At 27.5% G+C, this 144,179-nt stretch overlaps 1 protein-coding gene across 1 annotated transcript; it reads right to left on the bottom strand.

Annotated features, from left to right (window-relative positions):
- Window positions 1-42,988: 42,988 nt before the first annotated feature.
- On the bottom strand, window positions 42,989-135,545 carry LOC107451627 (T-cell leukemia homeobox protein 3). The gene is made up of 3 exons (XM_016067783.4): window positions 135,034-135,545; window positions 90,331-90,583; window positions 42,989-46,301 (listed from the first exon to the last, which is right to left on the bottom strand). The coding sequence occupies exons 1-3, from the start codon at window positions 135,356-135,358 to the stop codon at window positions 46,040-46,042; spliced, it is 840 nt and encodes a 279-aa protein (XP_015923269.1). The 5' UTR covers window positions 135,359-135,545; the 3' UTR covers window positions 42,989-46,039.
- Window positions 135,546-144,179: the final 8,634 nt, after the last annotated feature.

Genomic DNA, 144,179 nt, shown 5'->3' with positions numbered 1-144,179 from the left:
TTAAAGGCAATTACCTATTTCTCATAAAAAATAGGAATGAATAAGCTACAATAATGCTAAATGCAATATAGATAAATAAATAGCAATTTTGACAGAATATGGTCTAGAAATGTTTCAAGAATGTTCGAAAGAGTTGTTTCTAGCTATAAGGTGTGCGTACAGATCATTCCTACAAAAGCAATGAGAATTGAACATGAAATATTGTTCTGATGGCTCTGGTGGTAATTTTGTGGTATCAGAATATTTTCAATGATTTTTCAGTCCTACAGAACAAGGAAGGTTTCTCTTCCTGCTTGCACTTGAAAGCTGTCGATTTGCGACCAGCAATTTAACTTTGGAGAGTGCTCTTTGAAAGAGATGTAAACGAATCCATTTTTCACATGCTTTCAGGAAAATCTGACAAGCTTTGCTCCAAATGAGAAAAACGTTTCAAAACTTTGAGAGAATATCTTCAAGAAATAATGACCTAAGTATAATTATTAAACAAAATTCTTTCTCTTTTTTTTAATTTTTTAATTTAAATTTAAAGCGTTTGATTTAAAATAAGTCGTAGTTAATCATGAATCTCAAAGATGGCGCTACCAGCCCCAGTATGTATGGAAAATAACACTTAAATAAAGTTTTAAAAAACGTTTTAAAGGCTTTTTGAAAAAATAATTATACTTACATAATTCTCGTTTCACCCGCACATCTCATTCTTTTTCATCCAATTTGTCAAAATGAAAAAAGAGTCTAGCTGAGGAACCGTTTATTTATTTATTTACCTATCCACGTGCTTCATAAGATGTTCAAGTTAAAGGTTCATGTGAAGTAATTCACAATATCATTTTATGCAAATTCATTTATAATTTTTATTCCTGGTGTTTCTTTCTTTTTTCAACAAATATTTTCATTGTTTGTTGTTATTTATTTCTTCTTTTGCTTTAAACATCGCATGATTCCTAAGTTGACTGTATTGATTGTAAGTGTAATGATTAAAAGCATTTATTTTAAGATAATTGATTTTACAAAACATTTACGAAAATTATCAACATTCAATTATCAACTTTTAAGCTGAAAATGGTATAGAATTTTCTTTTCTTCATAAATGTAAATGAGCAATTTGTAATTTAAATTTCAATTGCTGTTATTTTTATCAGCTACAGATAGTATTGTACAAAATTAATTATAACACAAATTCATTTTTATGGTACTTGAGCAAATAAAAACAACTTGTTTGTTTACATTTTAAATAAATTAATTTATAATTTTAAGTAGAGTTGCTGTTAAAAAATTATGTGTTTGAAACAAAACCATATTATAAAATTATATTATTAATAAAATGGAATTAAAAAAGTAACTGTCGAACATAAAAGTTAAATGTTTGGTACTATTTATGACTTGTTTTGTTGTAAAGCAACCATTTTCTGCGGATATTTTGGATTGCTAGGTAATTATTTTTATTTTTTAATGACAGATTGTTACATAAAAATTTAGAATAATTCAATTAAAAGATCCCAAATATTAAATTCAAATTTTTGCTCCTTTACCATTGCAAATTAATCTACATTTTTCTAAAACCCTATTCAACTTTCGCTTCCTATAAAATTATTCAAATGTTTTTTACCAGACAGATAGTTTAGTAATGTTGTGTTAAGTGTTAATTCCTAATAATAGTTTCGAAACTTTTATTGCAAATTTTGACTGAAAATTGTTTCATATTAAGCTTATTATATAAAAAAATATAACTTACGTGCTGTTCAATAATTGCATAATGATTAATTTACATACAGTTTTCAATAATTTACGTAATAATGTAATGTTACAGGATTAATATGTATACAAAGAGAAATCCACTTTTAGTTTTAATGTGGGACAATATTAGAAATTAAGTCAGAATAATGGTCGAGAATAACAATAAGAAAGACTATAAATAACTATCAAAAGTAAATACCTTTAAAACATGTATAAACAAATAATTTATAGATCGAATTAACTTTTTAATGTATTTTACCCTCAAGACATCTTTCTTCAAACTTTTTTTTTTATTGTAATATGTATATTTTAAGAGTATATTAGTTTCAAATTATTTTCTCGGAGATTCTATAGAATATCCCTCAATTGAACCCTTTCCTCACAAACTGACCCTCGGAGTTATTGATTATCTTTTAATTAAAAGGGGGAAATAGGCATAATTTTAGAATTATTTACTTTGAATGAGCTGCTCTGATTTTCCTAATACGCTGCTTTTCCTTAAATATCGTTATTCCTTAAAGCAACTCTTTTTTAAAGCAGATTTTCCCCGGTTGAATGGCTATCATTAAACTTGTCAATTGAATTTCTCAATATATTATTCTTTCGATAAGTAAAAATATTGACAAAACTGATCCTTTTTAACACAATTTTTAAAAATTAGCTAATTGAAAAAGTATTATTTCTATGCTATTGCATCAATATACAACGAGTGTAATTATTCCTTCCCATAAACTTTAGGAATTAATATATAAATAGCTAATGTCATTCTCTTATATCTAATGTAATACATGATGTAAACAAAATATCTAATGTCATTCGAACAAATATTTAGTTTCTGACTCAGCCGGCCAGGTGGCCGAGCGGTCAGCGTGCCTGACTGTGAAGCCAATGGTTGTAGGTTCGAATCCAGCTCAGGGCATGGATGTTTCTCTTTGTGTGTGTTCTCTATTGTGTGATGTGTGAATGTGGCTCACCCTATAAATGGGTATGTGGCAGCAGTGTGGCGTGGGTAACGTTGCTCGCCTCCGTGACTTAGGTTCACAGGTGCCCACTGGGTAACGTTAAATGAGTAACATCTCCGGCATCTTCCTTGGCGAAGAACGAAAGTTCAGTGCCTGCCGTTAAGAGAAAAAAAAAGGTTTCTGACTCAACAGCCTAAGTTTTGTCACTTGTTCAATTTATGTAACTACTGACAAAATGCATTTTTCCCGATGCTTTTCCCGGACTTTTTCTTCCGGTTTTTAAGTTTCGGCGGTCTTTCTCTCTGCTACCAAATCTAGTACCGTTTCCTCTCATTTCATAGAATATATATAAGTTCAAAAATCAAGTTTCTTTTTTATATAATTTATCTTTCAAAGCAGTTTCTTTTAGTTGAGTTAATACTAAGGATATACACGAATTATAAATTAAGTTCAGTTTATTGAATCGTTTTCTGAAATACTAATGCATATAATTAATTTCCCATTTCAACTGGAAAATCAACCTTCTGGATTTAGAATTCCTTTTCTAGTTATTAAGGCAAATACAATACTGAGAAAACACTAGTCTATTGAAAAACATTGGGTTCAATTGAAATCAAAACATTTTCGAGACTAGAAAAAATAATTTTCCTCGGATTCTAACCAAGAATTGACTGTTTCCTGAAAAGGGGTAGGCACGGAGAAAAAAATATTGCTTTTATGATTTTTTTTTTTTACCCTGTTATTTCGCAAAAAAAAGCCAAGAGCTATGTTAACAATGGTACTCTAAAAGTGACTGACGAGTAAGAGAGAATCGTTGTATCACAAAACTAATCAGGCTTAGCTTTAGGATCATTAACACGAATGCTGGTAAAATTCTAAAAAATTTTAAAAAATTTTATTTTCCCTTGCCTGAAAAAAAGGCGCTGTCACTGAAGGAATAACAAAAAACAATCCTCATTCTCCATTACATGTGAAACAAATAATCTACAAAAAGGAAGGCTACTATAAGAGGAGGGTTACTGGTGCCCCAAATCTTTTTGGGCTTCTAAGTTTTATGAATTTATAATTGATATTGGTAATTTTCTAAAAAAGTGATTTCCAAGCGCAATTCTTCCTTTAGATTCATCAAAAATTCAAGTGTAAAATTAATTATGTTAAGTATGCTTGGGAAATTATGTTTCGAATTAATTATATTCGGGAAAAAATATTACATTTGGACATGTTATTTCACTCTGCCCTTCACCCTAATTTTATCTTCTTTTGCTTAAGTCATGAGTGCAGATGCACCGGAATGGGAGGTCATTGGTACCTCCCAAAAATTTTCATCTTGCCTAACCATTCGGCAAATTAACGAAATTTCATTTTCTCTTACTCTTTTTTCTGTATCTTTAGAAAACATTTTTAAAATTCGTAGTACTTATTTAGTTTTTTCTTTTACATAACATTGAAAAATAAGATGGGTGTCATGTATTCATTACGTTTTTTTCATGTTTACTGCAAATCTATTCCCTTCTTTAAATTTGAAATTAATCATTCTTATCACACGTCTCATTTCCGAAAAAATTGAGAAATCAGCAGCCCAATTACTCACTTTCAACGATAGCAACTCTACCCACAATGGTGACCTTCGGACGTGATGTGAACATGCCTACCTTGACAGTAACGCCCACTTCTATCTGAACACGCCTATCTTGACAGTAACTCCCTCTACGATCTGTACTTCGATGAATGATCCACATTGAACAATTGACTTGCTACTTGCTATAATCCTCCTCGAGCAGTTGCTTCTCAGTCTCGATCAAACACAACGTATACACTCGACTGCTAAAAGTCAACACAGGCTCAACCACGACCGTGAACTTAATACAGCCCTCACGACCTCAAATAGTACGGTGATCTTAATACAGCTCTCCCGGCTTATCACAAAACAGCAATGAATCAACTAGTGGTATCCGTTCATCGAATTTTATCACAGATCTAATTCTGGTGGGGAAGTACTGTAATATATCTACCACTACAAAAATATAATTCCAATTCACTAGCATATATGACATGTTTACTCGATTCAATGGTGCCGTACCTTTTCATCGATGAAGGTTGACAATATCGGTAGCAACTACCATCCCCGCAATTAATTTTTAGATTTTGTTATTAATAAATATGTTTTAATGTATTTATAAGTATTTTTTTTATGTCACACAAATCATACTTTTTTTTAAAATTGAAGTAGCCTTAATTTATTTAGTTTCATCTAAGTGATTTAGAGTTAGTCCAGCTCTCTGTTTATTATATTTGCTTGCCTTTATTTATGATTCGGTCAAATTGAAAATTCCACCCCTCCCAAAAATTTATGTTCGCCTGCATCAGTTTTTCCAATTTTCAGTAACCATCTGCAAAAAAGTTTCCTAGGATTTCGGTTGGCAAATATTCAAATTTGTTGCTTTCACTTTTTAAAAATTGTTTGTTTTGCAGTCTAAATTTTGTGTGTTGTTCTTACAATTACTCAACATGTATAATTTCATACAGGTTTTTGCTTACATAGAAACTTAATCTAATAGAATGTTAATGTAATTATTTTTGTAAAAATGTCAAAAGTTTCAAAAAGGGTTTTTAAAAATTCTTGTAAAACAAGTTCAACTGGATTTCTTAAAAAGTTTCACTAGTTCTGAATCTATGTAAGGATCAGATAATTAGGTTTAGGTTGGGCTTACTCATTTGGCCCTCTTAGTCTAGTTGAACCCTGATGTAGCATTCAGTTGTCTGAAACTCAAATGAAAGAAGTTTATTGTTATGCAAAAGTGTATTGCTTATAAGTAGTGTTTAATAGAACAAAAAAGATTGAAGACTACGGAAATGTATTTTATTATTTGCACGTATCAATACTGAAAGAGTATCTTGCGTGTATCTATACTGCTTTTTAGCTTTCGTAATTTTCATTTAGAAAGTCAGTTTTGGGTTTCAGACGTTTAAAAATTTTCAATCAAAGCGAATCATTTTTGATTACTGAAACTGACCAAATCACTAAACCAACTTTAATGTATATCATTCGATTTACCGATTGTCGCAAATTAGATTTTGATGTACTTTGCCATGAGGCAAAAACAAAAATATGACGAATATTTAGCTGAGCTCTCCCTTCAGAAACTCACATTATTCTTGCTTGGAATACCCAAAGTGAAGTAAAATCATTTCCAGCTTTCTGGGAATAAGCATGGCTTTTTTTAATTAAATTTAACAGGGCTATTATTTTTTTTTTAATTTTCTTTTTGAAATGTTAGGAAAAAGCACGGTAAAAAATAACCCTCGGTTTTATAAACATTTTTAAAAAATTGCATGAAAATTGTTTAAATCTAAATATTTCGTGTATCTGACTTAAGTTTATCCTTAAAAGAATATAGTATGAAAGATGTTTATAAAATCTCATGATAAAAGTAACCTAAAAAGATTAAAACGTCTAAAAAGGCAATTAAGTAAAAGTAATGTTTTACGCACTCCAGGTATCGAAATTTCTCCATCAATAAAATATTTATCGAGGAGAATTGCACAATTTTTATAAAGTACAAATCATTGAAAAATGCAAATATTTGGTAATAATTTTTGTCCAGTAAGTGCTGAACTGTTTTCTCAAGGAGTACAAATGTATGATTTAGGAAAATCTTGATTCATACCAACTGTTCCCTAAATCCTCAAAATATAGATCCTATTTAAATATAAGTACTAACTCTTGTCATTAGTATTTTTTCCTATTAAAATACATTCTTCCTCTTTTACATTTTAAAATAATAATTAAATTAAAAAAGAAATTAAAAAAAGTTTGTTGAGCCTATTCAACAAATAAACTTAGAAATGACTGGTAATTCGAGTTTATTTCTTTATGCACGTACATTAACTTAATAAATGATTAAAAAGTTTAATTTAAACTTTTGAGAGCCTGTTTCCCATAGGTCATTCATGAACTTCAAAATAGCATGATTATTATTTAAAGTTAACATTTTAAAATTCTTTTTCAAAAAGTTTCGTTAATTCAATACGAAACAAATTCCATTCGAGATACAAACAATTATTCTTTTTATTATATTTTACTGATCTCTAAAACAATTGTTGACGAAAGAGCGCATTTTATCCGCTCTCCCTTAAGGTTTGAAGGGAGGAAAAAAATGTAATCAAACTTCGCATAATTGTTTGAAAGCATTTTAACATAAAAAGAATCTCCATAATCCTCTAGAAAATCCCGACCTTCTTGTATTCCCCCAATCATCGACTGAGAACTAATTTGTTCCTCTTCGAAATGAGATGCAAATTAGGACTCTATTCCTTCAACAGGGATTTCACTTAATTGATATTTATGCATCTCTTTCATTTTTAAGAACTTGCAGCAGAAAATCTCATTTAATTTTTATTTTCTCATACACTTTTTCTTAATCTTTCTTTTTCTTTCTTTTTTTTTTAAAAAAACAAACAAAAACGAAACTAGTTTTAAACCGAGAAAAATCAAAGTATGCTACTTTCTCTTTATTATTCAAATTGTGAGTAATAAATATTAATTTGCACTTTATATTTTGATCCGGGTAACTAAATATTGTGCTTTTTTCCTGATGTTTTCGTTAAGATGATGCAAGTAAAATTGACAAAGAGTGGTAAAAAAATAAAAATTCTCTCTTTTCTGTAATATTTTTGGAGAATATTTTGCATTCCAATTCCTACGAGACTCTTTTGAGTTAGAATATTTAAAATATGCCAGTGTTATTTAAATTATATAAAATTGATTCGGTAATTAGATGAATATTTATTGAATTTCTAATTTTTAAGATGAAATTAACATCATGAATTGAATTATTACCTCTAATCTAAAGTCGTTAGGACTTTTAAATAATTATTTTAAACATTTGGGCTATTTCAACGTTGTTGTGATTTCGCCTTAGCATATTATGTAAACAGCAAAAAGTAATTTGTATGAAAGTTAATCCCATTAAAAATCTGAAATGATTTTGAAAACAGTAAAGGAAATTCTTTTTTAATATAATTATAGAGACAAAAAAGGGAAATTTCCCTTTTATTTTAAATTAGGTAATTACTAAAACTCGAAACATATTTTTTCTCGAATAATAAAGCATTATTATAATATTTGTATAAATTCCAAACTGATTTTTTTTCTGCATATTTTGCTTTAGGAAAATATTTTTTCACAAAATGCATATCCAAAACGCTTTGCAATCAAATAAGTTAGAGAACAAATCCTCTTTGAAAACCGTGCTGCTTAATTTTAATTGAAAATCAAGCCATATTTTTGAACTTAATACAGAGTAATTTGGCTGAATTATCAGGAATGATTTTTTGTCTTTGGATATTTTAAACCAGTGATTTTCTTCTCTGGCAAACCATTAGTAATTTTATTGCATCTCATTTATCATCATTAATCCGACTACAAATTATTTATTGCTTTAAAAAAAGGGCAATTTTTTCCACCTGAAACCAAGTCAGCAAGTACTTTTATATTAATATTTAAAATAATATAGAAAACTTTTTCAGTAACATTATTTTGTACTCAAATCGCAGTTCTTCATTATTTTGTTTTGAAAATTTATTTATGTATCATTTTGATAATTTTTTATGCCCTTGCCTCTAAAATCTATTATAGAAATTTAATTTTATTTTAATTTTTGAAATGTAAAAATTACACAGATGTATAAAAGTACTAGAAAGACGTAAATATTACAAAAATGGTTTGAAATCACTGATTAAACTATTAATACAATTTAAGAAAATTTGAATCATACAGAAAACAACTCATAGTAAGAATAAAAATTTCCATCGTCATTTATTTAGCTTGTTATAATTAACGTACAATGCTTAAAATTGTTTTTGATTGTTTTAGTACACATAAATTGTACTTTTAGAGAATTGTTATTTTTAGTACACATGAATGTTTTTTTTGTCATGTTTTTTTTTCTTTATTTATGTATAAAAAATGCAGATTTTGATTTATCCCTAAATTGACCTTGCATTTTTTTTTTTTTTTTTTTTTTTGTCTGATTTAGTAGCCATTGTGTCAGACTTTCCAAGCTCAGGGGTTGTGGAATTCTTCGATATGATGAACTTTACTCAAAGTGACTTTCCATGATTCGAGTATTACATGTTTTTATTTCATTTACAATTCTTCGTAAATTGTGTAGGATTAAATATTATTTATTTCATATAAAGTCAATACCAAAGCACTATTGTGAAAATTACCGTAATTTTGAATAGATCCAGAAAACACGATAAATTTTATGGTAGTTTTAGTCATTTTTTGAATTTTTTTTAACCGTGAGACCATTCTATTTTCTTTACCAGTTCATTTGTTGTTTGATGTAAATTTTCAGGATGAAGTTGGTTTAATCGCTCTTTATCAAATTCAGTTGTACAACCACACTGTGAAAGATAATCCTGTAATAAAACTAAAAAAGTCTGTCAGCAAAAATTGCCAGAAATTTTCGGAAGGTACAGGAAATATCTGTACTTACAGAATAAAACTGTAACATGTAGTTTTTTTCTGTAATGCACCTCCAGAAAAAATCTGAATGTTGCAATGTTGGACAGTAGACACTCATGGGAAAAAAACTATAATTTACCGGTTTTCCCTTAGTACAGATATTTACTGTAGTCACAGAAATTTTTTTTGCTGACAGACTTTTTCTGTCATATTACAGGATTTTTATTTCGCACACAGAAAATTTCTTTGTGTCGTTAAAATTTTTAGTACGGACGCAAAAATAAGTATGAGCAAGCAATTTTTTACTATAGAACAAAAGTTATTGAAAATTTTGGATACGTCCTTGAGACTTTTTTTTTGTTTTGTTTATATTCTGTAACTGATTTCGGATCATTATCTTGGATGGCAAATTTTTATATAGAGAAAATTTAGCAGTTATTTTTGTACCATTTTTATTTTTATTAAAAACTTTGGAGAATATAACTGAGTCATTTAAACATTTCTATAAGTAGTATATATTATGGCAATTTTGCAAAGTAGTACTTCGCATCATCATACCGTAAAAAATAATTGTAAAATAATTGAGCAAATTTTAATGATGCATGTTTTCTAAGAACTTAAACTGTTAAAGACCGTTGAAGTGAATTTGTACAATATTATTCGTTAAAAAAATGTGTTTTAGAAAGTATTGCAGAAGATGCTGTTATTCCATAGAACTAACTCTTCAAGAACAAGAAATAACTTCTACACTGGAATTTTCTGAATGCAGTGATTTCTGATTGGTTAAAAGAAAGTCGTTTTGTTAGAAGTCGACCATTTTAAATGAAAATCAAGAAAGAAGGCAACGTTTTCTGAAGTTCATAATCTGAGAATGCAAAGGTGAATACAAATTTTATTTTTAGGATAAATGTTTATATTATCAATGAAATCGAATGAATGAATCGAGTTATCTTTCTCTTTTGAAAAAGTACACAAAGTTTTTTTTTTCGACAGTTCTTATTATTTGTTTATTTATTTTCCCTTTTTAAAATAATAAATGAAAAAAAAATAATCATACAGTGCACGAAATAAAAAAAGATATCACTCTGAATTGGTCAAATGATCAGATTTTCGTGAATAAAGCGTAATATAATAAAGCGTCTAATAGTTCCAGGGCGATGACTTCGAATAAACTAATTAAGTAGCGTTAACTATTAATTTAGACTTGAAATCAATCACGAAAACGTACTTTTTCTGAATAAACATATACTTTTTTTCCCATATTTGGATTTCTGATTCCAAAAAGTTAACAAAATTTCGAAAAAATTGGTTCATTAACTTTATATTTTGCGATAGTCTCAAGAAATGGCCAAACACTGTCTCCTTCACTTATGGAGTAAAGTAAGATAACTATAAGTTAATTCAAGAGAGCAAATACCTAATTTTTCTACATTGCTAAGCAATCACGTTGATACAATAAAAAAGAACGAAATAAAAACTAAACGTGAACAAATGTTGAATGAAATCATTAACATTTTATGATAAAATGGAAAGGTTCAGTTATTAATAGTTAATAGAAGAATATCTTGAAATTTCTAGACAACAGACATTTATTTGGTTTGATTTCTGTCGAAAGCAAAATTGTCTTCTTTTTAATCTTCATTGAAATTAAAATTTGAATCTATTATTAAATTATTCATGATTTTTCAAGATAGTAGAATTATGAGACATTTTTACAGATTTGATCGAGTCTTTTAGGCAAGGCAATTCAAAAAGGCCAAAACAGGTTTCTGAAAAAAATGTAGAAGGTCGTGAAGTGATTGTAATTATAATAATACACATTCACAAAGTTCTATACAATAAACGATATTTCTTTTTACTATAACTGAAGAAATTTTTGAATTTTAAGTGTTATTTTAAAAACATTGAAATATGTGTGTTTAAGAATAATATGCTGGATATTGTATGATTCATTGTTTAAAAACTCACTACATTCGGCAAAATATGTAAGTTAGATGAAAAAGATGATCAGCAAATAGCATCCTGATGTTTCTATTTTTGAAAATTCACCATAAAATGTAACTTAACACGTTCTTCAATTACAATCAACTACATTTATCACCAAATATATTTCTTTGTTATTTTTCCTCATTATTTTTTTTATGATGTTTAATTGTTTATTCAGGTCTGGCTTAACAGAAGGTGCTCCATATTTCTGCGAAATATACAATCATATTTTGCAGTATTTCGCGTGATCTTTTCAATGTCTGCTGGTTGTTACTTAAAAAGAAAAAAATTAAACTGAAATTGAGAAAATATTTTGCAAAGAAATGTAAATTTGCTTCTGAAGATTGCGTGTAACTTCCTTGTTTCGAAGTTTATCATACACAACTTCATTTCAAAATTGTGTTATAAGTATTTTGTGTATTTTCATTAGTATACACGCTTTACTTTTGTATTTTATAAAATAAATCGCAATTTAACAAGATTAATTTTTAAAATTTCCATTTTATATGATTATTTTTAAATTTCACAGCATTTTCTCCATTGCTCCGATATATGTATATATATATATATATATATATATATATATATATATATATATATATATATATATATATATATATATATATATATATACACAAATAAACATGAAAAACATGAATAAAATAAAAATAAAAAACTAAATGGTAGAGAAACAAGAATGGTATAAGCAAATAGTCGTTGTCAAGACACATCTAATTGCCATAAATAATGCGATATTTCTGAATAAAGAATAATTATCCTAAGATAAAAATTATTCTTTATATGTGTCGATATCGCAAAAAACCTTATTTTGAAAAAAATCATGAAATAAAAGAAAAATGTAATAGGAAATCAAACTTACCAGCGTGAATTAAAACGCGGTTTAGGTTTAAAAGTACAATAATAAAACAGTTAACAAAAATCGCGAAGATGTAAAATATTGCTTATAGCTTGAATCGAATATAATAAAATTAAAAAAACATTGGATCGAAGAAGAAGAAAAAAATGTTTAGGTAAAATATTAGTGCTGCCATCTATGAGAAACAATTAGTAAAAAGGTAATAAAATTGAAATAATAATAAAAATGTTTAACGGATTGAATAAATTAGCAGTCTTAAAAAAAATAAAAAATAAATAAATAAAAAAATAAATAAATAAATAAATAAAATAAAAAAAATTAAAATAAAAAAAATTAAAAAAATCATTAATAGGGAAATTAATTTAAAAGTCAGTCTGTCAGGATAGAAAGCCGTTTATAGACTCATCCCTCATTCATAATTTTACAGAATACACATATCCATCTTTCATAGGGTGACTTATTTAAAAATCAGAGCCTGCATACAGGAATAGAAAACCGTTTATAGGTTTTATTCTTCATTCATACAACCTTACATAATTTTAAAGTATACACGTATCACCTGCATTTATTTGGGGTGGTTCTTTATGAACCAGAGCCCATTCCACTTATACAAAAATAAAAAAAATTAAATAAATAAATAAATAAATAAACTGTTTATTATACTGGACAATTAAAATTAAATTAATTTTAAGAGGCTACAAATATTAAAAAGTAACTAAAAAATATTTAACTAATCCAGTATAAAAGGTCATACATCCAAACTATTCCGTCCAGTGGCTTTAGGAATAGTTTATCATAGTTAGTTCCTACCTTGAAAAAATCAGAGCTAATTCTTAAAACAGAAAAATTAAATAAAAAATTAAAAATTAATGTACCAAGTTTTTTAAGATTTTTTTAAAATAGAAATTAAGAAATGAACTAGGAAAATGGCTATTAATTAAATCGTTTTTATATATATCAGTATCTAATAAAAACTCGTAATAGTTAGAATTATTCCTGTAAAATCTATGAATTTGATTGGCAATAATATTAGAAAAAACCTTATTGGCTAAGTTAGAGTTGAAATCTATGCATTTTTTAACTGGAAATTTAAATTCATTTCTTTTGTCAAAAAGTTTAAATGTAATATTTTTATCTGCATTAATATTAAGAGTCAAATCTAAAAAATTTGCTGAAGAATTACTATTATTTGTTTTATTAAGAATTAATTCATTTGGATAAATATGTTTTGCTAGAATATCGAAATCATTAAAATTAATAACTAATAGATCATCAATGAATCTGAGAAAGAGAGAATCAATTGGAAGATTAACATGTGATTTTACAAATCTATATTCTTGTAGAAAAAGAAAAATATTGCAGATGTTAGTACTAAAATTATTTCCCATGGGAATACCATTAATTTGTTGAAAAAGGTGGTCATTGAAAAGAATATAATTGTTGTTAAGGTTAATATGTACTAGAAAGTCCCAGTTATCTTCATTAATAATATCACTGAGATTAAACATGCTATGAATTTGAAGAAGGTCATCATGAATTTTATTAGTTGGAAGGATATATATATATATATATATATATATATATATATACTATGTTGGAAAAAAAAACTCTTTTGCAAAACATTTTACAATATTTTAACTCTAAATCGTAAATAAGTAAATTTGAAACAAGCAGTAAAAATACGCAATTTTTGAACCTATTTTATAAGTAAAATTACGCAGCGAGAGGGTTAATGACAAGTGGAATGTTATAATTTATTTTTTTAAAAAAAGGATAAAATAACAGAGGAAACTCAATTTTTAACCCAATAGTTTAAAAGCTAAAATAGACGCTTGATAAAAAATATAATTCAAATCAAATTTAGTAATTTTACGACAATGTCTCCTACTAAATAATTCCCCTCGAATAACCGTGAGTGTTTTGAAAATCCCTATCCTACTCAAACATTGATTTCATAATATAGACAAATGCACTTTATGACAAGAATTGCATAAGTTATCTCATCCATTCAGACATTTATGTGAACCTACGCATAAAACGGAACCCCCAAGTTCTCATGAAAGGTTCGATTGTCAAACGGCTGAGGTGGGATATAAATTGTTCTCTATACAAAAGGGCGAGCAAATTGAGTTTTCTCTCTTTCTCATTATACTAGAATTATTTTAGGCTTTCTCTTTTATCCTTTGACATACAGCAAATAAAGAGATCGCTTTATTAGATATGGGGAAATAGTGATTCGATAATTTTCTTAAAAATGAAGAGCAATTAAATGATGCGATTTGTGGTTTTGAGAAAGTCATTTAAAACTTCAAATTTGTCCACTTTTTTTCCCTTCTTTTTTAACTTAACACTAAACATACCATAACCGATCAAATGACCGTTTAAGAACTTTTGCATCGAAAATGCACTTATCATCTTATCGTTTTGCACATTTGACTTCATGACTTTTTCTAACAATTATATACAGATAATATTCTATTATTATTATTTTGTATTTTGTTTGTTTCGAATAATACTTGTCGCATGCCTATTTCCACCACAACCGGTCTACTGACCGGGAGAACAATTTACTGCTTTATAAGGTTTTTGAGGATGTAATGCGTGTTCAACGTATTGCATTCGATGGAACGCGCATTTCTGCAAAGATTGTTGCGTAGTTCAATCAGAATAACTGTGAATTTAAATTTCAAAAAGGTACCTAAAATTTTAGATAGGCATTTTCGTGTAAGAAACAGTGGCAAAAACTAAATGTTTTGGTAAGTAGCTTATATTTTATTTTGATAGCTTTACTGCATTTCTAACCAAGTGTTAGTTTCCACCCAGAAAAACGTCGAAACAATCAAGACAGCACAAGTTCTTAGAAGAAATAATATTAATTATAAGAATAATTATAAGAATTGCAGAAATAATAATAATAATTAAAAGAAATATGTTTACGAAAAATGTAAAACGGAAACTCTCTGTATATGGAAAAAAATGCGTTGAGTAATGAATTAAAAATTCTTATTCTTTGTGTTTATAATACATAAAAATGGGCAATATAGAGCCATGTTCAATTATAATAAAGTTTTATAGTTTGCATCCTTCCTGAAATCCATATTTTATACATTCAATCAAGAAATATAAAGTCCTGTCATTTGGCCGGCTATGGCAGAAATAGGTATCTATTAAGTGTTGGTATATTTAGTGTTAATTTAATTATAACCTAGACTAATAAAAGCTAAATAATGTATGATACTTAATTTTTTTTTAACGCAGGCTACTCAATAATGAAGATATTTATTAAAATCTAAAAACAGACAAGTGTGTAATATTAAACTTCTGCTATCCAATTCCAGTAATTTCTTTTTTTGTCGTTTAGACAACTGGGAACATTTTTACTCTTGTACACAAATTTACTCACTTTTTCTATTTTTTTATTTATTTTCATAGATATAACGCAATAAAATGAAGCGATTTGTGGATGGTAATAAAAAATTTAAATACTAAATAAATTAGGCAAAAACAAAGGTATTTACCAAAAATCTAAAAACACACAAATCTATAAATAAACTTTCTTGCAATTGAAAAATTCCATTGGTGTGACTTTATCAACAAAAAAAAAGTATTACAGAAACTTTTCATCTGACATTTTGATTAGATAAAGGCTTTGAATGTTAAGGAAGATACTGTTGAACAGAGTAAATATTCACCATCAGTTTAGTTGTAAAAATAAAAAGGATTGAATGGATAGTTAAAATATTTCCATTTCCACAATGTTAGAAATTTCTCTGGAAAAACGGTTAATTGTTATTTAATTGTTATTTTACCGCATTCAAACAGTCAAATAAAACCAATTAGGATGGTATTCAAACTATTAATCGTGAGAAAAACCTTTTATTAACTTCTCTCACCAGTTAATCAACCAGAATTTTATCGTACCAACTAGAACTATCTAATGAAGCCACTTTCTGGTGGATATATATATTATTACTGAGAAGGCTCCTGGCCAACACAACGGGGGTTCGAATCCCAGCATTGACACCGCAATATTTCCTCCATTCCCTTCAACACACGAGGAGCTTTCAGTGTACTGCACTCTCCACCTTGTGACCCTGGGCTGTTAAAATATGATACTCTCATTTATCGCATAGATGGCAACACTATAAAGCTGCAAAGCTGTCTCCAATGTTTAGTTAAACTTCTTTTTACGGCTTTGAATCCATGCTAATTGTAAATGATTAAAAAACAGCATAATACTGGTTTCTTAACCATACTGGTCGTAAACGGTTTCAAAACCATGAAAATAAGAAATTGTTCTTAACCGTAAACTTCACGGTTAATTGGTTGAACTGACTGCTGCCGGATATTTTACTATAATTTTAGAACGAAAATTCTAACAGTGTACTTTGACAGTTGAGTTTTTAAGAGGATGGATAATCGTTCTTTTGTTCGATAGTATTTTTGTTTCAATAACGAAAGATAATGTAATAATATCTGTTAAGAATGCAAATTATTTCCACTAAGCAACTTCATGAATATATATAACAAACTATTAAGATCAATTGACAACAAAAATAGATAAACTGTATTAAATAAATAAGGAAAACAGAATATATATATATATATATATATATATATATATATATATATATATATATATATATATATATATATATATATATATATATATATATATATATATATATATATATATATATATATATATATTGTTTTTACGTGACTGAAACCGGTTTGCGCGAGCTTACGCTCATGTATCAATTGGTTAACATTGTAATGCAATACTTTAACCCTTTGTAACTCAACTATTCTGATTAAAGAAATATTTACGCCGATGCTAGAATACATCATATTAAACGCGTAAAAAATAATGAAAAATTTAAGACCTTAAAATAAAAAATTTATTGATAAAAAACATTTGTTGAACATCTTCAATATCGTGAAAAAAAGCACAAAAATTCCAATATATTTAAAACTTCGTGTGAAAAATTTTGAAATTGTTGTTTTTATGGTAACAAGGTCTCACACTACATTTTTCAATCCCTCCTCAGTCAAATATACAATCAAGGGGATTGTTGTAAAAAAATTGTATAACCTGCAATTATGTTGTGGAACAATTTTTGCTAAACGCATTATAATATTGGCAGCTGCACCAAGACTTGGTTCCCCCGAGTTTGCAATATTTTCTTTACCTGAATTTAGTTCGATTTTATAGGTAAATCCACCTCATTATAGGATTGAATTTTCATGTATGTTGCAGATATGTAACGCGGTGATACAAAGGGTTAAAAATAAATACATATAAAAAGTTTATAAAAAATCTCCTGAATAAAATCCCATTACATGTATGTTTAAATATAAAAGTATTGCATATAAACACGCGCAAACCATGCAATTATTAAAAAAGCACAGTGTGTCTAATAATTTGGTCTAATTATTATAATATACTAATATAATACTTAATATAATAAATATTCTATATTTATATAATATATCGCCTAATTTATCCAATCGTCTAATTTATATTATATATCGCCTCATTTAGCCAATTGATACACGAGCGTAAACAAGGGCAAACCGGTTTCAGTCTCGTAAAAACAATGAAGCTGTATAGTATCACCTGATAATAAGGATTTTACATAGACTCATATAGTGCGTCTAATAATCTGTCTACGGACTGTATATATATATATATATATATATAAATATAAAGTTAATTGGTTAATAAGGATTATTCAATGAATACTTCGTGTTTCATTGATTCTGCAAAAGACGTTTAATGTTGTCATTAAATCTAACTTGTTTACATTCTAGGAATTGTTTTATGAGTATATATTTGAAGGTTGAATGTCCTTGATTTAAAAAGACTGGATGCAAAAGTAGCGAAGACGTGTGATAATGATGCCTAATTAGAGATTAACAGCCGTCTATTGAAGCTCTATCATGGAATTTAACTTGATGACTGAAAAGACGATTCGACTGATTGTCACTGTTATTTTAGATGGAATGGAAAGAAAAGAAAACGATTACTTCTTCTCTCTTTATTTTATTATGGCGCCGAAAAAGGACATAAAATAAATCCTTTGCAATACCAGTAATTAAATGATCATTTAGTGCGACTTTTGAAATACAACAGGCTAACGTTAAATATATGACTTTATAAATGGATATTCTTTAAATGCTTCTCAGAAAATTATATGTTGTAGAAAATGTGAATAATAATGCCATCTAAACAATCTGTATTCCAAAGAGAACGATTTTGTTTTTAACTTGTTCTAATGAGGAAAAAAACACTTATTTAAAATATTATTGCTTATTCTAAATAACGTTCTAGTAACATTTTACGAAATAACGTAATATTTAATGCATAATAATTAACATTTTATGAAATATTTTTATGTTATTGTAATTCTCGGTTCTCAAGTAGTTATCACTTAACATATTACAATGAAGCTGTTAAGTTATAGTTAAGTGGAGTCGTGTATGGTTTGCCACTACTTTTTTTTTGTTAACTAAATTTTATTTTTGAATTTGTTAACTTTTTTACTGTCATAGCTTTTATTCATTTCTTTTTTACTGATAACAGATATTTTCATGTGCATCAGGATCTATTTATGGGCTTCATTGCAAAAACATTTCATTCATTTCGTCAAGCCAATTTTTAGTAATGTATTGGCACTAATTCTTTCAAAAAATTATTATTTTGCCAATTTTATATAATTTTCTTGCATGATAACTACATTTCTGGACTTAGTTTACCTCAACGCCAAAAATAGTGGCAAACATGCAGTGTAGCCCTAATTTTTACAGTGTTAAAATAAAGTATTTTTTAAGGAATTTTACAACGAATGGGATTAGCTTCATGCATTTTTTATCCAATTGTAAATATTTTAATCTGCATTTTATCATCTTAAAATTACAAAAATTTAAAAATTAGCTGATTCCGTTTTGGATTTTTTTAACCACTGAAATGTAGTTTATGTTGCAAGTAGGATTTTAGAAAAAAATTATTCTTTTTTACAAAATAGCGATGTTGTGAGAAAAAAAATTTAAAAAATGACACAAAATAACTTTCATTTTAATAGATAACTCAAAACCAGTCAACCTAATTAAAAAATCCCTGCTTGCAACAGAAACTATATTTATTGTGAACATTGTGTCGAAGTAAACTGTCAAGTAAGAGCATAATCTAGAGTAAATTTTGTGATCCATATAAAGTTTTGCAACTTTAGCAGTTTAGCAGTCTTTTTCTTGTCGATCTACTCTGATGCTCATATGTAGGAGTCTACATTTATTTCTCCCAAAACTGTCAATAACCATTGACTATTTATATTGAAAGTATTCTTTTTCTTGCATAAATATTTCAATGAAATAATAGAGTAAAATGCGTTGATTGGAGTGAATCAACAGAGACGTGAAATCACATGTTATGCTATGACTTTTATATTTTTGCGAAAATCAATTCAATATTTTGATAGAATAATTTTAAAAGGATAAACTAGCAAAAGAATTTATTTTTTTGAAATTTTTACTGCTCTTCCTGAAATAAGGTGGTTTTTCAAGAGGTTCCAATATTTTCTGAATATATTCTCTGCTAAAGTAGGTTTTGCTTCCCTAATCACTTTACTGATGAATATAATAGTGACAAATTTCTAGTCACTTCCTTCTTATTTAATGAAGGGGAAGAAAATGTTTAAATAGAAGTTCTACTCTCGACATTTAATTTCTGATGTTATCTCATCTATATTCTTAACTAAGAGAGAATCTGCTTTTAATAATTATGGAATGTGCTGACCGAACTAATTAGCAAAATGAAGATAATTAAATCCTAATACATGTGTAAAGTAATTAAGTCAGGAAAATCTCATTAGTTTTATCCTCGGAGGACTAACATTTAGAATCATATTCATGTTTTGGAAAGGTTAATGAATGCAAAGTCTGATTAAAACTTATAGGTAATAGAACTGGCGGCCGCCTGCTGCACTTATTTGGATTAAATATAAACAAACACCTGTAGCTGAGGTCCGAATTCCCCCTTTTACTGGGAGAGATAATTTATTTCAAGGGAGAATCCCTCTCGGAAATTAATTGTAGTTACAAGAGGAATCCTGAAAATAAACGATTTTTTTCACAACAATAGTGTCTTACTTTTTATTATTGGAAGACAAGTTAAAGAAACCAGAATCAAATAAATCAGGAGTAGCCAAAAAAGTAAAATTTGTTTAAAATAACATTATGTAATAAAATTTATATTTTAATTATATAAATTTCGGTTATTTAAAACAAATTTCACTTTTCTGAAATGCTACTTACTTTATTCTTCTTATGAAACTTCCTGAGACAAATCATCAAATAAATAAATACTATAAATCATTCTGAATATGCATCATCCTGAAAAAGATTTTAAAACAAATAACAATTCAAAAATATAAGCACAAATCAGAAAAATAATAAATAGAAAAATAATAGTCATAGTAATTACGATAAATAAGTAAGTAAATAAGTAAAATAAAAGTAACGATTTTAGATAAGTATGCTTAAAGAGAATTAAAATTTCAAAGTAACATTAACTTTTGCGATGTTAGAAATGAAAAAAAAAATGTTTAAATAACAAATACGTAAAAAATGTTTAAATAACAATTTATTTAATTGTTATTCTGCTATATTTAACCAGAAACAGTCAAATAACAATAAAAAAGATGGTATTCAAGCTGTTAACTGTGAGAAAAATCGTTTACTTCTGTTTTCACTAGTGAAATAATCAGAATTTTTCTGCGTTAACTACACCATGAGAATCAAGCGTACAACTTTCGAAAGTTATGTGATTCCATCATCAGATTCCAAATAAACTTAGGAGTCTGAGATGAGTTTACTTCTTTTCACAGTCTCTTCCAATATGGAAATTTTTTTCTTCTGCACCAAGTCAACGGTTTTCGCGAATCTCGGAATTTCCACCAGAAATATTTTTTTTTTCCGAATAACAGGCACTGAACTTTATTCGTTTCGCTTTAGAAGATGCCAGAGTTGTTACTCATTTCGCCTTATCCAGTGGGCACCTGTGAACCACAGTCACAGAGGTGAGTAACATTGCCCACGCCACTCTGCTACAAACCCGTTCATAGGGTGGGCCACATTCACTCATCACACGCAACAGAGGACATCACAAGAGAGAGAAACATCCATGCCCAGAGCGGGATTCGAACCCGCAGCCATTGGCTTCGCAGTAAGGCGCGCTAACCACTCGGCCACCTGGCCGGCTTCACCAGAAATATGTTTCAAATTAAAAGATGGAACGAAAATCGCTTTTTCGGGGCTTTGTTTGTTTCATAAATAAATTTTGAAATTGTTTTTATTGGTGGTTCGTTAAATATTTGTTGCAGGAGTTTCACAAATTCCGAGGTTATATATTTTAGCTAATTTAAAATATGAAGCCATCCAAACTATTGGTGTCAATTGAAAATTAGTTAACAATGAAAGCCTTTTAAAAATATAATAATTAAAATTTAGAAATGCCCTTTTCCTTTTAAGTTCAAACAGCTCTTAAAAGTATAAACGAAATGAAATATAGTACACTTTTTGTGCTTCATTTCCATACTGTGAGCTTATTTTACGCATGTTATAAAATCTTTTTATGTCCAATATCAGGTGACGGGAAAGTTTCGGAGATAGTGTGGTAGAGATGCTCCTTGGAATAAAAGAAAAAAAAAGTGTAAAAATATTATTTTTTATGAGCCATTTATAAACTACGGCTGAAATTATCGCTTCTTCTACCATTTTAACTCTACCAATTACAGTCATTTTATAATTATAGAATAAAAAGTTTGTTTTGAAAAATCGAATTCTTTACATAAGGGATTACAAGAAAAACACAATACCGTTCTCGGTACAAAATTTTCAGAGTTTTTCACTATCCGGTAGGTGACTCTAAGAGTTTTTACCGTTTAAAGGATGGAAGTTCTTGTTATCCCTTGCATCTATATTACTTTTTATACTCTAATTACGAGCAAAAATACATTTTAGTACTTTTTAATTATAAAAAACTATCGAATAGTTACTATTAGATCATCGGAATTATATTTGTATTAATATATAAAATCCAAATAACTAGTTTGAAAAATTCAAAAATGTATCACTTTTTGATATTGTAAATTGAAGAAATTTCAATGATGAATAATTGTTTCTCTTAGATCTAAATAACTGTAAATGAGCGGAAATTTGAAAAATTATTGTTTAGAAGTATTTGGAAGAACACGCAAAATATGCCATCGGTGTTTCATGCTGCATTTCCTAACTATAATTATTACGAGTTTATATTAAAATGATAAATATAATATTTTCACTTAGTACATCAGGTGACTTAATTTAATACAAAATAAGGAAAAAATTATGAAAATTATGTTTGATAAAAATTCTGCATCAAAAGGTTCGAAAGCTTGCTTCATAAATGAATATTATATATTGTTCGCCTCATTTTCTCTTGTCGATTCATTAAATCTTTGAGTCATTAAATCCGTCATAAAAATTGAAGGATTATTTATTTTAGATGATTTAAGAGATGAACTATAGTCATCACATCTTATCGTGTCCATTAAAAATTACCATAAAAGTTCTATTAAAAAGTCTTTAAAATATAATAATTAAAAATTCCCTTTTGCTTTTAAATTCATACAACTCTTGAAAGTATAAGCAAATCGAAGAAATGATGTCCCAATATTTAGAAATCTTTAAAAGTCTCCCGAAATATTTCAGATAAATAAAGAAAATTTTCATAAATCATCATCAATTTGAATTTATGAGAGTTAAAAACGAGATAAAAATAATCAGTCTTTTTGCAAATATTTAGTAGACATATGATTTTTTTGTATATGATATTTAAAAACTGTACGGCGCCCACCGGATGCAGGATTAAATTTAATACATTTTTGCAAGTTATATTTACGTACAAAATCATAAAAATTATAATTACGTATTTGTAAATTCTGTATGTTATATTTTCTTTTCCATGCCGTGATTTTACATAAAATAATTGTATGTGCCGAACTGCTACACCTATAACACTGAAATCTGAAGTGAAGACCTCAGAATGCAAAACTGGGGAATTACTGTCATTATTAAAGCAATATTTTTTCTAACGCTAGTGTACACTAGGGCGAAAAATAAAAAAGTGTAGACACTGAATAACTTTTGATTTCATCATAGTATTTTCAATTACTGAATGGTTCTAATACTGAATGGTTCATGCCTAGTAATGCCTGACCTCAAATATGCTAACTATTAGTGCAGATGACATTCTAAGATACGAAATTATACACAAAAACGTGCTTTCTCTGAATAAACCCCTTGTTGTTAATTTTATTTTTCGCGTATTTCGCTCTATCACGTGTAATTTAAAGCGAATTCAAAGCTTTATGCAGACAATTATAAAATTCGTTCAACCTAAGAAAACTCAGTGTGAAAAGTAATTTTTAATAATTATTTCTTATTTTATTTAACAATAGTTGAAAATTGCAAGTTATGCGAATGTTTGCATTGTTTTTACCAATGTAAACTATGAAATTCAACATTTGAACAAAATCGGTTGAATATTATCCAAATAATTCAATTTTAAAAAAAAATTTATATTTAAAATTTAATTTCTCAAGAATAATTTGATTGATTTCATTCGAATATTGCATTTTGCCTTTTAAAATTACAATCATAAAAATGACAAAAAAGGTTGTATACCTTTCAATTCAAAACTTTTTTGACATTTATTAAATAAAAGGATAAAAAAAAAACTAATTTAAAATTATTCCTGCACGGAATTATCTTTAGACAAATGGATTTCATAACTGTGGGCAAAAATAATTCGATTCATTTAAAAAGAGTTAGATAAGCTGAAAGATCGAGCGAAATAAGGAGAAAGTAAAATTAATATTAAGAGTTTGACCTTTCTCCAGACCATATTTTCCAGACCATTCGAAACATATTTTCCAGATTGCTGATGCTCCCTAAAATAAAGGTTAAGAATCAAATATAAAAAGAAGGTATGTTTTTCAGAGAAAGTACTATGTCTATGTATCTAATTTCGTAACTTAAAACATCGGATATATCAATTGATTAGCCTATTTAAGGTTAGGTCCATGAACCATTAAAATTGAATCTTTGCAAGTGGAAATCCGACCATTAGATGAAATAGTAATCAGAGTGTGTTTTTATCAGTATACATTTTTTATATGTTGTGGAAGATGATGATTGAATTGAACACTGAAATTTAATAATCGAATTCCATTTTTCGCATGAAATAAATGAAGTGCAAAAGGTGCAAGTTAATTTTAAATTGTAAAAAAATATTGAATTTAATTTATATTACAAAGTTGTGGTAAGTCTAAATAATATAAATATATCACTATATAAATATTGATAAAAATTAACCGAACGTTGTATATGTTACAATTATAGAAATGGATGAGAATAACAAAGAATATTGACATTTAAAGACATGTCTTTTTAAAATAATATTGTTGACATCTGAGCTATGAAAATATCGTTAATATTAGAAGTATTTTGAAAAAAAAAAAACCTTAACGAAGAAATAGTTAAATTGAAAAAAAAGGAAGACAAAGGAAAAATAAAAAGGCTCTGATACAAGCTGTAGAAATTCAGGAAGGATGTTCTCTTTATAACATTCCATAGGCATTGGGGACAGCTATTTAAAAAATCAATCCGTGCAGTGCCAGTATCTCTAAGAAAACGTTGTACGTATTCTATGTATACTCTGTAACCTTACTACCAAAACAAAAGAAATAGCCTAGTAACAAAGTTTCTGATGAAACAAAAAGAAATTGTTATAAATTTCTACTCATCTGATAAACTTTCTTACTGGACTTCTGATAGAGCTGAGTGTATGATTGTCAAAGAAAATGGACAGAAAGTCCACAAAGCCAAATGTGCACCATGATGGTAGCATATCAAGTATCAAAGCAGATGCATCCAAACATAAAAATTGGCAAATCTAAGTTTTGCTGTACTAGGACCTATAAATATTTTATACGTAGGTAAAGCACCATATAAAATGTGAATGTGCTATTCATGAAAATGTGAATTTACTATCATAGTTGTTTGTCTAATAATTGCATAGAATTACTACATTTAGCGCTCAATTGACTTTCTATTTTATAACCGTCGTTGAACAGCCGACCCAAATTTGAGTTTACTGCTACCAATGTTCAACTCCGTAGCCTTGTAATTTTAAATCCAATCCACAAGACAAGGGAACTTTTCTATGTTCAGAACATCTGAAAGGGGTTTAAAAGAGGTTCTCCTAAGTCAAAAATTAAAACTTTTTACTACGCCATTTGTTATATGCTATAATGGGCAATTGCTACAAATGCCAATTCTAAGCCGGGCAAAAGTGTGAAGATAAGTTAATAAAAAACTTTCTCATATTGGTTATTTAAAAAATGTCTAATTATCCGGATCGGTATAAAATCGCGTGTTTTTCCCACCACAAAAAAAAAATCATAAAAATGTTTTTTTTTTCATATTTTTTATTTTCAGACTATCTGCAAGGGGTCGAAGAGTGGTTCCTCTTAGTGAAAACAAACCTCACGTTTTTTCGCCCAGTTTCTGTATGTTTCGAGAAATTCGATTAAACTTCCGTTTCTAGAATGATTTCAAGCATATCTTGACCTTCAAAACATCAGTGGGGGTAAACGGGCAGAAGTACTGATTGCAAGTTTAAATGTATAATTTGTTAACTTCACCAGAAAACCCAACAAATAGAAGTCTCGAAGATCTCAAAACGATATTAAAAATTCCTCTTAATTCTAAAGCCTTAATAATTTCAAGCCGTCATTCGTTTCTTAATCGTAAACAACACGAGGGAGAAACGATTAATAATTATATCGCTGAATTAAGCGCTTTAGTTATTCACTGCAAATACTCAGAAAATATACCCAGGGATGTTTTTGGGTCGGGGTTAAAAGATCGGTCAATTCTTGATAGATTATTTGAAGAATAGGACATTGAGTTAGAGAAAACCTTAAAAATAGCTTTGAGAAAGCTCAGAAAAAAGCTGTTGAAATTATGTGAAAAACCGCTGACGTCCGATCTCAAGAGGTGCGGCAAAACTCATAAAACATCATTAAGTAGGTCATCAATTAATTATTCCAATCCGAAACAAAAATGCTCTTCGAAGAAAAACAGACAGAAAGAATTACTATTCGCGTTGTTTGGGCGATCATAATAAATTTAATTTCGAGTTTATTTCTGCTAATTGCCGGTTTTGTAAGGAAATCGAACACATAGAAGAGGCATGCTATGATAAGAAAAATCAATCTAGACCCGTAAAACGAGAACAAATCGATGTTGAGGATAATTTTTGAGAAAATGATGATGAAATAAATATGTACGATTTAAACCGGATAATGTTTTTCTTAAAAAGAAGAGCAACCTAGAAAATCTCCGATTGTGATAACGGTTGAAATCGGAAATAAACCGTTTCGAGTGGAAACCAATACAGACGGAACAGTAACAAATTTAAAGAAATTTCAGAAAATTTTGAAAAGAGAAATTCTTCCAACGAAATTAGTTTTTAATACTTATAAGGATGAAAAGATCATTCCACTAGGCTACGTCACAGTAAGAGTAGCGTATTGAAAAAAAAAAAAAACTTGTACATAGTTGTCACTTTGACCAGATTTTAAGAGAAAGTCAGTTTAAAGATAATGAAAAATTTGAATTTGCTGGTCCAGGAGCGACTCGCTCACCAGCTCATGTGATCCAACAACCTTCTGATAAGACTGTGGTGACTACTCGAAGACATTCAGCAGAAGATGAACCACGTGTCCTCTCTACAACGAACAATGCTAGTGTGACTATCACTATTTGTGACATTCTTTTGATTAATGAAAATTTATCTAAAGACAGTGCGAACTGTAGAACCCCTATAAGGACTGATAATTAAAACTTCATTCCGCGTCGATCACAATGAAAACGGAAACGTCCCAATAGACTTGGTTCGTAATTGTGTATATTGATTGGTTAATATGTTTTCTTTTTTTTTCAGATTGGAAGGGAGGAATGATATGTATGAATAACAGTAAGTAATATCCTTTTGTGACAAATCCTTTTCTAAAGAGATGTATGGATTGATAATAGTCGCATTTTTGATGTTTTATTTGTAATAAATGCGTCTGTGTATAAAATCTGTTGAATTAACACAACTAAGTGACGTAAACTAACAAGGAGGCAAAACATCACACAATTACAATGACCACGTATCAAAACAAAGACCACTTTGAAAGTAACTCAACTAATTGTAATTGAAATTCTATGTTAGATCACATTACAAGCTTCAATCATTTTCTAATTCCTAAAACAGATTTTATCGTCATTATATTGAGTTAATCGTAAATCAAAATTCCAAACATTTTAAGACTAGCTGGAGTACATAAAATACAACTATAAGAAATCTGCTCTGAATGACTATACAATTTCTTATCGTTTATTGGCTATTAACTGTAGAATTTATCACGATATTATAATTGATAGGAATTTATCGTGAAACTTAAAATATGACCACTTTAAAATGAGTTAAAACACTACAGTTTTAATTGAAATTCTGTGCTGGATGATATTACAAGTTTCAATTGTTTTCTTATCGCTAAAAATAATTTAATCGTCATATCATCGCAAATTAAAATTTATCCTCATTCAAAGTTCGACCGATTTTTTAACTATCTATTTGTATCTGCAATCTGAAAGAAAAAATCGTAATTTTTCCTGTCTGCTTGACAAAAATGGAAATTTCTATTTTATTTCACAAACACAAGCATGATTTATCGTTATATTATTGCCAAATAGAAATAAACACGTTGACTATAGGTACTTGTTGAATAGAAATAAATATGTTGACTATATAAAATTGTTAAATTTCAACTGGAGTTCGATGCCTGCTGACAACAGAAATTTCAATGGTTTTCTAACTGCTATAAAAAGAATCGCCTAATGGAATTTATAAGTGCATAAATAAATTGTATGTACTTATAAATGATTTAGGATTAATTGCATTTTAATTGTACATGCATACGCATACGTTTTAAGTTCACACACACACGCACATATATAAGTTTCAGTAGTTTTTATTTAGTATAAGCCAAGAAAAGTTAAAACTAATTATTTTAAAAAAATTATTTGGTGGCAATGAAAAAATATTTTAATTGGGCGATTAATATTTAAATGTAGATAACTTACGAGAAACTTGACTTACTCGCGCGTAGTGTAATATTTCATTCATATTATTTTTCGCAAATAACAGATTGCTGATCTTCTTTTTTTTTAAATTATAAAATACTATGCTTCTTTTTTAGTCGTCTAAAAACTTATTAGTAATTTACTAAAGAGATTTAATTTGAATAAAACATTTTATTAAACGAATGTCGAGTTATATAAAAGCATGTTTCTGATAGATTGTGATTATACATTAGTATTTTTTTAATTTTATTTTTTAGTTTATTCTTTACATAATTGATAATATCTTTATAATTATTAATACGAATACGTATTCAACATTTTTAAGCTTCTTAAAACTTCTCAACATCTTATATATCGTCTAATCCCAAAATAAAATTTCTAATTACCTGTCCACGCGTGTTTTGCAGAATTCTTTTACCAAGTATTTAATTAAATTTTAATATTTCTCAAAATCTTATTCTTTACACTGCCAAGCATATTATTTTTCCATTAATATACTAATCAATTGTTTTAGTACTTTATTTTGGATTTTCCTTTAAAGTAAAACTCCTTTTTAAACTATTGTCAAGTTTTTAATAAAATAAATCTTAGAATTATTGCCGGCTAGCTGAGAATTAAGTTTTGTTAAGAAATTATAAATATTCTGCTGATCAAAATTATTTGATTTCAAAGCAGCTTACTATTTACAAAGCTAAATATTTTTTGAAAAATGAAGGTAAATTATTGATTGCCTTTTTTCTTATTGTTTCTTATTTATTTTTGTAATGAAAGTGCGTATCTGTGCACAGCAAAAAATACAACATTTTGCTTTGTTTCTTAAATGAGCAAAACATTATGGACATACAATTTTATTTTGACGTTCAAACTTCTTCTCGCTTACCTCAAGAAAGTTGCCCTTTTAAGAAGAATAATGTTGAAAAAATTTGCTTAAAAAGTTGTTAATATTATTTCTCAACTTCAGCACAATTCAAAGTATTGTTATATCAGGAAAATGCTCGATAATTCTTATTTTGTTAAAAAGCAAATACTAAAAATAGGAAATTGTAAAAAGATTCCAAAAATTTTTAGAACCATCATCTCCAAAAATTGCTCTTTTTCTAACTTCAGAATTTCCTTAATGCTAAAATAAAATATATTAAACGATTTTTGAATAACAAATTATTTTATAATATGTACATGTTTAACATACTCTTTTTTTCTTTTTTTCTAAAGGAGGATACTAAAACATGTGCTTAATATGTTGTAATATACTCATTTTAGAAATTATAAATAGAAATTGTTCTTTTATTTCGCTGTAAAAAGACAAAAATGTTAATGTTTTTTTATGCTCAATTGAAACTTGACAACAATTTCATTAACCCCAGAATTGAAATCTGTTTGGAAAACTTCAACATTTAATTGATTGAAACGGTTAGATCAATTAAACTTATTAAAATTATTAGAAGTTAAATTTATTCTTTTATCTTGTTAAGAGCTGCAGGAAAAATGAGGAAAAGTTGTGAAAAGCCCCGTTTACCATCATACTTACTGTTCATACATTTAATCATATATCTTGAGTTATTTAAGCAAAAAAAAAATGAAATAAAATAAAGGGTCAAATATAAACTCCATTAAAATATGTCCTTAAGTATACTCTAAAACATATCTAGAATAAATTTTCGATCGATGAATAAAAAATATATTTTCCAAATATTTCGAATAAGGTGAAGACGTTAACTTTTTCGAAATAATTGACTTGTAACTATTTAACTTTGATTCCAAGGGAGAGAGGTCATTCCATTGTTTCATTCGACTTTTGAAATTTCACTTACAGACGGAATTGTTTAACATCACAAAAAATGTTTTTCAGAGCAGCAGTCAAAAAATAAATAAATAAAACAAAATAAAATAAAATAAGAATAGATAAATAAATAAATGAACAAATAAAAATGTACGGCTTTGAATTTTTTGGAAAGTTTAATGAATTTTATATTATGTTTTTTTTTAAAAATCCAAGGGCCATTATCTTCCGTAAAACTAATTTCAAAATCACATTAAATATTTTAATTTAATATACTGTTGCATTAAATGAAAAATCGCCAGGAACAAAGACGGGAACATAAAATTAAATTTTATTATCTTCAAAAAAAATGTGAAAATGTGAATAAAAGACATGTTTTGAGCACTCAAAAATTCACGTCACGAGTCACGTGTAGCGATCCCTGAGAATGGCAACATTTGAAGAAAATGTTTAGCTCGCTCAAAAAACTAAAAACTTTATTTTGACTAAAGGAACATGAAAGATAATCTTTTTCAAAAAATAAGATTAATCTATTGCTGCACATTCTTTGCATCTTGGGGATAAATTTAATCTCGATAATACAAAAATTTTAACCAACCCTGGCTCATCTTGATACTCTGAAATTTCATTTTGTTCATATGAATGCCGATTAACGATATTAGTTTCATACCATCTCTCTATGCACCTTGCCTTGATTTGCCTTTCCTGGCTAATGCGGTTTTTCTAGTTTTGTTTTTGTTTTTATTTAATTTTTTATTTTCTATTTCACTCTTAAGGTACTGCGGTTTTTTCAGTTTTATTTTCCACTTTTATTTCTGTTTTCTCGTTGGCAACTTCCCATTTGTGCTTTATATAACTTTTTTTTTCTTCAGTCAAGTCATGCGAGCCTTAAGAATAGGCATTTATATTCTTTTTTTGACTTTTTTGAAGCCAATAAGGCTTTTACCATCAAGTATAATATGTTACATTTGGATTATTTTGATCAGAATTTTATGCTGAAGGAAGCAAACATCTGAAAATTATTATTTCAACAAGGTTCGTGTGATTTTTTAAACATATAGAAAACCGGGGCACCTATATTGAAATAAAGAAGTTATTTTTTGCTTTAAAATTAAAATTCCAAAACGTAAGATTTTGTTACCAGATATTTGAAGTTATATATTGAAATTGATTATTTAATACTGTGGAGAAGGTAAATGTAATAAAATAAATTTATCTTCTTATTTTTGCTGCCACTATTACAGTCTCTTAAAGACCTTAATAATTCTATTTAAAAGGAGATTATGGTATCAGATATATGTATGTAATGATGGTAAGAATCGTTAAGTGAATTTGTAATAAAAGGAATATAGAAAGGAAATTATAGTAGCAATATTTGTTGATCATAACTGTTGAACATGTTGAGCGACATTTTATGGTGAATTTGTGAAAATACCTTTCAGAATGTATAAAAACATCAAAATGCTATTTGTAAATTATCTTTATCTAAATAAAGCTACATAACTCACATATTTTGTAGAATGAAACGATTTTTTAAAAAAATGAATCATACAATATTACTAAACATACATTTTTCAATCTTTTTAAAATGTCACGAGTAACAAGATTATCCTATTTTTCTTTTTAGTACTCACAAAATTATTGTTTATTGATTAATAATTTTGTGTTTCAAGTTGATGTTTTGTGTTTATCTACGCAGCAATTTTAATATGGATTCTACGTTGCTATCTTCAACGCTTATCTTTTTGAATATGATGTTGCGTAACGCAAAATGCGTGAGAAGTAACACTTTATTTCAAGTTAACATCAAATCGAGCTTTCATAAATAATTTAATGAGTGTTATTTAAATCTTAACATCTAAAGTGGAAAGGGCTTACACTAATTCACGCTCATTCACACCATACTTTTTTTCGTTTCTGAAAACACCCATGCAGACGCCTATTGTCAGTAAATTGTTTACAATCCAATGAAAGTGGGCGTGAGTTTGTTGTTGTCTTCAACAATAACTACTGAAACAATCCTTAAAAAATATGTGCGTGGGTTTTTAGTTATGTTATAAGAATAATTCTGTTTTAAATTTTCTGTGAGCTGTATTAAATAATTTCATGATATATAATTTCTATCCTCTTCGGTTTGGTTAAGCCTAGGTTGAATTTGTTCTAACTCTCAGTTCGACGTACATGTTTGATGATTATACTTTTTCTTATTTAAAAAATGTAATGATTCTTACACTTTATCGTAATCGATCACGAAATTAATCGATCTCATAAAAATAACTTATTTGTTATAAATTTTAGTGTTACCAAGTATTGTAAAAGACCTGGTGCATTCCCTGAAGCATGTTTCACTTCATCAGCTTCCCCACTTTCAGAGATCACAAAATTATCTTTTTTATGTATTAAGTTGATTTTTTTTTCAAAATCTATATATTATCCTTGATTAATGCATTGCCATTCTGTATATAATGTACGCAATTCCTTATTTTCTAGGACTATGGAGTTTATATTTAGATGTTTTGTCATAATATTTATTTAAAATATGAATGTGTGAGAAAAAACAAAGTGACAATGCTAAGTTTTAAAAATTATATTTTAATGCAGTGTGAATCATTTATTTTATATAAACAAACTAAATGAAGATTATTTTAATGAGTGACAATAGAATGGACGCTTTTACATAACCATAATGAATATTTTACAATGATATTTACAATTGAAACAACAGACAGTTCGTTGAAAAACAAGGACATTTCATGAAACAATTTCTTTCACTAGTTTGATTATTAATATTGCAAATCTTAAATTGAATATTCTAGTTGAACCAAAGTAATAACTTATCGAAACCAAGAAAAATACATGCATTGCACTTGGAGTTTATTTTATGCCTTAAAGAACGAACAAATAATTAAAATATTTTAAAAATCCCCAATGTGGCAAAAATAATCAATAAATACTTCTCAATTTCTGATCCTAGGGTTGGTTCACACAGGGAGAGAAAAAGTTTGGCAAAATTACTGGACAATAACAATTGTGGTAAGAATAGTTCTGCTTAATAAAATTAAAATATACAGTATTTGGTAGTTTTTCCGTTCATATGGCAACGATTAACTAGAAATTCTGGTCTTATACTATAGTTCTTCTAACCACACATTTAGAAAAAAACACAGAACTGAAAAGTAAACAAAACCGAATAAATGGTTTTTATGCCACATTCTAAGGTATAATAAAATGACCAAAATTGACAACATTTACTAAATTTTATCACATCTTATTGTGGATTTTACCAAAATAATTACCAAATCGCTTCGGTAAAAATTACCGACACTTTTGGTGCTCCCATAACGCCGGAAACTTAATAAATTGTACCATATTCTTTCAATTTTGAACATTTTTTTTTCTCTTTGCAGAATTTGTCTTAATATTGACTCCATTTTCAGAATTAATATAAAGGCTAAATTTGACAGTCATGCATAATTTTGTCATATCATATAAAAATCATATTTCGTGTAACGACAGAAAAATAACGATTCAGTTTTTATACCGTTTGCTGCAAAATAGATTGGTTCAGTCGAAAATAGTGATTGATTCAAAATGAGAAACATTCTTGCCGAAATATTGATTTGATTTGAATGGTAACATAAAGTGACGGTCTCTTCGTGAACCATAATAGTTGATCAAATGGTATTGTGAACTACTGTCCTGTGATCGCGAGATGAGCCTCATTTCGTCAGATGTTTCCTAAGAATAGGTGGCATTCACATTAAGCTATATTTTTTAAACAATGTGAAAAAATTATGTTACGATAAATAATGATTGTAGCCTGCCATTACTGATAAGAAAAAACAAGTTTTAGTTTCTTGAAAAATTATGACTATAAGTTGACAAAAATTTTTACAAATCAAAAATTTCAATTAGAATACATTTCAAAAAAATTGTACAGTGTGAAAAGCGAATGCTATTAATAACTTTTGATCTAATGAATGAATATTCATGTACAATCTTATTGGTTCAAGAGCCTATACTTAATGAGTGATATATCACGGGAACTAATTGAACGAATTATTGCACACAAATAGAATTTTTTTTTAATCCAGTTATAATTTTCTGAAAAAGTTATTTCTAAAAATGAATAATTATTTTTACTGATTAATTTACAAATGGCCGAAAATATTTTTAATTGTAAGGTATAATTTACCCACTATTTTAATCTGCGTAATTTTAAATGAAAAAAGAGAAAAAAATCAAAATCAAATACTTAGGAACTAATACTTAACGTTAAGAGTCCTTCTCTTGCCTAAACTCTGATGACTGTTTCTTGCGGCTGCCCTTCATATTTTGATTAGTAGAAATCCAAAAAAGTGTACATTCAGAGTATGTGTCTGTTTTCGTAACTGTCTGATAAAGTCTCCAAGTGTCTGATATCATCTGTTACATTTAGTATATTTAGGGTTAGACCTTCGAGCGAATAAGATTTGAGGTAGTATGTGAATATTCTATCAATAGATCAAAAGTCATCAAGGTTGTTAAATTTTTTATTTTGCATTTTAAATTCCGTGGAATTTTATTTAACAGATTTATAAATACTCATCATTATTTTTAACGATTGTAAAAAATTGCATAACTCGATGTCTTATAATATCACAGAACAAATTGGTTAATAAATTTTAAGATGCGAAAATTAAGATTGGTAATCGATTTCCTATTTTATCTCGGTTATATTATTAGGGACGATTCATAAATGATGTCACACTGTTTTTCAATATTTTTTGATTCACTCTTCCGCTTTGTCACGTTTCACCTTACCTTTTACCACTCTTAATACGTGTCATACAGAGAAAAAGATTCTGGTAAACTTACCGCACTGGACTGTAATGACATTTCTGGTTAAAGAGAAAAAAACATAATTCTGGTTAATAAATCCATAATACTCAGTATTTAAACCATTAATTGGTAATTTTTCAGTTCATATGATAATGGTTTATCATAAATTCTGGTTTTCAAATTTGTAGATTTTATTACTACACATTTACTAAAAAATACAAAGCTGAAAAGTAAATTTAACTGAAAAACGGATTTTTACACCATGTTCTAAGGTATTATGATCAAATTACCAAATTTTACCACATTATCTATTTTTATCACATTTAACAAATTTTGTCGCATACCATATTTTATTGTTAATTTTTCCAAAATCATTACCAGAGAGCTTCAGTAAAAATTACCAAGCTTTCGGATAGAACCATAAACACTATAAGTCTTATCATTTTCTGGTAGTTCTCAGTGTACATGCTTGCAATTTTAAACATTAATAACATTTGTGAGCATGTCAAGACATGAAGATAGGGATGACTGCCGCACTGTGATTAATTTCCACTGACAACGTTTGTTCTAGGCAGATTACTGTGTATGGGTTGTCTGTTTGGGTATGTATGTTTTTTATTTAACAATCTTTAAGAAGTTTCCATTAAGTGTGTTACATGTTTGGGAATTTATTGTATCTCTACTTTTGATCAGCACTTTCACAACACTCTTAATTATATGAGAATAATGAGTGATTTTATTGACTCCAAGATGTTCGGTTAATGATATGCCAACAAAATGGGGAATCTTTCGTTAAATTTATGCTTAATATTATTAGATTTTTGCTTCATTTGTGAAATGTTCCTTTAATTAGTATTTAATATACCATTTCGTCTAAGCATATAGACTATATATGGGTACATCTAAAGAATAAATGTAAATTGTGCATACTATTATATTATACAAATAAATATTTATAGGGTATTTTTCATATGAGAGCATTTTTTCAGTGATAGATGGAGGTTCATATTACACAGAACTCTTAATTAGAATATAATCTAAACTAATATTTTGACTTTTATTGTTTACATAGGGTTGAAATTTTAATATTCTTTAGATTCCATTAATGTTTAGAAATTCATGAATCTCTGTAAAAATACAACTCCATTTGAAGGCAACCCTCGATTGCTTCTGTCTTAGACGAATAATTATTAATAAATTAACAGATAACGTAACTTAAATCTTAACTAACAAAATAGGAATGCTCTGACACGGTTCAGGACTAATCCCGAAACTAAGAATATTAAAACTATTGATGAAGCATTGATGCTGTTGATACCTCGTCCTTTAGTAATTTGATTGCATTGCAACACTATTGCCTGATGAGATTATAATTTTCTGAATAACCGTTGCAGTAAACAACACATCGCGAATGATCAGGCTACATATAATTACAATTGTTGTAGCCCACTTAATGGTTTCATATTTCCGTAAAAACCAGACTGATGGAGAAGTTTTGGTTGATAGGGCAATCAAAATGAGGAAAAATAGCATACAAATTTTATAATAACATTTCTCGGCCACAACCAATTATAACAATGATTTATTAGTGAATCAGTTATCAGCCTTAAAAGACGAGATCAAAACATTTAAGGAATAAATAATAATGTATGCTCGTTTTGTGCTGGTAATCATGTTTCGTCAAATTTTCCTTTCTATATCAATGTCAATAGAGCTACTCTCTAATTTTATACCAGCAGGGTACCATGTGGCGATTCGGGAGGAAAGGAAGTACATGTCAAGACATGTGCAAATTTGAACAATAAACTTTGATATTTGTGTCATGTGTGGAGTTGAGTTTCAAGATAGCTCATAAACATTTAAACAGATATTTTAATTCTCCTGGACAAAAACATGCTAAAAGCATGATCAGCAGCCCTTCTGCAAAAATTGCTTCTGAAATTCTTAGGCTCCCAAGATTGAAGATTCAAACAATTGTAGGCTTCATCACTGGGCATTATCATTTCAGGAAACATCTACATAGATTGGGACTTTTCGAACAAGAACCAATATGTCGGAAATGCCGTGAAGAAGTAGAATCAGCACATCACATCCTATACGAATGTGATGCCCTCGCCCTTACGCGCCTCACTACCTTAGGCAATCCATATCCTAAAGAGCTTCACCTTAATTCCATTAAGGGACTGTCAGACTATATTAATAAAGTAGGCGACCCGAGACAATGGAACTAGGAAAAATTGGGCTTGGAGTATGGTACAAAATGCAACATGTGCAGAGGTGCCACATATCTGACAAGCTCAAGCATGAAGAAGAAGAAGAAGAAGAAACAGATATTTTACATATAAGATTTGAGAAGAAGTTAATGGGATCTTGGACTATAAGTTCATCTCAACTCATGATATTGTTATAAAAATCATATCAGTTAGGGAAATAAGTATTCTACTTATGGAAGAAGCTAGTTGTAAAGATCATTTTGAAAATATATAATTTCATATTGTAAAAATAGTTGTACAACCTGATGAGGCCGTATATCTCTCTACAAAAACAGTTTTAAACAATGACATGGAAACTCTTCTAACAGTCAATATTGAGATTGGGGTAGAACAAAATAAAAAAATTTGTATTTTTATTCACAACTAGAATATGTAAGTGATCTATATAGGTAAGTCTCAAAAACTTGGATACATTATGGAAAATCCTAAAATTGACAATTCAGTTATGAAGAAACAGTTGCACGTATAGAACAGCTCATTCCGGCGACTCCAGAAATTCTAAACCAAATTTGGAAACTTATTTTAAACTCCATCATCTTTCACAAAAACATATAGACTCTTTTGCCGATTTTAATGGAGAATTTTGCTACGTTTCTCAAAATCAAGGAAGACGATGGGACATATAGATAAGTTAAACTGTCAATAGTAACATCATCAGGATTTTTCCTATCCTGATACCATCTGCCCTATAGGAAAATTTGCTAAAGGGGTAAAAAAAGAAGCACGAATGATTGAAAGAACAGTTTATGATTGGTCGTGCCCCTGTTTTGTTAGTGGAGAAGAAAGGTCCAGCTGACCCACCAGATGCAGTACCAGATGCAATACTTAAAATTTTTGTGGACAACAATTTGACACTTTCACCGGGCAAATGTGTATTTTCACCAAAAGAGATTCAATAGCTAAGCTTTCATATCTCAAATAATACCATCAGACTAATATCAACCATTATAGCAAGAATCACTATTTTTTCACTACCAAAGACTGTAAGACAGTTAAAACTTTTCATTATGTTATGTAGATTCTACAGAAATCTTGTACCATCTTTTGCACAATTGACTGCCTGCTAGCTGACTAGCGAGAAACAACCTTTCATCTAGACAAAGCATGTTTTTTTGTGACCCATTCGTTAAGCTCCCAAATTGGAATAAAGAGTTTATGATAAATACAGAGGCAATTTCAACAGTACTTATGCAGGAATTTGACAACACATTGTGTCATTCTTCAGCAAAGCTCTCTCGCCATCTGAGCAAAGATATCCTGCAATAAAGCAAGAATTATATTCTATATATAAAGTTGCATTCAAACATTATATTTTTAACAGAAAGCTCAAAATACTATCTGATAGTAAGTCCCTGGAATTCTATCGCAAAACCAAAACACCAGTAGATGTTGTAACACGATGGTTGATGGAATTAAACGAGTATTCCTATGTCTTTCAGTATATTACCGGAGCAAAAGAATTTTCTCGTTGATTACTTGTTTAGAATGCCAAAACCTGAAAATAGACAAAAATACCTTAAATTTGATAAGCTGCCAATTTTACTTTTTGTAGAGAAAGCAGAAGGATCAATATAATTTCAACGAAAATTACTTTGGCCAAAGAAGTAATTCTTAATGCCCAATTGGAAGATGAGAGAATTAATAAGTTGAAAGATCAGTAAAGTAATCAAAAACTCTTGAAATTCAAGGACTTCTTCATAGTCTCAAAAACAAATCTGCTGATGCCTATAACAAAAACTGAACCAAAGAGAGGAATTTCAGAAAGGTATGCCATATTTCTTATATGGGTTGAAGCAGAGATACAACTGGAAGGAACCCAAAAGTATGTATTGTCATGCGAGCAATGTATGAAACACAAGCCATATAGACCGTATTCAGAACCGTTTAGTTCTACTTAGACTCAAAGCATATACAATAGAACAGCCCATGGATCTACTGGTACGTGTATCTTATATTTTTGTAGAAATCTGGCACTCATTTTTGATACATTTACAGATAACAAGATATTGTAGGACAAGAAAGGTTTTATTGTATATTTAGGAAACATTAATAAATTTTTGAAAATATATTCAGACCCATTATTTCTAAAGATTCAAATTTAAATTATACTATAAAAGTAGAAGGGGACACATTAGCTCCAGAACCAAAACCAGTTGTTTTAAATATTGACCCAACACACCTATTTGAAAAAGTCATACCATAGTCACTGTTGCAGACGAATGCTGATGGAAGTTCTTTCCATAGACAGACTAAAATATCATATCAGGAGTGATAGTGTTTCATAATTTTGCATATAGTTTCTAATAGCACGTTTTGGAATCAAATTTAAGTTTACTTAATGTTTAAATCAATGTTTGACTTTGGTTACCAGCAATAAAATTGGTTTAAGGCATATTCAGTGATTTTGTGTTTTAATTGTGATTAGTTTTGGGATATTCTATGTGAAATAGATAATATCAAATAAAAATTGTTTTTGAATATACAGGAACATTTGTTGGATAAATGAACGCACACTTGTTGTTTAATGTACGCACAATTTAACAAAGATATAAATATATAAACAAATATATAAGGATATTAACAAGGATACAAATATATGTATTAAAAACAGAATTTTGCTTAATCAAGAATTTTTTGTAATACTTTTGATCGAGTCACTTCGCATTAGTAAAAAAAAAAATGTTTTGTGTATGAGCTTCTTGGTATGTCAAGGCATGCAAATAGGGCAATTAACGCTTCTGTTGTTTTTCCAAACAAATCAAAGCCGTAGTGGCTATCTGATCAATAATTTTTTTAAATTTCAGTTGACAACGATGAGGCAGGGAGGTTACAGTGATGGAGTGGTTATTCTAGGCAGTAGAGAACACTTGGATTCTAACTTTATTCGGGTGTGTTTTAATTTAATTTTAATACTCACGACCTTTTTACATTTTAAGAATGCCGCGCTTAATTTTCATAACTTCTACAAATCTCCTTTAAAGCATTATGTGTGTAATTTTTTAGTATTTTACATGTTTTTGTCACGTGAATATTAAAGATTATTTGCAATGCATCCTTGTTTGTTCAATCTTATTTTTCGAAATTCATTGCAAATTTATTTACTTTCATTATTGCTTACCACCACTGATAAGGGTAAGTAAAGCTAATAATTTTCTTTACTGCGGTGCACTCAATTATTCTGTTTTATTTTTCCACTTTTGATCTTCACAACAGAGCATAACAGGAATACTTGTGTCGATGAAAAATATAAAATCGAATAATATAAAAACTAATCATTACCCTCTAACAGGACAATGTTGACTCATTTCTTCTGGGGGTCGATACAATAAGTACCAAGAGCGCTAAACACTGACCACAAAACTAGTACACTTGCTCTTGAAACCCAAGAGTCCATGGTCTGGCACAGTAGGCCTTGGCACTCCTTGGACTGTCGCGACGCTGTTTTCAATGACATTTAATCTACTGTTTTAAAATGTTTTAACCGAAGTGTCCCCCAAGTCCACGATTGGAACATCCGTGATACCATTTGTGAATGGCCCCAATATTGTTTCTTTACAAAACCTCTAATATATATTTTTTAGCTAAAAAATGAGTTATACATAATATTTTTGAAATCTATTTAATATTTAAAACATCCATGTTTTTCAACGAAATTTTTTATCAATAGAAAATTTGGAAAAGATTCCAAAAAATCTGAAGCAACAAGAAAAGTTTTTCAGACTTTTTCATAATGTTCATTCTTTTTTCACTCTATCTAATCATTGAACAAACTAAGTGAACCAATAATACTGCAGTGATCAACACTTGGGAAAAATTTATGAAAAAGTAAGAAAAACATCAACAATAAAGTCAATCTTTTGAACGCGACATAAATACAGCAGGTAATATGGCACGCTCCTGAATTCACCGTTGTACACAAACATTGATTTTCGTTGATATATTAAAAAATTCACAAATGCTTTGCATAATTTTTATTTTAAATTAAACATATGAAGTTTAACTACACATTTATAAAGATTTTAACTACTATTTTAAATCACAATCTATTTCAACAAATTTGCAACTTGTTTCAGTTTTATTACAAAAAATTGTACTTACCATTCCAATTAAATATTTTACTGGCTGAACAACAATAAGGAAGGTACTCGAAATGTCAGTTAGTCTTTAGATTCGCGTCAACTTAATTCATTCCATATGAAAAGTTATTTTTCTCCACAAACTTTAAAAGATTTCAAATCATGAAAATTCTTGCCACAAGTAATTTTTATCATAATTTATTAGTTAACGTGAAATCATTTAAAACTCTTCTTTTAAAAAGATGATATTTCCAGCTGAAATATTTATTGGCAAAATTTTTTCATTTTTTTTTCATTATTCATTTTCAATAATTTTTATCTTTAAGACCCATGTGAAATAGACAAAATGCTTTGCATACATAACCAAACCAACTAACTGCATAAAATGTTGTTTGCGAGTTCCTTCCTTATAAGTATTGAATTAGAATTCTTACCTTTTCTATAAAAAGGACATCTTAAGATTTATTATAAGTAAAAATGACTACACATTCTAATTGCATTCAAAACAATTTATTAGATCTACCGAAAAGTTACTTCACACCTAAATTTCTATTCTATTTTAAGATACATTTAATTCCGTAAATACGCTAGATGCGAAAACTAAGCTTTCAAAACAAACTGCTTTTTTCCACTAAATATTTCCTCTTCTGGTCGTCTCATTTAAGTTTCATTTAAATAAATAATTTATGTTTCAATAAAAAAGATTTTGTATGGTTTAATTAATTTTGAAAAGAAAACAAATGTAAGTAGCCAAAAATTTCTTAATTAAAAAAATCATAATTTTTCAAAAATGTATGATTTTTAAAAAAAAATGTATATGTTTCTTTTAAAAAATTATTATGTTTTTAAACAATAGTGATATTTTCTTCGAAATAAAAGTTATTATCAAAACGAGCTTTTCTATATAGGCTATCCTAGAAATAATGGTAGTAGCTTATCAAAAGTTCCTATTCTCAAACGACTTCTTCGTTTTATTTATTGTCACATTTAAATAGCATCAGTATAAGCTGTTTTATAATAATTTTTCATCTGATAAGCTAGTCGAATTACGATAAAATATCTATCGAGCTAATTTAAATAATTATTAGAAGACGCAAAATTCATAAGATGCATTTGATAAATACTGGTACAAAGGCACAGTATAGGCCGTTTAATGCCGTAAATATTTATGTGACACCCTGTATATATTTATGGTTACTCAAACGGTCTCCGTAAATTCTAAGACAAAATGATGACCAAGTAAAGTCACATAAGAGTTAGGTTTGGTAGTTTAATTCAAATCATAAACAAAGCTTTAAGTAATGACAGAAAATACATTGTAAAAACTGTGTTGTATTCGAGAACAAAACAATTGTGACTATTTTAAGTTAACATCATATTTATTTATACATATATATATATATATATATATATATATATATATATATATATATATATATATATATATATATATATATATATATAGGTTGCCACTATTGCTGAGATACTTTCTTTCTTACAGTGTAAAATTACGAAGATAATATACTACCAAAAGATATTTCTTAAAGAAAAATTCAATTAATTATGCTGAATTAATTCTTAAGTGATTTGTAGTAATTTTACAAAAAATAATAAACTTTCATTCTTACTATTTTTTGCATATTCTCATTCTCACTATTTCCTGCATATTGTATGATTTGTATGGAAAACATATTCTTTTTAAGAATAATCGAAGACTTTACGATAGATCTAATATACAGAATGATCCAAAAATAAAAGAAGGAGCCAATCACGAGAGGAGAAAAATTTTATTGCACTTGAAAAATATGCAATTGAAAAATATGCAATTGAAAAAAACCGTAATGAAGTGTACTATATAAAAAACAATAATTATAATCATAATGGTTCATTTTTATTTTGCTCAAAAATGTTTTTTATTTTCTATTATATTATAAATTACGCGCAACTTACAAAATTATTTTTATTTAATTTCAGAAACTTATTGTTAACACGCCTTTTCCCCTCCGACTCAACCGCCGAAGAGACGGGAAAATTTTAAATATGCTTTGAATCCTTTTTACTTTACTTATACAAATAAGCTGATATTTACGCTATTCCGTAGAATCTTACGATCCAAGTAAAGAGCAAGGCCACCATCGAATCACAATAGAATGACTAAAGCTATAAATTACTAACTTAGATCATTATGAAATTTTGCATAAAAAAAAAGAAAAAAAGAAAAAGGAAAAACATTGGAAAGGTTAGAACAGAAAAATTTATCGTCTAAAAACGTTTGCTCCCTACTGTAAGACATGCAGATATTAAGTTCTCAATAAATTTTTTTCCGCAATTAGAATTTTACAAAAGGCAGGCAGTTTAGTATTATAAATTTTTTTATAAATTGTTCCTAAAAGTTTTGGTTTTGCGTTAAAGAAATTGTTTTAGCGTATTCTAGATTGGTTCGTTTAAACTGTTATAAAATTAAATATTGAAAATCTGAAACGGACAAGTGTGTTATTTTAAATGACTTATTGTGTTCTTCATGAATCTTATAATTTTATTGCTATACATTTTTGAAAAACATCTATAGAGGTTCTAAAAATTATCAAGCATTATTTATGTTAGTCTAATATTGAGAATCCTTTATTTTAAATCTTTTTTGAAAGATATGTGAAGTGACACTCTATTACCAAAAGTCTATTAAATACAGAAAAAGAAGAAAAAAACAATAAGAAAACACAAATCTAAAATTTTAGCTAAAATCGAAGAAGTTGAAATTTTATCCTAATATATTTGAATCATCCTGTATCATTCTTATTTTTAGCACTGTACATTTCTATGATAAAAAATATATCAACTCTTCTTGAATTAGAGAAATTGCTTGTCCACTTGAGTTAAATAATTTTGCACAAGAGAGTAGACAAAGTTCCTTGAAACGTTTGTTTTGCTTTCAATTTGTTTATACAGAACTTTCTCAAGAAATCAGTTTCTTCAATGCAAGGCAGTTATTTTTAACTGAAAGAATAATCCAGTGAAAAAATTCTGCAATTTCTTGTTATGCAAGACAGTTATTCTTAACTGAATCATCTTACCGTTTCCCAGCTCCTATTGGAAATGTCTCTAACTTACCTTGCAATATGTTTTACTGATATTGCATTTCAGTTATTTTATTTTTAAAAAAAAGTTAAAGAAAGGAAATTTTCTCTAATTTACCTTTCAATTTGTTTCTGGATGCATAATAATTTCAGAATTGAATTCATGTTACTTTTTTAGTTAAAAAATGAATTGTCATTAATAAAGTATTATACTTTAAAGGGAAACAAAGACGAAAAATTACAAAGAACTTTGAAGCTAAATCCTTTTATGAGTGAATCAACTTATTTAAAGAATATATTTAAAGCATTAATAAAATGTTAAAAATGTCATTTTTCTAGTCTCATCATTAAAATTTGCGAATTACTGTAGTACATTTACAGTCCTATAAATCCACCAATCATTCTGAATTGAAATATTTTAGCAGATAAAATGAAGAAGTTCAATCCAAAATTAAATAACAATTGGCAAGTAAATGTGGATTGGATTAAAGCTAACAACTACTCACTAAAATTTAATACACTCATTAAAATTTAAATAATTCCTAAAAGTATTTAAGAAAGCTTATAGCTTTCTTAAATACTCAAAAAAATTGTTTTAAGAATGGATAAATAAGTACTTACTTTAATACTTTTTCGTTAAAAAAGATAGTTTTTTCACATGAAAAGTCTTTTGCGCATTATACTTTTATTAAACATTTAAAAAACTTTAATGCATATTGAATAGTTTCTTTTCGCCAAAAAAAATATTTCTCTCACTAAATTTAAACCTCTTTAGTGTCAGAAATTGAAGAATTATTAAAGAAATCTGATTTTCTGTTATAATAGTTTTCAAGTAGTTTTGACGTAATTATAATTCGAAAAATATATTTTCGAACAACATTTGTTTAAAAAAATTTCTATTCATAAATGGATACCTAAGGAGTTATTCAAATATTACGTTAACAGGTTTCTTCCCCCTTATCACCAATTTACAAACCCTTCTTAGACATTTAAGTATTAGGAATTAAATAAAAGCTTTGTTAAAAACAAAATTCATTCAAAACTCCGTGAAGAAATTTTTGTTTCTCTTTTTGCAAATTATTAATTTTGTTTGGAATATTACGCAAGCATTATTCTCGGCAAAAATAAATACATAATATTTGAGCAACTCAAAATGTAACTTTTTTTCTATACCTACAATAATGTTATTTTCATTAAGCATGGTTTGAACTTATTCATTACGACACTGCAAAAATATTATATTTCGAATAAGTACCATCACTCATTAAAAGTTAATTGGGCAACCAAAAGCAAAAATATTCAAAATTTTATTTAAAATTAGTAATGATTATTAATAATTCATAATAGTCATTTTAATAAAATCTCACAATAAACAGTAAAATTTTGAAAAGCTTTTGACTACTATTTATTTTTATCTAAATGAACAACTAAGGATGAATTATTAAAAAATATTTAAAATGAAAATCATCCCGTAACTTCTAATGATTAAAATTATTATTGATTATTAATAATTAGTAAAAGTATATTTATTACTTTTATAAAAATTACAATAAACTTAATAGTAAAAGTACAATAAACTTAATAGTAGAATTTTTAAAAAGTTTTCTTATTTCCTTTTATCCGTATAAAAAAATTGAATTTATCGTATTTCACATACGCTTAAATGTTCATTCCAAAACGTTATGGGAAAACATATGTTTTACCTAAAGATTTTATTCTATTTATTTGTTTTAAAATGATCCATTGATTCAACATATAGGGGCAGTAAGAGAGGTGTTTGGCGGTTGTAAATATGGCGGCGATTGATGTGCAGCAGCAGCAGCAGCGGCAGCAGCGGTTTCCGATGACCATGGTTGTAGATTTTGAAGTGCGTGCAATGATGCGTTACTTAAGCATAAAGGGTCTCTACTAGGTTCATACATAGATTTGCTCACAACTTCGGCGTGAAGAGACATCATGAGTCGGTTAGCAGCCTGTCGTTCCGCTTCTCTTTCTTCCGCAGTTTGACGCCTGAAATCAAAATAGGCTTTATTTAAAAACATTTCAACTTTTTGTTTCAAAAAATTTATTTATCGATTTATGATTTAACTCAAAATTCCAAAATGATACAATCTGTTGAATCGCTTGAAAATATATAATCTACTAAATCGCCTGAAAAGGTACAGAAATTTATTTCGTTATTTTTTTAAAAAAAATTAATAAATAAAAATAAAAGAAGAACTTTAAAATGTTCACGATTTATTTATCTTTTAATTTACTTATTTCTTTTAAATTTCATCAATTATAATACTCATTTTTAGCTTTATGATTTGCTTTGAAAATATGAAATGATACAATCTATTAAATCACCTGAAATAATACTGAAATATATTTCATCATTTTCAAGTAAAAAAAATAAAAAATCAAGGAAAGAACTTTTTAAGGATGGTGGTTCTAAAATGTACAGGATTCATTCATTTTTTAATTTAATTATTCATTTCTTTCAAATTTTATCAATGATAGTGCGCATTTTCCTATTTATTCGACCCAAAAGTCTGGAACGACAGCTTTTTTTAATTTCAAAACATCATCTATTAATTATTCTGTCAAAAAGAGTTATTATCAACATTATATCTACATCGAGACTTTCATTTTAATTAAGAATCAGTAGCATTAAGAAGTCTTGCCTTCTTGGATTTTAGGTTAAACTGTAAGTTTTCTTGATATTCTTACCTAATATAACGTTATTAGACAGCACATTACCTTTCAAAAACTGTAGAAAATAAAATCTTTATTAGAAATAGAGCTTGATAATTTTTGGAACTTCTATGAATTTCCCCGTACAGCATACAAAGTCACAGAAATGTAATAAATACATAAGAAGAAACGTAACAAAAGTGAACCAGTGGCAAAAAAGAACTATTTGCGACTTTATTTACTACATACAAAATTAACTTTCCCAGAATACAATTCCGAATAGAATTCGAAGGTTTTTATAATGATATCTTAATTATAAGGAATCAGTAGTTCACCCAATATATTCTATACTGAAAAAACTGTGTGTTAATACCTATCCGAATTAGGAATTGAAAAACTCTAAAAAGTGATTTTAAATTAATACCAAGTCGAGCAAATAATCGAGTAATTTCAAATTAATACCAAATTAAATTAATTTCAAGTTAATAGAAATTCATACACACTTTAAGGCTGTCTTTCGAACACTCTGTCGTAATATAAAAATGATGCTTTTTAGAGATTAGTATGCCATTTTTTTTAACTGTTGTGGACTTGCCACTTTTATATTGTCATCCCTTGAAATAGGACATACACCTTAACCTTGAAAGAAAGTGGTTATAAATGAGACATTTTGCCATTTCTGTTTAATGAAACTTCAGACTGTTCACAATATGCTCTGAATATATAACAGAATCTGTCATGAAATAAACTGCAAAAATTGAAATAAAGAAAGAAAATAAAATCACGTGATCCCTTATAAATTTCCTTCGTGCTATGCCTATGGATAGCAACGTAGAATCTTGTCGGAAAATTAAAACACATAATTAAAAAAATAATAATGGATACCAAGATATTTCTCCCTTTTTTTATTCCAAATAACTAACTTTAAAAACAAAACGAGATATTTTTAAACAAAACCTCTTATCCTCTTGAATATAATGGAGTTCAAAAATTTCAAAACCGTATTTTCAATGAAAGTTTGCGGTATTTAAAAATTCTTTATGAAAAATAGTTTTTTGTTTCCAGATCAGGATATGGAAACGAAATTTTCGCGGTATCAATTGGACACCAAAAACTACAACTCTGAGAGAAAAACAAATTTTTAGTTATAAAATTTTAAAAGTTTTTAAATAACGTATTGTTAGAATACATAATTCGAGGGATGTTGGACAATATTATATTAATATTTTTGAATAGATATAATCACCATATTTTAATTTTATATTAATAGTTTTAATTATTTTAACTTTTAAGCGTCAACGCACCGCGGTCGTGCGATTGGCTCAACAACAACAATCATTGCATTTCATTAAACATATTGGGTCAGCGATTCTCAACCTGTGAGGCATGACCCCTAGGGGGCGCGAGCGCACTAGTGGGGAGGCTCGAGAATATCCAAGAGAAAATATTATTTAAAAAAAATTGATTAACTGGATGAAAGGAAAGGGTACATGCACATAGAAAAAAAAACATTTCGACATATTTAATAACTTACTAAAGTAAAACAACTTATTAAATCAAAAGTTTAGGTGGGGAGGCAATGGTGGCTTTGCTTTGAGGATTTTTCCTAATTTTCTGGTTAAGTCTGTGTGGCTGAAATTATTTTGTAAAATCTTGCAACTATCTCTAACACATATCACGTATACTTTAATAAATGAAATTTTATTTTATTGCACAATTTCACAATTGTAGATTCCGTCCCTATGGTTTCCCACAGGTTCCAAAGGTGAGCCATATATTGAAATCACTTTTTCACTTATTAAACTTATCTTTCGAAAAGACGCTTGGACTGGCAAACGTCTTTTAAAAATGCACTTTAAGTGCCTTGCTGGTAGGGTTTCCCGACTTTAAAAAAGATATTTGTTTTTAGAGTGCATAATTTGTTTATATATCATTTACATTGATAGTTCTTGTGTGACGTCACTAGCAATTCTTTTGAGTTAACTCATTAGAGTAAATCAAGAATTACTGAGTTAATTCTTTCAAAAGGGTTTACTAACCATAACTAATAATTAAGAGCTAAATAACCATACTAGAATTAATTAACCTAACCCACAACTAGCATTAAAATGCTCAAATTTACAAGAAAATACCAGAATCTACCACAAAAACACTATATAACACCAATACAAAAACACCAAAAAATAACCTGGAAAATTACTTTAAAATACAAACAAAACAAAAAACTTGAAACAAACTCTACTGAAGTGCAGAGAACTTCAAAATATTATAAAACATTTAAAAAATACCAAAGTTCCATATTTGCTTAAAATGAAACAAATCAATTGGTATTCAATTAAATCATTCCTTTTTGAGAAATAATATATTACGTACTAATTTATAATAAACTCTTATAGATTTCGCTTTTGTTTCCGAAGGTGGGCCACGTGTCCCCAAGGTGGCACCGGTGTCGGGCCATCATGGGCACATACATATGGTCACCATTTGTACCACTGAAAACAATTAATCTGATAGATTAATTCGAATTAAAGAGAAAAAGAAATAAACTTTCGGAAAACATATCATAACTCAAAGTTCTAAGAACTTATGCACATATAAATTACAATATCTTCTTCCCTGGTCAATTAAGCCACGTGCACCTCATATACAAGATTTACAATGCAGCAGGGCCATCTTGTGATTCAAAATAAAATTAATTCTACTTTTGGGGGTGGGCTACGTTAGGAGCACTAGCCACCTTTGGTTCACCCACCTTACTTAATCAAAACATACTAAATTAAAAGCAAATTTAATAATTATTAGTGACTTCCTTGGACCTATCTTGCAGAGCAAAGTTTTTCGATGTAAGACTTAATGTTAGAAATAGCCACTCTCAGTTCTGTTTCTATATTTAGCCGAGATATATATTTTGTCTTCAAAGAAGTCACAGCAGAAAATCCCGTTTCACAACGGTAGGATGTTGAAAATGGTAATAGAATGCGAAATGCCCTTGTTTTTAGTGCAGAAAAACCATCCTTTACTCTTGCCCGAAAGTCAAATAGTGATTTATTACTAAATTGTCTTTTGGTTTCGCCACTTGTCGTGAAGTCTATGAATTTTTCTTCCTCATCCATTGAGAGTCCTTCGAGAGTCTTATGAAATGGATCCCTAACCCACTCGTAACTTGCTATCAGTTTGCCGTCAGCAAGAAAATACTTTTTAAAATTCTTTGCCAGCATAGCTAAATGATTTTCAATGGTTACAAAAATAACTTTCACATGTTCTTCTTCAGCCTTATAAGTTTTAGTACAATCATCCACACTTTCAAACATTGTTAAGTTTTTTTCTTTAACACTAGATTGCCCAAGGAAGTCATTTTGACTGCTTTTTAATTTAAATTAGGAAAACAATGATGTATATAATGACACAATTTCTTAGAATTTTGTGACTTTTATAATTATTTTTATTGTTGATATTTACTATTAACTTGTTATATAACTGAAAATAATATCAAAAATATTAAAAATTAATTTTAAACAAATTTCTTTATACATTAGTTATTCTTTCACAATGCAGTCATTTTGACTGTTTTGGGGCAAAATAGGTATTTCAGTCATTTTAGTGTTAAATTTCTGCCCACAATTCCAATTTTCTCCAACATATGTGTGTTTGCTCCTTGGATTTGAAGATTTAAGTTATTTAATTTCTCGAATATGATGATAAAGTAGCTCAATTTCATCACAAATAAACAACCGCGAAAATTCTCGGCTTCCGGAACCCATGTCTTCAGAAAGAGCGGAAAGGAATCTCGATCTCAGGGGTCTCATTTTTATATCATTTACTACTGTTACGACCGTAGTTAACACAATATTAAAACCAGGACTCATTTCCTTCGAAGCCAAAGCTTCTCGGTGGATCACGCAATGTGTCCAGACGCATTGTTTTACAAGCGCTTTTATGCTTTGGAATCTTCCGGACATTGAACGAGTACCATCGGTACATATTCCGACGCAATTTTTGCATTCTATGTTTACCTCATTCATAAAATCATTTAAAATAGCAAATAATGTTGTTTTGAGTTCTATTGATTTGTAGAAAAGTAGTTCTACTACTGACAAATTATGACAAAATCGAACACAGGCAATTAAATGAGCATCTCTGCTGCTTATTTATACAATAAGCTCAACTTGAAACAGTTTGAGAGTGAAAATTTGCAATTAATTTGTGATTAAATTTAAATAAATTTGTGATATTTCTTATTTTTAATAAATTTAAAACAAATTAAAATTTTGAAACGAAATTTGGTTTAAGTCCGCAAATAAAAATGACTCTTTCAAATTTCAACTCCGTAATTGCACTTCAGGTAGACCAAATTAGGTATTTTTTCTTATAAGTTAAAAAATTTTCGAATTTATTATCTAATATTAATTTTTTTTCATTCTGTCGTACTCCCTGAACTTTTTTCAACATACCTTCGTAATTTCAAATTTAGTAGTCTTATTGAATTTGGGCAGCAATACAAAATGGAACGTAAACTTAAAAGTAATTAAGTATTCACAAAGTAAGCTTTTAAAATTGCAAGAACTTTCGAACAAATGTCGAAGAACTTTCGAACAAAAATGTAGATGTTCTGTTCCTAAACATATATAGCCATTTCAGCATGCCAAATTTCAACCCTATGCACAGCGGGCCAGCATCCAAGGTTTCGTGGCCAAAATTAGTATTTCGATAGAATTTGTTTCAAAATTTGGGGGTTTTTAATAAGGGGTTTTTATGTGCAGGTAAATTGAATTCATAGTTGAAATTTTGAATTACACTAAAAATACCCAAAAAAACAAAATGCCCAATAACTAATGCAAAAATATGGCGAGCAAAAATAAAAAAATAATATAGCACGTTTAAATAATTAAATATAGCAATGAAAATATAATAGTTTTCGTAATTTTATATTAATTATAAAAAGCAAATTATATTTCCGAAGTTATTTTACGAAATAACGTGAATTAATTACGAAATAACGCGAAAACATGAAAAAAAGGATAGTTTTTGTTTTTCGGTTTATTTAGTCCACCTTTGCAATACGAGCAAAATGGAGCAGGTTTTTTCGAAAGAAGAAACATCAAAGAAGACAACAGAAAAAGTTTAGCTAATTACCTCGTGGAAATTTTTGGAACTAAGTTTTTCGAAAGTCATTCAAACATTGTAAAATGTCAAATGATAAGATATAAACTATAAGTTTGTCAAGAGTATTAACTAATCCTACAAATTGAAAAATTATACTATAATTTCAGTCTAATTACTTTGATAAAAATATAACAGTAAGGTGAAATTCCTATATATATTTCAGAAATAAAAGTTACATTTAAAAAAAAAATTTAACATATTTTTCATTACATCGTACTCTTGTCGGTTCAAAAACTAAATTATGATGTTTGGAATAATTATGAATCATTAATTTAGGTTATATTAAAACTGCCTACACATATTTTAGTTGAAAATTTAATTTTTGACTTTTGGCCATAGATCATGGTCTTCTGGCCCACAGTGCTGTGGTTGCATTTCTGCAGCCTGTAGAGTGGCATGTATGGCTTTTTCTTTTTCAACAAGTTAAACAGTTAAGATTTCTTAAACTAATTTTCGAATGCTATTTTGTTTATTCCTTTTTACTCCCTGCACATTTTTCTACACATATTTTTATTTTCAAGTTTCTAAGTTTTATAATTTTTGAGCAGCAAAACAAAAAGTATGATTAAATTGAACACCCATAACTCCCAAAAACAATCTATTGCTCTTTTTTTGATATAGAGAGATTGTACTACAATTTTGCGCAAATAGTTTTTATTATTTATAACAGATCAAAAATGGGGTGAAATTCTAAATAAAGTCTTAATCATTTTCCCTGATTAGTTGTGTAATAAATTTAATGCATTTTATTTTTTTCAAGATTTCTTCAAGTCATTTTGAATTTGCATTAAGTAATTTAAGCTTAGTAATTTCATTGTTTTGTTTTAGTTGCATCTATCCAATATCAATGCTTTCAAACTATTAAGACAATTATTGTTTTTAGCTGAAGTTGGGAAAAGATCTTCGACAATTATTTTTTTATCTCCTTTTAATGCTCTTAGTTATTCCATTTTATTACTACATTAATAATTAATTTTTTTTTTGAACAGATCATGTTTAACAACAATTCTTCTTAAAATTATAATAAATTTTTTTGAGGAAATTTCCTAAATTTAAGCAAACAAGTTTATTTATATTTGCTTAAGTTTCATAAAATTATTTTGTGTTACGATTAATTTTGCACAATATTATCTGTAGCTAATATAACTAGCAGATATTAAAGTTTGAATTACTAATTTTATTATTAACATTTATGAAAAAATTTCTATACCTTATTTAGCTTTAAAAAATGTGGAATGTAATAAATTATAATTTTCGAAAAGGTTTTGCAAAATCAGTTTTCTTAAAGTAAATGCACTAAATCCTTTCAATTACCTTGATTTTACAGTGGTTTAGAAATCAATGGTTAATGCGTTAAGTAATTATTGATAATTGGCATTATTTTAATATTAGATCAAACTAAATTTTATTATTGAATTCTATTATTGAAAGTTCTATTATTGAATTCCATTATTGAAAGTTCTATTATTGAATTCTATTATTGAAAGTTCTATTATTGAATTCTATTATTGAAAGTTCTATTATTGAAAGTTCTATTATTGAAAGTTCTATTATTGAATTTATGTAATTTCAAGAAAATTTTTATTATTATAAAGGTCCTAAAAAACATCACTTTCAATAAAATGAAATTTAAAATTTTTCTTAAGAACAGAATACACCATTTCAACATTTAATTGTGTTATTATACAATGTTGAAATGTAATCTTGCACAGAATAATAATATATTAAAGTATGTAAAAAAATGAAAAAAAATAGACTATTTATGAAATAGTGAATAGTCCAAGCTCATTCCGTGAGACTGCACTTTTTTTGTATTTATTTTTGCTCACAGAAATTAAATAAATAAAAATTCAGCGTATTTTTACAATAAATATCAATGTATTTATTTATTTTTTTAAGCCATAATTAATTTAGGCTAAAACTTTTCTAAGTTACCAAAGTAATAAAAACTTGTTGTATTATGTTTCAACTTTCAAATCGCGCAATGTACAAAAGCGAAAGAAGAAAAAAAAGTTAACAAGAAATGCAAATATTTATTAAAAGAAAAAAAAGAAGCACTAGAAAAAAAAATTCTAAATGAATTTACGTATCGTTAACAATATCGCACAGACGTTTAAAGTTTTTTACATTGTTATCAATCACGTGGAAAGGTAAATAAAAATTCTCCAATTGATGTTGTGACATTTTTTAGTGTTCCAAGGCAGATTCCCAACTTTATCACAATCTTTTCCCTTTTACAAAAGAATTAAACTTTTCGACCTTTTTTTCCATTTTGACAGTTTGGGTGAAAAAAGTTTCAACCGAGATGTGTTTGCGTTGGTGGCACGTACTAAGTGTCAATCTTAAGGGTTTCTTACTTCAAATGCGCATATTAATTAGTGTTGACTCTTAATTAAGTTACGAAATAGTTGAATTCCATGCCAACTGAAACCAGTAGTGAGTTTTTAAAGTTTAAGCAATATCCTTGTATTTGATATCATTTTAAAGGAAATTTGTCGTAATTTATGAATTCAAAAGTTATTTTTTGGAGTTATGCATGATTATAGTAAAATTCATCGAAAATAGAGAGCATTCATGATTTTGACTTATTCTACCAAAAATACTGTCTATTTTAAAGACAAATAAGTTATTAAAATATTACGGTTTTGCATATAGTTTGATTTATATTGTAAAATAAATTTTTCCTGAGTCTAATTATACAGTAATTGAGGTCAAAAAAGATTTTTTCTTATTTTTTAAGTCAAAAATTATCTCAAATATGTACTGTCCCCTCTGTTACAATAATTCTTTTAAGTTTATTTTATTCATTACACAAAAAACTTTTTAACTTACTATTTGGTTTTTACAATTAAGTCTATTAGTACGCTCATGTTATGCTATATTTTTGAGAAAAAAAATTAAAAATTTTAAAGTTTCTCATATAACAGAGGGGACGTAACTGAGAGGACAAAACTAAATGTCCCCTCAGTTACACAAAATTAATAGGTTTCCTCCAAGTCCAATTTAATGTACACCAGTCACCATTTAAAGCACTGGGATTCTTTTGCTGTTGCAATAGATAATTTTGCAAGTGAAAAAAGTTCTAGAAAAAAAATGGGTAGTTAATTTTGTTGTCAAATAACTGAAATTGAGAAACAAACAAACAATGCGCTTGTTTTTTTTAAACAGGGTCTGGTAAAATAAAATCTTTCAAATATAACTACAAAGATGTAGCACGGGTTTAAATTATAGCAGTGCTGCTAACTCGAACTTTAAATACCCGAAGAGTCACTTTTAACAGTGATATTTTCCTTTAACTTTTTGTCAATTTTGTAAGTTACATTCCGTCCCCTCTGTTACATTCCGTGTCCTCTCTGTTACGATGCATTATTTGGACTTAAGAAAAAGGAGTTTGGAATTTTAAAAGTCTTATAATTACTTATTTTACCTTAAAATGTGATAATTTAAGAAATAATTACACATAACGTTAGGATGGTCCAAATCACAGAATTTAGCATAAATAAAAGTGCATGTCAAAAATGTGGGATGTTATTTGTCCCCTCTGTTACAAGTACTTTTAATTAACTTGCAATTTAATTATGAGGCTCTTTTATTATTTTATGCCAATTAATTAAACATTGCACCCTAAAGTAGCATATTCTAATAGAAGTTTTGTTTTCTAGAATATTTAATATATTTTTCAGAATAAAATACTTGTGTGATTTTCCCTCTGTTACGCTTGGAATTCAACAATAAGACGCGTACTTTCTCTGAATAAATCTATAATAACATCCACATTTTTTAAGGGGAATATTCTCTCAAAATTAGTAGTTGAATATAAATTATATGCTCAAAGTAAAATCGTAGTTCGAATATGTTCGTTTGAAAGACGAAGCAAGCAGTAGTAGTTTCTTTTGAATTGCACTAATTTGTAATTACTTTTCACAAATCAAGCAAATAAGAAACACTAAATCAGGTAAATAATACTTTGTTTGTTCATAAATAAATAATTGGTTCGAAAATAAATAACTTGTAATAATTTGTTTATTTAAAAATTAAAAACTTGTTTATTCAAAAATAAAAAAAACTTGTTTATTCAAAAATAAAAAAAATTCTAGTAAAAGGGTGCATATACATTTTATATCGTAAAGGGTCATATACGATTTAAAATGTGTCATTCAAATCAAAACACTTGAAAATGAATAATCTTTCACCAAAATCTCAGACTCTTTCACGCTATACGAGAATTATTTTCATCTCTGAAAACATCGCATGGAATGCATCGCATGTTGGCGCGCATGGAATATCAAAAATTCGAGAAGTACAATATCGCGAGTATTTTCCTTTCAATCTAGAATGAGTTATAATGGGTTTCCTGTTATTCGAAGGAAACAAAAATTAACCGCTAACTATTTATGCATATTTTAAATTGCGTAAAAAGAATACTTATATTTTTATTTTTAAATATCTGAGAAATGTATTAACTGATTTTGTAATATATAATTTCTATCAGTTCTGTTTATGGCTAGTTCGAATATTTTTTTTAAGATTCTCTCTGTGCTAAGCGTATGTTTGATTTACTAACTAATTTTATTTTAAGAATTAGTATATATATATATAATATATATATATATAATATATATATATATAATATATATATATATATATATATATATATATATATATATATATATATATATATATATATATATATATATATATATATATATATATATACATATATTCTAAATATATATATATATATATATATATATATATATATACATATATTCTAAATATATATATATATATATATATATATATATATATGCATTCTACATTAATAACTTTACTATGCGGCGTTTGATTTCACCACTTGGGTGACCATTTTTGGTGTTTTAAAATTTTTTACACTCTAGTTAAATCTAAATTCCACGATATGAGAAGTCGCTGAATTATTTCTAAAAACTTTTTTTTGCATTTTGGATATCGCTAGCAATTCATTTACATGAAGTAGATATTGGCGTGAGTTATATTCCACGCTGCAATATCCAATTCAGAATTAAAATATGTATGTATATATTTAGTTGTGCAATAAGAATTTTTTTAAATGTCTTGGAACTGTATTAAATAATTTTATTAATTCTAACTGCGCGGTCTGCATATTCTCTCTGTGATATCTTTGATCAGCAAACTAATTATAGTTCAAGAAACATTGTATATATGCATCCCAAATTTTATCATTCTCGCTTTATCGTAACTGATTCTTACGTGTATTATTAACTGATTCTTTCTTACTGTAATTATAATTTTAGTATTACTTCAAGGGCAAACATGGTAGCAGTTACTTTAGATCATGTACACTGTAAAAAATTACGGTGAAATGTCGAATCAAATTACGATAAAAACCGATTTAAATTACGATAAAAAGTACCGGCACTCCGGGTGGTTCTTCTTACATCTACTGTACTTCTTACCGTAATACTTCTTTCCGTCTTCATTTTTCGGATGATGCATCCAATGTGCCGTAACTTGATCCGGAATTTTTTACAGTGTAGTACGAAAGAACATTTTTACTGGAACATGTTACGGAACAAAAATCTGTTATAACGAAATTTTTACAGTAATTATTACCTTAAAATCACTGGATCATTCTAATTAAATAAATATTGCTGTGAAATATATGGTTTATTGTTTTCAGTAGAAATGGATTTTTCGGATGATGTATCCAATGTGTCGTAATTTGATCCGGAATTTTTTACAGTGTAGTGCAAAAGAACATTATAGGTTTTTTACTGCTCAAGGAACAATCCATGGCTTTTGGTGCAATTGAATATTACTTTGCTGTAAAGCTTCCTTTATTATCGTGTTCAGATGCATGAAAATTTTTTCGGTGTAATAAAATTAAATATATTAAAAATTTATATTGTTTAACCATACAATTGGAATAATGATTATTCTCAAAATGTAATTGAGATTTTTGATTACATGAAAAACATTCAGTAATTAAAGTATTTTTTCAAAATAAGGGCGAAATTGAGCATGTAAAACTACACATTTCTTATGCCACCCTAACATCTTTTAATACATAAATACTTTTTTCTCTCAATAATATAGTTATCTACATTTTTTTCTCCAAAATTTTCAAATATATAAGGAAAAAAAATTAAATTTATTGTTCAAGACTGATTTTCGAAACCATTGAATTTGAAATTTTCAAAGAATTCTTTTTGTTATGTGTATTAACTTAAGAAGAATTTCTCGGAATAAGTGTTCTTATGTAAATGCATTTAAATTTTGTAAACGCTAAAAAATACTAAAATAATTTATTTTACATGAATAAAATAATTGGAAATTATAACCATAATTCTTAATTAAGGGAGAATTAAAAAGCAAATGAAAGTTCAAATATCGACAATAAAAAAATGCTGATTTTCACCCTGTCAGATACCTAAAAACTAAGTTTAAAAAAATATACTCACTATAAAAATAAATAAATAAAAATACAGTGACTAAAAGTTTGTTCCTATAAACACGAAATGTGTATTAAAATTTTACTTTTAAGAAATAAAGTTTCTTTTGGGAAATTGTACCGATTGACTAAGAAATGCTAGAACGAATCAACCATAGAATAATTTAGATATCTTTAGGTTGTGTTTAACACGTCTTTGATTTATTTCGATAAGTCAAAGATAATGTAACGAAATAACAACGAAGAATAACGATAACTAATAGGAAATATTTTTTGGTCTAGAAGATATATCTTAAAACATTTATATTCAGAGTTATTTATTTACTTATTTATTTAATGATGCAAAATACTCTACAGATCTAGTTACAGTAGTGTACTATGAACAATAAAACATTCAAACATAATTTTTTTAAAAAACTGACATATTAAAAATATCAAGCATTTAAAAAATACTGTAAAATCTGTTTAAAGAGAATATTTACAGAAAACTGAAATAATATGAGAGCAATCAATTATATTATTTAAAATTATGTAGACAAATAAGTAATAATAATAATATTCCAATGAATACGAAATATTGAAAGAGAATAAGAATGAATGAGAATGATAATTCCAATAAATTCAAATTATTGAAATATTGAATATTGATTAAATAATTTTCCAAGGAAGAACGAATGAAAGGTAAATAAAGGATTTTTAAGGTTAGTTCACTTGTCAAGTCTTTGGTTTTACGCTTTATAAAACCAAGTTTACGAAAAGCTTCGAAAACTAGATAATATTTATCTCTACAAAATGTACTAAATTAAAAATAAAAACCCAAAATTATACTCTGTTTAGATACGTCTAGATATTTCAAGCAAACTTTTTTTTAATAATTATTACTTTCATTTATAAGTGCTTTTCTTTAAACTAGATTGTATTTTTTAATGAAGAAACAAGAAAATTAAAGCAACAAAATGCTAACTCTCATATAACTCTAGCAAAGAGGTTGAGAAACATTGATTAATCTTAATAAAAAGCAATATTTGTGAAATATTGTTTATCAATTCTTCGTAATTTAACGTTTCCTATTTTGTTATATTCAACATTTATTGAGCGGTCTATTTTTATCAATTCGTCTTTCTATTAAAATAGAAGATATCAATAAGCAAATTGATAAAAAACTTTTTTCGTTCGTTTAAAGAAGTAAACTTTATAAAAACAAATAGAGTTTAATAATTCTTAATATTTAACGAGAATTTTGTTATGTCCATAATTTTATGGCCATTAGAGTTTTTCCATAGGTAATCTAATGGATAGCGTTGAAAGATCTAAACACGTTTTGTTATTAGAATAGAACAGACTCAATACGTAAGTTGCTCACGTGGTAAAAAAACATTTCTTTCATTTAAAGTACTGGGTTCTAAACGTTTGTTGGATTGGGTAAACTGTAAAAAATCTGAGTAAATGCTTAACCAATACTTGGTGCAAAGTTTCTGATTGCACCATAAATTGGTTAAATGAAAAATTGCTTTATTTAGGTTGCGCCATAAATTGGTAAATATGTTCAAGAAATGCGTTTATGGCGCAATCGATTGCACCAAACTTTCGTACTATGACAGGCATAAACTTTAACTGTGACCGATAACTTATTTTGAAACAGTTGACTTATTTACGATTTTGCTGTCGAAGCATGCTATTATCTGACGCAAGTTGACTTTGAAATTGTCTATTTCTTTTGCAAGTAAGTAAACTTTTCTTATTTATTCGCAATAATTACAGTTCATTTCTTTCATGTAATCTTTAAAAATTTTGTTGTGTGTTTTGAAAGAGTTAGTTTCAAATTTCTTCTAGAAAACTATATTCGTTGTATGAATAATTAGATATTGTAAAATCTGTATTAGCTCTTTTTCAATAAATAAGGAGATACATCCATTTTATGAGCACAGAAAGTGCAATACCAGTGACAAATAAACGGTAAATACGGCAATCTTAAGCAGCATAGATTTCCACCAAATTTACTGCTGGTGAAAATGTTCTACTTCCGTGTTTTGATTGCATTCTACAGAACAACAAAAATCGTATGTACTTTCTATTAGGATTAAAACTTCTTATTAATATCTATTCTTCTGTCTTGATTTTCATGTTCTATATTGCTCATTTTCGTTTGTAATGTCACATAATTACACGAATTTTTCTCTATACATTCTTAAATGCCCTTGTTGTGAAATTTTCAAAGTGAATTATACTTACGTTCAAATTTCAAATTAGCACTTGAGATTTCAAAAAGACAACCGTTGTCATGGAAACTGGGTTTCTCTTTGGAGCACGAGGTAGGAAAAAAAACATAGAAAACTAAAGGCGTTAAGGAAAACTAATTAAACAATAAGCGCTAAATTTTGAACAAAATACCGATCAGAACTAGATTTGTTTTAAAGCATTTAGAAATAAGATGATTTCTTATTATAATTTTTAAAAGAAATAGATTTTCGTATTAATATTTTTTTACAAAATGAAACAATTTTAAAATGAACAAAATATCGTATTTAAAAAGTTAATAAATATATTTTTCATTCAATCTAAGTAAAAAAAGGCACTTAGATGCTCATAGATACTTTGCTTTAGATACTTATTTTTCATTATTTATTATTATTATTTTTTTATAATTTTCCCATATTTGCGCTTTGTTAGAGAGAGAGAAGACAACATAAGCATAAGATCAAACGTTATATTTGATCATGAAAAATGTCATGTGTATTCTTTGTAATATTTACAGTTGTTGTTTTTTTTAATAATTTTTTTAAAAAACTTCATAATGATTATAACCGTAATTTTTTTTATTCTGAAATATATCTTCTTCTTTGAAACAAAAGAACTTCAGTTAAAAAGACAATCTTCACAAACAATATACATGAGGAGTTTTAATACCATCCACATGAATACTGCTTTTGTGTTTATCAGCAGCCATATCCCGCCCTCTTAGACTCAACACGAACTCTTTGATCTATCCAAGTGATTATCATATTTTCATTTAATATTTAAACAGTTGACAGTACCTTCTGCAAATTTTTTGCGGGGTCGCCCTGCATGAAATTCAATTCAAAATTTATCATGAGGAGAAATTCTACTTGACTGCTTTTTAACAACAAAAATATAATAATATTTTTAAATATCAAAACTTTCTTTTTCAGGATCCTTATGGTTGAAAGGAGTCTTAAGATAAAAATACCCCCATAAATAGTTGGTTTCGAAAAAATGTTTCAGATGGGGAAATGTTAAAACATTTCTCTACATAAGAACGACAATTTTATCAATTTTCTTTAATATTGTACTTTAAAAATAGTTATTAAAATATGACTTGCTTCGATTGAACTTTCTATGTATTAAAAATGCAAGGGTTCAAATTTTGTTTCTTCTGTGAAATTATTTCTATTCCTATACATTTTATTACCATAAATAACATTACTTTTAATCTTCTTTCATTAGCACAAGGGCACCAACAACTTCAATGCTTTTAATCAAGAAAGAAGCTTAGAAAAAATTATTGCTGTAACCAGTGCAAAGCCTATTAATAAAAATATTTATTCTGCCGAAATTACCAGAATTCTAGAAGGTTATAAACAGTTTTTTCAAACTTCAAATGTACTAGTTTCAAGAACAGCTTACAAACAAGGAATGCGTATAGTTTCAAGTTTTGAGAAATAAGAGCCTGTGTTTGGAAAAACAATTATTATTTTGTGAAACGGCTCCAAAGTTTTATTTGTGTGTAATCTTTTTAAATTTTGGTGTGTATTTTACAATCAACTGAAAATGTGACGTACGTAAAGTAATAGCACCAGAAAAGTCTATAATAATCAATATATAATAATGAATATGTAATAAAAATATTGCTTTTTCTCAAATACTTACCACCATTTACTAATTTGTAAAAAAATGACAGTTATTTTTTCCAAACTGAGTTAAATTATAATCTTTTTATCAAGTACTAAATTACGTTTGTAAAAAAGTAATTTAGTTATATATTAAATTTTAATTCCGATGAGGCAGAGTATGTCAGGAAATTTAGTATCTTATTAAAACATTCAAAATTATTTTAAGATTATCCCAAATTTCAAAACTGTAATCATTGAGGCATATGCTAACATAATTCTTAATTTAAATTGCTGTAAATTAAAAATAAGTTTGAATTGAATGTACTCTCTTAGTAACAAAAACATACTATCTATCATATTTTTGAGTGAATATTTTGCATTTTTTTAATGAATGTATAAAAAGTACGATACTACGATATGTATAAAAGTACGTACTACGATATGTATAAAAAGTATAATATATTTAAATTTCAAGATTTTGCATAAAAATTATTATATTCTGTCTATGTATCAAAGTGATTGTAAATCAATAAATTATGTTTGAATATCGATCTGCATCTGTATATTTTTCGTTCATATTTCCAAGTTACATCATTATTTTTACATTTCTTAATTTACTTCAAATTTAATATTTCCATACGCCAATGTAATTAATATTGGAATGTTTCCTTAATTAGAAATTGGGGGTTGACCAATCCAATATTTGCCTACTCTTTCAGATAAATTTTTATTCGTGAAAGTAATATTTTCATTTTTAAATAATAAAATAATTTAAAAATACGTCGTAATAAGAATTTGCTTCAGCCCAAAATTAAAATTCTCTTTAAAACAGTAGTGGAACTATCTCCATAGTATCGGTTGGTTCTTTAACGAATGAAATGTAAAAAAAATTTTAATCTTACATCTATCAACTTGAAGAAAGAAAAAAAATTTATATGAACGAAAATATTTTTAAAGCGCCAAAAAGCAGAGAAAATTAGCATCATTATTAGATATTTATTAAAGAAAAGAAAAGATAATTTAAGTCAAATTAATATAAATCAAATTATAACTTAATTATGTAGCCAGCAAATGAATACCAATGTTTGGCGCAACATAGCTCGAAATTTTTTACAGTGTAGTTCTCAGTTCCTATAAAATTAACATTTTTAACCGGGGGGTGGGGGGTATTCTGACATTATGCGTAACAAGTATAAAAATCGTAAAATTTCTTATCGAAAAAATAAAAGTTGGAAATCGAAATTATTAAACTATAAAGAGTAAGAAACATGCCTTCTAGTAAAAAGTTAGTTTAAAGCAACCATTATTATCTATACAGGCTTCTTTTAAATCCACTTATACTTAAATATAATAAAAATTTTCAAAGTGAGTTTTTTTGTTATGAAAAAATAAAAAGAGTTTGTTTTTAACTGAAAAACTGTCTTCCAGAAGGACAATTATAATTTTTTTTTAAAACAATTGTCGTGGTTTTATCATGTGCTTTTATTTACTGCGAAATTAATCTTTAATGAAGTATAAATTAGTAATATCATTAGAATAATTAATTTGGTATTTGTTGAAGTATTAGAATAGAACAACAAAAAAAGATCAATATGAAAATTGGTAAAAAAGATATTTTATTCATTTATTATTTAAAGGTCATATTTTTGAAATATTGTTTATTAATTCTTGGTTGTTATCATTTTATGACAAATTTTGTATACCCATCAGATAGAACAAAATAGCCACAGATCACGTCTTCAAACCAATGTTATACAATAGCACATTGAAATATCCTTTCTGTCTATAATTTTAGAATTTTACCCAGTTATTTACCCTGATGCAAAGATTATTCTCAAACGTGGTGACTTTTATGGCCCATTTTATGACCCCGTGTGTATTTCGCGAGATGTTACTACCATCGAAGTAGATTGAAATAAAAGTCAGCAAAGGATATATATAAACAATTTCTGTAAAGTATTCGAAATCGAAAACTTAAGAATTTATGCACTTTTTCTACAAATGTTTCCAAAATAGCACTAACCTATTTGAATACTGCTCTCAGTGGCATTTTCTAAATTGTGTCTGAGTTTGTTGAAGTGATTCAGAAATCTTGACCCCATCAATGTAATGGAGTATCATCTTAAATTACAACTCCCTTTTTTAACCAGAAAATTACGTGATATTTTCAGTAATAGCCACTATTTACGGCGGAATATTAAAACTTGAACTCAAGAATACGATTAGACAGCAATTTTATTTTTTAATATTTGAACTTATCTCATTTGGCAGAACTAAATGGGTTCTGCATGTTTAGAATATTTTAATTGAATATCATTATCATGATTTGATTTTAAAAATTTACTCGACAACTGCGTATTTTTACAGTATTCTTTAATACAGTATTCTTTAATAACATATATCTCTGTTATTGTAACGACTTCTAAGGAACTTAATGGGTTTTGAATGTTTAGACACTTTTAATTGAAAATCATTATCACGATTTGATTTTAAAATTTTACTCGACAACTACGTATTTTCATATTATTTTAACTTATATCTCTGTTATTTCAAAGACTTGTAAAAAAATTAATGGGTTTTGAATGTTCTGAATCTTTTAATTAAATGTCATTATCACAATTTGATTTTAAAATTTTACTCGACAACTACGTATTTTCATATTATTTTAACTTATATCTCTGTTATTTCAAAGACTTGTAAAAAATTAATGGGTTTTGAATGTTCTGAATCTTTTAATTAAATGTCATTATCACAATTTGATTTTAAAATTTTACTCGACAACTACGTATTTTCATATTATTTTAACTTATATCTCTGTTATTTCAAAGACTTGTAAAAAAATTAATGGGTTTTGAATGTTCTGAATCTTTTAATTAAATGTCATTATCACAATTTGATTTTAAAATTTTACTCGACAACTACATATTTTTACAATATTCTTTAATATTTTAACTTATATCTCTGTCATTGTAACTACTTTTAAAGAACTTAAAGGTTTTGAATGTCATGAATTTTTTAGTTGAATATCATTATCACGATTTGATTTTTAAATTTTCTCTCTACGCATTTTCGTATTAAATTTTTACTTTTATCTCTTACTGTTATGACTTCTTAAGAACTTAATGGGTTTTGAATGTTATCAATATTTAAATAACTGCTATTATTCATAGCGAAAAGGAAAATACAGAATTTAAAGTAATTATTTATAATATGTACCTAATTAATAAAAAATACTGATAAATTTTCTTCAAAATTTCCTAAAAATAAAATTTTAATTCAATTTCAATTTTGTCTTATAGATTTATAAGACAAATGTGGGATTATTGGCTGCTGAAGTTACGTATTATCTTTATTTTAAGGATATTCCAAAAATTTATCTCTTAACTGTGATTGCAAGAGAGCAGACATTTTAGAATATGAATAAAAAATGAGCTTTTAGCTAACTTTTAAAATATATTTATGAAAAAGAATATATAAGCTACATTTCTTTGGTAATTTTTACTTTCCTAGATAGTGAATTATAAAAAATCAGTTCTGAGAAATTAATTTTTGCATTTGCTTGCTCCTTCGATCGCTATTATTTTGTAGTAATTAAAGAGATAACATTATTATAACTCCAGCGCTATTTGAGATACAATGCGAGAAAAATACACAACAAATTGCAAAATCTAAACAGGCAACCTTTTAGTCCTACTGATTCAACTTATGAAATGCCAATCCAATTGCAAATCGGTTGTCTCATCTTTTACATGGTGGACGCTAAAAGATGAGAGCTCGGACAAGACAGGGTCAAGGGAGATAGATTTATGAAGAATGCAGGAATCTTTCAATTTGTATCACATTGCATTGATCAAATCAGAAGGACTGAAAAGCTGCCCGCGCGGAGTAGAAAATAAATAAATAAAAGCTAGCGTAGCTTCATACTGAACATACTGAACAACGCGAAGCACGATTTCGCTTTTTTGTTGCAAGTGGTTGCAAAGTTGCAAGTGTACCTTCATATCTGACTTGTTTAAAGGCTAGCGCATGCGCAGAAACTGCAATATAAGAGCATATGCACTTTCTTCTATATCTAGTATTTGTTTCATAGTTCAAATCATTGTTATTCTTTTGTAATTATATTATTTTTTTATATTTATATTACATTTTTAATATTTATATTATATTTTTTATGTTTATATATTAATTTAATTGTTCCCCTGATAAATTACCGATATAAACTTTGTGCTATGTTTTTCCAAAATATTGTATCAATAATTCGCACTTAATTATTTACTTACTTATTTTTTAGCTCTGCCTCATAATTTTGTCCACACATTTTTATTACTTAACTTACCTTTTTATAGAAAGAAACGACATTTTTTCTTTATAATTTTTTAAAATAACATGAATTGTTATTTCTTTGAAAAATTACTGAAGAAAACGCTAAAGAATTCAAATAAAAAAAAAGTTAGAGGGATATGCATTTAAATTCTTTCATGAATAATTTAAAATGTGTAAAAAAAAAAAAAAAAAAAAAGAATTTTATATATTATAAGAAAAAAATTATGTAACCATATTTAGTAACTTATTAAAATATTTTTAGAGTATTAAATAAATGAAAGAAGTCTCGATGCATTTGAAAATATATCTTAGCAAACAAAAGGGAATTCATAAAGTTAGAAACACTGTTTTTAAATAAATGCCAATCAATATACATCCTTAATAATTTTTCATCAAAATGAATTTAAAAATTTGTATTATTTTTTGTATATTTGAAAATAACTTATAACCAAGATTTATATAAAATCGAACATTTGAAATACATTTTTATACAAAAAACATTTTTTTAATATGCATATGTCTAAAAGTATCTTTCATATGTAGTAAAATATTTCAAGTTCTGACTAATTAAAATCATTCTCTCTTTAAAAATATGAAAGCAACAAAAATTGATTGAAACTAGTGCGCAACAGTGTTATATTTGGTGTTAACATTCGAATACTTTTCACCAGAAATTACTTCTGTCGGAAAACTACCAAAATATTTGACGAAGAGTTGTTTCCCTATCTGTTGATTTATATAACGGCAGACTACTCCATACATATAATAATTAGAAAACAATCACTTTATTATTAAGATTTATTTCTATTATTTTATGCATAAATTTATTTTACTTAAATAATTAGTTTGTGAACAAAAATATTAAAAATCCTCTGTTGTTTAAAACATTAATAAAAATCTGAATATGTTTTGAGTTTTGGAATGGGAGGAAAAAGTGAAAAAACGGTTCAAAATATGTAATAATAAGAACCACAGTTATAATCGTCATTTCAAATCTCTCACTTTCAAACAAATTTAATTTACAAGGAGAATTATATGGAGAATGAGACAAGTAAGCAAACCAAAGTGGAAAATTGTTTCGAAAAAATCATGCCTTTACTTGCATTTAATAAAATTATAAAGTTGCATTTATGGAACAACGTAGAAAAAGCAAAGTAAAAAAAAAAAATCTATACTTTATTCTGATTACAGACATTCATCTGATTATCGCAATTTATTTCATTTTTCGTATCATTTCATAAAATCCAATTTAAATTTAAACAGCATAAGTTTTTGCTCATATTTTTTAAGGCTAGTTTTCTTCTGCGTTGAAAAATTTGGCCGTAAATTGTGCGATACGATATAAATGTCATCATGGTGTAACAGAAAATATTAAAAATCTGTCATTGTCCGTTATTTAGCAATATTTAATTAATTATTTAACCATATTAATTGATTATTTGCTTTGCTATTCCCGGAACATATTGAATACCGTTGCGTCTAAATTGTTAGAATTGAGTTGGTGTCCCAATCATGAAAATGATATCGAAGCTAATATTTTGCTCTTTTTATTAGTTGTACAATAAAATGTATCGAAGATGTTTATTATGTAAACTATCACTAGATACTCATTTATTACTTCTAGATAGACAACATAACATGGTTTTACTTATCCGACTGGATTCGACACAATTTTTTTACAAAACAGCCCGAATTAAAATTTCAGTTTTATTTTTAATAAGCTGGGAACCAAAAATTATAAATTTGAAGTAAATTTTAAAAATTTGTAAAATAATTTTTGAAGAAAGGGGTAATTTCGAACATTAAAACTACATTTTAGCCACGCTAACAGCTCTACAACAAATTATAATGTGTAACTATCAAATAAATTTTTTCTCGATTAATAATATGGTTACCAGTGTTTTGAACTAAAATCTTTAAAAATATATAAATATACAATGAAAATGAATTAAATATATTGCTCAATATTGATTTAAAAAAAAAAAAAATTCTAAACTTTCTTACTCGATGCTTGATAAAAATAATCGATATACGAAAATTCAAAGAATTCGATAATAAAATTTTTTGCAATGCGTGTTAGTTTATAGAGATTTTATTTTATAGAGATCCAATGTTCTTCTGAAAAGCATTTGAAGTTTGTAATATCGAAAAAATACTTAGAATAAAATATTTAGAACTCATAAATCTCATTCTTAACTTAAAGAGTTTAAAAAGCTAATGAAGAAAAGCTAAAATATAGACAATAATAATAAAACAAAATCACATTTTTTTGTCAAAATTGCTTATTTAAACTCTGTCATATTTCTTAATATATTATTCTTTGTGGTATTTTATTCATTATTTGTTATTTATGAATCATGCTTACATGTACTAGTTTGAAATATTTTACTGCCATATTTAAGCTGGTAATAAAATGATTATTCATGAAATCATTGGATTGACATTATGATTGTAATTTCTAATATTGACTTTATAATTGTAATGTCCCAATAAGTGTGTATTTACAATAACCTGCTCAAAACTATAAAAATGTCAAATCTCACAATTTTAAGAATTATTTTGACCATTCTTCTGAGACTCGAGTTCTAAATAATGATGGGAAATCTGATTTCTGCTTTGAAGTGCATTGCTTAAACGACAGTTAACTGATAAATGCAATAAAACAAAAAAATAAAATAAAATAATTAAATAAAATAAATAAATAAAAAAATAATCAAAAATTATTTAAAAAAAATACGATCTAAAATAAGTAACTATTTTTTAATTTCTTTAAATTATTACATAAAAAATTATGCATTTTAATTTTTAACATTTTTCACCTATTGTAGTATATCACATTTTAGCCATGAAACAAAATTACTCAAATAATAATATTTTATAAGCTGTCAAAAAAAAAATACAAAAAAAAAAAATTATTATAATTAAAATCTCTGACAGGTTAAAACTATTTTTATATTGAGAATTTCTTTTTAAAGGAATATATTGGGTTCTATAGAAGCAATTAATAGAATCACGGAATAGAGCAATAAAATGCTTCATCAAAATAATTCTTAAAAGGACAGACGTATCAATTTAGCTATAAAACGTAGGTTCAGTATAAATGATACGAAACATTTTTCTATAATTATAAGTTTTAAACGCTTTTATAGATGTGAGGAGAACAACGTCAAAAGTATCTTTTCTCTCAGTGATTTTCTTTTGTATAAAAAGATGGAAATAACTAGATTTTCTTTTTAGAAAAGAAAAAAACATGACCCGTATACAGACATTAAGTAGACTCTAATCACCTGTTAGTTGGCGCCACCACACTGCTTCCCTCTCTCTTAGCTTTCATTAAGAAGGAAGGTTATAGCAGTTTCCACAAAAATCGCCAATGAATCCGCCAAGAACCATACTTACGTGTTCTGTGAATATAATATGCTTCTCACATTATTGTATTGCATCTCCACTACATTAATACAGTATTGGAAGGATCTATTCTGTGGATTTAATCAGGCGACAAGATCATATCTTTTTAATGTTTTTTTTTTCTGTATTTGGTTGCCTTTTAAACTTTTTAGTAAATTTTAAAATTGAAAAAAAAATTAATTTTTCAATTAAGCGGTTTATTCGATTAAAAGGGGAGTGCAATATTCAATCTTAAACTCTAAATTTTCGCGAAATTTTACTTTTTAATGTTATTTAATGCATAGTATAGCGTTCAATTAAATAAACTTAGTTTTATGATCAGTAAACAATTATAGTTAAAACTGTCTGTGTTTATATGATAAAATATAAATGTAATTTGAAGCTACATAAAAATAAATCAACGTTAGTGAAAAGTATAATATGAGTACTAAAATATAATTTGATCCCTTCCGAAAAAAATCTATAATTGAAGACTGTTTTTATATCCGTTTAATTCGCCAATTTATCAAAATCAGATTTTCCCTTTCAGTGCCTAAGACTTTCATGACTTGCATATTCCTTACAGAGTTTTTTTCTTATTTATACTTTTTTTATTTTCTTCGAAACTTGAGAAATTTGGATTTTTTGAAATTTATCGTTTCCCAGATTGTTTGTTTTTTTCTCTCGATTATTTCATATTATTCCGTTTCGCGTTCAACTTACAACCAACTCAAAGTTATTCACTGGATTAAGCAACGATTATTCTAATTAAGAGAAAGACGCATTGTACACTACTGTGTTATTTTGGAAACTTTTTCTTATCAAAGCTAACAGCTCACCAAGAGAGGACCACAAATCCTGACCACAAAACTCTCTGTACCTTTTTTACATTCGATATTATGTGTGAGTGAATTAAGTAAAAGAAGGGTAAAACCCCTTTCGTTTACTTCAATGTATAACTGCCAGCTAGATTTGGTTACTTTTTCAACTTTACCTCTAACACCTATTTAGACCAACTAATAAACAGTAAGTCCCTATTGAAGTGACCACCTTTTGTATTCTTATCTAACTGAAAAATGGAAATTCCATTTTAGTTTTTGAAACATTTCTCAATTATAAACAAATTTTTGTTCATTTCAGTACCTTTTCTTTATGCAATTAGGTGGGGATAAGAAACATCAAATATCCATTTAAGCGGGGAAGTTTAACATTAGTTTTACATAAAATGATTTGGTTCCATTAAATGTTATTCGTATAAGCGGGTTATTCGATTATCCAACATCATGCAATTAAGTGGGGATATATATATATATATATATATATATATATATATATATATATATATATATATATATATATATATATATATATATATATATATATATATATATATATATATATATATATATATATATATATATATTTATATCATAAATCTCGAGTTTGGAACATGATGTGAGGTTTCTGTTAGTATGAAACAAAAATAACTTAAAGCAATACTAAAATATTTGTATAATAAGAAAAAGTGTCATTAAAAGTTATTTCACTATACTAATAAGAAGTCGTTATAATGTTCGTAATTGTACATAAATTAAAAATGAAACTATTAATATAACTTTATAAATTTAAGCTATAATTAAAATATTCCTAAGTTAAACAGAATGAATAATATTAATAACAATATGTGCTAGCAATAATAATTTTTAAATTTTGTTTTATTGAAATCTTCGAGTTCAAATTTTAAAAAAATAAAAAAAATAATAAAAAGCATTTAAAGGTTTTTAGAATAAAAGAGACAATCGTAATTTTTTTTTATTAAGTTATCTGAAAAATATCTAAAATTTTTAAGATTTTTAAACTTTTTTTTTAAAAATGTTTCCTTAATAAATTGCTTTCTTGTTGTTCAAAATATTCTGAAGATTATTGAGTAAGCATGCCCCTACGCTTATGCGAATTGTATTAAAATCTAGAAATTTCAAGAAACAAATGCTGTATATTAAAAAAAAGAAGCAATGTCTAGAATTAAAGCTATTGATACAGAATTTTTTTTATTTTTTATAAAAGCGCCATTAGACTTCTATATTACTTTCTGATGTTATTCAATCTTTGATATCTCAATCTTAAATGATGATTCAGTTCATATTGACGTATTTTTTTAATGAAGTTCTGATATACCGACTTCTTTGAAAAAAAAACCAGTGAAGAAAAACTTTCAAAGAGGTAATTGTTGCAAATTTTTTGATTAATTATTTTGGATAGTATATTCTAAAATGTTATAAAATTAAGTGATATTCCTTATTATGCTTCTGATAGACTTAAATTCAAATTATTTAAGTCTTATTTTTAAAAAAATCACGTTATAAGAAAATTAGTCTATATTTAAGAAATTATTTGTGAAGAAAAAAACTTGTCTATTATCTAGAATATAATACTATCCGAAGATAATACGATTTATAATAGCGAAAAACATTTATTCTTTTAATGCAAGGGGAATGTTGTATTAATCAGCATAATTTTCAATGGATGTCTCTTTTGAGATATTAGTTACTTCCATCAAAGTTCTTATATATTTCTTTTAATTGCATCTCAAACTGAAGTAATTTCATTTTTTAAAAATAATATTCTTTTTGCTTAGGTTGAAATAGATCTTTTTTAAAATTTAGGTTCATCCTACTTGGTTTTGCACCATGATATTAATTTCAGTTTAAAATAAAATTATTATTACGATTTCGTATGAATATATTCTGCAAATACATTTATTGATTTGTTTAAAATTAATTTACATAAAACAAACATTAAATTTTGCTTACATAATGATTATTAAAAGGTTTGTCGTGGGAGATATTTTGAGAGCACAAAGACAAAAAAGAAAAATGTGCAATCTATGCACTAAAAGACAAGGTACACATAATAAAATAAAAGCATATGAATGACCTGAGAAATATTTCGTTCCATTCTATGCAATATTAATACTTCGAGTGAACAGTCTTTTGGTACAAATTGTCCGAATTCATTGAATGTTTTTAGGGACATTTCATTGCCCAGTTGTTAAAGAGCTTGTGTCATAGATCACTTTTAGCGCAATATTCTTCTGGAATCCATTTATTTGATTTAAATAACGGAAAAATTATGTCGAAATCTGTAGTAAAAACTTTAAAAAATTTGTAAATTGACGATGGAATCATTATAAATCGAGTCCATCAAAAATTTATTACTCGAAAACGTAACTCCATATTCATGCGTCATCCAAAATAATAAAAACTTGGAAATTCATAGAAAAAATGATCGAAATAGGACGTGGATTTATAATAGAAACACAAGTATTTATTTACTTATATTAGGTCTCCAGTAATGTCGCCACTTTTGGTGACTAGCGTTTGATATTTTGGTTGCCATTTTCTGTATAATGATCACCTGTCGGCAACCACTTATCTATAGCTCTATGTGTGTTTTCATCCTAGAGCACTGCTCATCTTTCTTTGATTTTATAGAAAAGGCATCAATGTATAGCGCAGAAAATAAAGAAAAAGTATTACCTTGAATAACCTTTGATCTAATGATCGGAACTTCACGTTCTGAGATGGTTCGATGGGGTGATCTCAAATATGCTGATAAATAAGTGCAAATGATATTTTAAGTTACTAAATCAGACACAAAAACGTGCTTTCTCTATTTAAATGCATAATTTTGTTTTGGACTGATTTCGATTTTTGACCTCCAAAATACAAGGGAGTAGTCGCAGTCTGGGAAATATAGTCCCAATTGTTTGGCCAGGAGAGCGGTCAAAAGTTTGGAATCCTTAATGTTAATTTTATTTTTTGCGTATTTCTCCATATCTCGAGAACTTCTTAAGAAAACTAAAATCGAAAGTCAAAAAAAATTAAAGTAAAAATTTTTTGACATCCTTTTAAAGAATGTAATTTCACATAGCAAAATATAAAATTTGAGTAAAGTCTGTCGAATAGTTCCTGAGAAATCAAAACTTAAAAAAATACGGCTTTTTTAAAATCTGATTCTTTCCGGAATTACTCGATTTCGCTCAAATTTAGGATTTTGCCGTGTAAAATTATATTCCTGAAAATGATGTAAAGAAACTGTACACCTTGCAATTCAAACTTCCTTCGACTATTATCAAATAAAGTAATGAAAAAAATATTTTTTTTTAAAAGTTATTTTATGCATGGAATTATCTTCGGATAAACGAATTTTATAGTAGTGTGTGAAAATTTTTCAATTCGCTTAAAAATTCTAGAGATATGACAAAATACGCAAAAAATAAAATTAACATAAGGGGGTCAAATCTTTGAATCTCTCTCCAGAACAAACCATTGGGATCATATTTCCCAGATTGCAGTAACTCCCAACATTTTAAGGTTCAAAAATCCAAAGCCGTCAATAAGAAATCATGTTTATTCAGAGAAAATATGTTTCTGTGTCTGATTTCGTAACTTTAAATAAAATAAATAAATATAGTTTGTATATTTAAGATCACCCCTTTCAACCATTTAGTTGAGTCCTGGAAAGTGAAGAATCGATTCTCAGATCAAAAGTTATTCAGGGTAGTCCGTTTTTCTTCTTTTTTTCTTCCTTTTTTTTAATTTTTTCAAATACTGTACAACTTAACTTGGGATTGAACAAGGATTTAGTATAAGCATTTTTTCGAAATTAGAGCTAAAAATGAGTGATAGAAATCGTGTTATTGACTTGGAATAACCATTAATTGGCAATCAATTTTTGAAACCACACTAAGAATTTTTAAATTAAAAAAAAATCTTAATTTTAATAAAACAATTATTTTGATCCAAAAAATATTGAAGCACTAGTATGAACAACATGATATAATCGAAATAGCTTATAAATTTATTAGAGTAATCGTGAGTGAAAACAAAATTGAGCAGAGAAAAAAAAAATTTTAAAAAAATTGAATAATGAACTTTAAATATGTAGACGATTTCAATTTATAAAATGTTATTGTTCCTTTCAAGTGAATGGGTTTCAATGTTTTTAAAAGCTTTACTGAAAATATTAGCTTAAGTTATCTTATACTTAGTGTCAAATTGCTCAGAATACAAAAAAAAAAATTGCTATGAAAAGACCCGTTTAAAGATTCCTTATATGTGTATATATATAAGTGTATATACCTTATATGTGTATATATGTGTACAAATAAGATTCCTTATATGTAATAGGTTGCAATAAATCGAAACTCAATTGAACAAAATGCTAAAACCACAAAGAATATTTCTCAATTTTTACAGTGCTTGCCTAAAGAATTTCTGTAAAAACATTTTGTGTCATAAGAATTTCCTTTAAAAAAAAAGGAGGAAAAAAGGATTTTAAATACAAAGAATAATGCTTTAAAAATCAAGCTAAGAATTTTTAAAAAATCAAATATTTAGAAACATTTCTTAATAATAAAATTGCTTAAAACTTTTCTTTGCATGATCTTCAAAGAAAACAATATTTTTTAGATAAGTTAGTGAACGTTAAGTATTTAATAGTATTCTACAAATAAGATACAAAAGGTTTATAAACAACAAAAATAAATAAAGAAAATAAGTGCTTTTACACAATGTTTCTACAGATTACATTTCTCTACACAATCATAAAATGATATGAAAAACATACTAAACAACTAAAAACCTGAGCATTCAAGTATTAAGGAAATGCAAACCGTCACGACCCTCAAAATAATAATTCGGAAAAGATGGAAAAGACAAGAGAGTGGTTTAATACCCTTACTTTCGGACTTTTCAAGTGAATTGAAAAAACTTTGCATATAATTATGACATTTATTTATCCGAAGATAAATACAAAATCAAAATAATTTTTAAACGATTATTTATTATTTTAATTAAAAATAGTTGAAAAATTTATAAGCTGAAAAAATTACATAAATTAAAAAATTTAAATTTATATAAAAAATTACAAATTTTCATTGAAATCTGTAGCATAGTTCTGGAGAGATTAAATTTTAAATTTTGTATTTTGCCATTTAGGAAAACATTCTTCAAAATTATGTAAACATTTGTATGCCTTAAAATTCAAAAACAAAAAAATAAATAAAAATAAAATAAAATTTCAATAATATAGTAACAGATAATAAACAATAATAAATAATTATGGAGAGTTATTTTTTTCGCCTGGACCATGTTTGGATTAATAAATTTCCTAATTACGCGTAAAAATTTTTTTTTAATATTCTTAAAAGTTCTCGAGATATGTTGAAAAACGCTAAGTCCGTCCGACCACGCCATTGCAAAATATCTTTCAGATAGTGATTACCCCCCCCCCCTCCCGCCATATTTTGAGGCTCAAAAATTCGAATCAGTCGAAAAAAAGGTATGTTTATTCTAAGAAAAGATGAATATGTGACTGTTTCGTAGCTTAAAATATCATGTGCACTAGTTAATTATAATGTTTGAACTCGGATCCTTCAACCATTAAGATTGAGTTCTAGTGCGTGAAAATCCGATCATTAGATCAAAAGTTATTCTGGGTGTTATTGTATTTATTTCGCGCACTGTACGCCTTCTGTTAGACAAGAAATCTAAAACTTGTGTTCATTAAAGGTGATCATTCCTATATGCAGAGTTTTCACTTTTTTCCATTTTAAATTCCTAACAGTTAAAAATGCAGAGAATAAAAGCTTATTGAAAAACTAAGGAATGGTTCTAAAACAGTATGAGATAGGCGTGGAAAATATTTAATAAATGACACCTTTTTTTTTTTCATGATTGATGCCACCTATGAGGAAAATTATTCAAAAAAAAAATCAAAAAAACTCTCTTACCAAATTACATAAACTTGTGGCAATAATTAGTTTTCCATAAAATCTTTTTAAGTTTATAAAAAATAAAATTGCTTAGAAAAAAGTTGTTAAGTTAAAATTGTTAAATTTAAAAAAATAAAGTTATTTGCACAAATATTTGTAAATAAAATGCTATGCAAAAGAATGAATTTGTGGTTTTTATTTCGATACGTTTAAAAAGTGTCACAATATTTATTGGTTGAAACTTTTTTTGTGCGCGAAGTAATGACGCACAGTCATCAATTAAAATAAAGCGATAGAGTGCCAAAGATGGTTTCACTATGAAAAGGTTTCTTGCATGCTTCGGATCCCCCGCAGGGCAACCTCTAACAGGTTTTTATTATATTTATCCCGTCACATCCTCCTCTAAATTCAACCTCGACTGAAATTAGTGGTACAAATGAGCCCATCAGCAAATTCGGTAAACTTTCAAGTTCCCCTCTTTTATTTTATTTTTTATGTTTTTCCTTCCTTCTAAATTTCCCCCACATTTATGTAATTGTGGCTTTTTGCAATCTGCAGCACTTCCCCCTTCTTTGACTCCTGTTGAATGCTGGGAATATCTCCAATCCTTTCCTATTTTTTTAAAGAGAAAAACAATAATGTAATATTGATTTGTCTCTTATGTTTTTAAAGAGAAAAACAATAATTTAATAATGATTTATCTCTCATTTTTTAAAGGGAAAAACAATAATGTAATACTGATTTATCCACCCATTTGAAAGGAAGAAACAATAATGTAATACTGATTTATCTCCTATTTTTAAAGGGAAAAACAATAATGTAATACTGATTTATCCTCCTATTTTGAAAGGAAGGAACTATAATGTAATACTGATTTATCTCCTATTTTTAAAGGGAAAAACAATAATGTAATACTGAATTATTTCATATTTTTAAAGGGAAAAATGCTTATGTAAGTCTGATTTATCATCTATTTTCTTTAAACATTAACAGTTATTCTAAGCTTTTAAGAGGCTTGTTACATTTTAGATTAATCTCGGATATTAAGCTATATTTTCAATTAACAAACTTTTGATGATAAAGGAAAATCACAACACAGAAAAAATTTCAAATAAAAATGCAGCTTTTTTAGATCTTGAAAAATAGTGTTATTAAATACTTATATAAATTTTTTCTCGAAAATGTAAAGCATTAAAATGATGCTATTTGTAGTTTTGAGTAATTACCTAGCTTAAAACTATATATTTGTCTGCGTTTTTAAGTGCTCTAATTTTATTACAGTTTTAACTATTGAAAGTCGATTTGGATGATGGTAAATTAAGTTTTCAAAGCAAATTATGCAGGAGCAATTATATTAATCAAAAAACGGACAAATGTATAATACTGAATTATCATACTGAATGCAGAATTGTATTGGCATTATTTTATCAGAAAAAGTGAATGGAGAACCAAAAATACAGAATACCTTTCATCTCAAATTGTGATTGGATAACAATCCTGCATTTTGCATGTTTTAAAAGATTATATCTTAATAGTCACCATCAGTTTATTTGAGAAAATTAAATAAAAATTATAAAAAGCATATTCAAAATTTTCATGTCTTTACTGGAAAGAAAGTGTCTTAACTAATAATGATTCCTTGGAATTTAAATTAATCAAGTTCAGTTATGAAACAAAAGTAATAGTTAATAAACAGTTCATACAATTTTCTACCTAATGTAAAAACACACACACACACAAAAGTCAGATTCTATCTCATTCATCATCGAAAAGCATTGCAAAATTAGTTATTTCTTTTATTCACGACAAGCAAACGAGCGTAGGCAAAGGGGAATGTGTTTACTCAATCTTATGAAGACTCGAAAACTTTATAGCCTGGCATACCTGGGCTTCGTAAAAATTTTGATCTGGCAAGAACATTCCCGAGAGAGCATGTAAATTTTCAGTCAAAAACACCGATTAACAACCCCTAAAATTTAGAACACAATCGCCGAAATTTTGCGCATTAAAGGCAGAAATTAAATTATATTTGCCAAAACCTAAATGTTACTGAATTTAATTATGCAAATATTATATAAATAAGAAATATTTAATAATAGTTAGTGTTGTATTTTTAATTTTAGGCTAATTTCTATTAAGAAAACCGTAGTGCATATGAAAATAGTTAATATGAACTTAACACAAGTGTCATGCACTTTTCCTAATCACTTAAAATAATAAATTCTTTGTTAATAATAATGCTGTGATATCGGGTAACTGATTTGAAATTTGTTCTCTTTCCCTCTTTCGAGCGAGTCGCATTGGAATTTCCCGTATCCAGTCGTCTACACCTGTTTGTTGACCTCTTTGAGATATTGTGAATTTTTCGATTTTGCTGTTGCACTCTTCCTCTTTGGCACATTTAAAACTAAAAATCTGGATCTAGTTTTAACTAAGGCAGAAATAAGCCCCCCGCTAATGACTTCAATTTTCCGACGAAAATAGGCTTGTGGTATTTAAACCAGGACGTTTCCAGAGATATAACATTCATGCTCCAACCATTGTAGCATGATTAACCTTCCTTTTTCGTTGACGCTCTGACGGCCGTTTCTACACTACAGAAGATTATATAAATCTACTGTCCAGGAATGTTTCCTTGTAACTACAAAGTAAGACTGCTTTTCCCTCACTGCTTGGTTTTATAGAGGGGATGCAATGAAACAATGACGTCCCTTCTTAAAACAGACGTGACGACGGATAGTTTATCAATAGTTGACAATGTTCAGTTTTTCTTCCAAAATCAATACAAATTTTTGTACCGGTATGTTTTATGTCTCTGAGTAAGGAATGTTAAGTACTTTCAGCAGACTTCAACAAGGCTTTTTATTTTCATGTTATTTTTTAAAAATAAATTTATAAACAAAAACAGACAGTTTTGTGCTGCACAATGTTATTGTTTATTTAGCCATGGTCAACTTCATTTTGTATGCATCAGCAAACTAAAAAAAACTTCTCCTACTATTTTTTAAGAAAAAAAATTTAATAATTATTTTCTAATTGTCTTTATATATTTAATTTTTTAAAAAAATTGTTTTATATGTTTTCATTAATTTGCAATCAAAAAAGATGATCGGATAGGTATTTCATGAACTCACATGCTCGACTGATCATCTTAAAATCTTCCCTGAAACTGGTGGAAGTCTGTTAGATAAATGTCTTAGTATCAAAGGGTAATGCCGATCAAAATACAATAAATATGGCAAATTCAAGGCAAAGCCTCTTTTTAACTTTAAAAAAAAAGAGGAAGAAGAAAGAAAATGAAATTAGGAATTTCTTCAGACTTAAAAAATTGTTCAGAGGTTAGTGGGAAGAAGTAATTTGCCATGTAAAATTACAATCTAACTATATCCAGAACACTGTAAGTGGTGGTTCCAAAATCCATAAGAAATACTTTTTAGTATATTGCAGAAGGAAATAATGATTGCACGTAATTTGCTTTGTAAATTATTAACTAATTATGCATCTCTTGCCAACCTCACAGCGAATTCCTTTCTATACATCGAAAGTTTTAATCTGAACGTAAATGATATTCAACTCCACGTGTTTGCCTACCCATAGTGAGTTTTATTTTTTAATTTTTATCATTTTTGAAAATTTATAATTATCCATGCATACAATACAATTTGAGAAACAAATGCAATATTGGTGATAATTGAAGCAAAAAAGTATAAAACGTAAAATTCCAAGGTTTGACTGAGTTATGCTGCTAATATCACAACTGGAAGAATATTTGAAGAAAAGTATCCTAAGATGAAATAAAATAAGTTATTTCCTCGTAAGTGAACTAAAAGGATCAACAGAGCAGGGAAAACCTGAAACCATTACCACGAAATAACATAATATGTAACATACTAAAAATCACCTTATGAAAAGCACAACAGGAAATAGCAACTTAACAATCAAAAATACTAAAAAGAAATTTATATGGAATCACTGACATACATAGCAGCTTCGTAATTAACAAATTAACAATCCATGATATAATAGAGAATGATATAGAATAATAGAGAATATATATAACAAAAAAGCACGAAAAAGTAGTGAGTGATCTTCTTATTTCTTTAAATATAGAGATGAGTGATTCTGTCATCTTTAAGAGATTGTATCAGCACAAGAGGAAACAAAAACTGAAGGACATGCACCGGTGATGACGTAAGATATATATTTTTTTTCTTAATTCATGCTTGTTGAGTTTTTATTATTATTTCTTAATACTTATCATTATTCTGTGTATGTAATGAACTGACAGATGATTCTCATCGATCCATCACAGTTTTAAAATGATAGAAATAAGTGATGGTTAGAAAGATGTTGAATCTTTACGAGGGAATCGTAATTAAATGCTCTTTAAATGCCATATTATCGTTTCAAATCTGCCTTCAAATCTCTTATGTTTTTAAAAAGTTTCTTGCATTTGATGTTACGTTTGTAAGCCTCAAAGTCCATATTTACTCCTTAAATTATGAATACTTTATTTTTTTTTATCTCTAATCCTACAATCAGTATAGCGGGTAGAATTTCGCTATCTTTTTCTATCTAATCGCTTTAGTAGTTTAAAAATTATTCGTACATTTTTTCAAATGATTGGCAGCATTTTTTTTTCTTCATTTCTAGGTAAAATTTATGTGATACCGTTATGAAACAAAAATGATTTCAAAAATCAAATAAAAAATACCAAAAAATGACGCACAATTATGCTGTTTCGTCAAATAATTACGTGAATTGTCTAAGATGACGTGATTTCGTCACGAAATGATTATTAAAAGTAAAAAAGTAGAAATTGCTGAATTGTTAAGAACGAGAGTTTTAAAGTTCTGAGTAAGAGTTTCTGAGTAAGAGAGTTTTCACGCGTCAAATGTTGCTCATTTTTAAAACTCGACACCTTTTTAACAAGATCTTCCAAGATCAAATATTTAAAAAAAAGAAAACAAAGAAAGAGTAAAACATATTTGCATCAAACAAACCCAAATATGGTGATTCAATGATCAGGAAAAAACTTTAAGGTGTAAACAATAGTATTGACAACAGCTAATTTTTAATTTTATTCATAGTTACTTGCAATGAATATTTACTGTTTAATCAATATACTTTCTACGTAAATAAAATCAATATAGTTACTGAATTTGTCATAATATTTTAAACATTAAATTAATAAGAAAAACTATTGGCATTACATGAGTTGAGTTAATTCTCATCAAACGGCATATTGTTGTAAATATTACTTACGCGCAGTAAAATTTGTCCTTTTGTTATGGATGTTATCCATTGTTTCTAATCAGCCGTTTGCATTAGATTTAATATAAATTTTATTTATATTTAAATATGTTTAGGCTCAAAATATTTTTCATTGCGCAAAGTATGTGAACAATTAGAAACAAATAAAAACTGTTTAAGTGTTTTGTATAGGTTTGTCAATAGTTCAAATTATTGACCTCCGTGATAAAACACTAAAATATTTTACTAACACTTTTGTGTAAATCGGAAAGAAATAATTAGTTCACTCAAATTTTCTTTTTTTTATGTTTAAACATCAGTTTAAAATATTGGCGTCCAGATGTTAAGAATATGAATTTAAAAAATTGGCCCTTTCGGTAAGAATTTTTCTTAAAAAATATTTTTTGAAAACTTTTGATTCCTTGATGATTTTTTAATTCTTTGATATTAATTCTTTGATGCTAAATTGCAGAATGTTGAAAAAAAACCCGGACTACTATGATCAATTTTTGATCTAATTATCGGATCTTCAACGATATTTAAGTTACGAAGTCAAACACAGATACGTACTTTCTCTGAATAAACATACCTTTTTTTCACGGATTCAGATTTCTGAGCCCCAAAATATGAAGGTTAGCCGCCATCTGGGAAATATATATAGCTTCACATTGACTCAATTAACATCATGAATGTCCCGAGGTATTAATAGAAGACAGTAATATACGTTAATTATTGTCACTTAACAGGATTAGAAATGCACTCTAAAATGTTGAATGAAAATTAAATTTAAACTTAATTGTCGCCAGAGTTTAAAGTTTAGATTTGTGTTCTGCTCCCACCTTTTGAGAACTATCTTATATAAGTTAAACTACTGAAACACTTTTATTTATGGAACAATATAATTCATTAACTTATTGAATAAACAGCTCTTATATTTCATTGCTGTATGTTGTTTCGAACATTCAACCCGGTTATCAATGAAACAACATCATGTTTTTGCAGTATTCATCACTAGTCTACAACAATAGGGATACAACATAATAAGCTTCTATTGTTTCTTTGTGAAATCTTCTTGTAGGATTACAACAAAAATATTGTTTCTTTCTTGATAGTAGAAGAAACAAAGTCATTTTCAATGGATGCAAATAAAAAGAAAAGAAATCATCGGTGAAGGATTGCTCTAATATCCTGCTTCTTAAAATCCATAATTTTTCTCTCTCTTTCTTTCTTTCTTTCTTTTTTCGTTATCACTAAGCCCGGAATTTCGACTATATTTGCAATTTTCTGCTTCTTTTTTTTTTTATATAGATTTTGCATTTCTTTTCATTCAAGAAACCTTTCTTCATATTATCTGAGAATTTAGATCAAATATTTGATACGCGTTTTCTGGATATACATTCATTTTCTTTTTCGTAATAAGCAAACTTTTGATGATAAATTATTCAACCCCACACATTCTTACACCACAATACCTTTTAAAAAAGGTAGAAAATAAAGGAATGCTTTCTCGTTATAGCTCCTGATAACTTATAGAACTTCTATGGATTTTAAAATTGTGTGATTTGTGGTTTTGAATAAGCAATTTAAAAGCATCCATTTTCATGTTTTTATTACAGTTTAACCTGATGATATCTGATTTGGATGAAAGGAAAATATTAATTTCACAAAGAAAAATTTAAAAAAAATAGTTATCAAAAATCCGAAAACTGCTTGTATGACTATATTTTGAAAACTGCTAATTGTTGACGTGTATTGTTATAAATTTGTCAGAAAAAATTAATAGACAATCTAAAGTACCATACATTTTTAATTCTGATTGGGTGGCGACTTTTATTTTACATGTATCAAAAGATATTGCCAACTACAGTAAATACCCCAATTAGTTTAATTTTGAAAACAAAAAAGAGAACTCAAATCAAATTTAGAATTTTCCTCCTCGGTCTTTCCCAATTGAATTTGGTCAATAGAAGAAAGTACATTCTTTTTAATGTTACATTTTAAGCTTCTTTCTTTTTTTTAAAAAGTAAATCTTTAGAAGTATTAGCTCATTAAGAGAAAGCTGGAGCTTGAAGTATTTCAATAATCTTTTTACCTTATTACATAAATAGTTTTGAAGTACTAGCAGTTTTAAAGAAAATTACATTTCAATTTTTCTTAATATAAATGATTTAATATAATTATATATTCTACTAAATTTTAGGAATTAAATGATGTTTCAGTATAAAATTTTTGATCCTAGATAAGAGAATATCTTTCTATTTTAAAGGTAATTTCTGCCGTTTTTTAAGGCTTTATATATATTTACATATATACATTTACACATATATATATATACATTTGCTCCCTATCATACAACATCCTAGGAAAACAAATTTTACCCGAACAAAATCTTAAATTTTTTTTAAGAAAAATATGCATCTTTTTTATTTTGAGCAATTTGAAATGAAGTATAAGACGATAGCAAAGCTACTGCAAAATACTGAAACCTTCCCCTGAAAGTCGAATTTTGTGTCTTACTTTTATATATTGAAAAATTTCTCTTGTGTTTAACCTTTCTTATAAAAATTATGTTAAACAAATGCAAAATGATTTAAAAATGCGTAAAAATTGACAACAATTAAAAAGATATGCACATTAGACATCGCAACAATGTATTTTAGCAAGGAAAATAACAAAAACACTAAACAAAGTCACAACTGTGAAGAAGGCAGGATTAAAAGACTGATTAATTGTCGGAAAAATGAAAATATAAAATTGATTATTGAAAACACTTCCAAGTTTCAATAGGCAATTAAAGTAATTTCGATGTTTTCTGTTTCACGTCATTAGTTGGATTTTTTTGTTATTTTCTCGCTTAAACATTTTTTTGTGACTCTGAATTTGCAATGACCCTAAAAATAAGAGTCGTATTTTTGAAGGTTTGCCTTGGGAATGTATCTAAAATGAAATCGAGATTTTGGAATTCAATTGTAGAAATAATTTTGTCTGTTTTTATGCGCTAAAACAAATTTTAAAGTTTCGACGTAAAATTTTGTATTAATCATCTTGTTTTGTGCAAATGCGTGATGAAATTTTATTTGCAAAATCATTTTAATGATATTTAGAGACAGCGAAATTATTGATTTAAACAGAGAGATAAATGTTTTTCATGAATTAATAGTATTTTTCTTCCAACTGTAAACTGAATCTTAGTTTTCTAATTATGTTAGGCGTAAAATTTTTTTATTATACAGCTGCTTATTAACTAATAAACTAATATATTTGAGAGTTCGCATTTCGTTAAATATCACGGGATTTAGAGTTGACATGATTCCCGAAAATACTGAAAAGTTGCTCAAAGATTGTTGAATTGCCAGAACAGTTATTTTTCTGAGTATGTATTGGTGTCTAAAATTTGATTTAAAAAAAAAAACATTTAAAGAATTATAAATACCAAATGACTTTCAGTCTAAATTCATTTCCTCGTTAGCTTAAAAGCAGCTTTTCTCCAAAAAAGAAGAAAAAAAAGAAAAGAAAAAAAAACAGGAAAAAGGAAATTATAGTTATATATGTATAAGCAACTCACGTAGCACAGATTGTCACAGTGGCGTCATAATAAAGTCAAAAACTGTTTCAGCAGTCACAGGTGTGGTCACTTTGAATTGTCTCAAGGAGGTTATAATGTGACTTTGATGTTACTTTGTCTTATGATATCACGTAAAAGTCTTCATAACTATTTATTGTGACTTTTGTCACTTAGTAGTCACAAAACTATTTTACTGAGACTAAAGCCACTTGGAAAATTTGGTGCCACTTTGTTGCAACTTTGATCCCCTGAAAGTCACGTGGAAAAAATTTCAAGTCTTGTCTTACTAAAGCTCCAGAAGTATTTTTTACGACTGGTGTTCTCATGTTTACTTTTTAATGAATTTGTTTCATTGAAGTTACGTGTATACTTTTAAGCAACTTGTCTCGCTTAAGTTATGATTCCACTCTACACAGAACAGTCATTTACATTATTTACAAGTCTTGTCAATACTTTTTTGTGATTAATATCTTACAGTTAAATACGTTAATCATAATAGAGTCGCAAATGGTCACAATGATTACATTCAAAAGTGTGACCTGCTTAAATATTTCCTAAAACGCTCATGCATGACTTAAAAAAAAATTTTTTTTCGTAAATGTATTCGTTTGAAAAAAATGCTTCTATAGAATATTACTCTATTCTCTAAAGCTCACTGTGTCAGAAAAAAGATTTTAAATGTTAAACATAACTTGTCCAAATATCAAACAATGTTTAAATAAATTTATTTCATATTATTTAATTGAAGAAAGAACTTGGATTTTTTTTTGAATAGTTTAAAATAGTTTTCCATTTGTTTATAAAATAGATGCCTACATTTTCTTTAAGATTTTGCAATTTCTTTAGACATTTTAAATTTTACATAACTTTAATATCCACTAACGGTCCTGATATGATTCATTGTATTCAAAAATATTATTACTGAGGGTGAAAACAATATTTCTATGTGAGCAAGTCTGTAAACAAAGCATTTTTGAAATCGTTTTATAATCTTTTAATTTTAAATGAAACGCTTTATTCGATTTTGAGTATATTTGTCAACAATTGATTATGTTTGCACTACACAGAATTGAAAAAAGAATTTTACTACAGAAAAATTCTTTTTACTACACTTACTACTGCTTTTTACTACGGAAAAGCTTTTTTAGCAAGTTTTATATGTTAAACGCTCTATGTTTTCACCAGCTATTAAATGTTTTAAGTTGTAGTTTAATTTATTGCATAAAGTTCAATTATTTGGTAAAAAGAGCGTAGCCAAAGCTTTAAAAATTGTGGTGAGCTTCCTTGGTGGTGATTTCGATAACCAAGAATGATTATTCAACTTAACCAATTCCGTTTTATTCTGAATTAATAGTTAATGTTCGATGATGCAAGTAAGAAATTATAACATATAAAAGTGATGAGTTCTTATTTTCTTCTCTTGACGATATAGAGATTATGATATGGTACTTATTAAGTCAAGGATTTTTATTCACCTTTGATTTTTATTAAGCTGAAGTTATTTTGTTGTTAAAAGGTTCTTTTTAAATACTTTTCGAGGCTTTATTTTCAATTGCTAAGTCAACGTTATTTTATTGGAATCACATTTTTTCAGTGTTCCCTTCATTTTTATAATAATACATTCTTATATATATATATATATATATATATATATATATATATATATATATATATATATATATATATATATATATATATATATATATATATATATATATATATATATATATATATATATATATTCATTTCAGTAATAAATATGTGTAGCAACATTTAAAATAATTAAACATAAAAAACTTAGTTTAGGGATTAAACTCTATACAATAATTCTTAAAATGTGTTCAAGTTGGGACAAAATGCTTTTAAAATTAAAATTTAAAACTTAAGTTTGCACCGAATATGCGGCTCAAAATCCGAATATTTAGTTTGGCTTTTTGTAATAAAATAAGACCGAATAGTTCGATGATTACTAGCATTTACATTTGCAATCAATTCGGTTGATATATTTTAAATAATAGAGTAATTAAATTATATGCGCATAAAATAGTAAGAAATTTTAAATATTTTAAAACATATTACATCATTTTGCTTTTAATATTAAATACAAATAAATTTTTGCTTTAATTAAATTATCTTAATTTTATAAATGAATCTAAACTTAATAAGCCTTTGATTTTAATAAAAGTGTGATATTCATGAAAATATAAGAAATGAGTGCTAGTTAAATTTTCAATTAAATTCAATTAAATTGATTCAATTAAAATTAAAACGTTTGACGCTAGGAGAATTAGGGAAAGATTTTCAAAAAAAGTATTATTATTTTTCTGATAGATTTAAGAACAGAGAAAATAACATTGATTATATAGCCAAAGGCAATTTAATATATAATGCTGTATATAATCTTTCATTTTAATAATAAATTTGAAAAGTAAATTATACTCTTCTACAAAAATTGCGTGCAAAATGTTTTAATTTACAAATAAAATAAAAAAGCTGTTCAAATTATTTTGTCTAAAAGCATCTTTAAAAAAAAATATTATTACAGATAACCAACCACCAATTTAATCTCAAAAGTTAGTGAATATCACTAAGAGTGAGAATGGATTATATGAAATCATTCAAAGTTGTTTTTTTTTTTTTTTGGATAAAATATTTCAAAATTTAAATCATGGATATTATTGTTAAGTTTAAAAAAAATTAAAAAATAAAATTTGTTAGCATTATGAATTAGCTGAGGTATTATTACAAGGTTTAAATTGAACGACTTATTGTTAGCCGAACATTCGGTATTCGACCAAAATATTGTCGCCCAGATCACACCTTTACCAGGTTGCGACAGTCACGGAGACTCATTTGTGATGTGAACTCTGTGACGTCGCTGAGACGGTTTTTGGAGGTTACTATGTCCACCTTTAATAACATCATTTCTGACGTCACTTAAACGTCAATATGAGACCGCATTGAGACATTTAGTCGTCGCAGTGACTTCATCATGTGACAAAGATGTGATCTATTCAAGTCTTAACATGGTCACGGTGTGATGAAACTGTGACATATTTTCGCCTCAACAGGGGCCCCGGGAGACAAAGATGTGACATATTGAAGTCTGAACTGGGTCACCATGTGACGAAGATGTGGCTTATACAACTCAACAAGTCATGACGTGACGAAATTGTGACATTTGCGTCTTAGTAGGGTCACCGAGCGACTCAGCTGAGACATGAATGTGTCGCATTCTTGTCACACAGTGACGTCACCGTGGCAGTTAAAAGTTTCATTGTGGTCTTATGTTGACGTCTGAATGACGTAAAAATAGGACGTCCTCAAAGGACGTAGTCCAATTACAAAAACCGTCGCAGAAGTCGCATGTGATATCACAAATGAGTCTCGGTGACTGTCACTTTTTTGTTCAAATCTGGTAACGGTACTATCTGGGAAGTATCTTACTGAAATTAAGATTGTATACAGTTCAAACAGAATATTATAAAAAATTCAACGAATCAGAGAAAAATAAATAAGAATGGAAAATGTAAAAGAATAACGTAAAAAGTAAAGAATTATGAATAAGAATAGGATAATAATTAAGATTAGAATAATAAATAAGAACGGAATAATAAGTAAAAATAGAATAACGAATAAGAATAATAAACAAACAAGAATAAAATTTGATACTTAAAGTAATATATGGGAGATATTGGAAATTATAATTCACCATGTGGCAATTTTTTAATACTATTACATCAATGTTAAAATGAACATCAAAATGACTGTAAAGTTCAAAGAATATAATTTACTTTCTTTCAACTATTAATATTAGTTAGGCAAGTATTTATTGATATCCTTTTTTTGCAATTTTATGCTTTTTGTGAATCATATATTTGGGATAATTCTCAGAAAATAAGACATCTGGAGAAAAGTTTAAATATAAAATATTCGAAACAGCTTATTTTTTTGAGGAGAAATATTCATTTATTAACTCTAATTAATATCTTATAGAAAGCAGTAAAATCTACAAACATTATGTAGTATGTAATTATTGTCTGGCATTCAGGTGCCAGGATAATGAATTTTTTTTTAAATTTTACTACTTTTACTTCCATGTTCATCCACTTCTAGGCCTCACATTTTCACTATTTGTTATTATATACAAGGAATAGAATGATGATTTAGAGAACAGAGGGCCAGAAAAATGACATATTTTCATGTTACATACAGATTAGTGACTCAAAAACTTAATTTTAAAGAATAATTTGGAAATCATACTCTCAAAAATGCTTTTAACAGTTAAAAATTAGATATGCATAGATACTTTTAAATCAAGTAATTGCTGAAAATATCACTGATGACAAGCTAGGAAAATGATATTTTGAAAATCAAAATACATTTTTACATACATACAATTTCATACAATTGTTAAAATCAGAGAAATAATCATTCAAGAAGGCCAATAAGATTAGTATTAATGATTTTCATTAACATTTAATTCAATTAAAAATCACCGTTTTATTGAATAAGGTTAGATTTCTGTGATAGTTACAGTAAATTGCCGTGTTTGATGAGTTATTAAATCATAATAATGTGAGGTTAAATCTTACCGCCATTTTGTTCTTCGATTTTGAAACCACGTTTTGACTTGTGCATCTGTCATTTTGAGTTGCTTGGCCAATGCTGCTCTTTCAGCGGACGCTAAATATTTTTGTTTATGAAATCTCTTTTCCAGTTCACAAATTTGCATTCTTGTAAAAGAAGTTCTTGGTTTTTTTCTTTTTGGTGGTGTTCGATTTTGATATGGATGCCCAATTCTTCTTGGTGTAACAGGGGGCAGACCTGGTGGAAGAGAAAAAGGCACTACGAGGATGTGAGTATTTAATTTTATGACTAATAATTATTTACAATTTTTAAGTAAATTATTTACAATTTTGTATTATTTCATATACACGGTAAAAACTGAGGTGCAATACTTATCAAAATTTGGTGCAGAAAAAAAATCTCAAGTTAATGTCGGATTGAGCTTTCATATATACTTTAAAGGGTGTAGTTAAATCTGAACACCAACAATTGATAAAAGCTTACACAAGCTCAGATGAGCTTCATTCATGAACTTATTTTTCCCAATGCTGCGTACGTCATATGGTCGATATTTTTTGTTTACAATCGAGCAGAGAAGGTTAAGTTTAACTTCGTCACTCACGATGATAAAATTATAAAAAGGTATGCAAAAGCAAAAGATTTTATTTAAAGAAAGCAAATTTTTAGTTGTCTCATAAGATGATTTACATAAATGTGTCAATTATATTAAATAATTTTTAATTTCCACCCACTTCCGTTTTGTCAAGCCAAGTTTAATTTTATATTAATAATCTATGCTGTGTGTGCATGTTTAAAAAACAAACCATATTTATTTAAAAAGATTTTATATACATATATGTATCCTAAATTAATAATTCTTGCTTTACATTCAATCGTAAAAATAACTTTACTGACTCTAATGTGTATCTTAACATTCTGGAATTATAAATTTTATTGTTACTGTATAATGAAAATTGAGGCAGTAGTAAAAAGAACATTGTTAATTTACACTGTATAAAGTAAAAATAAAAATAAAAAATGAAAACATGAAAAATTACGGAGAAACATTGAAAAAATTTGGTGTATAGTTGTCGTTATTTTAGGCGTTGAAATAAACGAACTACATTTTTAAGAACAAAATTGTAATTATCGTGCAAAAAATTATCCAAAATTGATAAAAAAAAAAAAGAATTGTTTGAAAGAATAGCAGCTTATATACTACTGAAAATATTCTTGTTTCTTAAACGAAATGTTTTTGCAATGAAGTCATTATATTGATTTTAAATCACCCGAAAATATATGTGGTTAGAAAAACGAACAAAGGTAAGAATAAGTAATCAAAAAAGGGAAAAAGTAAATAAAAATTGTAACTCTGAAAAAACTTTAGTTTACCTCAACGCCAAAAAGTGTAAAATATTCAGAATATTTTGCACCTAGAATATTCATTACTTTTGGTGTGTTAAAAAATTTCTTAAATAAATAAAATATTAGAGCACACTATTTTTGCTGATTTTTGCGAGGACGAGATTCTATCTTCACATTATTTTATTTTCTAATTTAAAGTAATAATACTCTTTTTTTTAAATTTTAATTATTCTTATAATTTTATATTTCTTTTTCATTTCTTTCCTTTTTTTCTTTCTTTGTATTTTCCCAGATATCGCACATTGCCTCAGTGACGTCGTAATAAATCAACAGTCACGATCACAACAGTCACAGTCACTGGTGTCGCCATTTTGAACTGTCCCAAGCAGGTCATAATATGAATTTAATGTTACTCTGTGGCCAGTGCTATCACATACCAGTACAAAAAAAATATCTCCATGACTATTTTTTTGTAACTTTTGTGACTCGATAGTCACAAACATACTTCACTGGATCATTGAGAAACCATGTTGTCAGTTTATTGCATCCTTTGAAAGTCAAAACGTCAGTCACGGAGACTCAGTTGTTAATTCCCATATGATTTCTGCGATGTCAATGCCTTTGTAATTCGGTGATTTCACCAGAAAACTATTTTACTTTGCATGATTTTTTTTGTAATGTAATAAGCATTAGTAGGTAAGAGGGCGATATAGTCAAGGATAGATGACCGTAATCGAATTAAAAGTACTAAGAATAACAGCTAAGAATTCGCTCATGGGCTGCAATAGTGGCATAACTCAAAAAACACGCGTTTTGGACTAAAAACTGGTGCAAACATGAAAATACACATTCTTTCTGCCACAATGCTAGCACAACTCATACTTCAGCTTGAAGGTAATTTTCGTTTAAGCAAACTAAAGCATTTCTTATACATTTTGCTAAGCAATGCAAACTTTAAACCCACTTTTCTCAAAACTTGATTCTTTTTGAGTTGTGAGGTAAACTAAAACTTTTTATAGTGCACGTAGTCTAATTTTTTTTACTTTTTTGCAGTTATCATTTTATTTATTTAACAAATACATTTCTAATTATATATGTGAACGAGTTCTTTTAAACAATAGGTTTTTTTTTTGTCAATTTTATATAACTTTTTTACACGATAACTATGGTTCTGTTTCTAAAAATGTATTTATTTCAGCACCAAAATGGCGACAACTATACACCAAGTTTTGTACAGTGCGCGTCAAAAGCTGTTCAGGGTGACATTTTTTTTATTTAACACAATTTTAGAGTGACCCAGAAAACGAAACTCAATCTTGGTATTCCGAGGGTCTAATCTTATATGTGCTAATTAAATAGTGGAAATTTTAAGTGACTAGATTTCATGGTTAGAAATCACGCACAAAACTCTACTTTTTCTGAATAAATATACTTCTGATGAATGATTCTCAAAATATAAGAAACAATAGATAATTTCTTAAAAAATAAAGCTTAAATTTTATCATTTTATTATTATTTTTTTTTTAAAAAAAAGCTTTACCTCAACAGGGGATTACCTTGGGGATCATGGAAGTTAGAGCCCAACAATTTTGTGACCTACGTCATGCTTTTTGGTTATGTGATCAGCATTGCTCACAGGCTACCTTATACTTCCCAGACAAGCTGGTACTCATTGATCTGAAGCTGTGTGTGTTTCAAGCCGTCACTGTTAATCGATTTCTTAATGACAGTCTTAAACACTGAGCTATTATGGATCTTTTTATTTAATAAGGGAAATATTTTATTGTCTTCGAATTTTTGCATCATTTATAACTAGGTAATTTTAAATAAGGAAATATAAATTTGAGCGAAATCGGTTGATTATTTCCAGAGTTATGAACTTTTAATATATTTTAAAAGTCGAGAATGCTGAGCTCAATATTTTGATGTTATCAATGGAATGAACTATTCTCAATGGGTGAGAACCATCAGAATAACGTTCCTATCGTGACGTCACTCAGATTAGTATTATTATTTAAGGCCACCTTATTAGTATTATTATTTTATTACGTATTAATAAATGTAATAAAATTATTATTATTTTTTTTACAATTTCATAGTTAGAGGTCTAAATGTGGACTTAAAATAGTTACGCGAAGTTAAGATCATCTTGGTTTCAACATGTTTGGCGAATACCATAATATAGTCAATATTGCAGCATGGTATTTCTATACTGAGTTTCAAAAACTTATTAATATGCTATTTAAGACGCTCCTTTTTTGGCACTTCAATCACATTGAAAAACAAATATGAAATTACAAATAAATTACTAATATCGCGCTGCTATACTTGCTGCTTATCGAGCACTACTTAAACATTAAATTAAAACTGCTCTGAAAGAGCAAAATAAGACATTGATGACAAATAGGAAAGTTGTTATTCTGAAAGATGATAATGGTTAGGTCATTCGACAACCTTACTAATATAGAACAAAACGTGTGTTCTGAGTAATTAAGATTTTTATATTTGGTCACATTTCTAATGAGTCTATCTTGATTGGAAACGACACTAGTCTGATTCGAATCACATAATATCGCGCCACAATCTTTAGAGCGGGGTCCACCTGTAATAGTGATTTTAACATTTGACAGTAAAAAAAATGGTATTTCTGTAGATTTGACGGTATAAACGGTATCTGCCCATAAAAGCACTCTATAACGATACAGTTATACACTAATAATGTAGATTTACAGAACTTTTCCATTAAGCTTGAAAAACTGATTTCCGTAAAATTATTAGGTATATTGAAGTTGAATTAAAATTGGTTTAAAGTAATTGCCCTATTTTAAGAGTTGAGATATATTAAAACTTATTACAGGCTATTCTAATATATATGTACAGTCGGGGAAAAATAGGATCACCTTTATAACTTCCAAACGGTGTATCGGATTTTCGTTTTACAATGTGTTATGACGTTATCTCAAAGATACATTCTAAAATATGTAACAGTTAACTGTAAGCGTGGAGGAATATGATTTTGACACAGAAACATACCCTTTTCGAATTCGGCTTCATTATCTCCGAAACAAAGGGAATAAACTTTTAAAAGTTCATATATTTCGAATTATCCGTTAAATTATATAAGTTCTTTCACAAAAAGTTAAAAGCCCTCAAACAAGAGTGAGTTGCAAGCATGAGTACCTCACCAACTGCGCTTGGAATCGGTTGCTTGATTTGCATCCTTCGGCTACAGTTGTTTTTCTAGTTTTGTCTATCACATTTATTTATTTTTTTCGTTGGCAACATTCAATCTGAGGAATCTTGAGTTGAAGTTTTTCTGAAATCATTTTAAAAGTAAAATTGATCATTTTTGGTAGGTAACATTGATTCTAATTGCACATGTTTTAATAGATCATGACTGATTAAAAGTCATATTTTAATCAATAAATTAACAAACCGGATAAATTTACACATGTGATTTATTTCTTTGCGACCAAGTGTAAAAGTTTTGGCTCAAATATGGTTCACAGATATATGACAAGCTGTTTCTTAAGCTTCTGTTATTAACTTTAAACATTGGTAACAGATATATATATATATATATATATATATATATATATATATATATATATATATAATAAATTTTAGAAAAGACAAATTTGCAAGGAATAATTAAGATTTATTTAGTTTTATTAATTTATTTCAAAATTATTACAGATTTTTTTTGTTATTTTATTATGTGCAAATCTATGGCTGAAAAATCTTGTAATATTTAATTAAACATTTTTCAATAAATGGTAATATTTTCTCTAAAAATCATCATAATTACAATTTCATATTTAAAATTCCTATTAATTAATTATAAATTTTGTATTATCCAGTATAATATAGAATTACATTGCGCATATCTAGTTACGGACCAATTCAATGTAACAGACAAATCAAATGCGATTCTGTACTTCAGTACGCCTTAAAAAATATATCTCACTACTCCAGATTTATGCTTTAATTTCATATTGTGTTATCTAGTAACCTAGTTATAAAAAAATTAACCATCGATCATTTTTGCGACATGTCAGCAAGTACATGGATGTCTATTCTCTCTCCTTATTTTATATTTTCCCATTTTATTTATGTCCCCATTTTATTTTATATGTTCCATTTTATCCCATTTTCAATTTTTCTTCATTTTTGGTTGATATATTTCATTTTTGAATCGGTTTCTTCTTCTTTGATGCTCTCTAGTATTGATATATTTTGATTTGGCTATATTAATACAATATAAAACTTCGCTATTCTGCAGTAATAATCGTGTGAGTTGGTGACAAGATTATGTATTTTTGTTTTGTTTTCTGTCCTTTTTAAAAATTTTAAAAATGTATTTTTTTTCTATTATAGTTTTTTCTTCTTCTGTCTTAAAAATATTTTTTTATTTAATTTTTTTATTTATTTACCTTTTTCTTTCCTTGTTTTTTCTTCTTTTTTTTCAATACTAGGGTGGCCCTCAGATATATCCTATTTTCGAAAATTTACAATTTCGCTTATCCCATCCACTAATCTTGCTCTAGTCAACAAAATAATAATCTGCAAAAAATTATACTTGAATCGGAGAATTACAAAGCGAATCTCAATCGCCCAAAAATTCAAAAGCCTATTGAAGAAAAAAAAAGAGTCATTATGTTTTTTTTGTTTTTTTTTTTTTTATAACAGAATTTTTTTTCTTACGAAAAGGAAACGACTATGAATAATTTATTTAGAATCAAATCTTGTTAATATTAAATACTTTTTTCTTCAAGTGAATTTAGTAGCGATCGAGTATTTTTGACATTTTTCAGTAACGATCTGCTAAATACATTGTTTTTAATTTTTATCATCGTACGAATCAGAATTATCTTCTCATATAGCTAAGGAAATATTTACTGGTAGAAAATCTTCTAAAAGTTATTCTAGCGAGATTTAAGACAAATGGTCAAGTTTTGTAACAAAACAAAAAAAATCATTTTGGTGTAAAATGTATATATTTTGATGAGCTATTGCTTTTTCGTTTTTGTTTGCTGTCTCCATAGCTTTAGCAATATTTGTCCTAACTTTAGTCAAATTTGTCTCTGGCAATTAGATAAAGCTAAAGCTTCAGCCAATTGCCAGAGACGGTTTGTAAAAAGGAAGTCTTTCTAATTTTTAGATCAATATCCTGATAGTCTATCTGTTAACGCATGAATAGAAAATTACGATAAAGTGCTTTAATTTCTTTTCTTTTTTTTTTTCTTTCTCCTGAAGACACCAGGCTCGAATGAGCAACCTAGCAAAAAAAAATACATTCTTAAAGAATCCTTATATTAAAGAATTGACATTTAGCTTGAAATAGGTAATCTTGAATACATAAATTACCTTTTCTACAAAGCATCTTGAATAGGAAATTACATTCCATATTTTAAAGGCACTGATGGCATTCAAATTCAATTATCAGTAGGCATCTCGTAGAAATAAAGTATTTAAAAAGATGAGTAGATCGGCCATTTTCAGATAAATCTCTGGTACTAGTTAAAAAAAAAAATTTGCAAACTTTTTTCTTTAAATCTCTTGAAAAACGTCCCAACCAGAAGTTGTCATTCCCAAGAAAGTGCCCCTTGAAACCTTAAAATTAATTTTAATTTATGAAGGCACAAATTTGCATTTCTTGTATCACGCCTTATCTATTATACCGCTTAATCTTCCACTATGTAGTCAATAGTACTCGAGAATTACCAGTCTCTCAATACTTTCAAAAGTCATTATTTAATTCAAATCTAATGAGTGTCTTCTAAATTTCTTCAATGAAAATTCGATTTTATGCTAGGTCCTCAGCAATCCATTTTATTGGGCTATATATATATATATATATATATATATATATATATATATATATATATATATATATATATATATATATATATATTTATATACATATATGTGCGGCTGTCATAAAAAAACACGATTTATATGTAGGTCTTTCGTTGTTTTGTGTTCTTACCTAGTAGAAATTCCGTAACTTAATAAAATGGAAACATTACAATTTGATGTCACCATTTGAAAAAAGTGTGGTTATATTTTACTCAAACCTTCATATTTATATGGAGATGGGATTTAAATGTAATGATTAATAGCTATTTTGTGGTTCAGTATTTAATATAAAAGTCAATTCTCGCAATTATTTTCTGTAAATTTAATTATTAAATGTATTTTGTTCTTAATTAAGCATTTTAGTTTCGTGAATGATAAAATATGTATGAAGAACAAGTAATGAACGACTTTAATAGCAATCCCAATCCAGGGAGTGTTTTACTATTAATGCTCCTTAGAATTAAGAGAAAAAATCACACTTATATGTGCCTAACTTGGATCACTTTAGTTCCTTTTTTTTTGTTTACAAATCGCATTTTTTAAACGTAACTTTATTATATTTTTTATGTTTTAAATATTCTTTGACATTAATTGTACATTATTATTATTATTTTTTTTTTTTGTATAGATATTTTTTCTGTTCAGAAATAGTCTTTATTTCAGTGTAATTTTATTGTAATATTTAATTTTCACACTTAAATTTCAGTAATAATTCAGAATCTTTCAGAAAAAGGATAATGGTTGAAATAATAGCATTTCGAAACAGTGCTTATAATAATTAGACAGTTAGAATTATAAGTGATTCCTCCAAAATTTACTCATCTCGAAAGACGAGGCTGTTCTACATTTTTATAGTTAAAATTCTGGTAAAATTACCGTACTGTATGATAATGACATTTTTGGTAAGAAAAAAAACAACATAATTCAGGTTTAAAAAAGTATATACTTTATTTAAACCATTTTAGTAATTATTTTTTCGTTCATAAGGTAACGATTTACCAGAAATTCTGGTTTTCAAAATTGGAGTTTTTATTACCACACATTTAGTAAAAAATACGAAACAGAAAAGTAAACTTAACTGAATTAATAGTTCTTACGCCTATAATACGAATTAATAGTCTTACGAATAATAATACGAATTAATAGAATATAAAACGAATTAATAGTCTTGCTCTAAGGTATCCTGATAAATTTCCAAATTTTATCGCATATTATAAAACCATATTTTATTGTTAATTTTACGAAATTCATTACCAAAGCTTTTACAGTCCCTGGTCAAATTATTAGACGTATTATAAGATTTCATGCGAAATCTTAATTATCAGCTGATACCATACAGCTAGCTTTATTGTTTGTAAGCGGCTGAAACCGGTTAGCACTTGTTTACGCTCGTGTATCAATTGGTTAACATTGTAGTGCAATACCTTGAAAATAAATACAAATATAGTCTGTCTAAGCTGAGAAATCCTCCCGCCACAAAGTCTGAGGTTGCCTGGTGCTATGGAAACAAGAATGGCGCATTTTAAAGAGGGTGGCTTCACTCTAGGACTAACACAATGGAAAGGAGAAAGAGATTCCCTATCTCTCGCCGACAAGAGCCCAAAACCAATCCAAAATAGTGACCCCGCATCCCTACTTGAAATAGTCATACCTCGTTACCATAGTCACCGCCACAGGTCCGGAGGGAAGTCTGGAGGAGTTCTTATTTGAGAGTTCTTATTTATAGGAAGTATATAAAAAAATCTCCTGCATAAAAACCCATTACACGTATTTTAATTATAAAAGTATCGCATATAAACTCGTGCAAAACACTATTAAAAATCTACAGTGCGTCTAATAATTTTGTCTAATTATTATAATATACTAATATAATACCTGATATAATAAATATTATATATTTATATAATATATCGTCTAATTTAATCAATTGATATACGAACGTAAACAAGTGAAACCGCTTTCAGTAGAGCAGAAACAATAAAGCTGTATAGTATCACCTGATAGTTAAGATTTTACATAGGATCTAATACTGCGTCTAATAATTTGACCAGGGACTGTAGTTCAAATTTACCAATAATTTTTGTGTTCCTATGGAGCCAGAAGCACGGTAAATTTAACCATATTCTGGTAGTTTGGACTATATTTTTTCCTCAATGGACCCACTATAACGCTAACAAAGCTTAAGTAGAGCTTACATTTTGAAGTTGGGAATAGGTTGGCTAGTATTATTTTAATGGGTGATTACATTAAGTGAATTTCTCCTCTTCTGAATAGAAACATTAAGAAATTAATAGTCTGATTATAGATAAGGATAACATGGTAAAAAACTGCACTTTTGTAAGCACATTTCACCATTATTGATGAAATAAAATATGAATTCAGAAACGTATTTAACGAGGACTCTTCCAAATTAGCAATTTATTAGGGGAGCAACAAGATTTTTAATACGATATCTAATATTCAGTGTCTTTCTTTTGAATTCTCTTCAAGTAACTTAAATAATCGAAAAATTTGATGTGACTTTTATAGATTTTTCTATTCTAACGTTTAAATAAATGTAATTTCTTAATAGTATAATCACTCCAATAAAAAGAACTTCTTGTTTATACGATACTCTTTGGTAATAATAAACATTTATATTAACATTTTCTGCTACATGTACAGTTTCTGGCCAAATTATTAGACGCTCTATAAGATTCTATGTAAAATCTTAATTATCGTGTGATACTATACAGCTTTATTGTTTTTACGTGACAGTTTAAGCTTGTTTATGTTCGTGTATCAATTGATTAACATTGTTATGCAACACGTTAAAAATAAATACTAATAGGAAGTGTATCTCCCGAATAAAAACCCATTCCATCTATGTTTAAATATAAAAGTACTGCGTATAAAAGTACAGTGCATCGTATAATTTGGTTCTGTAATTATTATAATATAATACCTGATATAATAGTATTCTACATTTGTATATCGTCTAATTTATCCAATCGTTGAATTTATATTATGTATCTCAACTAATTATTACACCAATGCAAACAAGTGAAAACCGGTTTCAGTAAACAATAAAGCTGTATAGTATCACCTGATAATTAAGATTTTACATTTATAGTGCGTCTAATAATAATGCTTTGCGTCAAAAATTGGACGTTGAGTGACACCCAATAATTTAATATATTTTAAAAAAAGAAAGAAAACTTGTTGAAATTGGGTTCTGGCTACTATTTTTAGGCATTGGGCAGTCGGGATTTATACACGCTTGCCCTTAATAGATTTATACAGACATGTATTGAAGTGAAGGAATGTTGTACCAAATAACAATCGATTTTTAACTATTTTTAGGCATTGGGCAGTCGGGATTTATACACGCTTGCCCTTAATAGATTTATACAGACATGTATTGAAGTGAAGGAATGTTGTACCGAATAACAATCGATTTTTAACTATTTTTAGGCATTGGGCAGTCGGGATTTATACACGCTTGCCCTTAATAGATTTATACAGACATGTATTGAAGTGAAGGAATGTTGTACCAAATAACAATCGATTTTTAACTATTTTTAGGCATTGGGCAGTCGGGATTTATACACGCTTGCCCTTAATAGATTTATACAGACATGTATTGAAGTGAAGGAATGTTGTACCGAATAACAATCGATTTTTAACTATTTTTAGGCATTGGGCAGTCGGGATTTATACACGCTTGCCCTTAATAGATTTATACAGACATGTATTGAAGTGAAGGAATGTTGTACCAAATAACAATCGATTTTTAACTATTTTTAGGCATTGGGCAGTCGGGATTTATACACGCTTGCCCTTAATAGATTTATACAGACATGTATTGAAGTGAAGGAATGTTGTACCGAATAACAATCGATTTTTAACTATTTTTAGGCATTGGGCAGTCGGGATTTATACACGCTTGCCCTTAATAGATTTATACAGACATGTATTGAAGTGAAGGAATGTTGTACCGAATAACAATCGATTTTTAACTAATTTTAGGCATTGGGCAGTCGGGATTTATACACGCTTGCCCTTAATAGATTTATACAGACATGTATTGAAGTGAAGGAATGTTGTACCGAATAACAATCGATTTTTAACTATTTTTAGGCATTGGGCAGTCGGGATTTATACACGCTTGCCCTTAATAGATTTATACAGACATGTATTGAAGTGAAGGAATGTTGTACCAAATAACAATCGATTTTTAACTATTTGTCGTAATAACTCACAGTGTTTAACTCAATATTCAGAATATCTGGTAAATCAATTTCATTTAGTAAGGAATTGAAGTAACAACAAATTAAATATTGCACAACAAAATTCATTCGTTTTTATTTCAACTCTTCGTCCCTCTTATTTAAACGTATAGTGCAATAAATGTTTTTTTTAAATCGAAATCACGCTATAAGTCTTTGTTTAAATCATTTATTCAAATAAAACACTTTCAATTTTAATTCGTGATCCCTCCGTCTATCTCTGAATGGAACGCTACACCATGTAAGCGTTTAATTGCCCAGGTGAGACAAATTTGAATTGCAGGAATTCTTGTTTTTAAAAACAATTTAAAAATTATTTCTAATACGTAAATTTATTGTAACCAAAAGGAGCCTTCTCTACGTTGAAATGCAAATTATTGCAAAAACTGTTGAATTTCCTAATTGTCAGTTAATTTAAGCAATATATTTCTCAATACATTCATAGGTATTGCTCAGTGCAGTCATCTTTTAAAACTAGTCACAGAAATGATCTTCCTTATAATGGTTTAGAACTAGTCACTGCTGTGACCTCCGATATTAAATCTTAAAACTAGTCAGTGCAATGATCTGAAGGCCTAGAACTAGTTATTGCAATGATTATCTATACGAAAAGCTTAGAACTAGTCACAACTTTGATCTGCAATATAAAGACTTAGAACTACAATTATCTACATTATAAAGATGGGAAATAAGCTATCTAGCAAGTTGAGGTTAGAAATTGGTTGACGCTATCGTTGACGCTATTGGTTACGCAGAATGTTATAAAGTAAATAGAAATTATAATTTAAAATTTTGTCTAGAATCTATAAATGTATTCTCCAATTATACCTTCATATTTTTCAGAAAAATTTCTTTAAAATGTACAATACAATCCGAAAAAATTACCAACTTCTTCAAAAAAAAATCTTTTGGCGGTCTTAAAAGCCTTGATTTAATTTCTTTTGGGTTCTGAATGTTTAATTTTTGTGAACTTAAAAATACAATTTTGAATGTTTGCATGAAGACATTGAAAATAGATTTTATAATGGGTTTGCCGTATATATTTTATTATAGAAAAAAAAATGTCACTTACGTATATAAAATGCTCACTTCAAATCGTTTGGATTCTATGAAGCATGTTACTTTTTTCAATCTAATCTGGATTTCCAAAGATTTTCGTTATCTCTGTTATCCTAAACGCAAAATCCTTAAAAAAAATTTTTTTTATTCGTTCTACTTAGGAATATTACAGAATTATCTCCGATTATAAGAATAATAAAAATCATTGTATCGAAAAAGTTAATTTTCGACTTTTTCTTTATTACATAACTCACATTTTAATTGTGTTGCTACAATGCATAGCAGTTATGATATTCTATCATTCAGATGTTGTAGAAATTTGATTATTATCTAGAATAATATGATGAGTTGATTTGATATTTTAAATAGGAATCAGTTTTCAAGTCACAACTTACGGAATAAAAAATTATTTGTAAGCACTAGGACTGGGCTATAAATCGATGCATCGCGAAATATCGATTTAATGCATACATCGACAGGCCGATATAATGACTTTCGTTTTTGGCGATGCATCAGAAATCTGATTTAAGCTACCGAGAGTGACTTTCGTTTTAGGCGATGCATCAGAAATCTGATTTAATCCGTCATGTAAGACAACACTCGCGGTTTAACGATATAACGATTTAATATGTGAGAATACTTGCCTACGCTAACGCTGTCACCGCGGCGGCGGCGAAGACTATTTTGATTTCGTCTAACTGCGGAGCTGTTGATGACGATGTTAGTTTCATGATGTTGAATAACGGAAAGCAAATTGAATCAGAACTCCCGGTTTCGTGCGAGGATTGGCGTTGAAATAGAACGCTATGCATAGTTTCTTTATGCGCCATTGTTGTCTTAGGAAGTTTACTTTTCTTGAAGATTATTTTCAGCTGGAGTTACGTTATTTTGTGATCGCTGTGCACTTTACTACTTAGTGATCACTTACTTCATTGTGCATTATTTCGCCACTTTTTCGTCTTTTTTCTTTTCTTTTTTTTCATTTTTTGTCTGTCGGGATTTAACGATTCTTGTAAATTATTTTTAATAGACCTACCGTTATTGGAGATCGTTGCGCAATCGCTATTATCTTAAATTTTCGTTCTTCGTTCTGAACTTAATCTATTAATGAAAAAAAACATGAATAAAAAAAAAGATTCTTCATTGTTTTTTTTTTTAATTATTGTTTTTCATTTTATGCTATACAATTTAATAGGGGTATTTTGCATCTAACTTTGTTTTAAAAAGTTAGTTTTTTTCAACAATTTATTTAAAGCTCGTAAGTATAATAATTTGACAGAATTTGATTATTTTTAAACAAATAAATCTTCAGTCTTCTTTAATTTTTAAAAAAAAATTGGCTATTAGTTAAAACAAATATTTTTTTTTAATTGAATAAAAAGTTAAGCAATGCTTTGACGCTTCTTAATTAAATTTTTTTTTTTTTTTACTTTTCTTAAAATTCTTTCAATACTTGTTTGTTTCATAATTCAGTTTGCATCATTTTTAAGCAAATAAGTCCATAGTCGATTTTATTTTCAAAAAAGAAAATAATAATAAATAATTAAATAACTTAAATTAATTTTTACATTCATTAAGTAAAGAATTATTTTAAATAAATAAATTAGAAGAGGTCTAACAATGCTTCAAAAGTACATATTTTTTTCGACAAATAATTTAAAAAATGTTTTACTAAAGAGAACATTCCTTTAGTTTGTTTTTTTACTTTCATTTTTTTTTTCCTTTTAACTTTTAATATAGGTATGTAAAATATTTTGTTAGTTTCATTATTATTTTTAAACCAATAAATCTTAAGTCATTTTTAATTTTAAAAAAGAAATTAAAATGAAGCTTGGGTTTGCTTTTACTGGAAGCAAGACGTTTTCGATGTCGAAAAAATGATTTTTTCAACCATATAGACAAGCAATTTTTTCTTCATATTAAATACATTTTAAAACTTTAAACATTACATTTATGAAAACTACATATTAATATCATTCAATAACAATAAAGAGGAATTTAAGATGTTTATAAATTTAATTTTTATAAATATTTGAAAATTTAATGTATATATGATTTTCTTTTTACCAGACACAGCTTTCGGTACGCTCAAAAAATTTTCTACGTGAAATATCAACAAAAAATTGGCATGCACTCATGTAAATATGTTTGAAAAATCAGGTGAACTAGTTTGTTTCATAATATGTACAGAATATATTATATCTAAGCAAAATAAATGTTGTATTTCTGAAAAAAATGCAAAATTTCGTTCAAATTTTGAAAAACTTCCCCTGTATAGCAAAATTATAATGAAAAAAATACACTTTACATAGTTAATTAAATGTAAATAAGGTATATGTACAAGCATAGAAATTTTCATAACTTTACAATGATTTGTTTTTCGTACGAGCGTACCGAAAGTTATGTCTGGTAAAAGAAAAATTTATTTATATTAAATTTTCAAACATTTATAAAAATTTAATTTATATACATTTTAAATTCCTTTTTATTGTTATTGAATTATATTAATATGTAGTTGTCATAAATGTAAAGTTTAAAGTTTTAAAACGTATTTAATATTAAGAAAAAATGGCTTGTCGATAAGGTTGAAAAAATCATTTTTTCGTCATCGAAAACGTCTTGCTTCCCTTAAGACATTTAGTTTTGTAATCAATTTATTCTTTTTATATATTTTTTATTAATTTAAAAATTTCTGATAGATAATTTTTGAACATATGCTAAATCGCGATACATCGCTATATCGCGATGTCTAACAGACGATGTATCACGATAAAAAAATTTTTATATCGCTCAGTCTTTGTAAGCTCATTTCGTAAACACGTAAAAAAAATTTTCTTTATTCAGATTTTGAGTCATTTTTAACAGATTTGCTGAATACCTTACAGTCTCTGGCTATATTATCAGACGCACTATAAGATTCTACGTAAAATCTTAATTTTCAGGTGATACTATACAGCATTTCTGTTTTTACGCTGCTGAAACCGGTTTGTACTTGTTTATGTTCGTGTATCAATTGGTTAACATTGTAATGCAATACGTTAAAAATAAATACAAATAGGAAGTATATAAAAAAATCTCCCGAATAAAAAGCCATTACATGAGTGTTGAAAAATAAAAGTATTGCATATACACTCGTGCAAAACATGTAATTCTTTAAAACACTAGAGTATGTCGAAAAATTTGGTCTAATTCTTATAATATACTGATATAATACCTGACATAATAAATATTCCGTATTTATCTAATATATCCTATAGTCGAATTCAAGCAATTTATACTCGAACGTAAACAAGTGCAAACCGGTTGCGTAAAAACAATAAAGCTGTATAGTATCACCTGATAATTGAAAGTGCGTCTAATAATATATACTGTTTATATGTGTTTGAATATTTTTAAACTGTAGGCGTTGTCTTTCTTATTGTACATTGTGTCGCTTGTTTTGTAAGAAGTAGAAAGTGGTTATTTACGTCACAGTTATCCCTGCCGCGGTAGAACCGGTCTCTTCGAATCGGACTTCGGTGAACGGTTATTATTTCAAACTGCTATTATAATATTCAAAATGTTCAGGAATAATTTAAATATCTTTAAAATATATCCCTTGTAATACTCTTCAATCTCATTTCATATTACAGATAATCATGTATACATTGTAATGTGCAGAGAACTAATAGCGTCCCAGCCAATCTTCTGGGCATAAATAAACAAACAAACAATCATGTGTAGGAAGTCATTAAAAATTAATTTTAGAAGTATAGATAAAAAAAGATAGCTTTTTGACACATATCAAAATAAAAAGTGAATCGAACGAGCTCAAACTTGTTGGTTCGAAAGCCTATTCTTAAGAATTGTATTTGTCCAGTGGAGATGATATTTTAAGTTACTTTCTCTCAAACATACTTTTTTTTCGACAGATTTCTGGACTTGTTACAGAAAGTATTACTTCAATAGTTTAGGCAGGAAAGCAGTTCTTATTTTTAATTTCTCTCTTCGCGTTCGACGCTATATCTCGAAGTATAAAATTAGCTGCTCCAAAGATAATGCCATATAAAATTGATTTTTCTTAAAAAAAAGTTTTTATTGCTAAGGAATACAAATTTTTACATCATTTCAAAGCATGCAGTTTTTAATTAGTAAAATAAAAAAAATTAAACGAAATTAGACCAACAGTTCTCGAGAAATCAATTTTTAAATTTAAAATTAAATTTAGAATTTTAAATTCCCAATCATAAAACCATTTGACAGTTTTCATTTAAATTAAGATTAAGTGATCCAAACTTTTTACCGCCTTCCAACCTAAACTATTGGGGTCCTATTTTCCTGCTACCTCCCATAGTTTGAGAGTCGAAAAAAGGTATGTTTTTGATTTTATAACTTAAAAATTCGAAATATCAGAGAGAGAGTAATCGCGAGCATGTCTTTAAAAGCAAATATACATATTTATTGACAAAATATTCCTTACATAGTATTTAATTTGTCAAAAAAACATCCTTAATTGAAATATTTAGAAAATCAATTTAGAGAAAAATAACCTTATAAATTGACTATGTTTCTATTATTATGGTTATGAATACATCTTTTTTTTTTTGCTTTAATAATACAGAGCGCGAAAAATATCACTGATCATCGTTTTCGATTGCAAATTGATAAAAACATATGAATAGACCTTTTGAAAAAAATTGGCACTAACAATATTATGTCCATATCAATACTTTTATTTTAATCAGAAGTAGTAAGTATTATTAAGAAAAAAGAATTATGAAATATTAACAAGGAAATAAAAAGCGGAAAAAAATATTATTATCAAAATTATAGAGTTCTGACGGCTAATGCACGCCTTTCAAACGATGTTACGTACTTTTCTATAAATTATTTTGTATGCACAACTATTAAAGTAAACAGTTTTTTAGTCAAATATGGGACATAAAGACCAACTTTGTGCAATGAATTAAGATTATTTAATTAATTTATAAATATGAAGGTCTTATAAAACAGAATCAGTTTTTTTCCTTCATTATTTGTTCTGCTTATTTACTTAATCCAACATGATTTTTGCCAAAATTGTAGCTTAAACAGTATTTTATGATATTTCTGATAGAATATTTATTATTAAAAAATGCATGCGAAATTCTCACATGCCCTGGACATTACATACCACGATCTCAAATAGTAATCAACAAGAACTAGAGTGTATTTTCAGAATAAAAAACTAACTGATTTAGGAAGAAAAAAAAATCTTTTGATAATTTTAATCACATTGATCATCATAAAGCTGACCATATTTTTGGCGAATCTAGTTATGCACAGAAACATTTTATCCCTTACCAGCATTTCAATCTACACTGTTTTGGTGTCACCATTTTTAGTGTTGAGGCCCCAATGTTATACTTTTTAATCATTCATTTAAACATTATTTGTTTACTGACAACACATATTTTAGAGCTCATCGGAATCAATTTCCTGTTATAAAAATATTTAATTTAAGAAATCAAATGGACTTAAAATAATATATGAGCCTTTCAAACAATTAGCAATTTTATGTAATTTTTTACACGTCAACTACAGCTTTGTGATGTATTTAGTTTACTTGAAAATCAAAAATGGTGGCACCAATTTGTTGTACTAAATACATTCCTAAATGAAACATCACATTAATGAAAACCTATAGTTAATCTGTTTGGAAATAAATGATGTCAGAAGTACATCAAAAAGGTAATAGATGTTTCGCTACACACCACTAAGAATTTTTTTTTCTTGGTGTAGCTATTTTTGTTATCCGTTTCGTCAACAATTTTAAATCGTCAAACAAGTAGAGCTCTCGATATTTTTTATCGAATAATACTCAATGATTATAGTACTTAAAATAAATGCAATGTTTTCTTTTTATCCGACAAATAGGTTTTCATTAGTCAAAAAACATGCTAATATGCCCGGTTACATACTTGTTAATAAGGTTCTTCCAACTTTATATCATACTAAATATTAAAGCAGATTAGCAGAGTTCTAAAATTTTAAAAAATAGATATATGCATGGAATGCATATAAAAAGCAGATTGGGTGAAATTGCGTTATAATAAATGATACTTCTATATTGGCTGAAATATTTTTTTTTTGTTTGTTTTCTTGATAACTTTATTTGTTAAATTCATTTTAATTCATATCGTGATTAGGATTGCCAGTAATTACAAAATCAGTTTAAAAAAAAAGGACTTCTGGTTTTGCTGCTAACTTGAGATTTAAAATGAAATTTTTAAACTCGAGATGTTTACACAGACCACCCTTTGAAACTCCTTTCGTGAGCTCAACTGTGAAAGACCGTGATCAGATTATAAATGGTTTTACGTGCTCTCACGTAATGATATTGATCGCTCTCAACAAAAATGGCTCTAATAATATGTAAATGCACACAAACTATACGCACTGTTATTTCGAAGAGCATAAAAAGTGCATCTTTTGACAATTTGCGACACTGAATCTGTATGACCTTTCTCGAGAAAATGGGAGTGGCTATCGCTTTGAACTCAACAATAATTAAATGACTACGTATCATTAATAGGCGGCATGAATTATGTATTTAATAGGTCAGTCTGTCTTGATTTAAGTCAACATTTTGTCAAATAAATAGCGAACTTTTATTTCGACTTTTAAGTTATTTCCTTTCCTTCTTACTTTATCGTTAGTTTCCTTTAATATTTTCCTCTAGTGATAGAGTTTTCGCATAGTTATAATATATAATTTGTTATAATAATGGTTTCCTTAACACGTGAATTTTAAGATAATTCTTAGTTAACAAGCATTGTTAATAATTTAATAAATTATCTGCAGTCAACTGCTAAATTTTTATGAAATAATATACATATTTCTTTAAAATCGTCTGTGCAGATTAACCAATTGTTTGTTTTGGGTTAATAGAACTATTTTTTTCAACTAGTGTTAGAATGGTTCATTACAGTTTTTGTTATAACTAACACAATTTGCTAAGTGAAAGCATACAATTTGATTTCAAATAAACCCCATGATTACATAAAATTGACACCAATATTTCATAAAATTTACACATGTGGTTATTTACGGATATTATATTTGGTTATTCAAAACTTTTTACTTTGAGCAAAAGAGAAAATATAAGCATGACTTTTCTGAATTGTAAACGGAATGAATTTTATGATTTTTTTTCTATGCATTCTGATTTAATTTTTGGTTACGGTAAAAGCTCATTAAAAGTTTTCTTGCTAAAGAGATAATTTAATCATTGTTCGAAAAATTAATTCCTAGTAATGCTTGACAGTTTTATTTCTATTCAATATTTTAATTGATTTTTTTGACAGCATGCAGTTTCACGTAAAGCTTATAATAAAAGTAAGTTATTTACTGTTTAATTATTCAAAAACAGTTAATCAATTTAAATATCAATTAAAATTTCTTCAAAATGTTACTCAATAAGGTGCAAAAATTAAAAATATTTTTTTAGCAAATTACGCTGAAAAGTTCTACACAATGGCGCCAGTCTAAGAGAAACTCTTCATGAGCTAGACATTTTGTGCTGAAAAAATGTTTAGCATGAATGTAATGATAATAATTATTTTATATAATAATTATTATATCCAACAGTTGGACCGAGGGGCCATTGAAAATCCAAAACCCCCAGTTCTCACGTCAGCAAAATCAAATTACAAGTGAATGCGTACTTGCTAACTAACGCTTAGGAGCGTGGGATGAGGTCCGAAAATTGGCGAGTTGTCGATAAATACTACAGCCAAAAATAAAGCCAACCCCACGTTATGGATATTAAATTTTTAAGTAATCTGGTTGCAAATTAATCACCGTTAGAATTTAATATATCTTATAACCGAATCATTTTGTGGAATAAAGCAGCTTAGAGAAACTAAGGTTAAATATATGAATGTTGATATTGTTTTTGTAGTGACACTGAATTAAAAAGTTAACAACTTGTATTGAATAAAAAGTTAGCCATTATATTGATTTTTAAGAAAAGAATAAAAGTCTTTATATTCGCTTTCGATAAAATGGGAAAAAAATAAAATTCAATTTAATTATAACAGGATTAGAAATGATTAAAAAATTATATTTATGAAATTAATAGTTAGGAATGGTATCCTATATGTCCCAGCTGAATACACAAAATCAAAACATACAATTTTAATAAATTATACGTATCTCTCTTATATTACGAAAAAAGTGTTATGCCTTTAAGCAACTTATAATACATATACAAAACATAATTTATATACTTATGTATCTTCATTATATTTAGAATAATTTAAAAAAATAGGCAAATATCATATTTTTAACATTTATAACATGTTATTAAAATCCAACATATAAATTTTCTGATGTAAATTTATATGTAGGATTATAGTAATTCTGACTTATTACTATAGAATATCTTAATCCTTATTATAATATTTTTGAAATATGTATTAAAATATTTTAACTAGTATTCAGGATTTTTTACTAATTAATACTGAATTGCTTTGTGTTTTACTCAAAAGTACGTAATGGTTGAAAAAATATTATTGAATTTAAAATTTTTGTAGCTTACAAAATTTTTATTATTTATCATCGTATGAAATATAAGATTATTTGCCTTCTGAATGAATATATTTTCATTGAATCATACGTCAAATTCAGAAAGAAAATATGTATTTGAAATAATAACAACAGTTGAAAATAACTAAACATCAAACAGTTAGACATCCAATAGATATCAAAATATATAATTGTATTATTGGAAAAGAATATTTTACCCTATTCAATGACTCAGATAAAAATACAGAAAGAGAAAGAAATGTGTTGTAAGTAAAATGTTGCTATCTTTACAGCTGGAGAAAGAAACAAGTCTTACGTAAATATCCTTAATTCACTACTAAAAATTTAATTTTAAAGAAAAATTATATTTAATTAATTCTATTTCTTAATTTAAAATTAAATTTATTACTTCTATTAATCATATAGATATTTTTATCGTTCTTTATCAAATGTTCTTTACATTTATTCATTGGCAATAATGAATATGTATTTTAAAAATTCTTCAATGATCGAAAACTTGAATCGTAAAGTTACATCAGTATGCTTTCTTACAACTTTAAAAAGACCCGAAAATTTTTCATTTATTTCTTCACTTTATCTATACAATATCATTTGGTTTTAAGTAACTGAATTTAGATTTTCCTTTGCTTCCACTGAGCTTCTAAAATATTTTCATAAGTTTTATCATACATTTTTGTTTAAATCTAAGAAGATCGCATCAAAATAATGATCTATTTCTTGGATTTTACAATTATCGAACATTAGTGACAAATTTTGTCCAAAATATGGAAATCCTCTTGTACCGTTATACAAATTTTAAGAGCTTCAAAATTGATTCATTAAATAATTTATACTATCCTTTGACAGCCAGAATTAACAGTGTGTATAATTTATTTCCAAATGACTTTGATAAGTATTCAAATGGTAAATTGAGAGCCGTCATATACGGTCTATCATAAGTGCAAATATATGGAAAAAAGATCAGCAGTTTCATTATTAATTTTGATGAACGTAAGAAAATATTTGCCCAATCAGAGTAAAAATATAATGTTGATTAGAAAAAGGGTCAACTAGTATGTCGAAAGTAATATATTCAGATGGTCTTTTTGGGTATAAAATTATTTTGTTAATAAAGGTATTCCACGATGCATATTTTCCATGCATTTGAGGCAAGATTTAACAAAACTTTTTATCAGCCTATGTATCATACCGAAAATATCAACATTTTAAAAATTAGTATGCTTTCTTAATTTTTAAATGTGGTAAATGAGTCATTCAAAAACTTTAGACATCAAGCCTTTTGGACAACGACAACTGAAACTCTCGATTATTCTCAATAAAAACAGGCATTAATAATTTTTCTCTTGAATAAAAAAAAGTATTATTCTTTAGATTTATTGAATTGTTTTTTTCTTCAATACTATAATAAATTTTCTTAATATTTTTATATAATTTTTCGTTCTTGTAAGAATGTATCGTTAGAAATTTCTAGTTATGGATCTTTTTCTTTCATTGACATTTTTTATCTAGTTTCGTTCTTCGTTATTTAGAATTTTCGACCAAAGGAAGTATTTCATCATTTATTTGTTCCATTGTTCTATTGCTCATCATTTATTTGTTCTATTTGCTAAGATATTTTGAACTTCAGAAATGCGTTTAAAAGTAAAAGAGTATTCACTTTGTTGAATTAATCATCTTACTGTCAAGTCCATTGGAGAAAAAAGTTTTCTTATAATGTTTTAAGGGAATACTTTCTGATAAAATAATAAAATGTCAATTATAAAGATACTGTTTAAAAGCCAAAACAGATTTTACAATTGCCATTATTTCAGTATTAATTGCAAGATATTTTTTCTGCATTTTTAAGTGTTTTGGAAAAATATGATACAGGAGACCTTCAAATATCAGTAAAAGTACACCCGAAATGGCGAAATTTGAACAATCAGTATTTAAAATAAAATCCTATTATGGAAGTCTTACGAAAGGTTTATTAAAAAATAGCTTTTGTAGCGAGTAAAAAACATTTTGATGTTCTTCAGTCCATTTGAATTTAACTTTAGGAGGAGGGTTGCAGATTCAATTAGATTATTAATTCAATTCAATTAATTGACAGATTCAATCAGCGGTTGAATCTGCTTAGCATAACGTGGAATTAAACTCTATAATATTCGCAAACGCCACTGAATTTTTTTCAGTTCTCTCTTAGTTTTAGGAGTAAGAAAAGATTTAATTTTGATTATATTTGATTGAATGGATTATTGATCTGATATTTTAAATAATAAATTTTTTGACGGTGAAATTTTACATTCATTTGGTTTAATAGTTGTATTATATTTAATTAAAATATAAATTTTCTTTCATGCAAAGAATTGCATGCAATTACTATACCGTGATAATCCTGAGTTTCTTCAGTTATTAAATCCAGGAAAGCAGTTTTTTTTAAAGCTAATATTTGATTTTTTTTAATGTGCCCCAAGGGATTGCTAGTTTATCATAGTATTCCTCTGCCAGAAAGAGCTTGGGAAATTTAAGAACAATAGAATATATAAATTTGAATCTTAGAAAAGTAGTAAATCGAATGTGTAAAGATGCTATTAATTGACCTTAAGTCTAAAGGTAATTTTTTGTTTCTGTTTGGGATCATTTGCGCCCTTTTTCATAACCATGGATATTAGACCACTTGATTGCACTCCGTTCAATCAATGCAACTGACTAAGCGTTTCTTGTCGAAGAGGACAGGAAATGTAAGAATAAATAATCATAAATAATCATAAATAAAAGGAGGGTTTGTTATTAAATATTTAGAAAAGACTTTATAATATTCCAATAATAATTGTTTTAACTCAACTTCTTTTGGTTCATCGAGATTACCTAGTTAAAAATAAACTTTTTTTTCTTAGCTCTACTACATCTTGTGTTGGTACAATTAAGTTTTAAGACTTTCTATCTTTTATCTTCGTTTTTAATACTAGAATAATTTGGATTTTATTTTGAACAGTCATAATCTTGTATTGCATCAATAGGATACATTTTGCCATCTTTTACTCAAATATAAAATTTTCTCAGATTTATTTTTAAGAAAAATAATACAAGCTTAGTATTTATAATTTTTACTTTGAAATTAGCGAAAAATTTTAACCTATTCCCAATTGCGAATTTAAGAGTAATAAATTTCAGTAATTCTATGGTCTATAGCCGGTTCAAAAATTGCATTAGTATCCGAAGGCTGTTTAACTATTATTTTTGCATATCAACGAAATTATTCTTCAGTATTCAACGAAATTTTATGATTCAATAAAGCCAGTCTTTTTTGTTTATCCAAATTCTTCTTTATTTATATTATTAATCTCCTCACAAACAATTGATCACCAATTAATGTTGACATTACAATGTTTTTAATCTTTTAGTGGTCGCCTTTGATCGTGACGAAATTGCCTTAGGAGGACATAAGCAGGAAATCCTTTCAAAAAATGTTGCATTTTTAAACAATTTTTCTTGAAAGAGATTTGAATCCAAAAGAAATTTATGGTATTAATTGAGACCAGACGCAGCCTTGAATTAAGTTTATTAAAAATTTCATATCAAACTATTAAAAGAATAATCCTTAAATTGTGCAATAATGAGAGGAGTTTTGTTTTGCACATTAACATGATAATTTCATGACATTTATTAGTTTAAGGCTCATTTTGCATTCTTATTTTATTATTTTTCCTTTCATTATTTACTTATTTGCCGAACAGTTTAGTTCAAATAAGGGTTAGGATTCGGATACAATTCAGGCGGGATATTTTCATTTGGGTAGCTTCTCCTGTTTTAAAGTTTATATTATATCTATTATTTTGTTCTCTTAGCTAATCAATATTTAAAAACTCTCCAAAATTCCGTAATATGACCATGTCTGCACAGATAACACAGAAATTCCGTTGAAAATTTAGGTGTTACTATAAGGGACATATTACTTACAATATTAAAATATGCTTTCTGTTTATAATTTCTGTTCTCATAATATTTACTCCATTTTTATTCTGAATACCTTTAAAAAATATTATTTATTTGTTTTTGAATTGAGATTTGAAACTTGTTTGTTGGGTTAAAATTGATCACTCTTTCAGTAGTGCTCCTATAATTTTATTTTATAATTATGACCTTTATATCGTGAATGAAAAAATTGATCTGCCTGTCTTTCCATGGATCTCAACAAGAGAATTTACTAAAGATGGTTCTCCAATATAATATATAAAAACATTGACTGAGATCAATGAACTTCGTTTAGACCACTTATTTTGACTGTAATTCTCTAATTAAAGAAAGAAAACTTTTAAAGGGTTATATCGTGTTTATTTTCAGCCTAACTAAACTTAAGAACTATATATATATATATATATCAAAATATCATCTTTAGAAAGATTAAGTAGTAATAATTTTTAATAAGTTTCATGATATTTCGAAAAAAAAAATACTGACTTTAAATATCACGCGTTGCTTATAAAAATCAAAATGCAATATTAAAACATGTAAGACAAAATATTTCGAAAATGAATATGTGATCAAAACTAAGAAAAAAAACATTTTGTCCACAAAATATTTTTAAAAAAAAACTCACTGCAAAAATAGGATCTGCATTTACTTGCTTATCTTTTTTTAAATTTTTATTTACTTAATTAACTCCCGGTTCAGAAATAGGAAGATGTCACCAAAATATTACCGTCCTTGAGAAAGGAATTCTTTCAAATCGAAAACACGTCACACTTTCACTATTGATACTATTTTACTTATGAAATTATTAACAACGTATGAAGGTACATAGCAAAGGAAAAACTAGTATTGATAAGTGCACGTTAACGTTTACATCGCATCAAGTGCAAAATATTCATTTTTTTTGACGAAGCATGAATAAGTTCCTGAGGATTGAAAGGTGATAAAAAAAAAACTGTACCTTATTTGAAGTTAGAGGGGAATATCATCAAACTTTTCAGAAATTTTTTCACTGGTGAACCAGTTTTGCTCAGCCATGAAGATAATGAGTCGTAGAGTCTTTCTTTTATTTAAAAAAAAAAGGAGCAAAAGTCGAACAGATTCTTTTACATAGAAAAAAATTTCCCATTCTAAGAGATACTCTTCAGGAACTCAGTAATTTGAGCTAGAAAACTTTTTAGCATGATCATGATTTTTTTAAAAGCTATTTAAAAATATCATATGGTTGAAACGAGGAGTCAAAAAAATCACGCTCCACAAACCCAAATTATGAGTGAATGCTTACTAACCAGCACCAAAAATTAATACATCGTTATTTTATGCAGAAGAGTAATTAAAAATCAAACACATTTTTTTATTTAGTTGAAAAGTTCTTCAGCCATTCTAAGAGCATTTGGAGCTGCAAAATTTAGTAATAAATAAAAAAATTTATATGTAATTATTATAATTACGCTAATATTTAAACAAATATGGATGATGTATCGCATATATAAAAAATTTGAACTAAAATGTTATCAATTAGAAAAATACTTAATTACTCCAAATTATTGCCCTAACTACAAATACTTCTTCAGAACAGAAGTTCTAGTAGTTATGAACCATATGGTTCCTTAATATATTCTTAGAAATGACAGAAAAGAGGCGAAGTTGTTTCTTTTATAGATTAAAACGCAAAAATAAAAATAAAATTAACAAAAGGACTCAGACTTTGGACCGTTCTCCTAACTAAACTATTAAGACAATATTTTCAAGATTATGGCTAGCTCATTCTCATATTTTGAAGATTGAAAAATTGAAAAAAATTTCGCGAAAAAGGTATGCTAATGCAAAGAAAGTAGATTATTATGTATTTCGTAACTGCAATGTTTAATTAGCATATTTAAGATTACGCTCTCGGTCTTTTAAAATGAGTCTTTATACGTAAAAATCCGGTTATTACATCGAAAGTAAAACATAGTGATACCTTCTTTATTTTTCACAGTATAAAAACAAAATTCCACCTTAATATTTCGAGGATCTAGTCTTATATATCTAAATTAAATAGTACTTTCAAATTGTAAGGGCTAGCTGCAATATGGAAAAATATGGACCCAATAGTTAATGTCCAAGTTTAGACCCCTTAATTTTAGTCCTCATAATGTTACATTCTGTGTATTAGCCAAGTCTCACAAAGATTTGAGCTAATTAAAAAATTTGCACACGATATTAAAATTCGTTTAATCAAAATAATTCCTTGTAAAAAATAATTTTTTATACCATTTTTTATTATTTTATTAATAAACAAAGCATTTCCTTATTACATTGCTGACAGGCAACTTTTCTGTGGAACGGATGTGGAAGTACAACAATATAAATAAACTTTAAAATTTTTGATTTATTATTCAACTCTTAATATTTCGTTTTCGTATGATAGAAAGTATAACAATCACCTACGCGCAATGTTACACCACAAGTTTTGCAAATATATCGGGTTTCGTAAAGTTATAATAAATTGGTAGAGAACTAAATAGTAAAACTTGAAAAATAAGGAAAATTACGCCCACTGTCTAAAATAGTCACCACGAGATCACTGCTAATATGATTGCTATGACTCGTGACCGGTCACCAACGCTTGGCCACGAAAACACGAATTAACTCGTGACCGGTCAGCAATTTGTTAACAATAAAAAAGGCACCACAACTTAGTGACCAACGACATGGCAATGAGTTCAACATTGCGCACGGGCCATCTTTGCTTCCCTAAGAGGCTCGATCTGAAGCCATACTCTGTTGTAAGCATATATGGCAACGTTACTTTTAAAAAGTAACGAGTAAAAGTACAAGTATTAAGAAAAGTAACGAGTAAAAAGTAAAAAGTTCTTATTTTAAAAAGTAACGAGTAAAAAGTACAAGTAAAAGTACAAGTACCAAACAAAAAAAGTAACGATTTAAAAGTACATTTCTAGGAAATCGAAAATTCAAAGTAACCTAAAATTTTATTGAATAATATTCTTATGTTCTTTAATGCTTTTGCAAAATTTTTGTTATTTATTTAATTAATTTTAATTTTGAAAGTTATGGGCATTAATTTATTTTTGAATTCGGAAGAATATTATAATATAATCTTATAATATAATCGTATAATATAATTTTAAAATCAAATAAGATTTTAATATCAAACTTTTTATGGATTTGCACGAAAAAGAAATTTTATCTATTGATTTTAATTTTTAGTTTATTATTTTTATTTATTTAAATTATCATTGATTTAAAATTGTTTTACTCTATAGAAACGCGTTTTAAAAGCGCAAACATAAACAAAGCAAACACGGGGTTTCAGATAGATACCTTTGTGATGTTTGAGCTAGTAAAAAATAATTGAATGTGCAGTATAAGCTGAAACAGAACAGTCTACAGTTTTATTTGTATGCTGAAGTCATGCGAGAAAATCATTTTCCGAACATTTCTGCCTAGTGGAATAATAAAAATTTGTAAACGAATTTTAGTATCAGCAGCTAAATTAATACCTTCGAGTTTTCAAGAGTTAAAATAGTAATTATAATAGTTATCAATAGCACAAATAGTTTTGAAGTTCTTAGAGATTTGACTGGGCGTTGTTTGACAAGGTCGGGCATGAACATAATTTTAGTAAAAAATGTACTAGGTAAAAATGTATTTAGTAAAAAATGTGTTAAGTCATTAATGTATTATTAGTGAGTTCAAAAAGAAAATTAAAAAGCTTAATAACAAAATCCAACATTTTTTATTTACAATGTATTAAATAAATGCATAAAACTCGAAAATGAATTAAATTAACTTGCTAATTAATATTTTATTCATTTTGCAAAATAATTGCATTTCGAAAGTGGTGTTCTGAGTCTGCTGCGAGAATTTCTCAGAACGTGCTTATCCACGCTGAATAAGCGCTCCACGGGAGGTCAAGGTATTTAAACACGAAGTTAGCTGTGAATGCATATATATTGCACATTAATTTTATAAATCAAAGAAACATAAGCATTTTTTTAAATTTAATTTTTTTCTTCTTTTTTTTCTTTTTAGAAAGCTTACCGAGCTTCAGAAAAAAGTAACGATTTCATTCGACATTTCCGTTACAAATACTTGTACTTTTTCCCTAAAAAAGTAACGAAAGTACAAGTAAAAGTACTAAATTTAAAAAGTAACGAAGTACAAGTAAAAGTACGTACTTTTTACTTGTTCCGGCGGTACAAGTAACGAAAGTAAAAGTACTGCCATATATGGTTGTAAGTAAAGAAAAGACCATTGCAATATAGGATTCGAACAATCATCCGCGACTGCATATAGATTTTCAAATTATACAAATTTGCTTTTAAAACAATATAGAAGCTTTTAACATGTCATTTAATACAATTCATTCAGTTGAATTTAATTTGGGCTATCCATTACAATATATATCATAGAATTATTAAAAAAAGGTTTTTTAGTCTCACTGGAGTTCACAATGGCAGTTTAGTGTCTCTGAGTCATCGCAGCTCATTTTATTCAATAAAGGTCGTATTCAGTTGTCTTCAAATTTTTACGCAAATTTAAGTGATTCAATAACAAAATATACAATTTGAGCAAAATCAGTTTAATATTTCCTGAGTTTTGAAATTTAAAAAAAGTCATATTTCAAAATTCCATTTCTTAAAATCTATTCTTCCAGTTTTGTTTAAATTTCTTCACTTCAATTTACATAGCTTAAAATGGCGCAAAAGTTTTTAGGCCTAAAAATTCAATATTTTTTCGACCTATATTAATATTAAATAAAATAATAAATATAATAATAAATATAATAATAAACATAATAATAAATAAAATAATAAACATAATAATAAATGGAATAATAAATATTATAATAAATATTATAATAAATATTATAATAAATATAATAATAAATATTATAATAAATATAATAATAAATGAAATAATAAATATTATAATAAATATTATAATAAATATTATAATAAATATAATAATAAATATAATAAATATAATAAATATAATAAATATAATAAATATAATAAATATAATAAATATAATAATAAATATAATAATGAATGGAATAAAAAACTATTAGAAATTGTTTATGTTTGGATAAAAGAATTTTATAATTAGGTTTTTTTGACTTATATCAAAAGATTCTCGAGATATACTAGTAACATTTCTTTTTCAGAACTATATATTTCAGCTCATGTTTTAATACTCAAAAATTCCGTCGTAAAAAGAGTCTTTGCGGCTGGTCTTGTAGAGTAATTAATAGTTAGCATATCACCCCAATTATGATCGACACTTAGTAGGTGAAAACTTTGCTGCAAAATATATTGTTGAAAACGCTCATTATTCTTTTTAAACAGATAGACCAAAATTATGAATAGAATCTTTTAAAATACCAATGATTGCCTTATTGCTTAACCATTAATGTGAAAATTAATTTTATTAAATTTAATTACAATGAAACATTGAAAGAAAAGAAAACGATGTTACACCAATGCAATATTCGACGAACTAATCTCATTGGAACAATGCAACTAAAGTCCTTTTTACGATTTTATTAAGTTAGGATCATATTGGTTTTTAACATTACCGAGAGATTAAGAAAAATATGGCTTAATTGACAGGAGCGGACGGAAATTAAATACTATAAAATTATTTAATATAATTCTTAGAATCAGATAAAATTATATTTATTACATATTTAAATGTATCCATAACCTTGTGCAGAATAGAATAGATTTGTTTAAGTAATAATGTATTCGCGACAAATCTTTTCGTGCTTGATTAACATAAACAGACTCCAATATTGGAGTTTTCGGAGGTATCCGTGAAAGGTTGACGGGTCTTTATTTAACTACACTTTTAAAAGTGCATATGAAAATTCGTTAACTTGAAGTGTTCGTTGACACGATAATTTGGGTTGTTCAACGCATACATTACACGACAGTTTGTTCAAAATAAAATAACATACAATATTATTAAAAAAGGTTTTGCATGGACCAAATAATCAACCTATTACAGATTAAGAGCAATTCACTTTTAAAACTAAAAGATGTTCTCTAGAGTTATTACTACGATTCTGAAAGTACCCTAAATTGATTTGATTACCATAAAATCTTAATTAATGCCTTTTTTATCTTCATATTGGAAAACATTTTTTTTTAAAATTCAAATTGATGGAATATCACAAGGATATAACTTCTTCGTCACTTCTTTTTATACTATTATGAAGAAAAAAAAATTCTTTACACTAAATTTCAACTTTTTTTAACATTTATTGATGATTTAATTACCTTTAATTTTCAATATGTTTATAATTTTGTTAACTAATATTTATCCCGAGGAATCGGCGCCTGGTAATCATGACGATGATATTTTAATTTATATGGATTTAAGTATTAAAAAGGAATATTTCTGCATCTTTACGATAAAAGAATTATTTTAAGTTAATTATAAATAAATTAATTGTATAGAATTCAAATGTTTCTAAAAATATTAATTTAAATGTTATTTTTACAAATCGGTTTCATTTTTTAGTGGGTTTTTTTTTTTGGTGCTATTGAAATATAAAGCTTTGGCTATATTAATACAATTTTAGAAAGCACTACTTTTGTGGATATTTTCGTATGATGAAATTGTATCTTTTCATTGTTAATTTTTGTAATTTTCACCTAAGTAATTAACTAGAAGTAATTAAGATATTAGCAAAGCAAATAAAACTAAACAAAGCTAAAATATTATCTGATATAAAAGGAATATATGGGAAAACAAAAGTGGGCACAATATAAATAAAGCAACTATTCACTTGCCCAGCATATTAGCTGACCGACATCCACACATGAAAGCCTCAGGGGATAGAGCGTTCACATTCCAATGAGGTTCGAATCCCAGCGATGGCAGGTTGATACGAAATCCGCACCTGGCTCGCACCGACCACAGTGTTGACGTAAAATTTCCTCAGTGGTAAGACGGATCATGGGTTAGAGTCCCCTTGCCGTCAGGCTATCAGTGGGAGGTTTTCGTGGTTTCCTCTCATGTCACGCAAATGTGGGTTAGTTCCATTAAAAAGTCCTACACGAAGGCAAATTTCTCCCAATACTTGATCAAAAAGTTACCTTGGCTTCTGGATTGGGCTCAAAACTACAAGGCTACGGAGTTAAACATTGGTTGTCGTAAACTCAAAATTGGGTTAGCTGTTTAAAGACGGTTATAAGAAAAAACGGTGTATGATCGTGCATGCCGTGCCAAGAGCATGCCGTGTGTGTTCAATAGGATTAAGGTCAGGGAACATCATGGGCTATTCCACTCGATGAATATTTTTAATTAGAGGTATTCTCCCCCCTACTGAATCCTGTATTTGCGGGGGTAATCGTTCTCCATAAACATGAACTTTGGTCCATATGCTCCGCGAAAATCATAGGATGCGACGACATTGTCCTCGTACCGCTAACATGTCAGAGTATCTCTATCGAACACATGAAGATCGGTATGCTCGTCTGCCATGTCTGTTCAGACCTAGACTCTGGATTCTCTCCGGATGAGTACAGGTCTCAAGTAACTGTCCAGACTGAATCACTGCCCCCAATCATTCTCTGTCCAAGACAGGTGTTCTCAGAACCATAAGAGACAGTCCTCTTTGTGATTCACAATCAAAGTTACTGCGGGGCACCTGGAACATAGGCTGACTGCTTTAATTGTCTGTGCAATTGTTATCCTTGAAGTGGATATTCCTGTTGCATTATACGGGTTGCGAAACAGTTGTGTCGCGGATTCATCCCTTTTGGCTATTTGTATCAAATAACGAGCTTGATCAGGCGTTGTTGCCCTTTTACGGGCTTGACCAGGTTGACTGTTTCTGTCTCTGTAAACTGTTTCCATAGAGCACAATTGACGAAACCCCAAGGTCCCTGCAACAAGTGGCCTGTGATTGGACCGAAGATAATCCTCCAACTATCCGCCTATCGCCTAGACCACTGGTCCCCAACTCCGCGTACTTGTACCATTTTGTAGAAACAAATGGCCACTCGAGAAACATTTCCATTATATTTACAATGGTGTATTACCCTCGGTTTTGCGCAGAAACAACCCTCGTGTATTACCCTCAGGGAGAACAGAAACAAGCCTCTCCAATGCATGTAACTATATTTTAATTTGAAAGCATGCTTAGATAACAAATAAATTAAAATTATAAAAATCAAAACATTCTAAAATAGTAGCAATCTACCCCACCAGGGGACCACGTTAAAATTAGAAAACATTGACTAGTCCGTGGCGATCAAAAGGCTTGGGAGCACTGATCTAGACGACTGGCCTTACTATCGATGTGGGTAAACAAATAAATTCAAAAACAAGGATTAGGCTAGGCTTCAATGATTCAAAACGCCTTTATTCTACAAGCTTCGGTGAGTAAATGAGATGCACAAACACGATCATAGCGCCACTGTCTTGCAACAAAGGTGTCCGCGAAAAGCTTAGCTATCATTTGATACCTGATTTGCATATATTTTATTATTTTTATGAGGAATAGAAATATATATATATATACATATATTATTAAAATTTTTTTAAAAATATTATAACCATTTTGAACTCTGAAAGATACCAATTTTTGCACCCCTTTAAACATAACAATTTTAAACTTATTAAATTATGAAGCGAAAATGGATAAATAAATGCTAAAAATAGGACTTTTTGAGTTTTGTTTAATGTCGAATAAATTTAGGATGGACATCATGAAATAATGACCTAAGCTTATGAAAATATGATGATTAATTAAAAAGCTATTTAGGAAAAATCGTTTTTTTTTCTTTTCTTTTTTTTCGTAACTGTTCAAGTTGCTTTATACAATTGTAGAGTTTAAAAATTACACATTCATACTAAATATAAAATTGAAAATGGTTTATTTTCAAGTTCTCATTCATTAATTTTTCTCAACAATTAGTGGACGAAAAAATTCAAGTTTCGGCAATTAAACTGCTGCCATTTTTTTATTTAAAAATTTTAAAAATTTAAAGTGTTGTCCATTTTCTCTGCTAGTACCTTTGTCAAAAGGTCATTTGGTTTAATTGCTGTTCAGAGAACTAAATTGGATAACCAGAACAGAGGGCGTCATTGACATACCAATCACGCTTTTGCTGCCTTAGAACTTTAATTAATTTAGAAGGATGTGTCGAAAATGCGGATTATTCGAAACTTGACATTCGTTTGAATGATAAGAAATTACGGTAAAACATGTGGAAAGTTGAAATTTAGAAGAAAAAAAAGGGTGCCAGTTCAATATTTCCGAAGAGCCAGGAAAAGTAATTTAATTGAGAAACATTTTCGAAAGTTAATTTAAATGATGATTCCTAATAAGACAAATAAATGGTATAAATTAATCTTAAAATATAGTTATTCTGTCATGTCAGCAAATAATGTAATGTTTCTAATATTTGTCAATTCTCTCTCTAAGGCATTAATTCGGGTAGCAAAATGAATATTTTTTTAAAAAGAAAAGCTATTCTGAATATTTTAAATTTATTTTTCTTCCAAAGTATTCCATTTCCTGAGAGTCACCCTTATGTATATCTTTGTATCGAACATCATATGCTTATTTGATTTAAAAGTGTCTTTCTCTAATTTTGTATTTCATTTTATTTTATTTTATATATATTTAATTTAATACATATCTTATTTTATTTTAGTTATATTTTATTTTTATTTATATTTCATTTTATTTATATTTCATTTTATTCATATTTTAATTATATTTTATTTTATTTTATTTCATATTTAATACTGTAAAGTTAACAAAAACAGTTATTCCTCTGTAACCTATGTTATAAACTTTAAAAAAGCAAATTCAATTTTTTGTTGGAGGTCTCTTTAAGGTTAATAACTAGGAGGAAATTATGCAGGATTTTCTTTTAATATGTATCCTTATCTTAAATAAATGTATTGGAGGATATTAGAAACACCTGCGGTTACGCCTACTGTAGTTTCGTGAATTTGCTTTTTTCTTAAATTCCCAAATGTGTACACTTTTTTGTTTCTAAAGTAAAAGAACATTTTAAAAGCAGCTTTTTCAATGTTAGTTGAAAGATATCACAAATAATAATTATTATTTTTAGAAATGCCACATTTTTTGTTAAAAAAGACGCATTTTTATTATTTTGGCAATCATTTAAATGCCTTTTGTGATTTTTAACAGCCATTTCTTCAGGAAATCACTTGATGAACCTTGAAAGATTTGTCGAAATTGTATCATTTCACAACTGCATCATCTCACATGCGTATTATCTTAGCGCATTTTGATGTTAAAACCGTTTTATGACTTATACTTGCAAGCGGAATTTTATTTAATCGCATCTGATTTTCTCAAATGTGTGTCCCGAATATTTTGTCAAATTGGGAAGAATTGCGTTACGCTTAAAGCTTTAGATCTCGAAGGAAATGAAAATTGTTGGTTTAAAAAAAAAAAATCGTTCAGAGCATTTCAAATAAACGGTTTCTTAAAAATCGGAAAAAAAATATTTAAATAATTTTGAGTACCCAGTTTTTGAATCAAAGTTTTTCTAAAATTTTAAGTTTAAAATTTACTAAAAAATTTTCATTTAAACAAAAAAATAAGCTTAATTAAATAAGCGCAAAATTTCATTTCATTTTACGCTTATTTAATTTCATTATTCCTCAAATTATCAGGATTAAAATATCGTCTAAATCTGTTTAATACCAATCTGAATAAAGAAAATATATATTAATGACATTTTTTTAAGTTAAAAGTTATTGCTTTCTTAAAATTTTAATCAACATTTTCATTTATTAGAAAAGTAATTACTCATGAATGATGATATTAAAATATCTTCAGTCTTTTACGACGGTCCTCTTCTTAATTATTTTAAATATGTCTTAAGCGAAGTTGCCCTTCTATCTATTTCTTTTCGCAATTTCTCGTCCCTTTAACATCACTGCCCTAATTAACGTTTTAGCAAATTAATAACCTTTCACGAGCGCTCTATTAATTTAATTGTTTAGAAGGAGGAAAGATGCGAGAAAATTAGTGCGTAATGCTTGGGTATGAGAAGATTAGAAATTAATTAAGTATAACAATTTGTCTCTGCCATTTGCGTAGAACAAAATTTTTTATCAACGTTCCTGAAATGAGTGACGCTTTCTTCTGTTTCATCGAAAGTAAACATTTTGCCTGGAATTGTATAAATTATTGTGTACAATAGTTACAAAAACATTTATTTCAAAAGTTCTAATTCAGCTAATAATCTGTTATAAGAAATACTTTTAAAATATACAATTATGCAGGTACCTTTGAATTTATTCCTCAAAGCAGTCTCAAATTTCATAATTTAATCTTTTAAATTTAGCCTATAAAAACACAAATAATATGATAAAAGAAAAAATTAAAATAACTTTTATTATTAATGTTGTCAGAATCGAATTTCAAATTTTAATTTTCGAAATAAAATTTAAAAAACATGGTTTTTTTTTAAATAAAAAATTCATTTTTCAGGTACTATTAGACAAATTTCGCATTTTGTCATGTGAAATTACATTCTTCAATGAAGTATAGAATTGTATACCTAACGATTCAAAATTTTTTCGACTACTACTAAAAAGAATGATAAATAGTTAATAAAAGTTTTTTGTTGCAATGGAACTATATTTGGTTAAATGAATTTTATAATTGTGAGCAAATATTTTTCAATTCACTTAAAAAGTTCTCATGAAGAAATACACAAAAGCTAAAATTAACATTAAGGGGTCCAAACTTTGGACAGCTCTCCTGATCATACTATTGGGAGCATATATCACAAATTTTAGCTACCTCCTATATTTTGGGGGTCTGAAATCCAAATCCATCGAAAACGTTACGTTTTTTTCAATGAAAGAACGTTTTCTTTCTGATTTTGTTACTTAAAATATCATCTGTGCTAATTAATTAGAATATTTGAAGTAATTCAATTGAAACTTTAAGATTAAGTCCTAGAACGTGAAGATCCGATTATTAGATCAAAAGTTTTTCAGGTTGGTCCGATTATTTTTCTACGCTCTGTACGAATACATCGTGGGCAAATTCGTCAGGGAATTGTCAAATTTTTATATGAAATTCAATATTTTTTAACCAAAAGAGGGATTTCCAGAAATTATGAATCTAATTTAACTTCGTGTATTCATTCTTTTCAAGAATTTCAGAGCACTATAAAATGATGCAACTAACGAAGGAACAAACTGAAAATATATCGTTTGTGATCATTAGATCTTCAGAGCGCAAACGCGACGTATTTTTGAAAGATATTAAAACAAATAAGTATTTATTTTCACAGAAAATATACTTAAAGTTTAAATATGTCGATAAATTATCTTTCGTAAACAGAAATATTGAAGAGCTGTTTGGATATTCAAATGAAATAATACAATCTTCTTGGAAATTTTAATTCTACAATTTTCTCGGATGACCTCATTTTTCTGAAATGAATATTCCGACATTTTTTTGAGATGCTGGATTGTGACATTTAGGAAATGGAATTGATTGAATTTTAAGAAAATTCAGCATCGGTAAAAAGAGACGTTTTACTGAAGCATTTGAGTATGCAGGTTAATAAACACAGAAAAAAAAATTACGTACTGTATGGTTGAAACATTTCTGGTAAAAAGAAGAAAAAACAAAATTTTTGTAATAAACCTTTAAAATATACGGTATTTAAAAACCATTCTTTTGGTAATTTTTCCGTTCGTATGGTAATAGCTTATCGGGAGTTCTGGTTTTCACAATTATAGTTTTATTACCACACATTTAGTAAAAAATACAAAACTGGAAAGGAAATTCAACCGAATAAATGGTTTCTATACCAATCTCTAAGGTATCATGATAAAATTGCCAAATTCTACGGCATTTATTAAATGTTGTCACATATTATAGAACCACATTTTATTCTTAATTTTTTCCAAAATCATTAAAAACACTGTAAAAACATTGAAACACTGTAAATGTTACCCTATTCTGCCATAAATTTTTTCCCTCAGTGTAAACATTGTATTCAAAAGTCAGAAAGCCGGTATCAAAGGAATGCTTAAATAGTTGTTTTTGAATGGGGTATGGTATATTTGCTTATAATCTTAAATGGACTAATTTTGAAATGTAAAAAAAGGCATTAAGGCAGACTCTTAAAAATGACACGAAATGAATGATTATTTTTTAATGTTTTAGAAAAAATTCATAAAAAAAATTACATTTCATCTATTTATGACTATTTTAAAACAATTTTTTGAATAAAAATGGTGAGAAATCGTCATATTTATTAGAAATATTAACTTCTACGTAAATTCAAGCATAAATTATTTTCAAATGTTAAACAAAATATAATTTTGTATAGAAAGGGTTTTAAAAATATATTAAGAAATAATTTCCAAGAACAGAAACGCAAAACTCTAGCACAAATTATATTACTTGGAAAATGTATTTTAGAATCACTTTGAACCAGTTATTGAAATAAGATAATATTAAGAATAATCTAAGGTAATAATAAGAATAATATAAGATAATAATAAGAATAATATAACATGGTAATAATAATAATAATAAGATAAATAATAAGAGTTTAAAGTATTGAATAGCATTTTTAATTATTTTTAATGGATATATTTTTTCACGCTTGCAGGCGATTAATACAAATTTTTAAAAATCATAACAATATTAGTAACTTTTAAATAATATAAATCCATCGGAGCCTCTTAAATAAAAATAGTATTCAAACATAGTATTTCATTAATTTTTTATTATTATTTATTTTACAGCAATTTGTTTAAAATAGCTTCTAAATGATCGAAAATTAATTCTGACATATTTTAGAGGAATGAAAAATTTGCTTTATATCATTCTAATCAAATTTTTAAACATAATATTCTTAAGAAAGAGTATTATTTTTCTCAATCAAAATTTATATTACTTTCAACTTTATATAAACTCTCTATTGTATCTAAACTTTCTAAAATCCTGATAGAATTTTAAGCCAGTCAAACTTATAATTAGTATAGATCTTATAAAATGATAGAAATTAAGTCGCTAAAAGTATGTTAGTTTGAAAAATTAGAATTATAAATGAGAGTTTTTATGAAAGAGAGATAAGCCTTATATATTTTGAAATATTGATTTCTGACGCGTTGTTCGGCCAAACTGAACAAAATAGATCTAAAAAAAAATCTCTTCGTTTCTGTCAAAAATGTTCTGAACAAATATTTCGTCATATTTAGAAAATTACTATCTTCATTAAAAGGATTTTTTTCAAAATCATGAATTAACTTATCAATTAACATAATTGATTCTGAACAACATTAAGGTTTTAAGCCACACTGTTTTCATAGACATGCGAGAATAAACAGGGTAAAAAAGATGTTTTAGGAATTCCAGAATAAAAAGTTAGAAAGAAGTTTCGTCAAATATTCGTATTTCATAAAAAACAGAGTCGCAAAACATACTGGAAGCAAAGAATTAGGCAGCATAAAAAATTGAAATAAAGTTATAGAAATAAATAAAGAAGGACTATTTGAGTTTCCACGTAAAAATATTTATAATTATATCAGTTTAATTATTAAAGTTATGATGAACATCTTAAATGTAAGAAAATTTACCTCAAAAATGTGATTCATGAAATTTGACGTTTTAATTTAACTAATTGCCTCATATGAATCGCATTTTTGAAGGCTATTTTTACTGACAGAATAAATATTGAAACGAGAAAAAAAATTCTTTACAGATTTCTTTCTTTCACTTTGCTCTTTCCCAGTTTGCGTGAAATTTCGCTTTCCTAACTCCAAATATAAAAAATTGATATTTTAATTTACTTAATCAAAACATTCAGTAGTAAAATAATGTTTAAACACGTTACTTTTTCTTCAATTAATGTTAAACAACGTGTGCTTAATTAGTCTTAGCAGGACAATGGCAGACTTTTATATATAATATATATATATATATATATATATATATATATATATATATATATATATATATATATATATATATATATATATATATATATATATATATATATATATATATATATATATATATAAATTATTTTATTATTTACTCATATATATTATATTCAGTACATAAAATAAGAAAGTGCACCTTTAACAAATTTTGATCTAATGATTAGATTTTTTCACGTATTAAGATTTTTTTAAATAATCAGAGGGATTAAACTTAAATATTCTAAAATGTTCGAGCTAATGATATGTTAAATTAAAAAAACACCTCAAAAAGTAGCCGCAAATAGTATTAAGTTGTCAAAAATTTGGCTCCTTAATATTAATTCCACTTTTTTTCATGCTTAATAGCATCAAAAAAGTAATTTTAAATTTTCGAGAAGTATTTGACCGATTCCGTTAACATTCTGGATTATGTCATTCAAAAAGATGAATAACATTTTTCAATATTCTCTGTTATATTATTAGAGAAAGATATAATGAATCTGAACTTCCTTTAACAGTCGTTCTTTACCGTCATTCATTTAACAAGGTTTATTTTAAAATACTTTCTTTATTTCGAGTTCATACTTCTAATTGAAATTTTTTTTTTATTTTAAAAAAACTCCATGGTTATAATTATTCTTCTCGTTACTAGTTACAAAAATAGTAAGCATGTATTTCTAGCGCATTATATTTAAATGGATTTGCTGTATTTTAATTAATTATTTAAGAAATAAGTATCTTTTGTCGTGCCAAAAATCGCTTCTCTTTTATTAATGATTTAAAAATTTTTTTTTAATTTTTCGCTTTTTATTTAACAAAGTAAAATTATCCTTATTTTTCCTTTTGATTTGATGTTATTTAAAATGAATCTTGTAAAATTTTGACTTAAACATATTGATGACAAAAATGATTTTTTTTGCAAAGTTATATAATTGTAAAACTAAACTAAACTCGGTGGCGCGACAGCCCATAGAAGGCCAAGGCCTACTGCGCCCATGTCAGTTTTCTTGACCTCGGGCTCTGGGGTGCAAGAGCAGATGTTCCGATTAGGTGGTCAGCCGAACGCGAAACCCCCAGAGTTTAGTTCCCAAGCATGCTTGGTACTTATATATCTCCCCACAGCAGGGATGAAAGACTGAGTCAACCTTGCCCGGCCCGAGGATCGATCCTAGGACCTGTGACACGGGAGCGCGAAGCACTACCACTCAACCACCGGGCATCGTTATATAATTGTATCTATCGGAAATAATGATCATTATTTTTTTAAAAAAAAGTTATAGCTGGTTCTTATTTAATAATACTATTGGAATCTCTTATTATATACTTTGTGAGTATTGTTATTTGAAAATATATGATTTCACTAATTTATTTCATTATTCACCACAATACGGTGAATAGCCATTATATTGTAAATAAGTAGTCATGTCATATTATATCACCATTCCTTTATTTCAAGAAGTTAAGCAAAATATATGTATTCAACATAATTTATATACAATGAAACTTATATGAATTTATACAGTTGTTCTTTTTGAAAAGGGGATCACTTAGTTTAAATGTTATCGTTTTGACACTGAGGAAAATCCTTGCGTGTATAAATTGCGTGATGGACACTCGGAGAAAAGAAATTCTGGTAAAATTACCGTACTGCTTATTAGTGACGTTTCTGGTTGTAAAAAATGTAAATAAAAATCATGTGATTGCAGTTTACCGGAAATTCTGGTATTTAAAATTATAGTTCTTATTAACAATCATTTAGTAAAAAAATTACAAAATTAATAAGTAATTCTAACCAACTAAATGGTTTTTATGCCATGCTCAATTTTACCAAAATCATTACCAGAGCGCTTCGGTAAATATCACAAAGCTTTTTCGGTGTTCCCATAAGGCTAGAAACATGGTAAATTTTACTATATTATATTATTATTTTAAGTTAGTTTTACTATACTATTCATTTTATTTTATTATAGTTTGAACCATAAATTTTTTTTCTCAGTGCAGAATATATTGGATAGTATTTCATGTCATTCTCTCACTTTAAATTTAAAAATATTCTTTCTGCCTTTACTAACTGTTTATGTAATTATCTCTTATATTTTGATCTCTTATGTTTCTATTAGCGAGAGTAATTGGTATTAATCTAGTTGGTCGACATTTCAAATTACAATGATAAATAAGAAATGTGTAAAGTTTGATCCAAGTAAACTGTCGGGCAGTCTTATGGCAAATAAATATCTTATTCTTTAAGTATAGTAAATTTTGTTTCAGGACAAAAATACAGAGAAATACTCTATGAAAGTATTAAATATAGTATTCTATGAAAGTATCTTACAATGTGCAAAAAAATGCTAAAATATAAAAATTATCCGTTTTATTTATTAATCGAAAACGATTAAAAAAATTTTGATGAATCGAATTTTTTTTTTAATTTCTTTTTATTGCATTTATGACTTAACTTTCTTCTAAACTTCAGATTACGCATTTTCTGCAAGTTTGGATTTTAGGAGGTTAGATTAATTTTTGAAATGTAAACAGGTACGGTGACTCTTATTTAAATTTTTTGATCATTCAAAGCACTATATTCATCAAAAGAAAGATCGATTACGTATGAAGATAAATACATGAGGGTCTCAGGAGATTATATTAATATTTGAAATTTAAACAAATTCTTTGACTCTACTTTAATAACAATGGAGGCGATCCTTAGATGGCGATGTATCGATGTGTAAAGCAGCTAGCTAAAAACAAAGTCAGCCCCGCTTTATTACTATTAAATTTTATATAATTTGACTACAGTTTAATCACCAAACAGACGGTGAGAATTTGAAATAACCCTTAAGTGAAACATTTTTGTGGCGGTTAAAGAAATAAAGCAGCTTAAATAGTCAAAAATGGATATTCGATTTAATTGCGACAGTGAATTAAAGTGTTATACATTTGTATTGAATGAAAAGTTAGCCGCTTATTTGATTGTTAAGAAGAGAATAAAATATTATCTTTTTATAAAAAGTAATAAAAATTAAATAATTGGTTCGATTTAATTTAATTAAAATGGGATTAAAAATTAATTTTATGAAGAAATGTCATGACATAAACATCTTTTCCAAATATTCCTTGGAATGAAAGTTTTGATTGTCTATTAAGGTTGTTTCAATGATCGGCACTTTATTTCGACATGCCCAGATGAAAATATCTCTTGGCCATTTTATAATGGAAAGTTGGCGATTTAATTGAAGTAGATAGTGAAAACAGGATAAAAACCATAATAAAAATTTTATTTCGTTGCAGACCTCGAGTTTAAAAAGAATATTTTCCAAGTGACATATCAAGTCATGACACAACCTGTCTAACCAAATTAAAAGTAATACAGGAGAGATCGAAAAAAGGAAAAAAGAAATGTTTAAATAATTTGGATTTCGTTAAAGTACATTGTCGGAATAATAAATACACTTGCATTGAAATAAACATTTATTGAGAATATTCATTCTTTATAAAATCGAAGTAAATGATTTAAAGAGGAATGATTAAATTTATGAAATAAAGAAAAGCTAGGTAATGCCTTTCAAGAGGTTATATTTATATGTGAAATTTAAACGGTAAGTACGGTCTTTTAATTATTTGACTAATTAAAGCACTTTATTCATCAAAAGAATGATCAACGAGATGACCTTATAAGGATCGGAAGATTATAAATATAATAATCTCAGAAGATTATATTAATATTTGAAATTTAAACCGTTCGTTAACTCTTCTTTTAATTATTTGACCAAAGTTTTATATTCATAAGAAGAATAATCAACAACATGACTGTAAATGAGGACAACTTGATCCCAAACTTAAAGCGAAATAAAATTTAATTAAGCGAAATTTTATAGTGAAAGTAGTTTTCCCCTGGATTTTAAAGTTTTACAATTAAATTGTGATGACAATTTGTGATATTTTTCATTTTTATACAAAATGTACTTACTTTTTAATATTTTTTATACTCAAAATTGTAATTTTGATTCGCTATTTTTACTAATCAGTAAGTACTTTTTGCACGTTGCTTTTTAAAAACTGTACTCTTTGCCTTAAAATTATTACTTCAAGTGCTATGTACTTTTATTCATTAATTTTTAAAGATTTGCATTCCCATGTAGATAAATAACAATTATTTCGAATGGCAGTTTTTCAAAAAGTACAGTTAAAATAAACTTTAAAGGTTGTTTAGAAAATCATTCGTCTACATAACGTTTCTCAAAATTACTCATTTTTTTAGCCTCTTTTATCTATATATCTTTCTGAGACTGTAGTTTTAAATTATGGCAGAGTAAACTATTTTTACTTGCAAATTAGTAGCTAAAAAGAAAGTTAACTCCTATTTATTTTTTAAAAAAAAACTCGAATTAACCGAAATGATTAATATTTTAATTATTACATAATAAATGATAACTGAATTGCGTAATTCTTCACATTTTGGTCAAGAAACAAAATCCATTAAACTCAAACAATAAAATGCCATAAAATGAACCATTCTTTTTTATTGTCATTAAATACTCTAACTATATTTTTAGATAGAGGAATACCAAATATTTTAAAATACTTTGAGGTTTAAACGTTTTCTCATCCATTAAGCAATATTATTTTATTTTCCTTTATTTAAAAGTCTTTCAGCTGACTATCTCAAATAAAATAATTGTTTTAAAAGATATTTACCATGAAGTCTGTCTTTTACTAATGGACCCATCCATGGAAATGGTGTAGCATAGGGCCTATGTGCTGGAACTCTTATGACTGTTCCGGTGTCAAAGGCTGGCATTTCGGCTAACAAAGTCGGACAGCAGGCCATTTCATCTGATATCCTTTTTTTTTCATCACCTAATAGTCTTGAAATACTGAAAGATAATCTTGGTTTCGCAACTAGCGGCGACGAATTGTTATTACTGTACAGATGATTGTTGTTAAGCGTAGGGGATGATGACACCCGACCACTGTTAGCCGATCCTGCTCTGCTGCTGACCGCACTATCGGCATCATCCATCTTGTTATAACTTTAAATAACTTGAATGAACAGATTATGGGAACACAAGAAGTGTTCCCATTTGCGTTCAATATTGATTAAAATGATCAAAAGTGAGAATATTAAGTGACAACTACAAGATTTTTCTCAGACTAGTTTTTATCATTCTCACCGCTTTGTTGTCTGTTCAGAGACCGGCTCCAAAAGTTACCTGGCGAACGAGTTTTTGTTGATAATGAGCCTTTTCTTCACTTCCCCCGCGTGGGTCGGACGAACATCCTAATTGGCCAATCAGATGTTCGTCCGTCGATCGGAGCGCCCCCCCTCCCGTCCCGCTACATGCAATTACAGTTTGCTTTGCCCCGCCTTTACTTGTACTATCTGAAAGCTTTCGTCAATTGATTATGACAATAGGTTTCGCTATTACAGATTCTCTTCTTTTTTTATATTCCTGTGGCTAATTTACCTCTTTTTTATTAAGTGTTAATACGGTTTTTTACGTATATATGAAATCGCTTTTGCTATGAAGTTAATTTGGTAATGCACTTTATAAAATTAATTATATATTACAATCTTAGACATTTTAAGACATTTGGGTAGAAATAAAATTTCAAACGAGTTTTATAAAATTAAATAAAAATATAATATAATATAAAAATGTTGAAATACAATGTTACTGTAGTTTTTTTTTTTTTTTTTTTTTTTTTTTTTTTCAATTTTCAATAAGTCATTGATTTCATGAGTAAAAAATGAAAAAGTAAACAAAAAAAATTAAAACAGAAAATATTATTTAGTCATCAATAAATTTCGATTTTATAAAATTAGATATATTGAAAAATTGATTGTAATTCTTGATTTTTCGCACACTGACTATTCTGGAGAAGTCAAGCTGAATCGATTCAAAAGCAGTTTTTAAGTATCAAAAGTTCAATTTTGTACTTGATATTCCTTAATAGAGGCATTGTTTTTTATATACTTTTGTGTGTGATAAATTCAAAAAAATAACTAGGAAATAGAATTAATAGAATCAAGAACTATAATTTCCATACAATAATATTTTTAAAACTGTTATCTGCTTAGTTTTGAATTATTTAGACATGGAAAAGTTGATACGAAACAATACCTCGTGTGTCGAGATGGTAATTGCAGTGGCTTGGAAATGTCAAATGAAATATCTAATCTTTTAGTCCTCTCTATTTGGTTTTTATTCAATTCAAAGTAAGAAAATGTATTTTTATAGGTAGGAATTTTTCTTTAGTACAAGAGCCATTTTAAGCTACATGAAATGACCAAAAAAAAAAAATCATTTTATTTATCTCAAATTCTATTGATGAATACAATACAAAAATAAAAATAAATGGTAAGAATTTGTTTATCTATCACAGAAACATTTAATAATTTCACCGATAAGTGTTTTACTTTTATTATAATTGCAAATAATGTTTCATGTTGGTGTATCTTTTTGTTTGAAAGTTGTAATACTTTAATGAAGGCTATCCTGAAATATATCAGATGACTCTTAGTCTAAAAATTTTTTATTTAATATAAATACAAACACATGAAAAATAATCAGAACTAACTAATATAAAACTTTTCAAAATCAACCGAAAATTTTGAAATGAGTGCTACTGATTTGAGATATGTTTTGTCCGCAACTCAAATATAGACTGGAGAATGATTAGAATATTTCATTGAAGTGCAATTTTAATACCATAGTGTAATTTTATTTTACGAATATAAGATGACCTAAAAACACATTTCATAGCATTATAATTCAATAAAATAAGTCTTTCCATGTAAAAAATAAATAAATAAATAAATAAAAATAAAAATGGAAAAATATTGAATTCTTAGTACTACTTTTATTAGTAATATTTTAATCAAGTACATCAAATTAAGATTCAAACTGGTATACACTATAGAAATTACAGTGCAGAAAACAATGAGGCACCTCTTTTGACTACGATTTGTTGGGTTTATGTAGCGTTCTAGCTTCCATACTAATTTACGACCTCTTATTTATGACTCTTACAAAATACTTATTAAGGGAAAAACTTAAAATAAACTTATTTAAATTGGGAAAAAAATGTGTTTTTCAGCGTAACGATAAGTACTTTCGTAACCCTTAGAAATCGGCCTTATTTTAAGTAAATTTTTGTGGTGCATTGCAAAAAATTTTGTTGTTGCCTTTTGGGATTGAGTTAAGCAGAGCATGTAATCGCATTTTTTCATTTACTTTTTCATTCTTACAGTTTAGCTTGTTCACGTTTTGATTGTTTGTTTACTGACAACACATATTTTCATGCGCATCATTTAATGAGCTTAAAAATGTTTACACAAAAATTATTTATAGTGTGAAGCGGCTTGAAAATCAATTGATTTCTGCCGATGGAATCCAGCTTTTAAAACAATAAAACTTTTCATCTATGTTTAGATGCAAGAAAATGATGAAAAAGAATATTATATTAATTGAGTGGAAGTTTATATGTAAAATGATGATTCTCAAAATGATTTCTTTTCTAATAATGAGAAAACGAGTATTTATTAGCATGATTTATTTGTGCTATACTTACTTACTACACTAAAAATAGATCCATAAATCTAGAAGCTTAGGGTACATTTTTCTAACTGGCGGAGGAATGTCAGTTTTCCGCATCGAAAAGAGGAGTTGATACTTGAAACCTCGGTATTGATATCAGCTCTGACGTCACGTATCACAATCCATGTTTCAGCTTGTCTTGAGTTAGCCGTGTTGATTTTATCGTCTTGTAAAATCGTCAAAAGTCACTTTACTACATGACCTGGGAGATATGGATTGTACAGTACTCAAGAAAAATAAATAAATAAATAAATAAAAATAGATGATCCAGAGTAACTTTTGATCTAATGATCTGATTTCCACGTTCTAGGACTCAATTTTAATGTCTCAAGGGGATGACCTCAAATATGCTAGTTAATAAACGCAGACGATATTTTAAGTAACGAAATCAGACACAAAAACGTACTTTCTCTAAATAAACATACAATTCTTTTTTTTTTTTTTTTTTTTTTGTTGTTGACGGATTAGGATTTCTGACCCAATCTGGTAATTAATTCTGGTAATTAAAGACGCAAAAGAAACTGCAGTATAAGTATAAAATTTATATTATGCTAAATTAAAATAAATTAAATTCTAGTACATTTAATGCTAAACTACATTTTATATATTCTAATTATGTAGTTAGTATCTGAAAATTTCTGATGTCAAATACTTTAGGCTGAAGAGGAATTTTATAAAATAACTTACAATTCGCTTCAAGTCAAGTTTTGAAGTTAACTTATGTTCTATATTTAAAAAGAAATTTAGCTAATATCTGATTTTTTATAGTTGAAATATGAAAATGTATTAAAATTTTATTATTCTGCTTACAATCCATATTTTGAATTATAAATAAGAAGTTATTTCCTGAATTTATCTACATCCCAAAAAAATAATAACTGAATAAATATTACTTCAAAATTATCACTAAAGATATTCAACAATTATGTGTTCATTAAATTTCCTTTTCTAGCACAGCTTAAAAGTTAATGAATGAAGCAACATTCAAACTACTAATATCTAAAGAGAAAGCGAAGAAACGTAGATGGAATGTGACGTCGCGCTGTGGCCCCCTAAACGTTCGAGGAGGCCCTGATCTGACCCGTGTTCACGTTATCAGGAAACCTCTCCTGGTTATCCAAGATCTTAACTAGGAAAATTTTTCATCGATAGTGTGAGGCAACCCAATGAATCTATCAACCATCAGCTGAGTGTTTTGGGGCGAGTATTTTAAAATTGAACTCCGAGTTACGGAAGTGAAAATTTCCTATTTACCTATTCAATGTGTATCTATTTTAACATAAATTTACATAGTAATAATGGGTTTTATTTATGTAATAAATAACGTAAATAAACCCATTATTTACTATATTTTTTATAGATTACATAGAATATTGTTTAATAAATTCAAACTAATTTATATGATTTTCATAAAATACAAGTTTAAATTCAAAGTTATTACGAGTAAACTGATGATCTTCAAATTTAATGTATGCAACAGTAAAAAAATAATAATATGAATATAATCAATGGTGCTAAATATTGATTAATACTTGAAAACCTTTGTTGATTGCATGTTTTTAAAACTTTCGGAGGCGTATCAAGTAAGCACATTTTTCGGCAAAACTCCTCTCATGCTTGCATAGGAAAGTTTTTTGCATTATTTTTGACATTTATTAAAGTAATCTAATTTTAAGATTAAACTCAAGTAAAAACGTAATTTTGGGAAAATGATGAAATTTAACTTCTCCTGCAAATTTTACAAGTGCAATCCCTAATTTTTTGCATTTAAAAAGTTGAAAGTAGGGGGATTTAGTATCTTACCTCATAAACCTTCAGTCAGCAAAAATAAACACATCACAAAAATCCCTTTAAGTGCTCACGTAATATCTGAATGACCCGTTTGACACTTTTATTGCTTAGTATGAATTTCTTTGTTTAATACTCGTTAATATAACCTACCGAAACGTTGATAAAAAAATTATTATGATTTAAAACTGTTAAAGCATGACTTACATGGTTTAAAACTGACCCAAACTTCATTTTGCTTCCTTTTTTTAAAAATACTCCCTTTGATATTCTTTTTAACTTCTATTAATACTACCCTTTTGCCTCAGTAAGTTTATGTAGATAATCTATGTGATTATAGATGTCTATATTTATGTTATTATATATGTCTATATAATCTATGTTATTATCTAAGACTATTACGCTTGCTCGAAAAAAAGCAGAAAAATGCAACTAGGAAACTATTCAATTTTCAGTTGAACTAATCGATTACAGTTTTTATTCTGTTTCACAATATAGTCCCTGAAAAAAATCTCGTCTCACAAAAAAAATCACTGTAAAAAATCTCGGTTAGTGTTTAACCAATACTTGGTGCAAAGTTTCTAATTGCACCATAAACTGGATAAATGAAAAATTATTTTATTTGGGTTGTGCCATAAATTGGTAAATATGGTCAAGAAATGCGTTTATGGCGCAATCGATTGCACCAAACTTTCGTACTATGACAGGCACGAGCTTTAACCGTGACCGATAACTTATTTTGTAGCTGTTGACAAGATGGAAGATTTTGTTGTTGAAGCTTGCTATCATCTCTTGCAAGTTGTCTTTGAAATTGTCAATTTCTTTTGAAGGTAAGTAAGCTTTTCTTAATTGCTTGCAGTAATTACAGTTCATTTCTTTCATATCAACTTTAAAACTTTTTTTGTCTGTTTTGAAAGTGTTAGCTCCAAATTTTTTCTAGAATATTCATTCTATGAATAATGAAATATTTTAAAATCCATATTAGCTCATTTTCAGTGAATAAGGAGATAGAACGATTTTATGCTCACCGAAAGTGAGCATAAAATCGTTCTATCATACACGAAAAAACCTATTAATACACGAAACACTATTAATACACGAAAAAACCAGTGACAAATAAACTGTAAATCCGGCAATCTTAAGCAGCATAGCCTTCCGCCAAATTTACTGCCGGTGAAAATTTTCTAGGTTCGTGTATTAATTTCATTCTACCGAACAAAGAAGATCGTATGTATTTTCTGCTAGGAATAAAACTTTTTATCAATATCTATGCTTTTGTTTTGATTTTCATGTTCTATTTTGCTAATTTTCGTTTGTAATGTCATATAATTGCACGAATTTTGGTCTATACATTCTAAAATGCTTTTGTTGTAAAATTTTCAATACGAATTATTCACTTCAAAGCACTAGCCGTTGTCATGGAAACTAGGTTTCTCTTTAAGTTCGTTGGGAGCAAGGAGAAAAACAAAGTAGGTAATATTAGCGTTAAGGAAAACAAGGCAATATATATATATATATATATATATATATATATATATATATATATATATATATATATATATATATATATATATATTCGCCAAGAATATCTTACTGAAATTTAGAACAAAACACCTGCAAGAACAAGATTTGCTTTAGAACATTTAGAAATAAACTGATTTCTTATTATAATTTTTTTAAAAAATAGATTTTATTATTAATATTTTTTTAACTAAGCGAAACAAATTTTAAATGAAACACAATATCGTATTTAAAAAGTTAATAAATATATTTTTTTATTAAATATAAATAAAACAAATTATTTTGATGCTCATGGATACTTTGCTTTAGATACTTATTTTTCGGTGATTTTTTTTTTTTTTTGTAGATTTATGTATATTAATTTAGCCCACATTTGTGTTCTGTGAGGAAGCGAAAGGACCATAAGCATGAAATCGAACGTTTTCACTGATCATCAAAAATGTCATATGTATTCTTTATAATATTTACAGTTGTTTTTTTCTTAAAAATTGATTTTTTTTTTAAAGTTTGATTTTAATTATAAAAGTATTTTTTTTTATTCTGAAATATATCTGCTTCTATGAAACAAAAGACTTTCAGTTAAAAAGACAATCTTCACAAACAGTATACATGTGGAGTTTTAATACCATCCACATGAACACTGCTTGTGTGTTTGTCAGCAGCCAGATTCCACCCTCTTAGACTCAACACGAACTCTTTGATCTATCCCAGTGATGATCAATTTGTTCATTTATTATTTTAAAGGTTAACAGTTCCTTCAGGAAATTTTTTACGGGAGCGCTCTGCATAAAAAATTCACAATTTCTCATCTGGAGAAATTCGATTTGAGTGTTTTAGCGCATTTAAAAAAAAAAAAATAATAATAATATTCTAAAATATCAATATCCTTCGTTCCTTTCTAGGATCTTTGTGGGTTAAAGGAGTCTTAAGATTAGACTCCCCCCCCCCCCTCTTATAAATAGTTGGTCTCGAAAATTTTTTTTATGTAGGGAAATGTTTTTATATGAGTACTACAATTTCTCTTTTTTTTTCAATATTGCATTTTAAAAATAGTTATTAAAATATGACTTGCCTTGATTGATCTTTCCATGTTTTAGAAATTAAGAATTCAAATTTTATTTCTTCTGTACATTTTATTAGCATAAATTACATAATTTTTAATCTTCTTTCATTAGCATAAAGACACCAACAACTTTAATGCTTTTAATCAAGGAAGAGACATAGGAAAAAATATTGTTGCAACCAGTGCCGAACCTAAGGAAAAAAATATTTATTCTGCCAAAATTGCCAGAATTCCAGAAGGTTATAAACAGTTTTTTTACACTTGAAAAGTACTAGTTTCAAGGAATGTGTATAACAAAGAATGTGTAACAAGGAATGTGTATAGTTTCAAGTTTTAAGAATGAAGAATCTGTGTTTGGAAAAACAATTATTATTTTGTGAATAGGCTCCAAAATTTTATTTGTGTGTATTCTTTTTAAATTTTGTTGTGTTTTTTACGATCAACTAAAAAATATGATATAGTTAGAGTAATAGCCCAGAAAATCTATAATGATGAATATGTAATAAAAATATTGGTTTTTCTCAAATAGGTACTCACCATCATTTACTAATTTGTAAAAAGAATTACAGTATTTTTTTCTGTGTGAGATTTTAATCTTTTTATCAAGTGGAAAATTATGCTTGTAAAAAGTAATATAGTCTTACTGTAAAATTTAATTCAGATGAGGCAGAGCATATCAAGAAATTTAGTATATTATTTAAATATTTGAAATTTTTTTCAGATGATCCCAAATTTCAAAACTGTAAGCATTGAGGCATAACATAATTTTTATTTTAAATTACTGTAAATTAAAAATAAATTTGAATTGACTCTCTTAGTAACAAAAACATACTATCTATCATATTTTTGAGTGAATATTTTGTATTTTTTTAATGAATGCTGTGATATGTATAAAAAGCATAAAATATTTAAATTTTGAAATTTTGCATAGAAATTATTGCATTCTGTCTATGTATACAAACATTAAAGTGATTGTAAATGAATAAATTATGTTTGAAGATTGATCTGGATCTGTATATTTTTTGTTAATATTTAAAAGTTATATTATTATTTTTACTCTTCTTATTTAATTCAAATGTATTGTTTTTTTATACGTAAATGTAATTAATATTGGACTGTTTCCTTAATTAGAGATTGGGGGTTCACCAATCCAATATCTGTCTACTCTCTTATATAAATTATTTGTGAAAGTAATATTTTAATTTTTAAATAATAAAATAATTTCAAAATGCATAGTAATAAGAATTTGCTTCAGCCAAAAATTAAAATTCTTTTTTATTTTCTCTTTGAAACATTAGTGGTACTAAATCCACAGCATCTGTTGGTGCTTTGACGAAAGAAATATAAAAAAGAATTTTAATTTTACATAAATCAAATTAAAGAAAGAAAAAAAAAATTATATATATTATATATATTACATAACACATCTGAAATAAAAAATAGTTTTTTTAATTTTTATAAATTTAAATAATTAAATAATAATTTGATTTAATATTTTCTCTTTTTTATAAATATTTAATAATGATGCTAACTTTCTCTGCTTTTTAGCTCTTTAAAAATGCTTAATAATTGTGCAACCTTCCTCGCTTTCAGTTCCTTTCAAAAATATCAAATTATAATGCAACCCTCCTTCGCTTTTAGTTCCCTTCAAAGCACTTATTTTTGGTGCAACCTCTCCCTGCTTTTTGGTCCTTTCAAAATATCTATTTTTGGTGCAACCTTCTCTCGATATGTGGAACTAGTAATAGCACCAATATCTAGTAAAACTGAGCACCATTTTTTGTAGCTAGCAAAGAAATACCAAAGTTTGGCGCAACATAGCTCGAAATTTTTTACAGTTTACTCAAGTGTTCTTTTTTACAAGAGTGTCT

This window comes from Parasteatoda tepidariorum, chromosome 11 (genome assembly GCF_982258835.1).
Source record: "Parasteatoda tepidariorum strain Cologne lab strain chromosome 11, Ptep-v5.0, whole genome shotgun sequence".
NCBI classification, from domain to species: Eukaryota; Metazoa; Arthropoda; class Arachnida; order Araneae; family Theridiidae; genus Parasteatoda; species Parasteatoda tepidariorum.
Note: the sequence above shows the minus strand (reverse complement) of the source record. Positions and strands in the feature narration are given on the sequence as shown.

Excerpts from the sequence above, each read along its gene's own strand:
- LOC107451627 (XM_016067783.4), bottom strand. The coding sequence starts at position 135,358 with ATGGATGATGCCGATAGTGCGGTCAGCAGCAGAGCAGGATCGGCTAAC. Across the intron at positions 90,584-135,033 it reads AGTAAAAGACAGACTTCATG|TGCCTTTTTCTCTTCCACCA; the intron begins GTAAATATCTTT and ends ACATCCTCGTAG. Across the intron at positions 46,302-90,330 it reads AATCGAAGAACAAAATGGCG|GCGTCAAACTGCGGAAGAAA; the intron begins GTAAGATTTAAC and ends TTTTGATTTCAG.